General features: G+C 38.9%; 3 protein-coding genes across 4 annotated transcripts; 2 read left to right on the top strand and 1 right to left on the bottom strand.

Moving 5' to 3' along the window:
* Nucleotides 1–9,399: 9,399 nt before the first annotated feature.
* On the bottom strand, nucleotides 9,400–17,310 carry cyldl (cylindromatosis (turban tumor syndrome), like). Of its 2 annotated transcripts, XM_057337707.1 has the most exons (15): nucleotides 17,082–17,310; nucleotides 16,226–16,677; nucleotides 15,842–16,099; nucleotides 15,539–15,620; nucleotides 14,955–15,130; nucleotides 14,674–14,824; nucleotides 14,370–14,511; nucleotides 13,590–13,700; nucleotides 13,432–13,523; nucleotides 13,119–13,185; nucleotides 12,538–12,679; nucleotides 12,195–12,303; nucleotides 11,998–12,116; nucleotides 11,077–11,293; nucleotides 9,400–10,991 (listed from the first exon to the last, which is right to left on the bottom strand). In XM_057337707.1, the coding sequence occupies exons 2-15, from the start codon at nucleotides 16,652–16,654 to the stop codon at nucleotides 10,807–10,809; spliced, it is 2,280 nt and encodes a 759-aa protein (XP_057193690.1). In that variant the 5' UTR covers nucleotides 16,655–16,677; nucleotides 17,082–17,310; the 3' UTR covers nucleotides 9,400–10,806. The 2 variants fall into 2 exon arrangements, with proteins under 2 accessions (XP_057193690.1, XP_057193691.1); XM_057337708.1 differs by lacking the exons at nucleotides 9,400–10,991; nucleotides 11,998–12,116 and having other exon boundaries at nucleotides 11,108–11,293.
* A 27-nt stretch (nucleotides 17,311–17,337) lies between these two features.
* zc3h3 (zinc finger CCCH-type containing 3) lies at nucleotides 17,338–87,608 on the top strand. Its single transcript, XM_057337705.1, has 12 exons — nucleotides 17,338–17,437; nucleotides 18,161–19,622; nucleotides 19,800–19,993; nucleotides 50,237–50,375; nucleotides 62,658–62,803; nucleotides 63,961–64,033; nucleotides 64,156–64,314; nucleotides 70,604–70,673; nucleotides 73,729–73,860; nucleotides 82,789–82,952; nucleotides 83,045–83,214; nucleotides 87,048–87,608. The coding sequence occupies exons 1-12, from the start codon at nucleotides 17,392–17,394 to the stop codon at nucleotides 87,077–87,079; spliced, it is 2,787 nt and encodes a 928-aa protein (XP_057193688.1). The 5' UTR covers nucleotides 17,338–17,391; the 3' UTR covers nucleotides 87,080–87,608.
* A 5,514-nt stretch (nucleotides 87,609–93,122) lies between these two features.
* Nucleotides 93,123–97,051, top strand: mafaa (MAF bZIP transcription factor Aa). Its single transcript, XM_057338041.1, has one exon. It carries the CDS (start codon nucleotides 93,963–93,965, stop codon nucleotides 94,914–94,916), a length of 954 nt encoding a protein of 317 aa, XP_057194024.1. The 5' UTR covers nucleotides 93,123–93,962; the 3' UTR covers nucleotides 94,917–97,051.
* Nucleotides 97,052–120,322: the final 23,271 nt, after the last annotated feature.

The raw sequence follows: 120,322 nt of genomic DNA, 5'->3' as shown, positions 1-120,322 counted from the left end.
TTGTCAGTCGTTGTTCCATGTTGCATGTTGCCCCTTGTTCCTGGATTCATTTTTTGTTTTGTTTTAAATCCTTACTGCATGTGGAGCCACTGCCTTGCCTGCCTATTTGTTACAGAATGACTGACCACAAAATGGATCCAGCAGTTGGATGACACCCTGCAATGCGCCTTCTCATGCTCTGCCAGGGCTCCCTTGAGCATCACACCCAGGACTTTTAAGATCTTGTTCCAGATACCCACTACCCAGATAAATCTCTGATTGTGTTTTATCGCGCCAGTCTAAATGAACCACTCAGATCACAACTTTCTCAGTATGATCCTCAAGGGAGATTTATGGACTTTGTAGAGTTGGCCATGGCGTTGAGCAGGTCCCCTTTCACCGTGGGCGAGGTGGAGGACGATGCCTCCCTTAAATATTTTTTGGGGACCTCAGGCAGCCTGCAGTTCCCACGCTGATGGTGGCCAGCCCAATCATCAAGATGGCCGCCAGTCCAGAGCCTGCTCGCTAGCTGGCCGCCAGTCCAGAGCCTGCTCGCAAGATGGCCGTCAGTCCAGAGCCTGCTCGCAAGATGGTCGTCAGTCCAGAGTCTCCAGTCATCGTGGCTGCCACACCGGTGGTCCCAAGTCCAGTGGTCCTGGAGGCATCGATTCCCGAGGGTATGTCTGTCATGATCCCAGTCTGTGTTGCCCTGTTATTTTGGGCTTTTATGTTATTTCCTTTTGTGTGCCATGTTTGTAGTCCTTTGTAGTTTTTTGTGTTAATTATAGTCAGGTGTTCCTTGTTTGCCCGCTTGTTATCCCAGTGTATTTAAGCCCTTGTGTTTCAGCTGTTGGTTGTCAGTCGTTGTCAGTGTTGGGCAAGTTACTCTGGAAATGTAATTAAATGACTGATTACTCCTTTTAAAAGTAATCAAGTTACTGGTCTGATTACTTTATTTAAAAAGTAATTAGTTACATTACTACCCCCCACCCCTCAAAAACACAAAATAACCTCTTTAGCCTTCTCAAGACTAAACTTTATTGGGAAGAGCATATTCTACTCAATCTCGTCTTTCATTATTTTAATACATTCTTTCTGCGTATTCCATACTAAAGCCTGTCATAAATAATAATTAAACTGCCTAATTAAATAATTAAAACTTGCATTTTAACTTAAAACATTTTTTCATATGTTAACTAGTATTTCTAAACCTGCATACTCCATAATGTAAAAAGTCTCTCCTTAGTTTCTTATAACTTGTATATCTTAACTGGTGCTTCTGCATATTTCTATGATGATTTCTTCGTCATTTAACAAATAAAACAGCGTTAGAGCAGCAAAAACTAGTCTGACAAAACATAACATGTTGCTAATAGCAGCCTGGCACTCGACAGTAGAAGTTGATTCATTGCTCTCCGTGCCCGGTGACGTTACTTTCTCCAGAAGTTTAACCGTGCTGTACTTCCCTTTCAGGTTGTTTTTAGCGGGAGAAAGGGTTTTTCTTACCTCCACATGACCGACAACGCACAACAATGTTCTTGCCTTTGACAGAAATAAACTTAAAATAATGATTGTATTTCCAGCTACAGAATGCATACGTTCCTCTCTCCATGCTGAGTTTGTTTTTGCTGGTAGTACCAAAGATTGTCTTGTGATGGGGAGATGTATGCATCTGTAATACTTACAATTGGAGCAGAAAGGCTAACATAGATCATGAGAGGCACCTCAGCCAATCATATCCGGTGTCTAGTCTCCTTGCCTGCGTTCCGCGCGGTGATAGCATTGGCCGTTACAAGTTTTTAGCTTAAGGTGGCAGGCTTTCCATGGAGTGGCTTTGGTAGTACTTTCCACGCAGGCGCGTTTCAGTTTGATGACGTTGCGGGTGCGACAGGCAGGTATCCAGACTTTGAAAAAGCTATTTCGCTTTTTACAATTTAAATGATAAAACGATAAAACGGCAACGATGTAACAAAGCTGTAACGTATAGTTACCTGGGCTTGGAACTATAATCTAATTACTATTTTAGGAATTATAACGCGTTAAATTACTCCATTACAAAAAAAGTAATCAAACTACAGTAACGCGTTACTGCCCAACACTGGTCGTTGTTGCATGTTGCCCCTTGTTCCTGGATTACCGGGTTTTGTCTTAAATAAATCCTTACTGCATGTGGATCCACTGCCTTGCCTGCCTATTTGTTAGTTACTATTCTTTAAAATATTTTCTTTTGTGTTCTGCGGAAGAAAGAAAGCCATACAGGTCCAAAATGACAAGAGGGTGAGTAAACCATGACAGAATTTTCATTTTTGTGTGAACTATCTCTTTAAATTAACACAGCAAATGGTTTATATTTGATCCGACACAAATCACCCACGTTTTTTTAGAATGCACTTAGTACTGATAAAAGTACAGTATACCTTGAATGTAATATGGTTAAAAGTGTTTATCAAATGCATAAATGTAAACGAATCTCATTTCTGTATACTGTAATTTGTTTTAGTGACATTTGGGATCTTGTTGACTCTGAAAGATAGAAATGGTCATGTCAGAAAGAAAGTCTGACATGAAACACAAAACAACAAGAATATAGAAACGAGGCATCAGACATGAAAATCAAGTCAAGCTTTCCTGTAGCTCAGTGGTAAGAGCATGGCGCTAACAACACCAAGGTTGTGGGTTCAATCCCAGAGGATTGCACATACTACAGAGGACGGTTCGGACTGCTGAGAAGATCATTGGTGCTCCCCTGCCCCCCCTCCAAGAACTGTATACATCCAGAGTGAGGAAAAGGGCTCAGAAAATCACCCTGGACCTCTCACATCCAAGCCATCATCTCTTCACAATGCTGCCGTCTGGTCGGCGCTATTGAGCACCAAAACAACCAGACACAAAAACAGCTTCTTCCCTCAGGCCATCTACCTCTTGAACAGTTAAATGTTTTTACACACCGTGCAATTAATAACTCTGTGCAATAATAATTAAGTGCAATATTAATTATATCCTCCAGATAATACACTATCTATTTTTATACAACTTTTTCTGTAAATTATATTTCATTCATTCTGCTGTATTTCATTCACATACCTCCAGATAATACACTATCTATTGTTATACAACTTTTTCTGTAAATTATATTTCATTCATTCTGCTGTATATAGCACATACCTTGTACTACAATAGTCTATTCTTATTTTTTACTTGTACATATTTACATACATACATACATAGCTTTACACTCTCTATATCTTTATCTTATCTTTATTGTATTGTATTTCTTAATTTTTTTATACCCATAGGCCCTTATTTAAATCATTGTGTACTGTATTCTATTGTATTATGGTCTCTGTGTACTGTTGTTGCTGTTTCTGTGTTCTGGATGCTCCTGTCACCAAAACAAATTCCTTGTATGTGCAAACATACTTGGCAATAAAGCTCTTTCTGATTCTGATTTCTGATTCTGATACTCAGAAACAAAATGTATAGGATAATGCAATGCAAGTCGCTTTGGATAAAAGCGTCTGCCAAATGCGTAAATGTAAGTCAGTCACAATCGTATCATTTTCTGAAACAGTCAAGTATAATGGAATTGAAACAACAATACCCCACTTGTAACATCATCACTCTTCATCTATGGGACTAAATACGCAGAAGGATTGTTTGATTGTGTTGGATCATGCTTACCATCTGAGTTCCAGCAGATTGCACAAATGGTGGTAATCAATACTGATGTTGTCTTTGTATGCAGACTCATGACTGTACAGTGTGATGAGCACTTTTGAGCGCATAAGCTTCGCAACAAACAGATAATTCAGTGGCCAGTTATGTATCTGAATTGAATTTTCCTTTGCTGGTCTATAGGGTTGGAGGCAAACCTCTGGTTACATTATATAGTGTGCTGAGAAATATGTAATCTTTTTATGCCAATTAGTTTGCTTCTTTTGTTGCAGCAGAGCTTATCAATAAGGATAAAACACTGCTGAGTGGTAGTCAAGGACAAGGAATTTAATTTTGCATTGTTTAAACTTGATGTTGTGGATTACCTGGGTGACAAAGAAACGATGAAAATAATTAATCAGTCACTTTTAAATACAGTTGCCAATTGCCAATGATATTCGGAAATATTAATATTTCTTACCATCAAAGTTTCTGACAATTTAAAATCATATTTTTGTTAAAGCATTTAAGATATTCACAGTGGGCAAGACATTAATATTCACTTGTAATTTAGACGTAAAGTTGACAGTGAGTCTAGCACATTTATACAGAAAACAAATGTTGTAGGGAGAAATAAAAGGGCTGTGGCGTCCTCGGGGTGAGATGAGCGTCTGTGAATGTTGGGAGAGTTCTGAATGTTTGTCAGACACATGGTGACCGCATGTGCTCCCCTCCGGGCATGTGGGGTGTAAGGTATGGCAGATTCGTTTAGTGGTTGAGCATAACCTGAAGTGCAAGGACATCAGTGTGCATGCGCATGGATGAGTATAGAGCTGTGACTGAATTCGCCCCCTATCTCCTATATAGTGCACTATATCGGGTGTCCACCATTTTGTAGTGTTGTCCGAATTCTGAGCAAACAACTAATTCCCTACATTTGTTCACTCCTTTTTACCCAAAATGCATTCTGATTTTGAGTGTACATCATGCATTGTGGGTAAATGCTCACTCATATTTCCCATGATACAACACGAATCAACCGTGTGATTAGAATCAGCTGGAGGAGAGTGACCGTTAATGCCCTGTATGTACGTTTATACACTTGTGTTTGTTCTTGTTGTCAGTTATTTTCTACTTTTTGAGAATAAACAGATTAAATGAATGTTATATATAGCAGTGTTTTATTTGAAATATACAGTATTAAGTAATTTTATCAAACGTAATAAATGTAATGGTAAATAAACGTGACAGACATTTGTTTTGTTCTCTTTATTAAAAACTAATAGCCTACAATAAACATGACAAATAATGTAAAAATGAACTTTACTATTTTACAAAACAATCCATAAAGCCACACAGGTATAATATAAGCGTTATGACGAATGTCCGCGACAGTACTGTCAGACGCAGGATATTACGTCAGTGTCCGAAATTGTTCACTCATTTTCATTCACTTCTTCCCCATATAGTGGACTTTTTAGCATTCGCTATATAGGGAATAGTGAGTGAGTGAACAAGTGAGCGAATTCAGACGCAGCTCTAGTGATGCAAATAGTGAAACATGGGCAATTCAATGCACATTTTTACCAAACGTTTTCACCACCGATAGGTTAGATGTCAAAATTTGGTGGTTTTAAATACCCGTGTGAAGTCTCTTTTAAAGTTTGTACTTTTTTGTTTTTAAAGCATTGCTTTCCATAGTCCGGTAAGTGAAGTGTCACATCCATAACTGTCCATATTCCCCCAAAATGGGCACATGAATACTAAAATAAAATAATTATTTTGTGATTACTGTTTGAAGAGCCATCGCAACTGCATTTGTTGGCTATTATTTATTTTGGTTTGTACATTTTAATGCACAGAAATCCTACAAAGTTCGTTGTCTAAAAATGTCACATCCATTACGCTGGAAATACCCACATCCCAGTACTGTTAAACTAAATATCAGCACTCTTGGAATGCCAGTTGGCTAAGCAAACAAATGGACAATAACCTTGGTGCAATTTCCACCTCGTATTTCCAATTATTCAGATTTACCATTTTTTAAACATCTCTTTTTAGTTATTGTAGCGCTTGTGGTCTAACACACGAATGTTAGTGTTCTTTATGCTCTCCATCAGAAATGTGTGTGTGAATGTCAGGTGTGCGTGTTACAGGAATCAAATTAGTGAACAATAATAGGATGTACTGGCCCTTCTAATGTCACCATTGTGGGGATCATCTCATAAGAGAAAGGCCAGTAGCTCTATTATTCTCTCTTTTCTGATCAAACCTTCTCAAAGAACACACACTGCCCAGCCTCGTGAGAACAAGCTATAGAAACAAGTGATAGAATGACATTTGTAAACATATAGGATATTATTATCAAACTGACGCTGAACAATATGCAATTACAGCAGACGTGTAATTTTCACAGATGTTTATGACTTTATACAAATGACAGGCGACTAAATGGATAATGAGCTAGCATTCACCGTTTTTATTTGAATAGATAAATGAACAGCCAGACAGACTGACCGGTTGGTTGGTTCTTCTAGGCCTCTATTGTGTCATGACATATTTGATTTTCCACCGATGAAAGCCTGCATAATGTCCTGTACTGTACATCTCCCTTGAGCATCAAAGGTCACTAAATTCTGCTGATCATAAGCTAATAGACATGGAGATCAAACACATTTCCCATTGAAGTGCATTAAGAATAACTCTACAGATGAAGGAGGATGAAAGAAAAAGACTGATAAAAGAAGCATGTGTTCAGTTTGTTGCACACCCCTCAATAAATGCTGACACTTTCTTACGGAAAAGTGCTGATTTTATGGTAATGGCACTAGCGCATGTTTGAGCTGCTAACAAATTAAGAAATGTGAAGACGTCTCATTTTTCTGTAGCAAGGTCTTAGTTTTTGGTTTAAATGGACAAGGACGAGAACAAATCAAGGTCATCAATAAGGATGAATGCCTGTTTGGGCTAGCATTAGGGGTGGGAATCACAGGGTACCTCACGATACGTTTCAATAGGCGATACAGCTCACAATATCGATAATATCACAATGTAACGATTCTGTGATAATCGATATATTGCTTGACAATCCTATAAAGATACATCACAATATCTATGACTATGAAAACAAAATGCCCATGAAAAGGTCAAGTGCAACATTTGTCCGTTTATTTAAGTTCACAAAATGTTTTTCAGTCTGTAAATTAACAACATATTCCCAACATGTGTAACATTTATCTTTGTGAACTGACACATTTAACTCCTTAAAGAAATTGTATAAACCAGGTACAATTCAACACATAACAGCCTCTTATTTAAACCTGGGAACATCTCATTGTTAACCAGCTTAAATAAAATAAACTTGAAAACATCTCAGTATTAACCAGCTTAAATAAAATAAACCTGAAAACATCTCAGTGCAACAACTTTCATTAAACCTAAGCACATTAACATTCAGTCTGATCATTCTGCCTTCCTTAACTGTGAGGTCTCGGGTTTGAGCACTTGTTTGCTTTGTTTCTTGTCGAACACATGGTTCAGCTTGACAGCTTTCCATGTGCTCGGTGTCTACGTGACAGCCTCCCTTGTGTCGACATTAATTACCTCATCATTGTTTCACTCCTTTCACCTGGGTTGGCTCCGGTTTTTCTTTCTCCCCGCCTGGTTTCTCATTCTCTCCCTTGATTTCTTTTTCTTCTTAAACCCTCTTGTGCCTCTGTCCTGTGTCAGATCGTCAGTGTTATTTCCGGCTATTTGACGATCGTTGATCTTGCCTCGGGTATCGTGTAATCACCTCTTTTTCGTCCAGGCTCCAGAGCTAGTGGTGGGCGATACTGCAAAATTTGGTATCGATCCGATACCAAATAGGGTCAGTATTGCCGATACCAATACCAATACGATACTTTTTACTTAAAAAAAAAATACTTTTGTGTAGGGGAGAGCAGTATGTCATTGTTTCTCAGGTGAATGAATGATCAATTCTTTAGACAATATTTTTTATTAATGTATTGAAGTCACAACGCTTCTCTTCCTCTCGGCCATCCTGATCTCTCATTCAATGTGCTATCAGCTTCGCTCACTCAGTTCGCTGCTCCTCGGCGCGTTGTGTCAGTGAGTCACGTGACGACACAACAACGAATCGCAGCAGGAGGGGGAGGAGTAGCAAAGTGGGCCAGGATGTGAAAGCAGCGTTTGCTCAGGATTGTAGAGGTAGAAGACACGAGCAAAGTATAATGAACGTAGAGGTGAGATATTTAAATTAAAATATCGATTCAATTACAATTGTATCGATCTGATACCAATACCAGTGTTGTCATCGATACTATCGATATTTAGATCGATCCGCCCACCCCTATCCAGAGCTGTGTTTGCCACGTGGAACTGGAACTGAGCACACAGCAAAACCGAAAGAAAGCCAAAGCTCAGATTGAATTAAATTGAAAAGCTATTGTGTGACCTACAACTTCCAGTCTACACATTTCACATAAATCTCCCACATTTAACTAGTCCGAAGGACAGGAATTAGAAAATAAAGTGAATGTAAAGGGTGCTAAGAGTGTCTGAGCCATTTGTCTTAGTCAGTTCTTCTGAGAAGTTTCAAAGACAGACATTTGCTTTTCCTTTGATCATCTCAGCAGGGTCTTTCATGGCCCCATTATTTCGCTTTCTATTTTTTTGTAATAACATGTAAGGTCAAATAGGTTGGTGATGCATCTCCTAATGGCCTAGAATTACTTTGAGGTTTCCCTGGTAACAGCTTTACACTAAACCTTACACAATAACATATCATGACGTCAGTCAAGACCTTGCTCATTTCAAGTTCTGCTTTTAACCTCAATTTGTGTGTTTTTACGCTTCCAACTTAACGATTACGTCATCATGAAGTCATATTGTAAACACCTTGCTCATTTTAATTTTGCTTCCAACTTATATAGTATAGTTACAGTTTACTAAAATATTCTGTCATCATTTAATCATCCTCATGTCATTTAAAAACCTTACTCTTTGTTCTGTGGAACACAAAAAAAAGACATTTTGAGAATGTTCATACAATAGAAGTCTGTACTGTAGATGGGGCACCAACGTTCTTCAAAATATCTTCTTTTGGGTTCTGCATAAGAAAAAGGTCATACAGGTTTTGACAAAAGTGAGTAAATGATAAAAGACTTTAAATTTTTGGGTGAACTAAGAATTTCTGGTCCTGATATGTTTATTTTGTGAGACCTAATTATTTTTTAATTTACAACACATTTACCCATTCCTTCTCTGTACTGTTTATGTAGGGGTCACAAGCCTATTCCAGACTCAAATCAGAGAAATGCAAGGACATTTTGTGTAACCTCAGTGTGTAATTGCTGCACCAAACAGAATCACAAAATAATTGTTTTCAATCCAATCAGGTATTTAAAACACGTCCTTCATCTGCAATTGGTCAAACAATCACATAGTCCGCTCCCAAACTTATGTTGTGCAAACCCAACCTAGTCTGGCCCCTCACAGTTGGCCCCAGTTTGGCACAGATATTATTACACACCTAACTTTCAAAGCAGACAGACGATTGTTTAAGCAGTATAATAAAATTGACTGTAGTAAGTTATAAAACATTCTGAACTGACAAATTTTAAATAATATTAATACAGTAGTGTTCACCGCAGGTAATTCTATTAAAGCCTTTCAGTTGAATTTGTCAGGTGAAATCAGTTGAAATGGACTCCACCCACAGTGCTAAACATAATGAAGTTATCACACATTCAGCACCTTATTGATTTTAGAGTCAGGCGTTGTTTCCTCTGCCTGTAAAGCACGGCTGATTGATCCCTGGTCTGCTCTTCTTGCTGCCTTTGACAATGTTTTGGGGATGTAGCATGTGTATTCACGCAGTCTCTTTGTTCTGAAGCAACTCAAAGACAGTGTGGATATAAAAGAAAGGAAAAGAAAGTACACATTTCTTTCTACTGCAGAACACATAAGGAGATATTTAGAAGAACGTTGTTAACCAATCAACATTGGACCCCATTGACTTCCACTGAATGAACACACATTTCTCAAAATATATTATTTTATGCTGCACTCAGGAAAGGGTCATATACAGGTTTTGAACAACGTAAGGCTGAATACATATATTTTTAATTTAAGGCATACCTTGATTCAATTGTTTTAGCTTTATCACAGCATTATCCCCAACACTTTTACCTATTCTGTCTTAAAAAGTATTCACTGTTTTGTGCCTCTTGTCTACACCACAACCGCTCCTAAGGTTCACAGAGTAAATGAGGATGACACAAATAAATTTTGTTCCAGGATAGATAATTAATTAGGATGAGAATGTGACAGCAAATGACACAAACAAGCAAAGACTCATCCAGGTTTAAATTGGTGAGGGGACGAATGTAATAAACTTATATCTAAAAGATCTATGTGGCTCTGACACAAGCACGAACTGAGAGAGGAAGCAGAGGATGTAGTTCCTCAATGTTGCTGTCAAAACATATTTATTTATTGGTTGATCTTTTTCATTCAAATTAAATCAAATGCACTAGAACAACATCCGAACCCAATTTTCAAGGGACAACTTGTATAATGAATGGATGTCTAGTAAAATAAATCAAAACATTCTGACAGATCATTTATGAAACTGTCATTACATATGGTTCATAATGTTATTCACTTGTCAGAGAGCACAATAGAGAATTTAATAAATGGACCTCAAAACCAACAACAATTGGAAAGCTCCATAAGTGTCACAAACCTCAACGTTTTATAGAAACATATTTTACAGTATGATTTTTCACAACCATTCATCTTGTCAATAATACACGTAAACAAAAATATCTTTACCCCAAATTTACATACAAGAATTAGGCAGCAAGCTAAAGTTTGTCTTCTTATAGTGCAGTGGTAGGCATAAATAGAACATGAAATAGAAATATAGTCAAACTTCCAATCTGGTAGAAAAAGAAAGAATTCCACATTTTATCTTGCAATTCTTTATACATATAAGGCACATTGAAATTTTTATTCTAAATCACCTTATCAGTAAGATTTTCCTTATCCAGCATGTTTAATAATATTGTCCCGCCCACCTGAGCATTACAAAGCAGACCTAGTCATTGATAATTAGATTGCAAGTTCTCATTTACCGTTTGTGTGTGCGTGTGCTGAACATTAATTTAATTACCGATAAAGAGACATACTTCGGCTCTGGTAAAGGTACATGTAACCATCACAGAAGAGCCGTTTCGCTACTCCTTCCATATGTCGAGGTACCTGATTTGCCAGCTGAGCCAGAGGCATACGTAGATACTGGCTGACCTCAGGACACGGGGTCACTTTTGGGACATTGTAGCCATCTTCTTCACCTACAAACATATTGATGATGCATATTGAGTGCAACATGTTATTGGTGGCAAGTTTCCAAAATTCAGACCCAGCACATTCACTTACCAACCCGGTCAGCCATGCTATCAAAGAAGACCCAGTCAGTAGCTTGTGGTCCGTATTTGACGAATGAGACATAGTGGCTGGTCTCAATACACAGCACAGCGAACAGCTCCAGTTTCTCTCGTGGAGGAGTGCGTGGATCGGAGCCTGAACTATGAAAGCCCTGAGGAGGCTGTAATATGCTGGGTTTGTGACACTGACGATGTTGGTGAGAATGAACCTGCAATAGATGTGATATGTTAAAAAAAGAAATTCAATTTTCAGCTTGGTTTGTGTGTTCCTTTCAAATGCTCCGATGGGTTGAAAATAAAACACTATGAAATATCACTGATGTCTTCACTGTCTTTTGTAATTTATAACATAAATACATGAATACAAAATAATGTATAGTAGAGCATGGTGCTAGCAACACCAAGGTCATGGGTTTTGTACCCAGGAAATGCATGTGCTTATAACATTTACTGTATAGTCTGTAAATCATTTGTCAAACATTACAATTTTAATATATATAATATAATATGATGTTATGATATTATTAGGGCTGTCATATGATTAATCACATCTAGAATAAATGTTTGTGTTTACATCATATACAGTATGTATGTGTACTGTGCATATCAATTTTGTATTTATAAACACTAAAACATACACACATAGGTGTATATATTTAGGAACTATTTAGATGCATTTATTTATATTTACCATTAATTGAAATTATATATAAACGCTTATTAGTTTTTATCTTTTATATTTTTTTAAATACTGTGTATGTATGTGTTTATAAATACAAAATTATTATGCACAGGTCACAGATACTGTATATATTATGTAAACAAAAACTTGTATTCTGGATGGGATCAATCATTTGACAGCTGTAGATATAATATAATATAATAAAGTTTTAATAAAGTTTAATGACCCGACCTGAGCTGAACACATACAACAGAAGTATTTGAATCCTGTATGACTAAAAACTGTGTCTCTGAAGCATTCAGCACACTCTTCACTTGCTAGCTGACCACACAACACACATGGCTGAGGACCTAATGAACAAACAAACAAGACAAATATGTTCATAAGAACAGAAAACGGTGAGCGTCCTGATGTTTATGACAATTTACCATGAGAAAGAAGGCCAGTGATGTCCAGCTCTGTTGAAGGAATGATTTTTGGAAACATTTTGAAACTCTTTCCTGAGCGAGGCATAGTAAGAATCAGACAGGCTGGTACCTGGAGACATAAGAATACATACTGTACACATAATAACAGCTTGGTCATACGGTACACTAACCAATATAATCAGATTGACAGCGTTCCACAATTTACACCAAATATTTAGCTATAGACAAACAGCCCCATCTGCAGGTGAAACATGCACAGTAAAATAATAATACTACAGTAAAAACAGAACTGAAAATACTGTAAAATGACACACAATGACAGATCACAAACAAAGGGTGATACCTCTGCGAGTTTGAGACCGTTGCTGTAAAAGGAATGTTCCAGAAGCTGCTGAACTGTCGGCAGTACTAAATTATGGTTGTAATCCATAAAGATTTGGTAGTAGTAAGAGGTTTGCACTTTGCCTTTATTTCCTGACTGATTCCTAAATATGAATAACATGATATGAATGTATTAGCATCACATAATCACATTTTAAGCAGACGGGAAGTGTTTCTTAACCTAAGGGCCAAGACCCATTAGGGGACCTGTTCACAAAAAAAAAACAATTAAGAATATTTTTTAGTGTTTTCTATGAATTTTTGTTTTCATATAACACATATGCATAATTCTAGTTATGCCAAGCTCTAGAATATTAAAGAAAAAAGACATGGTGAAGAGCCCTTCATTTTTTTGCTATGCAATAAAAACAGTATAAAATTTCAAATAGAAAAAAATTCAAATAGTATAATGCTTTCTTTAAAACAGTAGCTGATAGAAGCAGAATGGTTTAGTTGTTTAGCAGGATTGTTTTGAGAAGATCTAAATTTGTATGCATAATAAAATGTACTTGAAAACAAATAAAAGATGAAATGGTGTGCTACCAAAGTTTGAGTGGAGGATCTAGAGAGAGAACCTCTTGCATGATGAGAGTAAGAAACTCTTCAGGATCTACACACACACACACACACACACACACACACACACACACACACACACACACACACACACACACACACACACACACACACACACACACACACAAAAAACTGAATAACATTCAACTGTTGTAAAGTAATTCTACAGACTTATACAACAACAAGGAGGTCTTTCACATATACTGAGATGTACATTTTGTTAAACCTGACAAACTTAAACAGTGCTGAATTCTGCTATGACATCATGAAGTCACCTTACCCTTTTCATCTGTGGTGTAAGTTGAGCAACGGCTACGCTTTTGTAATAGTTGTCGAAGCTTCATCACACTCTTCTCTCGTACAAAACCATGTCTGTTAAAAATGAGTTGTGTTAACTTAAAATTGTTATATCCCTATAAAGCAGAATTTACAACTCACTTGCGTAGAGGGTTGACAATTTCCTTCAGGAGTGTATTCTGAATGGGTTTGTCTTCCTTTTTTGTTGATTTAAAAAGCAGAGAATCCAGGACCGATGAACAGGAAAACAAACTGAATGAAAAACAGAAATCAGATTATGCCATGTTATTTACTGCGGAGGAATATTTAAATCATTTATTAAATTGGTTATTTACTAAATCTTATTCATAAAAGATTTACAACTGTATGCAGTACACAAAAAGATGAAAGTTAAGTACGCTCCTTATTTTGCTCTGTATTAAATCAGCTTTATTTATCAATTTAGGAGAGGATTTAATGTAATTCTTGTTAATTTCTGTAAGATCTGCATATTTATATTGTTTTCTCAAACTTTAAAAGCTTTCCAAAAAAGTTGCATGTAAATGACAAGGTTTAAAACTGTTCTAAGAGCAGTTAGACAGACAAACACTGTAGATGGGTAGTTGACAAATATTACGTACATGATGTGTCCTATGATTTGACATAGAAAAAATGTAGAAAACAAAATGTTAATAATATATTTTATTATTAATATACAATATTATTTTATATTATTGAAATGCACATTTAAAATGTCAAAAGAGAGATTTATCTTTATTGTAAATTTTTGCTTTAACACCGTTGGGACACTTTTTGTGAACTACCCAGATAGTGCTTCACAGTTGTCAGCATGGGATTTACACCTGTTCACACCTGTCCAGTATTAAGCACAATATGCAGATCTTAATGCATGTTTAAACAAGATTTGAGGTGAGTTCAAACCTAAACAAGGCAGAATCCATGTAACAAGAGTTGCAGTGACCCTGAACGCCCTTCATACGGCCCGTCAATCGCTTTAACACGTCTTCTGAACTGATTGGTGGCACATTCTCCTCTTCCACACATGGATTTGCCACATCATTATCTACCATTGGAAAAATGTGTGTAAGTAACATGTAAGTTCCACTAGATGGCGACTTTATAATATCATGACTACAAGTAACCACTTTCTCACTTTCTGCTGAAAAAATGACATGTCAATAAACTGGAAATTCTATGGACCATGACTTCCAAAACAGGTTCTTACCATAATTTCCATTAAACGTTGTTTCCTTTGACACAGAGAAACGGTCATCAGGTTTACAAGATGACAGTTTCACAAATAAGCCACATTTAGGAGGACACCTGAAGTAACGCTCTCCATTTAATGCTCCATCACTCACTCCACAGTCATTCTCCTAAAAAATTTGGGTTTTTTTTAGGGTTTATTCAAACAAATTATTTCATGGGTCAAGAGGCTTCTAGTTTCTTTTTAGAGCTTTGACAAATTGTTTATATTAACAACATATGTAAAAATAAAGAATATACCAGTTCCAGCCCAGCCCGCTTTTCAGGCAAATCTGGCAAATATCCAATCCATCGGATGATTCCATAAACAGGTCCGTTATATATCACCTTCACTAAAGACCCAACAGTCATTTCTGTGGAATCAACCACATCCCCTATTTCTGGGTTCTGAGAAATTTCCATTTTTTCAGTTTCATCTGTTTACAATAAATAAAAAAATAAAACATTTATGAAGTCAAAATGTGCAAAATAACAAAGGTAATCAGGTAACCAAAATCAGCTATTTTGACGGTATAGAAATGTGAATGTCGTCTTAGATTTACAAGGTTCTATCCGTATTCTGAGCAGTTTTGAGATAACAAGCTTCAAAGCTTTTGCATCCAAACCTTTTTGAGTCCCAAAATGTGCACAATTTAAAGAAAAACATCAAATAATCTAAATAAGTTGACACAGAACAAGAATATGTGAATAACTCAGTTTTTACAAAAATGTCAGACAGAACCTTATAATTCCAAGGTGACGATACATGGCCAAATTATTGTCTGCCTATGGCATAAAAATACTACACAAAAAACATGAAAAGATGCATGCATACTGTGTGTTACCTTTATTTAACAACTCCTCTTTAATGACATAATCCAGTGGGACCTGTTTCACTCCCCCAAGCTTCCCCTCCTCGTCCTTATCCTGAAAAAAAACATGCATGTAGTTTTAGAATTATACAGATGATTACTTTTTGGGCCAGTTTCTATACTGATTTACATCAACGCATTTGGCACTGGACTCAATTCATTTTTACAAATTAGCTAAAACATTATTGTGAGATCAAGACAATGTATGAAACCTTGTGAATGATATGTGGTGCACGCACTAGTCATGAGCCACTTCAATATAGATTCAGTACTCACTGTAGATATGAGAACCATTTTTATGCCCTTATCATCCACTATGTCCATAACCATGCCATGGTGAGCTTCTTCATCAAAAAATGCCACCCTGTCCCCACTCTTTAGAATCTCAGTAGATGTCTTAGGTGACATGGGGGTTTTAGAATCCATAGGTTTGACTCTTGTAAAAGGAGCAAAAATGGCAGAGTTTCTTGCGCAGCGGAAGTAGGTTTTGGAGAGAAACGTGCCATCATTCTTGCCTTTCCCTTTATCTTCTCCCTGACAACAGCAGGAAATATAAGACATAAGACAACGCTACATATTGAATGGACTGATCTTTTAAACAACATTCCATTTTCTACACAAATATAGACACATTCACACTCATGCATCTGGGCCACTCACCTGTAATTCCACCCCAAAGAAGACTCCTGCTATAGGATCACCGATACAAGATGCGATCCTTCCAATGTACCGAATCACACCTGTGAGCCATTCGTTATTGAATTCCACATAAACTTGACTGTCTTTTGAGAGAGCCAAAGAGGTCACTAAAGCTTCTTTATCAGCCAATGCCATTATGCGCTCTGAATTTTTTTCAAGTGCAAGCAGTAACTCTGCTTCTCCTCGTGACAGTGGTCGCAAAAGATCAGCTTCAAGTTCAATTTCATATGCTTTGCCAATTAAAGTTACGGGCAAAATGGTATCATTTCTCTTCTGTCTGCCTTCATATAGTGTCTTATGTATGTGGCATATTTGGCCGGGTATTAGAAATCCAAGGGAAGACGGTTGAGCAATTAAGATGAAGTATTTCTGGTCGTCAGCTGAAATCATCTTATCTTTTTAAAATATGTCACCTGGAAGATTGGAAGTATTTCAGTCACATTGTTTCCAGTGTGGGCATGGATGCATACATAAACTGCAGCATTGGAATCTCCCTTTCACAGTGACTTCCTCTGAACAATGCACATTAGATTACTCTCGCAAATGACTTACAATCTTCCAATAAAAACAAAACATTTGAGAACCATACTACTGTATCACATGGATATACTAAATAGATTTTTCATACAGTAATTTTGATACAGTGGCTCCCCACATGTATACCTGTCAAACGTCTTCATTACTATATACAATTAAAAGTATAAAAAGGTTTACACAAGGTTACGAGTTTGAAAAAACAACGTTAAGGAATTCGACATTGAAATTCGCAAACATTTGATCTAAAATAAGAACAACAAACAATCATTAAGTTACTTACCGACGTCACTCACTACTTTCGATTTCTGTTTCAGTCACTGTCAAGTCTTCCTCCAAATAAAGAATAAACTTATTTTACTATAACAGGTACTATAAAATGACGTTCATGATGCTGCCCTAAATCGTTGGAAAAAGTAAATAAATGTTTTGGTCTGTAAAGTTTCGTATAAGCAGGCGTTGTTCATTACTCATTTTAGATCTACACCAAACCACAGCATCGTCTGACGAGAGGTGCGTTTGATTGGCTACTGTTTGTGGACGTCTTCACATGCGTCGTCGCTGTCTGATGACATACATGTTTTGGTGTGAAAATGGCGGAACGCGAAGCGCTTAAAAGAGAAATTGAGGAGCTACAGAGTAAGTGCTTTTTCTATTTTTCAAGATGTTAACGGTTGTAAACAGTAGCACCAGCTGCTTTTAATGGGCTCATTTGTCGCTATTAATACAGTTTACTATATAAAAGGTCCAGCTAGAGTGTGGCAACACAAGGTAACGTTACGCTCGTGCTGAGCGGGTCTCTTCTGTATAAACAAATTTCATTCGACTCAGAATAGTCTTATTTGTCGTTTTATCTAATTGGTGGTAGTCCTGTTTATGAAGTAATGTGAAACTGTAATCGTTTCTTCCTGTGGGCTCGGTCAGTTTTTATTAGACATGTTCTCTACGCAGATGTGACATGTTCTTGTTGTCTGAAGTTTCAAATCATGTTTCGCATATCTACACGAATATTTTGTTAGTTCAGAACTTCAGTCGATTTATTATTACATTCTTATATATGGATCTATACACTGCCACACTTACATAAATTGGCCATTTTGAAATTGACAGACATAAGACAGGCTAACATTTTAAAGTCACTTGTATAACATTTAAACAATAGGCATTTTAAGGTAGAACTAAATTTGGTTATTTATGACTTTACATACTTTTAAATTCTGCTAGATTCTTTTTTTTCTTAAAAGAGTAGAATATTATCAAACAGCGTTTTAATGTAATATCTAATTTAGTTAAGTATCACTGTTTTTTCTCTCACCCTATTGAATGCCATCTGAGCTTACATCATACTTGTTGATATTGCAGATCTCATTAATGATTATAAAAATACTCATGGTGACGTTTCCTCAAGCTCTTCCCAGTGGGATCATTCACGGGGGGGTCGGGGTCACGGATCACACTTCACACAGTCATATTCAGCACTACCACAGCCTTATGTGCCTCATTCTGCTGGCAGCTGGAGGAAAACATACTCCCTTAACAACAAGACCACCAGAGCTACTGGGAGGCATGTGTCTCACCCTTACCATCATGTGTCTACGCTGAACCAGCCTTCCCATCCCATCAACAAGACATCTTCTACAGCTACTGCTACACAGAATAATACTGGACTTAACAGGAGCAATGAAAATGTTCCAGAAGAGAAAAACAAGAGTAAATATGCAGCAGGCTTACTCCAAAGTGAAACTTCACAGAAGAGGAGCACTGCCAGTGAGCAAAGGACTGTGATTATATGTTCAGGTCGACAGATTTTTCCCGGCCATTCATCTACCAGTAATCCAGTGGATTCTACTTTATCATCATTAGAAAAAAAGAGTCAACCTGAAAGGAAGATAAAACCCACTTTAAAACTGCCTTCATCTGTGACTAACCCCACTGTCCTTTCACCTATCAAACAAAAGCCTGAAACTCAACTACAAGTCAAACCAGACCCCCCCACGGATGCCTTATCCAGTAGGACTGTCCTAATGCCAGAAGCCCAGAATGATTCTTCTTTGGCTACTTTTGACTCTAGCTTTCAATCTCATGCTTCTTCAAGCCCGACAAAGCTCGTGCAAAAACCAGACTCAACACAAACACATGTCGCCTCATGCCATAAGAGATCCCAGTTTACCTGGGTTAAAAAACAAGAAGTTGTAAACATAAAAAATATACCCAAGACAGAAGCTCGCCCCTTAGAGACCTCTGTCTCCCCTGCCCCTGGATCCTCTCCTGGGACTGTCAATGTCAGACGACTCTCTGGCTCAAACAAAAGGATATCTCGCAAGCCCAATCTATCCCTTGGATCTACCAAGACCTCAAAGTACACCTGGGTCTCTTCATCTTGTTCCTCATCAACAGCTGGAAAAACAAACACAACCAAACAGCTACGCAAGCCACTTTCACCCAAATCTTATAAGGTGCCTGTAAAAATAGCTCAGTTTGGGTTTGAGGGAACCAAGAAACTAAGAAATGCCACAACATTATCGGTTGTATCAAAGAAATCAAGAACTGGGGGAGCCTCCACATCTCATGTCGGTCACTCCAGCCGCTATTCCTGGAAGGCAGCTGGACAAGGTGCTACATCAAATACAACCAGCTCAGTTCCAAGGTCTGCCCATAAAACCACAGTGTATCAGTGGGTTGCTAATAAGAATGGTCAAAAGGGGGAAAAGAGGCCTGCCTTGTCCTCAAGCCCAGCCCACTCAAATACTCCCACCACTCCCAAGTCATTGGGTGCATTCAAGCTTAGGAGCAGAACCAAAATCATCAGAAGGTTCACTAGCACGTAAGTGTGATTGTTTTTGACAAAAAGTATGAAATACTCTATCAAAGAATATTGTCTTATTATTAGATACAGCACAACCTTTCAGTTTTTGTAAATGATGTCATATTATGAGGAGGATGATAATAATGATAATACAAACAATTAAAAATTCTGTCATTCATGCTTCTCTGTCCTCAGTACCCCTTCCTTAGAGAGGAGATACAGCCCCAATGTGCTGACATCAAGGAGCCGATATTCACTGCGGAGGCGGTCACACAGTCAGGTGAAGAGTCCAACCAGTGCCAGGCGAGCTCAGTCGAAAGAGCTGGTTTCATTTGGCAGGCACAAGCTGCGCCGCCTCTCTCTAACAGCTTTGGGGACTTTGAGATCAGGTCAGTTACCAAGACTGCACATTCACAAAACGCCTTGCAAGTCTCAAACCAGCAGACCAAGAGATTGTTTTTACACCTACTGCGACTAATTGGCTTAATTAGTAATTAACACAAAACAGTCACTGGAAAGTTCATTATTTCTGCTTTGTTGTGTTCCTCAAAGAGGATTTAAATTGAGCTTTATGTTCTGAATCAAATGCAGAGCTTCAGTGTAGAGTAACATTACAGAACACTGCGTACTGTTGTCTTACTAAAGCCACAATGAGATGAGTTTAATATAGTCTTTGCCCTTTCTTCTCAGCTGGCAATACTGTCTCTAGATCAGTTGTTTTCAGACTTTGTAGACATTGTTTTAACCGGCGGTGGTTTGCAGAATAAAATATGCTCATTGATATTATTAATCTTTTTGTAATGAACACATGATGCTTAATGACAAAATGTAAATGATGCATACTGAAACGATTGACAATATGAGAAGTCCCACAGCATACACAATAACATCTTTGTTATCTACAATTCCACAGTTTTTTATCATAAGGTCATATGTCAAAATATACAAAACATGTTTATGCTATAATATAATCATTAGATATTTCATTTTTAAACAATTCTATAGACTGATTTCACGCCGCCGCCATGTTGAAATCGAAAGCGAGGCAGAGGTCAGAAGAAAACCGTGACAATATAATCATAGGATGCATGTCACATGTGCTGTTTTACTTGACCACCGTACCATCACATATTAGTGACTGTTTAAACTGCCATAAGTAGGTTTCATTCACGCACACACAGCCAATCTAACATTGTTTTTAAATGCATCATTTGTTTTTTTATGTCACAGACACCCGATGGTAGTCAACACCATTGCAGTCTATCTGTCCTTTCAGTTTTCTTCCCACCTCTGCCTCGTTTTCGCCTTCGACATGGCAGCGGAGTGAAATCAGTCTATCGATCTCTTGCAATTATGTAACAGACCACTAGGGGTCTGCGGATTCCTGGTTGACAAAAGCTGTTTTAGATTAACAGGCCTGATAGGGACCCCAGAATCGTGCACATTTCAAGGAAAATGCCTGCAGTAAGAGTGTAGTACAGTATACATTTTAAAGGGATATATCAGAGGCAAAAATAAATTGTGAACCTGAAGCTTGTTTTTCCGGCAAATGACGCAGGCAGTTCTTTGATCTATGGATGCACTTTTTGAAGCTTCAAAAAATCGACGCCCATTCACTCCCATTCTACCGCTTGGAAGTAAAATGATACGTGGTAATATAACTCCGACTGCATTATTCTTCAAGAAGAAAGTCATATTCAGTTAGGATGCCTTGAGGGTGAGAATAGGGAAATTTAGTTTGGCCTCTGAAATATCCCTTTAAGTCCTTGTGTCTTTTACTATATTTTACCTTTGTTTCACATAATCTGTAATCTATCATTAAATTGATATACTTCACCCAAAAAGAAAAATTCTGTCATCAATTACTCACCTTCGACTTGTTCCAAATCTGTAAACATTTCTTTGTTCTAATGAACACAGAGAAATATATTTAGAAGAATGCTTATAAACAAACAGTTCTTGGACCCAATTGACTAACATACTAGGAAAATGTACTTTATATATATATATTTTGTTCTGTTGAACACATGCTTCAACAGAAGGATGTAGGAAAGCAAACAGTTCTGGGGCACATTTGTCTACCATTGTAATTTTTCCAACTATGGTAGTTTGCAAAACCCTGGATCCAGGTTTATTCTGATGCTTCATGTGCTGATGACTTTATTTTAGCGGTACACCTGTTTTGGTTTCACTTGTGTGATGCTTAAATATACTGTGTTTTTTGTGGTTGTGTACGGTCTTCTGAATTTTGAGTGCTTTATGCTTGTGATTTTAGAGTTTAGCCAATCATAACAGTAGATTACACTTAGAGAGAACACTTAGATTGTTTACAAAGGAAAAGAACACATAAATTGTTTTATTTCCATTAACTTGAATGCATGTCTGCATTCTTTAACACTTCCGTTTGGGAAGTAAATATGAGAAACAATTAGCCTAACTGTAACTGTGATAACGCATGGTAAATAGTAAATAGTGAAAACTAACATCCCAAACTGTTTTTTCTCATGGTTTAAGAAAACCACATTGGTTGGCCACCATAAATAGGGCCTGTACGTTGTGACCATATACCTCCAATAGAGGGCAGCAGGCTCCCAGCAGCCTCATTGCTTTAGAGGGGAGCATGTTTGGGTGTGATGGCCCGTATCCGCTGGGGATAGGAGGAGTTAATTAATTGCCCAATCGGGCCGTGATGGTGTACATGTGCCGATAGTGGGTAATTTGCAGCTGTGGCATGCCGAATACGGCTACACTATCAAACCCTGCCAGCAGTCCCTCTCAGTAGATAAAAAGGAGCTAATGCGTAATTATCCCTTTGCAAATTGGATTGTTTTAACGAACTGGAGAATATAAGCCCAACCTGATGGAAAGCAATCACTGTTTTTACAGCCGGCTCCACCCCCTCCACTCCATCTCCGTGTAGGCGAGAAGGGCCATCTCAATGTAATTCACTAGTGGTCTGTTTCTGTGCATATTGCAGTATTATGATTGCAATGAAAATACCTTCTTTTCATACAATGGTCTTTTTGTTAGTGCATTGGTTGGCTGTAAATATACTCTCTCTCTGCGGATGGCGTCGTATAGTAGAAAGTTTTGTTGCTTTCCGAGCGATGCTACATCGGACATGAGGCAGAGTGCGAATGCTTTGAAAGAATAGAGAAGAGCAGGAATGACAATGGGGGTGATGGAGGGGTTAGCCAGAGGGACTCTGTGCCGGAGATAAGAGGAGCTAATAAAGAGCAAATTGAATTACTAATGAGGAAAAAGAGGGCAGGCGCGTTAAAAACCACCACTAACTGCCTCTCCTCACTGCCATGGCCACTGCCGCGTGACATCTCTTAATTCCTTCGCTGATGAGTGCCTCCCTCATGTCTCTCTCTCTCGTTCCCTCTCTCGCCACCCCTCCCTCTCTCTGTTTACTGAGGCTGGTTGGTTATCTGTTGGGGGATTTAAAGGGGCATAAACCTAAGTGAGCAGTTAGGAGCGTAATGAATTGCGGGCAGGGGAGAAGCGCCTCGATAATCCCATAAAATAGATAAATGACAGAACACAATAGTGAGGAGATGAGAGAGAGAGAAGGAAATGAAGCCGCCTGAAGCCTATCAACAGAATTTCGGCTCAGGACCTTTTAGAGTTACACAAATAAAGGCAGCTTGGTCTGCACTGGGTAGGCTTCACACCTCATAGAACAGATATCCTTGTTTGTCAGATACATTTGTTTCCTTCCAAGATCTTTCTGTGATTTGCTTTGGCTACCTAATATGCAGCTATTTAGCTTGTCCGGTTGTCTTGATTGTCTAAACAGCCATTTTTTAAATATTGTTGTTTTTTCAACACGGGACAGTGATGGTCATTTAAACAGTTTTCTTTTATCAGGGAAAGGTCATAAACAGCGTAAGCAAAATTCGATCAGCACAGGTAGATTTTTGCCTATTGTCCCGATTTCCCGTTGCATGTAAACGCCTTTACAGACCTTTGTCCATGACCGCATGTTCAGCTGTAATATTAAAAGTCGCAAACAGAAGGAAAAGGAAAATAGTACAAAAAAGTGCGGACTTGAGTGACGCAATTAATGTAGAAATGGCCAAAGTAAAAACTGGAGGAATTTTGAATTACAAGAGAAATCTCAAAATCCCATGTAATGCAATTTTCTGCTTTGCTGGTTTATTGATTTGGATGTAATTAAATTAAGAGGTTTGTTTTATATGTTTTGATATACTTTTGGTATATAAGCTTATTTCGTGCATGTAAACACACTCTTGTGATATTACAGAAAAATGCAAGGATAATGTATTACTGTAATCCGTAGTTAAGCAAAATTTTGAGTACCTCAGTGGTCTTAAATGTCCTTTAAATCACCCATTGGCTTGAGATCCATTGACAGTAAATAGCAAGCCATCTGTATTATGATTACGAGTTAACAACAGGTAGGGAACGTGGGATTCTTGACCTGTAGTTTTCTTTTCTTTATTGGTAGATAATTGATGTTGATTGACTACAATTTATTTAACTTTAAAATAACCAAACATGTTTTGAGACAAGAGTAGCCCCATCTACCGTGAAATACAATTGGTTTGTAACACTCCTCTACATAACTGTGTATAACACAGTATGTTCTGATTAGATGTTGTTGTCGGGTCATACAGCTGTTTCATATTTAGTCCGCAAAGACAAATTTCTTCATTACTTTTCACATTGAAGTTGTACTACTGTTTTTTACAGGGTCGTTGGTTGGATTTCTGTCAATAGTTTTCAAGGTTTTAGACCTTGACTGTTTTAGGTCAGCAAATTTAAATGCTAAATGTCAAAGTACACTTGTACGAAATATGTCAGGTTACAATACAGAGTAGGGATGTTAATGATTAATCGACGATCGATTAATTGCCAGTAACAGTTTACTCGAAATAACTTAATGATGATCGAGTTCAAAGTCATGCACGTGCGTGCGGCTTATGCGCATAACACATACAGCAGACTCATGCAAAATCGCAATGGCTATCCACTTATTACATTACTTGGCTACCGACACACCTTAGTTTTGCATTTTTCTTTTATAGAAATAAAAAGAAAGTTCATTTGAACAATGGATGCAAGAGTTTGCGAGGCGCACGTCTGTCAGCGGGAGCTGCAGTCGTGAGGAGCGATGATTGACAGGTCAAGGCGGAGGAGAGCTTTTTTTTAATAAAAGTTTTATTTCTTCATTTAATATAAGTAGCGTTGACCTTGTTTTATTGTTGCATTTTCATTTAAAATAGTAATAAACCACAAACTGTGTTGAAGTAAGGGGAAAATCCGAAGATCTTTGAACGTTACAAAACGGGTACATGAAGAAACATTTTAAGCATTTGTTTAAGAAATAAAGATCTAAAGCTGCAGATCAAAATAAGCGCTATAGATGCAAAATGCAAATATATTTTCTTTTATAATGTGTGGTATCGGTAACGTATGTTGTCACAAGTTTATTAAATCCTCACAGGCATTCATAAAGTGTACAGTATCATCAGGGTTTTTAGGTTTGCATTGATCGCATGTGGACAGCTTATCAGTTATTTTATTAGAAATGGTTTAGCACATCATTTTGTTTAGCACAAAACAATACTTTAATAACGAAAATATTTATATAATAACTAAATATAACTAAAATAATTAAAAATTACACTTCTTTATTGGTTTACACATTTTTTGTGCTTGGACAATGGATGCGCAAGCGGTGCGTTCACAGCGTGTTTGTTCCACAAGCTTAGTTTTATTCAAATAAGTGCTCGGGACACAATTGACTTGGCAAAAAGTGGTGGCGACATGTCCCACTCGTCCCACCTGCAAATTATGCCTCAGTGTGAGACACAAGTCTCAAATTCAGGACCGCTAAAGGTTGTAACACGTAATGGACATTTGTGAGTTAAAATGCCCTTTTTCGAATTCTACAGATTCTCTGTAATACTGTCGATAGTGTCCATGCGCTGTGTCCTCTGCACATTTAGAAAGAAAATAAGACGCTTATAATAACAAATCAACCTATTCTCTCACGCAGACACGTGCAATGATATGAGTCTGCTTATATGCAATTACCAGAGTGCACATCTGAGGCAGCGACACGTTGTATATTGGTCCATATGTTAATTATCAAATATATCATTTTATTATATTATCAATCACACGGATTCATTTTAACAATGCTACTAGGCATTATTTCAAACTTAGAAACCTTTTTATTCAGGTGAGGAAGATGGCGTTTTGCGTATATGCCACTGCAGAGGCATATTTCAGTATTAATGTAAACGAGTAATCGATTAATTGATCGTTAATGTACATGAAAATCGATTATGGGAATTTGTCTAAATTGACATCCCTAATACAGAGAATTACATTACATAAATGTCACATTTATTTCTTGGTCTAAAGAAAAAATCGTAATTGTTATGTGGAAAATCAGGTATACATATGTGGCTCTAGATCTCCCTCTCATGCGTGTTTGCATAGGCAACCTCTCTCCCTTGTGGCAAAGCAATTAACTGGGGGGAGAGTTGTCATGGCTTTATTTAGTATGATGTGTGTACACCAGCCCTCCAAACACACAAATACACATAGTTCAGGTCAAAGCATCATCTCCTTTGCTCGGCTGGTATCTCAGTGTGTAAATCACAGAGTAGCGTGTATCTTTTTCAGCTGGCAATCTCATGCAGGCACTGCAGCACATGCTCACCTGCTGGGCAGTTTACGACTCGTCACTCTTCCTCCGAACGCATACTTGCATAGTCATGTTACCGGGATTTCGAAAACACGCACATATACAGTACACACCAAAGCCCTGCCCAATTCCACATGGGTCCTATTACTGTGCAATTATGTACCTTTTTATTTACCAATAAATCTGCCTGTCACAGCCTTGACCTCAGTGTCATTTTCCACTCGTGACATCCTTCACCAGCACATGGAAGATCATTGATAGAAGTCATTGATAAAAGTTATTAACTGATCATGTTTACAGCTTAAAATGCAGAGGAATGCCGATCTGTCCGTAGTTCAGTTTTGTTTTAACAGATTCACACTCAGCAGGGAATATCAGTAAACTTTGGATCTCCGCAATTTCAAAAGCATGCAACACTTGAATCACTTAGCTTAATAGTTTCTAGTATGATGACAAGCTAATTGTAATTTGGTATTTGGCAGATGCGTATATCCGTTTTATTGAATGTGGGAATGGAACCCACCATGTTTATGCTGCTTGCTTAACATAATGCTCTACAAATTGAGCTACAGGAACATCCTGTGGTGGTAAATATAATAATAATGTACATAATGATACAACACGATATGAGAATAATAAGTCCTTTGAACTTTTATGTAACCCATAGAGAGAACTTGCCAGGTTTTTACCTCTTTTTTTAACCTTCCCAATTTTTGTCTTATTTAATCCTCGTAGCTTTTATGATGACACTTTATATAGGAGGGTGGTGTCATTACGGTAGATTAACATTATGCCTCACTCAGGATAGATGTAAACAAACAGGCACATATCCTGGCAACGAGGGGTTAAATAAAGAGTTCAAGGTAGGAGGAACCCTAAAAATCCGATGATTTTTAGGTTTCCTTATAGACAGGAAGGAAAGGTATGCCCCTAGACTCACATTTTAATCTTATAGCATGTGTGTAGTCTTATCTAACCCGTAAGCATTCATTCCATATGTGGTTTGTTTGTTTATTTTTGTGTGTATTTCACATCACTGACTAGTTCACACTTCCTTCAGTTTCTGCCACTTTTTTTTCACACCAGCTCTGCTCGCTCAACCCGTCCCCACCCTCTTCCTCCTCCCGTTCTTATATGTCACTGCCATATTGAGAAAGCATCCCCGCTTCAGTGCGGGTAATGTACACCCTGTTTATGACAAATGTGTGTCGGCAGGCCCTGGTTTACTTGATCCACTTGCCCTCGTGATCCCGGGGTAGCGCTACGGAGCAAGGCAATAACCCTCCCGTTTCTGAACATACTGAGGTGTGCACAGGCTGAGAATTGATAAAGACCGAAGGGCGCTGACATTTTGTATTAGTGCTATTAGTGATGGATATTGGGATTGAATTGCCTGTGCACTTTGACAGACAGACAGACAGACAGATAGATGGCACACTGTTCCCTTCAACTGTGTCAGTGACGTTCACAGCCTCAGTCCGTCGGCCCTAGTCTCTGGAAAGAACATTATATCATTCCACATCACTTTCTCAGGCCCCGCAGGTCAAGCATATGGGCCAACTCGCACTTTAATGGGGTGTAATATCTCCCCCCAACAGTGTCCACTGGACAAACATCCAGCTACTCAAATTCATGCTCTGTACGGGTCCTGGCACGCACACTGTCCCGCTCATGATGTGTCCAGCAGGCCTGTCTTCAGCACGACCACCCACCACCTGTTAACAGCTATTGTGTGTGTGTTTTTTGCAATATATCCAATGTCCCTAAATTTCAAATCGTCTGTCTTTCAGCTGTCCAATGTCAGTTTTAGTGCATTTTTACCCTGTAAGTTTACTCTGAAATCTGTAAGTTTTGGTGTGTTTTGTTAAGACATATAATAAATTCAAAGTTGGAGCACCCTTTAAAATTTTCAAACTCAATCTTCACTTCATTTTTCTAGACAGTTTTTCAGTTTTTTAAAATCTACTATTTATTAGGGTTGTGTATTGGCAAGTGCCTCCCGATACGATACATACAGTATCACGATAGATGGGTCACGATACAATATATTGCTATGTATTTCGTTACGATACACTTTTGCGATATATTGCAATACTTTAAATAGAAAATGTAAAAAAGTAGAGCTAGAAATACAACATGCTGTACACCACCGGGGGTTTTCTGTAAAGATAAGTGTAAAAACATCCAAGCGTTCTTATATTTTTCGCCATGCTCGCTTCCACTTACTTTAGGCCGTATGTATATGACATGATTTAAAAAAAATGATCGATAGTAGAGGTATCACTGTCGATACACTATCGAAAAAAAAACATTGCGATAGTTACATGTATCGATATTTTTCCACAGCCGTACTATTTATTGGTTTGTGTTTGGGTGAATTGATCATTTTTGTTTCATTCTGTGAACTACTAACAATATTTGTCCCATATTTTAAATAAAAATATTGTTTCTATTTGCATTTATTTGAAGAAAATAAAAACTGGAAAAACAGGCCAAAATAACCGAAAATATGCTGTGTTTTTCAGACCTCAAATACTGTAAAGAAAACAAGTTCATATTCACTTTTAAAGGGGGGTGCCACAGTGTTTCATTCATTCTGACTTCTTTACAATGTTGAACGTGCTGGCTTCTCATGCTTGACATGGTCAACTTGTCAAAAATATGACTGTGTTTTTTTAATGTGATTATCTCGATTTTATCAGTTTTCATGTGTCTTGTCATGCTGTCAGTCTTTCACATTGCTGTTAGATGACTTTCTCACTCCTGAGGTTTGATTTTGTCAAGATTAAACAGACGCTGGACTGAAATAGCCACAATACACGGGGCTCGACATTAACGCTTGTCCTGGTCAAGTGAATGTTTTGTATGGGCAAGTGAGAGAGAATTTTGCTTGTCCGACCGGACAAGTAACTTGAAAAAATAACAACAGTGCGACATATATGTAGAATAATAAGAATAGGTGCATAAGACAGAGCTGCTTGTTTGTGTGAAGTGCGTTTGTCGTGGTGGTGCTTGTTTGTGTGTGACAATAATCAATGGCGTAACTAGATGTGGACGCGGAATCCTGTTATTTGAAAGTCATCTGACTGTTCTGCATGTCTGAGTGAATTATGTGCACAGTTTAACATACAACACGAGTGATGGTCGAGTATTTGTCTGCGTCTGCACTGTATGAGGATATGAACACATGAACTTCATCTCCAGAGTTGCTCCGAGAGTTTATTTTACTAGCGTTTTACTGTTTGAGTGAAGCTATCGGCAAACGCACAAAAACTCAAGTGTCTTCCCGAAGACCCATTAAATTGAACACTCAGACAAAAAATATATAGTATATAGTATTTGCTTTTGAAAATTGTGGTGCCCTCGTAGTAAATTGATAAACACTGTATACTATAGTAAAGTTCAAAAACACTATAGTATCTAAGAATTTTACTGCAGTTTACTAGAGTAAATACTATAGTATACTACAGTAATTTATTTGGACAAATATACCACTATTGTACAGTAAAAAATGAAAAACATAGAACTTAAAAAAATTTAAACAAATTTAGGTAAACTAAAAATGATATGGCCCTAATTTATCCATCTGTATCAAACATTGATGTCATTTGTCAGTTACCTGCCGAATCATGATGAACTGCACTTGCAATTTTTTTTAATGATGACAACAGACGATGTATACTCGTGCTCCTACTGTTTGGCCTGTGCTACCAAACTTTAAACCTTTCTAGCACCAGTGCTATGTACAAAAAAAGTTAACCTACAGCCTTAACACTAATAATACTTACTGCTTGCCTAGTAAAGTAATATTTGTACTCGGACAAGTGAATGACAAATTTACTTGTCTGAAGGACAACCACATGACTTAATGTCAAGCCCTGATACATATAGAAATGCTGAATATTTGAAAATTTAGGATGATCTTTTAATTTTTTCCACGGCTGTGTTTTTGTAAACATTTTTGGCTTCATCAATCAGTAGTGTCTCATAAAACACATAGACATCCCTAGATAGTCTTAGATGTTGAAAAACACTGTCAGAATGTAGTAGCATATCACTGTAACACCAATATTACAACGTCAGACCAACCGACGAACCTAAACTCTTTAGCGAAAAGTCCCCTGTGTTCGACATGGATTCCTGGTGTGTAATTCGTGTACCATCACTGACAGACATAGAGAGACATCATCCACTGCACTGGTGCTTTGCTCTTCTCTCTGAGGGCAAGGAAACTGTTTCATGTCAAACTGTCAGCTGGCCATAATTAAAATTTCCTGCTCCTGAACCGTATGTGACACACCCAAGAAACAGCGCAACTGACAGACACCTGCCAGGAACACCCGTCCACCTGCAAATACAGATGAAGAAGAGGGAGGCTGCTAAGTTTGTACGATCTTTGAGATGTGCACCTGATATAGCTTGCGCTTAAGGAAATGTTCAAGTATGTGGACAGGCAGAAATAGAAAATGTGTTTATTGCCGAGCTATTGCACACATTGTCGCGTTAGAACCGGGATTGCGTCTGTGCGGTGAAGGGTTGGCGTGCGAGAGCGTTTGTGCCAGCAGTTGAAGGCTAAGTGATGAAAAGTGTAATCCAAACTCCAATGAAACGGGACACTGCACTTAGACTCTTTCCTTCCCTGTTTTGGGGATAAATGTTTTCACGGTATCCCAAGGGGTCTCCGGTAACCCAAGGGACAGAATAAGTCAGAAACCTTAAACAGGACGCACCTGCTAATTATTTAAAAACACACATGTTTGCTGCCTTCAACACATGCATTGTGTGGGTACATGTCCACTGTACACGAGACTTAAAGACATGCTTAATTTATGATTTATGGATGAAGTGTAAGTGAATATAGCTTTGCTCTAGGAGTTGAGGTTGACACATGAGATCGCCATCATCTGGTTTCTGTAGCGATGACTAATTGCCGTATGTCAATTGAGGCATCCATATTTAAAGGAAAGGTTCACGAAAAATTCTGTCATCGATACTCACAATGTTGTTCTAGTGCCAGTGCAATGTTCTCTCTGTTAAGTTTAATTTCACAACCGCATCAAAATAGTGATTTCCAATGATCAGCCCCTCCCACCTACCCTTTGTCTGCACACACCGTGACAGTGTTACCATAATAGCCACAGTAAATTGCCATTGCGTTGGAAGCGTGCTTTGCAGTCTCAGGCTTGCCAAACACAGCAATAATGAGGTTGGGTTGGGGCGAGTGGATCAGATTGGCGGGTGACAGACCTGTAGTGTCAAAGGTCTCCTCCTGGGAGGGGCAGAATGGGGCCTATGGGTTAAGCACAGTCCTTGGGTATCACTTTAAAGCAGTAAGTCCCACTACTTTCTAAAGCTGGTTAAGCCACAGAGTTCATGTTTATGGGGGGGTTGTGTATCCAGAAAAAGAGTCCATTTGACACGTCATTCATTCGCTGTAGCTCATCTCATATCTCATATCTCACACTTTCACTTTAGCTCATGATTTACTTGGAAGAGTGCTCAACCTGTTTGGGTACCTAACCCTGTTTAGCTCTCTCTAAATGCTCTCTCATGTACAGTTAACAAAATAAGGGTGACATTTTTTTTTTTTTTTTTGGTCAGGTTTGGCAATATGGCAGATTGGTCACATGGCACCTATTTTTGCATTTTATAGCATATTATTTTTTGGACCTTTTGGACCATTTCACTAAATTGTTTATGTAATTTTATTTTATTTGGATGAATATTCAACTAAAAACTGTTATGATTCTGTAGTGTTATGGTAACTGTATTATGTTAGTTATGTTATTATGCGTTGCTTTTTTGCTGGATATTTATCCAAAATGTTTTATATATGACATAGCTACGCAGTTTTTTAAATGATCTTGTGACTTACTGTAAAATTTTATCATTGTGTGTCAGATTTTTAAACGCACTATGAATGCCACACCGGCAACCACATACCGGCAACCGCATGTTTGTCTTGTATGTTGTATCATTTTTATAAATGTTTTTCACAACTTTACATTGTGATTACCTAATGTCATAATTTGCTGAAAATGCCTGCATTCCTGTTTATCTCAAATCCGCAATTCATTATAACATCACCAGTTCATTTATAATATATGACAGGACATGATGATGACTGTTGAAAGACAGGTGGGGGGGAAGTGTAAAAATTGGGTGGACTGATTAATATCCATTTATATTTTCGGCTGTGAGTATGTGAGCTCACACGTGTTCGTATCATTCTTAGTAACCATATCCGAGAACACTTTCAACACATTGCAGTCAATTACAGATCTTGAAGGCATAGTATTGCCATTTACACCACCTTCAGTGGTGCCGTCTCACTGACCGAGTTTTGGCCTTTGATGTGCCTTGTTCACTCTGTCTAAATTGCAGATTACCAGATTACCAAATCACTGCCCAAATTACAAACTACAATCTTAAAAACAGATGAAACTCTGATTGAAAGACTGATGTTTGTGCCCAAAATATGTTTTACGATCCTTTAAAGGAAAGTCCTAGATTGACTAATAGATGTACTTCGTAACCTATTTTATGTTGTGCTGGTCACTATGGCAGTTGTCCAGAGTTGATGCTGACACTGGGGAATCTCTTAGGGGGTCCCATAGACCCCCATTTTTAGCACATTACTGTGAAAACTGTTTTGAGGAATCAAAATGTGATTCATCCCAAAATTTCCCTTCATATAAATCAATGCCGCCTCTCAAACATGATGTAAGCATCAGGGTGTGTAAAGTACTGAATGATTGACTTGTTTATGATAAATAAACCTGACCCTGTGGCCCCTGGCATATTCTCCAATAACTTTATTCTTTTTTGTCCACTGCACGTATGAATTACATACTTGTTTGCAAAGAAAAAGAAAAAACATAAACAATCAATAGGAAGACGTCAATAAAACAGCTATTGAGCAGTTGCGTTGAACTGGAGCTTGTGTTACAATGAACGCCATCTATATGGGCTTCACTGAACATAGGTATATTTCTGTCCCGTCCTATCACTTTCTCTTTCCTGCTCTGTGACTGAGTGATGAAATTCTCCTAATTAACTGGCTGGCTATTGCAGTAGGCTGGCCAGAGAGGGGCTAAGGTACACACATACCTCCCAAATCCACTGTCCCGCTCCAGCTGGCTCACAGCCCATGATGGAGGGGCGAACTGGGAAACCCGACCCTAATCACTCTCAACTTTCCATTTCAGTCGAGGTGGCCCAGACATCGGAGCTCACGCTCTATTCTAGGCCTAAGAAGTAAGCCAGCAAACCTTGCAGGCATCCCTCCGTTCTCCTTCTTCATCCCCATTGGTTTAAGTGGCTGGTCTTTTCGTCCCCCCCAAAACTGCTGCTGCTTTTTTACGACAGGCCTTTTTCAAGCAGGCCAACGTTACGTTCCATCAGATCCCTACTTATGCTCTCTCTCTCGTTCTTTCTCTAATTTTGTCTGAATCTTTATTTTGCTCTCAGGGGAGCAGTTAAGTACCTTGGCCACGACTGGGATGCAAGTTCCCCAGCTCAACACCCACTATCCCAGTAAGCTCCATAAAGCCTGCATGAACACGCACACACCCGGGCTGCCCCAACCAGCTATCTCAGTCATCCTCACAGGTGGCCGTCCAAATTTAAAACCACAGGCAGGCCATGCGTGTGTTATCCTGGGAACTGTGTGGGAGATTGTTTAACACACAAAGCTCTCAGACTGATAGACTCATGAGATCCAGGAAGCCTGTGTGTTTTGCATGTGTGTTTTGTCAGTGGAAGGCCCCCAGATTTTTCGCTTTCTATTTCTTGCACTTATTTCCTTATCATCTTGTTTTTGGTAAGAGTGGCAGTCAATTAACATATACTTTTTTATCATTAAAGGGATAGTTCACCCAATAATAACCATTCTGTCATCATTTACTCACTCTCAAGTCAAATCTGCATACATTTCTTTGTTCTGATGAACACAGAGAAAGAGATTTGGAAGAATGCTTATAACACTTTCCTACATTCTTCAAAATATCTTCTTTTGTGTTCGATAGAACAAAGAAATTTATAAAGCAATTTTTCCTACTTTGGTAGTCAATGGTGGCCAAGAACTGTTACAAACATTCTTCCAAATATATTTCTCTGTGCTCATCAGAACAGAAATTTATACAGATTTGAACAACTTGAAGTTGAGTAAATAAAGGCAGAATTTTCATTTTTGAATGAACTGTCCCTTTAAAAATTGTAATTTTTTAAAGAAAAGAAACTAAATAAAATGTGTAAAATTGAATACAAATCTTAATAATTCATACTAATAGAAATGTGTATATCCTTTGTAATCTTTTTATGACGTGAAACACATCATATGTTGGTTTTCTAGACACATTACAGTGTGTGTGCGCCTTTGTACCTCTTCGTCTTTTAAATGTGTGTGTGCAAATGTCCGTTTAATTATAGATGATTGTTTGTATTGGTCTGTCAGCCGGCACTGTTGTTAAAGGACTTTAAGATAACTGCTAATTCCACTTCTACAGTATCGATTGGCTGGAATTGGTGAGTATAGTTTTATAGGCTCCCACTCAAGGTACATAATTAATGCTCGGCATATTTAATTAGTAAGATTTGCTTTGAACACAGAGGGTCATTTAGTCTTGTTGAGTGGGGGAGGCAATTCTGACAGCTTTGGTATTAAAGTATGCGTTTGTTTACATGTGTTGCCTTGTTTTGGAGCAGTGGCATTGTTGGAGTATTGTGCTTGTGTGCTGGACACCATCGCTGTGTCCGAAATCGTATGTACTGAATTTGAATAAGTACCCACCTATCGGCCGTTAAAACAGTACGTTCTATATAGTATACATTTCGGACATACTGTGTCCGCCATGTTTTATGGTCATGTGATCCGTATGCTCTTTGACCTATGACGTATTAACAACAATCATACGTGAGCGTTGATAAAAACATAATTTATTCACGAGAAATAGGGCTGTCACGATTATGAAATTTGGCTGACGATTAATTGTCTACTAAATCATTGCGATTATGACGATTAATTGTTAATTGATAAATTGGGTCATATATTTAAGGTTTAGGCTTTTACCTGTCAATAATACAAACACCAAATACTTGTAAATTAAGTAAATTGATCAGGGGTGAATTGAAGCCACCATTAAAATACTATCAGTCATAGAAATGCTTCTAGTCTGTTTTTTCTCACTTGCAAGACTACAATAAAAGTTTACTTCTGTGTTAATGAGATTTTGGTAGACTGGTTTTCACAGTTTTCTGCAGGTTATTTTTATGGTATATGCTTTAGTTTTTTTTTTTAAGTGATTGTGTTTTGGTGGTAAATTTTACAAGTATTACCATGCTTTAGTTACAATATATACACTAAAATATGCAATATGCAGATGCACAACAGCTCCCCCTAGTGTCTTCTATAGAGATGTGCAATAATTGCGATGATCTGAAACCATCGCGATGAGGTCAAACAATCGCGATGAGATGATTATTCAATAATCGTGACAGCCCTAACGAGAAATTCATTTATTGGCACTTACATTGACGTTTTCCGCTATATTTATTTGATTTACTTTTGAAATGTTTGCCATTGCTCAGCTCCCGTGGCATCATGGGATAGAGAAGTGTCCATCCGATCCACACTCACGAATCTCAGCGGAAGTAGTAGAGCATCCGGGTATTTCTCGCCTACTGTTTTTTGCATACTGAGGTCTCGGACATACTATTCATGACTCATACTCATTTTTGCCTACTATATAGTATGGAAGTAGGCGATTCCGGACGCAGCGCATGTCTCGATCATATTACCACCACCACATATACGACTGCTATCTGGTAAACTTAAAGGCAAAAGGCCAATATTACAAGAAGGGATGTCTGCACTGCTGAAACCGCATGCATTGGCTGGATTCCCATTGGCCAAATCACTGTCTGTCTCGGCTCAACAGATCCACACGGTGAGCACAGTGTTAGGCATGGCTCCCACTTCTATTTCTGCACCTATATCAGTTGTACAAATCACTGTGTAGACATCGGCACGGAGTCGGTCAGGGAAATCTGCCAAAATAATAACAGATTCTTACATTTTTTTTAGCTTGCTGTCTCCATGCTTCACGTTTAACTTTTTTGAAAAGCATAACTGGCAATATGCTTTAAGCATTGTATAAATTTCTAATGGTTCATATTCAAATATTAAGTAAATTTGTGTGTTGTTAGATTAGGGTACATGTTTGATTGATGGTTTTAATGTTCAATACATCTCATAACCTGCAGAGGGAACCCTTTTACAAGGGCCCATTGATCATTCAAACCACCAATGACTTGTTCAGTACATATTCTAAGCCTGTACCCTTTAAATCATGTTCTCCTGGGCTTAATTCTATTTAAAAATGTTATTTTATTTATTTTGTGCTTTATATTTTGTGCTTTATATGTTATGGTTTATATTTAACTTTTGGATTAGATCAAATAAAAGTCACTTAAAGGCGGGGTGTCCGATTTCTCTTAGCCGTTGTTGATGTTCAAATCACCAAAACAAACACACCCCTATCCCCATCTTTCTCTTTCGTCAGCGCTCGGCTAATGTCCGTCCTGTGCACTGTGCACCTTACTGCTTATTGGCTACAAGGTTGTTTTGGTACTCGGCCCGACTTGCTTGTCTAAAGCGTAATTCGGAAATCGGTTACCCCGCCTTTAAGGTAGTGTAAGGTAAGTGTTCTTAGATTAGCTACCTATTAGGACAAAGAAATAGACCCACGATCGCTTCCGCATTTTATCCATAGGGAACAATGGCGTTTCACTCAAGATGCACCTAGGATTACGGTCAACGTCAAATTATCCAAACTCTACATCACACATCGACAACCAAAAAGGGGAAAGTCTTTTGGCTATCCGTTTCAAGCTACATCCACAAGTACGGATAAAAAAAGTAAACTTTTGCACTTACTTTAGGCTTGATCACAGAGGCACTCAACAATGCTGAGCTGTAGTGCTTTCGGTTCGCTGAAATTTGAATGTTTTTTTAGTAAACATATCCTTATCGTTTAGTGACAATTTACCTCAGCCCTATTGGAGTGGAAGTGGCTTAGCCAACTTAGATTTTCGTACGTCTTCGCCCTGCATGTATATAGTCTATTTACAGCTTTGTGCTAACAGATGCTTAACCACGTAAACTATGCATTGTGCTATACAATCCAATAATAATATTTCACGAAAACATTTTACAGTGGAATGACCCTTATAAAGAGTAAAATAAGAGTTACACTAATTTACTAGCAAATAAACAGACTCTAAGAGTGTGTTATTGTGTGTGTGAGTGTGAATAGCAGCAGTGTGTTGTACACCCACCTGTCTCCGGCTGAGAATTGTGTTGAGGGTCTTTCCTGCACCTGTGGACTCATAACAACGTTCCTCTCAATTGACAGCACTCACAAATCCTACACACTTACACACCAGCCAAAAAAGGAATCTCTGTCATTAGAGTACAGTATTTCGGAAGCACACATACACGCACAGTCATTCAAAGATTGTGGTCTAATAATATTGTTTGTCACCAGGATCTTTCACAAGTTCTCATCCTGTAGGCACTCATTCATTTCACTGTGATCGAAACAGGGTGGTATTCATATATTTAATACGGTATAGTTTTAAATGTGTTGATTTTTTTCTCATAGGCCTTAGAAATTTTAGCATCCTTTTAAAAAGAACAAATGCAGAAATACGAACATTAATGTAGAAAACCAATAAGATCCTTTTGCAGATTTGAATTGAGAGGAATAATTCTACAACTTTTGTAGATTGAAAAAAGCTCAACTTGTTTTAATTATGTAACCCAGCGTTACTTAATTATGCGTGTCTTTCCACACATTGCTGTGTGTTATTCGTGTATTTGTTTTTCACTCTCTTTGTGAGTAGCACAGAAGTAAGCAATGAATACTAGAAAGCAAGGGAGAGAGGTTAAGGATCTGGATAGTATTGATCAGGGCCAGTTCATTTTCTGTTGTCCCCCGTGAGTTGTTCTGTGGGAAATAGCTAGTTTGTCTCCTGTCAGGGTGGCTGTAGAGCAACCTGGGCTCCATCCCGGTTAGTTGTAGTCACATCCGGTCAGGCATTGCAAATATTCCTTATTGTCTGGTCTAGGTTATAATGTCTGGCCATCGTTGCTTATAAGGACTTAGTCTAGATTATAATGAAATGTTGTACGGACACAAAACCAATGATACATTTCTCAAAATATCTTCTTTTGTGTTCCACAGAAGAAAGTCATATTGTCGCAGTCATTGCGAAACCTTGTATGTCCAAATTCGTTGTTTTTTAGGAAATGGAAAAAAACACTGTACTGTACTGTGTAAACGATTATAGGCTATACTGTGTTTTATTCATTATGTTTTGAGGGTGAACAAAAAAATAAAAATCACAAAATACGTACAGTAGATACGAGGTTTTGGAGGGACAGTGGGGTGAATAATTGATGATTGAATTGATTTTTTGGGAAACTATCCCTTTACGGTAATAGTAAAGATGAGAGAGCTCTTTTATGCAGAGTAATATTCTGTGTTGTGTAGACCGACTATCAAGCTAGCACATTTTCTGAGAGGAATAGCAATGGCCGGTACTGTGTGGTGTATGTTTGCCTGACACTGACTGATTATCAGGCTGCCAAAAGCATTCATTTACCATTTTGGGCCAGTTCCCATCTGTATATTTAAAAAGTGACAGCACATTAGCACCAGCTCCCATGTGTAAAGGACTGGGGCGGAAGAGTCTGTCTTTTAGGGACAGTGGACTCTGTTGTATTGATTGTGTGGTGTGGCTTCAGTGGTTAAATGTTGTGTTTTGTACCTCACTCTCGATCTTTTCATGAAAACCACACATGTGCTATTGTACATTTTGATGCATCATTTTCTAGATGCTATTTTTAAGGCTTGCACAATGACTTATCCACTTTACTAGTCGACTAGTTGTCTAGAGAAGTATTTGATTAGACTGCAGGTCAATGTTTGCTTAATGTAAATGACTTACGGCGTGCAGCATCAGCGGTCTGTTGCATTTCTGGCAAGTCCAAAGCTGCATTGACTGAGAGTAGGTAAATGGAGGGGGTGTTTGTGCAGAGATGATGTTGCAGAGAAAAAAAAACTTACATCTCCTTTGGCTTTGTCCTATTCACCTATAGCAGGGCCATCCTGTTCCACTTTTAAAGAGCCAAAAGTGTCCAAACCCTGCGCTAAAACACCTTCAGGTGTCTTTGGTGAGTCTAGGAGTTACACTAAAATTTTGGTTTTAAAATGGTTTGCAATAGGAATGCTCAGCTCGAATGGCCGCAGATCAGTATCAGCCAATAATTTTTGTCACTCGAAGGGTACTCACTAAAATCTCATGAAACGGATCACGTTGAAATGTTTCTGTATGTCCTCACATATTGGACGATGTTTAATTGCACTTTATGGGTTGCACTTTGCAGTTTGTTTTAAATTGCTCATTGTAGAATAAATATTTGTTGTGTTTATTGATTTGTTTCACTATTAAAACAGTACTCCAAATAAACACAAACCATCTCAGATGTCCATAGCAGTGCTGTGGTTCACGAACATGCAATTGAACTACGCAGCACATTTCAGACTTTGGTGTTATTTCAAATATGTTACAGTTCTACAACAGAAGTAATGTCAAAGTTATAGACCGTTTCAGCGCGCGTCCTGGCCCCAGTTAACGTCCGGTTTGTGTTTGGTTAGTGTCTAATAATTTAACTATTTAGATTTTATTTAATTTGTTCATATTCATTTGTATTATTATTTAACTGTATAATAATTGTATTAAATAAACGGAATTGTTAAATTTTGTTGTATGTTCATTTTATTGATTAAACAATTTGTTGAATGGGTCCTATAGTTTGATCGCATTTAAACAAACCGTATGGTACATTGACATAATGCGGTTGAGCTTGGTATCGCATTCTAAATTAAAAATATTGGTGAGACAAGTTTAGCCAAGTAATGGATCTTCTCGGTCTCTTTTGCTTCTTATCAGAAATAATCTACAGGCAATCTATTGTTTGTCAATGTGTACCGGAAGTTAAGTTGGGGCAAAGTCTGTTTACTGAAGTCGTGCCCCTGTCCACAGTCCTATCTACTTGAATTGGTTAGGCAGATATTTCTAAAATCGCTTGGCAAAAATCACAATTAAACAGAATATTTCCGATCAATAATTAAGCGTGACATGCCCTGAATCATAACTTTGGTTTGCTAAGCTTAAATTGCGCAAAAAATCACCTTTTTCGAGGTCGCCTCATATACTGCTCCTGCACATAGGCTGGCAAGCGCCTCACGAGAGCCCCGCCCCAGAGAATCGTCAGTCTTTACTGATTGATGATTGGCTTGTTTTATTGGAAGGCGGGACTTCCTTCACTAGAGCGGCCCAGAGTGGCCACATTGAGCATTGCATTCCCTGCCATTCATTGTAGCGGCAGTGGCGCATCTTTTGTAATATTAAAGTGCGCATGCGCAGTAACGGTTTTTAATGATGTTAAGATGAAACTAGGGATGCACCGATATGTAAATTTTGGCCGATAACGATAACCGATCATTATTGAACATTGGAAGTCGATAACCGATATATTGGCCGATATACAGTACCTAAATATTAATTTAGGTTAATTAATTTAGACTGAGACTGAAATTTTTTTGTCTCCTGAAAATCATGTACCAAGCCTACTTTACACTGGTTAAAGATTCTTTAACTTTTAAACTTTTCTAGTATAATGTTTATTTAATAAACAAATGTTCTTCCAGAGCAACCCAGAAAGGTGTTTTCAATAGCCACAAGTCTAACAGGTCTCAAGACAGAAAGCATTCAGACAGCAGACTTTTGTTCCTATAATATACACGTTCATAAATATTTACATACTACAGTACATCAACAATGTTTTGCTAATAACAGTGAGTGAATGATCATGACAGAAAGACAGTACTGTACTGGATTTTAACTGTGAGCAGCTGAAGTGGTTCAACTTGAGGAAATGACTCATAATTTATCGGCTGTAATATATCGTATAATATAAGTTTTATTATAGGCCGATACCGATAACATAAAAAATGACCATGTATTGGCCGATACCTATATGACCGATAATTTCCATGCATCCCTAGATGAAACCGTCTATATCTGAATGGATTTATTACAGTAAATATAGTCAAGGAGTTGTACCATAAGCATTGTGGCATGCAGCGGTTACCCAACCTAATGTTACATAAGTTATGACCTTTTCCTAAGAAGCACTGCCCCTACATTCGGAAAACCACAGAGACAGCGGTGCAGGTGTGTAAACAGCTTTGTTTATGTAGAATTGTTGGACGTTTCAAATTGAAATATTTATTTTGTTCCATGCTGCATATTAAGTGAATATAAGACATTTGCAGCCAATTAAGCTGTATGTAACAAGATCTTTTTGTGGTCAGTGTTTGGCTCCTTAATGCAGCTCTGTGGTTAGAGTTAGTGAATACGGCCTGATCTATTTTAAGTGCCACTGATTTGTCCCGCTCCCAAGTGCCGGAGCACTTGTCATGTCCCAGATCCCCTTTCATGGCATTCTCCACTTAACGAGTTTGTGGATATTAATGACCAACTTGAGGTGAAGACTCTTAGCTTACAACAGTGATGGGACAGTGTCACTCTTGATCTCTCTCTGTGCCCTCCCTATCATGAAAAGGTTGATAGATTTGGTTTGAGCACTTATCCAACATCCAGTACTTGGGTGAGAGATCTCTTAGTAACTCCTCCCAAATGACACATCTGAGGTTGGGCGTGCAGATCCACTGAAGGTGAGGGGCTTAGCCTTTCTCAATGCCCTTGCAGTTACCCTTGTGACATTGAGGGCAGCTGCTCCAGTGGTTATGTGCCCTCCTCTTTGCCCTCCCGGAACAGATGCCCTTAGTCCTCAGTGCCAGTCTTACCCAGAGGGACCAATTAGAGCTTACAGCAGCTGCTGGCATTAGTGCCAGTCAAAACGGAAGAAGTGTAGAGTGCAGAGTGATGAAGAGATGCAAAGGGATATTAAAGCCAGTGGGACAGTAAAGCATCATGTACTTTGTGTTTTGAGCACCTGCTTGACACCCAAAAGTCCAGGTGTAAAGATCTTTGCACTCGCTGCAGGCAACCCCCAACTTGTATGATTTTCTTTCATTCAAGAAGAAATAAAATAAAGTTGGTAACTAAACAGCATTGCCCCATTGACTTCCATTGTATGGACACAAAACCACAGAGACATTTCCCAAAATATCTTCTTTTGTGTTCTACAGAAGATCAGAGAAAGAGTTTCGGGAGAATTATAATTTAACCCAAATCAAGGTCATACTTTATTACATGTCTTTAAGGGTCTCATGGTCATAATTTATTGTCCCGTTTACTGGAATTGCAGTCCTCAACAAGACCATTTCAAGCTTGTGCCCCTCAAACTAGGTTAGTGTTTACCACTGTGACACTTTCACGACCGCCATAAGTCACTCAGTAAGCCATCGACACGGTGACCGGCCACTCGCGCTCAATCTCTCACTCAGTGAGTAGAACTCAAGTTTTTTAGTCACTTGAATGCTTCGACCTGATCGAGCATGAACAGCCAAACACCAACTCCTTTTATCAACACATATTCGCACCCCGTGATTAATGATCTCTCCTTGCAAGGAGTACACCTCCTTGGATTTTGTCTGACCTGCTATAGACTCTTAGGTGCCCTTGATAGCAGACAGGTGGCTAACAGGTGAAGTGAGCATGTGAGAGCATCTTTAGCTCTCGGTGGACATAAACGCTCAACCCAGATCGCATCAGTCATGTTTATTTGGTCTGTCACCACCACACAATGAAGCGGCTGTGCGCACACCATTGGGACATGCATGCATACATGTACATTAGCCGCTACAAGTTATACTGTGAATGTATGCAGCGCTGTTGTCAGCACGTGCCGGAATCACTCAGTTGGATACATGCCGCAATCTCCTGCTAAATTTGTAATTCCTATTTTTGAGACACTTATGCTCGCATGTTTTTATAAACATGCCTCCATCTCTCAAAAGATATTCAGCTGTCAGCTGTGAAGGGCAGTGTTTCAGACTCTAGGTTTTTATTGTGTGTTGAGGCAGGGCACTTAACCATGAAGTTCCCCTACTGTGTGCCATAGATGCATATCATAAAAGCATATCAAAAAATCTTTGGTTCAACAGATAAATTGTCGCTTTGGAATAATAAGGTTCTATCTGACAAATTGAGTTGGTCAAATATTCTTATTCTGTGACAACTTATTTACATTATGTGATGTTGTTGTGTACAATGCGGGAATTTTTTTATTAGAGCACAAAAAGGTTTTATCTACAAAGTCAAATGGAATGCAAAAACATTATCTCAAAACTGCTCAGAATGCAGATAGAACCTTGTAATTTCAAGGCGACAAAATACTAGGGGTGTCACAATAAAAACCATAATGATTACCATTGTGTTAATTCACTCAAAAATGATAATAATTTATTCATCTTCATTTCATTCCAAACCTGTACGACTGTGCAGAACACAAAAGAAGATATTTAGAAGAATTTTGGTAAACAGACAACATTGATCCCCATTGACTTCCATTGTATGAACTCAAAACCACTGAGCCATTTCTCAGAATATCTTCTTTTGTGTTCCACAGAAAAAAAGAGTCATATACATGTTTTATATGACATGTAAGGGATAATGTACGTGTTTTATGAATTTTGAGAGGTTGTTATCTGGGAATAACGAACCTGCAAATGTCGTGCCTGGCCAATCAGAATCTAGCATTCCAATGAGCCGTGTAATAAGAGGGTGAATAAATAATGACAGAACGTTCATTTTTGAGTGATCTATCCCTTTAAGAGCCACAAGGGTTACAAACTTTGTCTCTGCCTTCCTACACTCGTTGTGTGATTCATTGACCAAAAAAACACAAAACAATCAAAAGTAAAGATTACGCTGACTTAACAATCTTTTCAGAGATTTTGTGATGAAAAAGTGTCATGAATTCTTTTGGCCATGATTATCGTGCCATGAAAAATTTGATATTGTGACAGCACGAATCGAAATGTGATTCTCATGATACAGGACACAGTGTGAATTTCAGTAACATGAATGTCCCTGACCCCCAAATCCTGCGAAACATTATGCACACAGTACATCCCAATGCACTTTCTCCATTTCTCCTTATATTAATATTGTATCCCGTCCAATGTATTGCTCATTGCAGAGTTCTTGTTTTGATAGGAGTGCAGTCCTCTCAGGCTAAGGGCAAGGTCAGAATACTTGCCTCTCATCTCTTATTCATGTCTTTATTGCCATAACCGGATGTAAACAGCAGTATCTAAGGAAGCCATTGCCATTACTCATTTGAGTTTTCCCTGCTCCGCTTCTAACCAGCAGTGACACTCAACTGCATGCTTGCAGACGTTAAGCAAATGCAGAAACCCCAAAGGAGTAAACATTAGCAGTATGGAAACATTTCCATGATGTGGGTTCTGAAGTATTCATGTCCACTTAGAGGCTACTAGCGCAAATAAAAAAAAGTAGCTTTAATGTTAACACGCAGTACAAGCAGTCAGGGATGCTCAGTACGGGTCGTGTTGCTCTCATTATTTCCAGCCATCTTCGGTCCAGTCATCAGCTGATGCAAAAGCAGGCCCCAGAATTTATGTGCGTTAATGTGGTGTTGGTTTCTGTGACGATAGCGCCATTCCGATGACTGATGATTCCTGGCCTCGTGGGCGACACTTGAGCCTCTCCCAGTTTTGACTGGTATGGAGTCTAGTGGAGTCGTCCAGTGGTCCAGCAGTGGCCATGGTTCACGGTGAGGCGGTTCTTCTTGTTCCTCATCTCTCATCGGATCTGTCCAGAGTACCATCTTGATGACCATCTTGTTATGCGTCTGTCTTCATTACCAGCTCTTCTGAGCCTCTGAGGGCACTTCTTGTATTTCTGCTCTTTAGAACTTCTCAAGGTCACATCTCTTTCTATTACACATGCACAAACACTTGGCACACCTTTCAGCCACGGGTATGTACATTCAGAGGTTGTTTGTGCCAGAATGGAGAAGAGGCATGTTGGTATTTGGGGTCAAGAGTTTAATGGACTCCCTGCAGTCTGACATTGAATGTTCCTCTGGTTCCTCATGATCGTCATAGGGGAGCAAATGTCACCAAATGATAGAAAGTTGTTTGTTGCTTACCAAATGTTGGGCTATGGGATATAAAGGGAACTTGCCCTACAGTTACCTTTACTTGTGTCATTTTGAGTGTGGTGACTTTCGTTACCCGTTTTGGCAAGTATACCACACCAACTAGTTACAAAAAATAACGTGTAAACAGCAAATGGTAGCTTTCTTTTCACACCATTTGTTCAGTTTTTTTAGGTTTGTACTGTAATTTCATTATTAACAGTAACTCGCAGGACTTGAGGAGCTCAGTCGCAGCCCCTCCTCTACATTTGGCATCACATTTTTATGATTGCTCTGCCCTTGCTTGAGTTTTAGGAATGCTGGTTAAACAGCTGGTCTGTAACACATGTGCCACTGAGACTCATTGACTGAATTGCTTGGAGACAGACAGACATGCAGACTAGAATCAAACAATAGTCAACAAACCACAATTCAAATCTCAAGTCTCTGCCAGTCCCTGCCAAGATAGTGCACTGGCACACTCTTTCTGCCGCGCTTATTTTGTCCCATGGGATTCCGCTCTGCCCTAACTCTAGTTTGATAGCAGCGTTAAGTGTTCCTGGTTTACCGGCGAAGCATTTAATGGCAGCGATGCCGTCCCACTGGGAATCAGAGGATGAGCCCATGGGGAATTGCTGCAGAAGCGGCCTCTCACTGTCAATAATGAGATTAATGATGTGACAGAGATGGAACGGTAAAGAATCGGACCGCTGTTAAACGGAATTAGTTGTCAAATTTGGAGACGGGATCAGAGAACACGAGATGACGTGGCTTGATAATCCCTAAGAGGATGCAGGGTGTCACTACTGCTCTGTCACAACACGGATGAGGAGCTCAGAGAACATTCAAGAAAGTGTGAAATAAATGCTATACCAGTATTTGTGCTATCCGTATCTCCGTATCGCTTCCAGAGAACATGGGTACTACAAGTAGTGCAGCTTAAATGTCTGGATTTCACCTCCTATCTTAAAAAGACATCAGGGAAGTGTTGACTTGACTCGTTGGCCACCTTAAAATGTCAAAAGGTGATAGTTATTATTATTACAGAGGTTGGCCATTTAATTAAGTATGATTAAAAGATCATGTGTGATGTGCTGATTGAGTTGTTTGTAAAGTACATTGCTGTGGACAGGGTAATATATGATAGTTCAATGACTTTATAGATCGTTTCATCGGACACATGCGCCTGTGTCTGTGTGTATTTAGCAGTCTGGCTGCTAGTAACATCATTTATATTATATTTAATTTATATTCATATTAATCATATTAATTAATATATTCGTATTAATATTTTATTGTATATGAATTGTATTAAATTAAATTAAAACTACTCAACAGTTATTGATTCTTTGCAGAGGTCTACCGGAAGTTAAGTTTGGGCCACATAACGTTTGTTTATGTTGTTGCTGCTGCAACCGTCTATATGAAAATAAATTAACCAATATATTGACCTAATGTACATTAAAAGTGATGTCCAGAAGGCATATTAGTACAACTTCTGATTTTAAGGCATTATTTAGGCCTCATTAATTATTTCCAATTTCCAATATGCATACAATATTTTATTACATTAAAAAATTAAGAGACCATTTAAAAATCAGTTTTTCTGAAATGTATAGATTTGTGTTAGGGTAAACTACTAACAGTATTTCTAACAAATTTAAAATAAAAAGTTTGTTTCTGTTTGCATTTATTTAGCAGAAAATAAAAACTGGAGAAACAGGTCAAAATGACAGAAAAATGCTCTGTATTTTTCAGATCTCAAACAAGTTTCTATTAATTTTTAAGCAATACTACAGGATATTTGTACGTGTATTTAGAAAAAGTTGTATTTTGTAAAATGTATTTTTTATGGTAACCCTGATTTTTACCACAGTTTTCATGTCTTGTCATGCTGTCAGTCTTTCACATTGCTGTTGGATGACTTTGTTACTCCTGAGGTTTGATTTTGTTGAAATTCAACAGACACTTGACTGGAATGGCTACAATACATCTAGAAAGCTGAAAAAATGTTGAATGGTGTCTTAATTTTTTCCACGGTTGCATTTGATTAAAAGGCATCAATTTCTCAAAGTTTGACATCACTTTTGGCCACTTGTATGTAATTAAATAGTGTTCATTCAATTAAATCTGTATTAAATCTAATTTCTTCAATGAATCGATTAATGTTAACATCACTACTCTGTTATCCCAAGCAGCCCAACATAAAGTCCACAAAGAACAGACGGATAATAACACGGGAACCTGTCAGAAAAATGAGTCCGCACAAGTGACAGAGATAAAGGTGTGAGCTCGCAGCTCCAAAGCTGAAGTGAGTTGAGTAAATAATCGGCGGTCTGAGGCGGTGCGGGTGCGGGGCCGGCGTGTCAGCGGGCGATGGATGAGTCCCCGGGCCTGATTGTAAAGCCCAGCAGGTTGTGTTGGTTGAGTGAGTCTGTGCCGAGTAGAGTCTCAATCTTCCCTCTAATGGGCCACTGACAGGACTTTACCACACACATATACACACACTTGCGAGCACACGCATCAATAAAAAGTGTCCTGACAGGGACCACAGCCTGTGCTTTGGCACCTAACGTTCAGCGCTGCACTAAACCAGCCGCACACAAAGACGCTGGCGGCATCAATTCTGCCGCGCTATCATTAGACAATAGGTAAGGTGGAACAATACGGCGAAGTGCCCAGCGTACGGCTGGCTGTGTAAGACACAAGTTCCCTGACAAGGTGTATTTGTCATCTGCAGGGCTGCCGTCTGCGGTACAGATGAGCGGTGTGTGAAAAAGTGACTTTGAGCCAGACAACTAATTTCACAGACTGGCATACACAACCTTTCGACGTAGGCCCACACACAAGAGTTTGCTCCCTCGTTTACATAGTCCGCTCGTATACTCAGAGGTACACACACTTCATCACTAGTGTAAAACACATATAAATGCTCATAAGGGGTCCTCCGTATCACATACACGTACACTTGGATCCAACCCTCCGCTTTGTGCTCTGTCGCTGTGCCGTGCTGTGCCGAGATTTCATCATCGGTAAATGTTTGTCGAAGATGAATTCCCTGGCTGATGCTGAAGTGTGTGTCTGGTGATAAATGGAGAGGGGCGGCCTGGCGTGGAAGATGGGGAAAATAGGAGGAGGAAGGGCTTATATTGTGACAGGAAATGCGAGATTTTATTGTAACATTCAGAAATGGCGATTAAACACAGGAGGAGTAGATATTTAAATAACAAAGGCTGTTATTAAAAACTATTTCTTTCTTTCTTTCCTTCCTTAATTCCTTCCTTCCTTCCTCCCGTCCTCCCAGCTGTCTTTCTTTCTTTTCCTTCTTTCAGTTCATTCTTTCTTCTTGTACGTTGGTTCTTCCTTGTTTCCTCACTTCCTGCTTTCCTTCCTCCTTTATTTTTTCCATCCTTCCTTTGAATTGCTGTACATTCTTCTAGAATTTGTTTTCAGGCTCATGTTGTTTTTATCCTCCTTTCTCTCACATTACTCATTACGAAGACAAAGTGTTCCCAGTCATAGTGAAAAATGTAGTGTCTCCCTGACATTTTCATGTATGTTCAAGCCAAAAAGGAATTTAGAATACTGTACTGACTGATCTTTTTTATTAAATGGATTATTCCGATCCATGTAATACATTTTTTTATGTGTCATAGTGTTTCTTTTGACATATATCTAGGTTTTTTGGAGCATTGGAGGAATGCTGTTAAAAATGTTGGTTTATTTACTCGCGTACTAAATCAGTCACCTCTATATTTACAGTTTTAATGTAATTTATCTAATTGCATATACTTTTACTTTATTATATGTACTTTATTATATAAAGTTTCAGCCAAAGCCTCTCTGTCTCTCGTCTTTACTAACCCTCTCTGATTCGTTTAAGTTCTTTAAGTAATTCCATTCCCCCGCTGGCTTGTCTAACATGCTAAATTGTAGGCGCTGGGAATAAATCTTCAGGGTTTTTAGCTCTGGTGTAAAGCGGAGACGAGCGAAAGCCGCCATGCCGAGTCCATCTTTTACTCAACCCGCATGCATGCATGTCACTTCAGCCCAGCCACTCATAAAGCAACATGATGGATAAATGAATACAGAAAGAAATAAATAAAAGCCACACTTATTCTCTCCTGCACATCCTTCCCTCCGCCTCTCTGATGGATCTATGAAATGATATAAGGAATAAGACTTAGAGATAGAGAAAGGAAGGGTTGGGGTGGAGAGACGGATATGATTTATTAGGCTGATAAAAATTCAGCCTTTGTTATTCAGTCATTTTTCCATGTGCGGCTTATTAAGGAGCGCACCTGCCAGAGGAAGACACTGTGTGTGCCAGTGTGTGTGTGTTTAAGTTGTGTGTCCTGTAGAGCAGAACTCAGAACTCACAAAACCAGTCTGAGACCACATCAAAATATGAGATTAAAATCTTCTTCATTAATCTTATTAAAAATACATATATTACAGTGGGATCGAAACCGAGTGTACACAGTAGCTCCATTAATCTTTTATAGATGAATCTTTATAAATAACCTGAACAAGTTGTGAGAATTATATTGGCAGCTCAATTGAAATGGGATTTTGTTTTTAGTTTAAATCCTACATGTAACTTAAGTTTCTGCAAACCACAGGCTGACTAACTAATGATTTGGTTATAGCCCACGCGGGCATCATTAGGTGATTAAGCATTATTGATCGGTGAAGTGACACGTCAACCATTAATTTCCTTCCGTGATTTGTATTTTTACTCCGCAGGCCCTCCCTTTCCATCAGTGCGAAGCCCGCCATCACATAGGGTCATCAAAACACGCTACAAGATTGACACGCGCAGGGCACACGCTGTCCACCACAGCCCCGCTCTTTCCTACAGGGTCAAGAGAGTCCAGTCGGCCAGGTAAGTCACTGTCATGAATGCGGGCCACTTCAGGACTGCCCCCCTGTTTCTGCTTTTCATCAGGGCTCATTTTAATGGTTTTGTGCTATCATAATCTCCATGTTTGCACGCGTGCCTGCACCCCACCCGCAATCACAGTCCGGCACAACCAATTACCAGGCTGATTAAAACCTCTCTGTTGACATTCACTGTCTCTCAGCGCCTAATAAAACCTTAAATAACCGCCTTGCCCTTAGTAACGCCACACAGAACCATAACTAACCGTCTCATCAGCGCTGATAATATGACGGAGAGAAGGTGCCGCTCATCATGGTAATCTATTATGGAAAATGTAACATAAACCATAAACATGTTCTGCGGGATGGCCCACATGCTTTGAGAACATGTGGGCGGTGACCGAGATGCCTAAATCAGACCATGGCTCCTTGAAATTGGTTTCATAACATTAAATGCAAAGGGAAAAAACAAAAAGGGAGAACAACCATAGCCAAAGGGTTATGTTATGTAAGGGTATAGTCGCTCGCATCAAATTCAAAGCTCTGCTCTTGGCCTACAAGACCACCACTGGTTCGGCACCCCCGTGTCTTCACTCGCTAATACAGACCTATGTACCGGCCAGATCCCTATGCTCTGCAAATGAACGATGTCTTGTAGTGCCATCGCCAGTAAGGGAAAAAATCCCTCTCACGTACCTTCTCTGGATCTGTTCCACATCTGTGGAATGATCTACCCGCTCCTACAAGATCAGCAGATTCTGTAGCCATTTTTAAGAATCGTCTTAATTTCTTTTATACTCTTTCTATCCTTAAAAAAAATCCTTTGGTTTGTATACTGTGGTAGGCTATACGAGACCAGTTTTTACTGCACTTATGCTTTTTGTTGTCCTTATGTTGTTCCAAATGCTTCTATTGTTTACCTAATTTGTAAGTCGCTTAGCATAAAAGCGTCTGCTAAGTGACTAAATGTAAATGTTTACATGTTAGCATGTTATTGTGCTCATATAAGAGCTGCAGGTCTGGTCTGCTTCATGTCTTAATCTTGTCTCTCTCGCTCTCTTATTTTTTGTAATTTACTTTATCCTTTCTACTGTCTTTGTTGTTATTAGTATTAATAATTAATAACAATGAATAATATTAATAATTATATATGATAACAATTATTATTATTATATAAATTATTTTAATTTATCAGGTTACTTCCTCAAAAGTACTAAGAATTATCTAACAGATAAAACAAGACTAAGACTCTGAATCCCAGCCTGACAACAGCAAAAGTAGGAAAGCTAGAAAGCTTCTAGATTGTGAATGCTTAATATAAAGACAGGGAGAAGAACGAGGGGTCACGGCTGTGTCTGTATGGCATTAGCTTTAGTCTGATAGGAGACCACTGAGAAATCCCATTCACTTAAGGGTGTAAATGAAGCACTCATGCGTGTGGGTGTAATTTTTTATTCCCACTCTTATCTACAGAGTTAAAATGATCTTCATAAATCCCCCTGCCGCGCGGCCCTGGCTTAGCCATGTAGAAAAAAGAGGCTGTGGCTTGCCACATTCAACAAAATAACTTTCTCTTTTATCTCCCTCTCTCTCTCTCTCTCTCTCTCTCTTTCCCATTCCCATTCTCTCTTTCTGGACCTTTCTGCCTTATTGAGAATTGTTTTACAGAGCCTTGAGTGGATAGCACTAAAAACTGGCCATTTAAAGCAGGACCAGAGCCTGGAATCATTTAAATATCTGATAGGCTGCTTAAGGAGCTGTACATTTGTGTTAATGGAGAATGGGGGATTTATAGAACAGATCTGTTTACAGTAAAGGTTTTTAAATCTAGTTCTATATGTTGCTTATATCAGTGCTCATTTTATGACGAATTGATCATAGGTTCTGAAGATAAGTAGCTTATGTGTTTATCGCTGTATGTGTTTGCGACTTGTTGCTCTAAGTTTGGTAAACTTCACTTTAAAGGCCTAGTGTGTAGTTTGAAAGGGAGGGGGAGTGCGCCGTTGGTTGCAGTTCGCAACCTCACCACTAGAGGCCACTAAAATCTCCACATTGCTCCTTTAAGAGATCTTGCTAAAGAAACATACTACTATTCCTGATTTAGTATGGCTCCTGATATATGCAGTCATCACATGTCAGTTAAGAACATTTTGGGCAACAGACGTGTAACAGCTGCTCTTGAAATAGATGATTAATAGATCTACAGGTCAGACTCTCATTTGAGCTCATTATTGAAGAGATGCTGACATTTTGACCTCAGCGGCCCTGTCTCAAGTATTCAGCACATGCATGCGTGTCTGTTACTGCAACATTTTCATTTAGAATGATACAGGGCAATGTTTTTGTCCATTCTGTTCAAATTCTCTTTTTCTTGTGGAATTATTTTGTAAGTGATTTGGCTACAGTATATTTTACTTAGCAATGTAACAGTGTACTTAATAGTGGTACAACTTGTAAATACACTTTGTTAAAATTATTTTTATGAGTGCTATTGTAATTTGTCATGTTTATATATGTGGCCCTGCCTGTGAAAACCCAGCTAAAGTCATTTTTTGTGGTTTACTGTTGTCTACATAAAATAATCCTACTGTACATAACGTACATAAAGATTCTGTAAAAATATAACATCTTTAAAATTGACTGAGGAAGTAGGGCTGGGCGATATTGACCAAAATTCATATCTCTGTATTTTTTTGATGAAAGGCGATATCCGATATGTATATCGATATTTTCTACAAAGTGGAATAAATGTTTACTAGCAAGTCAAAGCCTCATGTGAGATGTCACAATCACCTTTATTAAAATGGCTTGTGAAAATAAATTCAATGACAGGGTTTTTTTCCCTATTTGAAAACATAGACAGGGTTTTTCCTGGCTCAAAATGAGGCGGAGGTGGTGCCATCCTGATCTTGTACACACACACACACGCACAAACACACACACGCGCGCACACACACACGTAGGCCTACCGTACCTTTAAGTGGCTTAACCAAAGTGACTTTGAGTTTGACATATTAAAAGTTCTAACAAAATTAGATAAAAATGACAATTATTAAGTTATATAAAACATTACTTTTATTCAACCTAACAGAAATGTTTTTTTTATCAAATAAAGCATTTTTATCATTTTCAACTAACTTTTCAGCCCACAATAGCCAACTGAATTAACCAGTCTTTCAAAATGAGCAAAGCTCAGTCACATCTTTCATTCTCTGTGGTTCACTTTAAATGATTCAATGATCTCTTATATTCGCTAGTGACTGAAACGTACAATAGTTTAAATGAATCGGTTCAAATGAGTCATTCGTGTGCGAGTCGTTCTAAACGCAATGTGCGTTCATACTGGCGAACTCGCTGTGTACAGTATACGCTGATTCAACGATCCAACTGCACAGCTAAAGACATTACAATGATTTGCGTCATGTTAATTTAATAAATTTTAAGAAATTAAACATACTTGCATGCAAAACAAACAGCCGTGAAACACAGGCTGGCTCTTGTTCTGCAACTCTTTTTAGCGCCTCAGTGTGCTAATAACGAAACAGCGCCTCCACTGTGGCGTAATGTCGCCACTGCAGTTACAAATGACAGTCTGTTAAATGCACGCAGCATTTCTTGTTGCGAGGTCCATCCAGTTCGCGCGCAGAGCGAGAGTGTTCTGCTCACTCTGCATATGGGTACTGCGCATGTCAGACACCACAGAGCCGCTTCAAGTTCAATATACCCCATATCGGTATTAACGATATTGTCTAATCGCGTTGAAAAAATATATCGATATATCTTAAAAATGGTTGGATTTGTTAAAAATGACAGAAGACATATTCATTGTTTCCGAACTACTCCTATTAAGTTGTTGGATTTTGCAACAACTTGCATGCAGTTGTTATATCAGCCTTTTTTATGCTATAGCTGATATGCCAATGTTTTTACATTGATCAAAAAATGATAAATATTGCCGAATCTATGTGTATACTTAAAGGGATAGTTCACCCAAAAATGAATATTCTGTCATGAATCTAGTTGTTCCAAACCTGTTTAAATGTCTTTGTTCTGATGAAAACAGAGAAAGATATTTGGACAAATGCTTGTAACCGAACAGTTCTTGGACCCCATTGACCATAGTAGGAAAAATTACAATGGTAGTCAAAAGTTAGCCAAAACTGTATGCTTTCCTACATTCTTCAAAATATCATCTTTTGTGTTCATCACAACAAAAATATATATCACGTAATTTTTCATATTATGGTAGTCAATGGGGTCCAAGAACTGTTATAAGCATTCTTCCAAATATCTTTCTCTGTGTTCATCAGAACAAAGAAATGTATACAGATTTGGAACAACTCGAAGGTGAGTAAATGATGACGACATTTTTATTTTGTCTGTCCCTTTAATTATATAACAGCAATGTATTCTAAAGCGCTACCAATGTTTGCAATTTGTGTGCAATTGAATGATAATTTAGATTTGGGTATAATGGGTAAGTGAGTGTGTTTGTGGGGCTTCATTTGTGTAATGCAGATTTTGTGAGATGGCGTGCTTGGTTTCAGACTGCCTTTGAGCTGTGATGACTTACCGCCATTCATTTAGCTGCCTGCAATAAATATTGATTCATCAAGGGATTTTCAATTTGAACCTCTGTGACGCATTGTGAAATATTACAAGAGAGAGGGAAATGAGTAGGAGAGATAGTGTGGGGGAGAAGATAAGGGAAGATTTTTAACGATCCATCCAGCTTTTATTCATTCATTTGTTGGTGATGCTTATTTTTTAGAGTATTTTAGATTGTGGCGCTCTGCCACATACTGTACTCATTACATTTACACATTTGGCAGACGTTACATTTACGCTTTTATCCGAAGCTACTTACAGTGCATTTAAGTTACACATTTTACTTATCAGTGCTTACTGAGAATCAAACATGAGACCCGCTTTACCAGTTGAGCTACTGGAACACGTGGTTCCATCTGACGTACAGCATACTTTAATAAAAGCCGTGACACCAAGAGTGTCTCTGTGTTTGTTGGTTAACAAACAAGCACACAGATGGCTGTTCACCACCCAAGAACTCAAGCAGGCAAGGGACTGAAGCAGACAGGCGGAGTGCTCTTTAGCCCCTCACCCTTCCGTACAGTGACCCGGCATCCAGCGTGCCGGAGAGCGGTGGGAGTGTGTAGTCAGCAGTACGGCTATGTCAGGTGATTGAGTGTTTGAGGGGACCGGGTGGGGGAGGAAACGCCCTCGTAAATCCCCGGCAGCCACCAGAAAATAGATATAATCTCAACATTAACTACATTAATAGTAGCAGGAGTTGAATTAAGAAAGCCGTAAAGCATGGACGCCTGGGAATAAATTACACAAGCCCATGCACACACACACATGCAAGCATACAAACTGCCCTCCTCTCGTATGCAAGCATACAAACTGCCCGCCTCCCGTTACATGCTTGCTGTTTTGCTCTTTGTTTTCTGCATCTTCAATTTGTTAATTTTACTGTCATTTTACTGTTACACTACATTTTCCTTGAGGCAGATTTTTTGTTTATTTATTGTGGAACAGTGCATTGTATTTAAGCAGATTTAGCAAGTGTGATTTCTTTTCTGCAGTTCCCTAAGCTCTGTATATAAACATATATAAATATAAAAATGTACCAATGTTGTTATTTAAGGAGTTAAAAAACGTAACAAGATGTCCAACAGGATGGATGTCAAAGAATTAAAGTTAATTAAATGTAATTGAGTAAAGCCATTAAATGTCCAGTGGATGAAATTTAGCGACGTCTAGTGGTGAGGTTGCGAATTGCAACCAATGGCTCTCTCCACCCCTCCCTTTCGAAGCATTACGGTGGCTAACACAACACTAAGACGTTACGTTTTCCCTTCTTTGCCGTGGGAGATAACGTGTTTACGAAAAGCGCTCTGTAGAGCAGTTTGTCCGTTTAGGGCTACTGTAGAAACAACATGGCAAATTCCACGCAAGGGGACCCGCGGTGTATGTAGATAGAATTAGGTCATTCTAAGGTAATAAAAACATAATGCTTCATTGTGCAAGATCTTTATACACATGTGAAGATGTTGTTTTATATTATATTGCATTTCTGTCAATAAATCCTCCAAAAAATTACACATTTATTTTATTTCTGTCTTTGAAAATTGTAGGTGTAATATTTTATCCAGCATATTAAGATTCTATTCATGTCTGAGAATCACAAACGAGACACAATCATATACCGTTCACCTATTCTTTTTCTCCAGTCGACACGTGCGGTCACGCGTGCTCTCTCGGTATGGGTGGAGTGGCAAGCGTGGCCCTCATCAGGTTTAGTGCTCTGGTATTGATCAGCACAGGATGTGCTGCAGCATTGCTCTCCTCTCCTTTACCACCTCTCCATTCATCTCATCATGAGAGGTAAAGCGACCGAGAGCAGGATAAAGAGAAAAGAACTGGCGAAACAAATGTAGAGCGTAGGGCACAATTGTCCAAGTATAAACAGAAATGTTTGACTGTTAATACAGAGATTGCATCACAAAGTTGTTCTGTTTATTGCTGGTAACTAACTACATTATGTACTATAGGGATGTCCAGAGAAATCCACTGAAAGTCTTATGCTTTCTCTTGTTGGGTTTTTTTGTCAAACAATTGTTCAGTGACTTACAAGGCATTTAAAGGGATAGTTCGCCCAAAAATGAAAATGTTGTCATCATTTGCTCAAACCACTACAGACGATATTTTAAAGAATGGTGGTAAACAAAAAATGTTCACTTCACTTCTATTGTATGGACACAAAACCAATGAAAGTCAATGGAGACCATTGGTTTTCTGGTACCAGCATTTTTCAAAATATCTTCTTTTGTGTTTTGCAAAAGGAAGAAAGCCATACAGGTTTGAAATTACACGAGGGTGAGTAAATGATGACAGAATTTTCATTTTGGGGTGAACTATCCCTTTAATGAAACCCAGAAAACTGAAATAGTCAACCCACTAGTTCTTCCAGAAACGTACGGAATAAACCGTAGCGTGAACTTTGAAGGAAATAAAGTCAACAGAACTGAAATGATGATGACAACTGTTCAGTTTACCTCCTGTCATCTCGCCCCCAGCGGTACCATTTTCTCACTCCTGCCATTATTTCATCTTTTTGCCCACCTTTCTGCCCTTAGGGTGTCGCTTTCCAGTTTAGACGTTTTCCAGCTCTAATAGTCTTTAGTACGGTTATCACTTAGTTCCCTCATTATCTACTTTGCTTAAAGCAAAAACTCATTCACACGACGAAAATTGGTTAAGTGAAACCAGCCAGCTCATTTGAAGGGTAACTCTTTTTGTCTATTCTTCAGGACGAGCTCACTAATGCTTTCTCTGCAGCCAAATAGACAAGACAAGCATTATTGCGAATGCCCGTGCGGCCTGTGAATTCCTCCCCGTCACCAAAACAAAAGTCACATCGTTAATCACCACGCCGGAGTGCTGATTCGCTCTCTCCGCGGTCGAAACACAACAGGACACACATACGTGCATGTACACGTAAAGCCCAGACAGTTGAGTGAACGTATGCAGTCGTGAGCTGAATTATTGAAGTAGGCCTAACTTTTCTTAATTAAGAGTTTTTTTAACTTAATTAACATCGAGCTGAAGTTTACATACATCTCAGTTGGTCCTCGAACCGTCAGGCACTCCAACCCAGATGCGCTTTTGTGTTGACACAGGTGTGCAGTAGGCGCGGTAGCTCTTCCTTGCTGATGGTTGCTTACCGCGCCCCCTAAATATGCCACATACCAGCAAAAAAGAGATTTGTGTCTAGTGGGAGTGATAAAAATCATGATTCATTAGAGATGTTTGCTGTAAAAGCGTTTATTTTGACAGAATGAATTAAAGGGACAAAAACTGCGATTCGCCTGCGAGCCCCTTGAGGTGTAGGTCATCGTTAGCAAATCTGGTATGCCTACATAATGTCATGTTTACATTGCGTTATTCTTAATGTGAGCACCTGTCTTCAAAGTTTTGGTGTGCGAGTGAAATCAGTAAAGCTCTCTTTTTCTGCTCTCTTGTATCGCCCAGTAGAACTGAGGATTTTTTTAGATCATAGCTTCAGGGTCAGAGCCCCCTAACGCTAAATCACATCCAACTCCAACAGTGCAATTACAACCCATCGTGTGTCCCATAAAAATAATTCCCCACTGCCATTCAAGTGATACATGGGACGGCATGATGTGTCCCTCCAGACCATGAGTATAAGTGTGGTCGGTTCTCTCTGCTTCTGACAGAAGAGCTCTTGTGCCTTTGGTTCTGAGTTAATTTAAATCTAACTGATACCCGAACAAAAACAAAAGGAGTTTTGTGCCTACACTGTGGGATATGCAGTTTAGAGATTGCCGGTTAGCTGAAGATATCACAGTTGGAAAGGGTTTGAAGTGATACTTCACCCAAAAATGATAATTCTGTCATCATTTACTCACCCTCTTATCGTTTCAAACCTGTTTAACTGTCTTTCTTCCGCAGGACACAAAAGTAGATATTTTGAAGAATGTTTCCATCACCCATTTGCTTGCATTGGTTTTGTGTCCATACAGTAGAAGTGAATGGGTGCCGGGGCTGTTCAGTTACCAACTTTCTTTAAAATATCCTTTTTTTGGCGTTCTGCAAAAGAAAGAAATCCATACAGGTTTGAAATGACATAAAAGTGAGTAAATAATGACAGAATTTGTATTTTTGGGTGAACTATCACTTTAAGGGCAACTGGCTAAATTCTCCAAGCATGATGGAGCTCCTCCATATCAGACACAAGAGTTGACTAAGCAGTTTTTAACCGAAAAATGATGTCCTTACAACCCTGTATGATTTTCTTCTGCTGATCACAAAAGAAGATATTTTGAAGAATGTTGGTCACTAAATAACATTGGCCCCCATTGACTTCCATTGTATGGACACAAAACCACTGAGACATTTCTAAAACTATCTTATTTTGTGTTGCACAGAGGAGAGAATCATTTACAGGTTTTGAACGACATAACGGTAAATGTGCAATCCCTGGGATCGAACCCATGACATTGGTGTTGCTAGTGCCATGCTCTAACACTGAGCTACAGGAAAGTAGGAAAAATAAAACCAGACACTTTAATCTTAAACCCTGCTAAATGGAAATTTGCGTTTTTCCATATTTTTAATTTGTCACTGTGACTGAGGTTAACTGCTGTGCATGTTCCCTGTTCGTGTTGTGGCTCCATTAGGCTCCGTTATGGTTCATGGGTGCTCTGCCTGAGACCCAGTTAGGGCAGCTACTGTTCCCCCATTACGTTCATTATGGCTCCCATGGCTGCAGTCAGTGAGCCGGAATGGACCTGCGTGAGTTATGATATATGTGTGACATATGCTCTCACGGCTAAAAGGAAATTGATGCACAAGTTGTTCGGATCTTTTATCAGCGCACGTGTTTAAGGTGAACATTCTGCCATCATTTACTCACCCTCTTGACATTTCAAACCTGTATGAGTTTCTTTCTTCTGCTAAACACAAAAGAAGAATGTTGGTAACCAAACAACGGCGGTACCCATTGACCCATTGGTTTCATCTATACAATACAAGTGAATGGGAACCGCCATTGTTTGATTACCAACATTGTTCAAAATATATATTTTTGTGTTATGCAGATGAAAGAAAGTCATACGTTGAGGGTGAGTAAATAATGACAGAATTTTACAGATTTTTGGAAGAACTATTTCCTTAAGAGCATATTTTAGGGGGGCCTGATGTAGTGTCTTTAATATTTGATGCTGCTTGCTAAGGGAAGTAATACTGTTATTACTGCTTATACTAAGGATCGCCAACCTTAAATACACCATGCAATGTAGTCTATTTGTGTGAGCTTTGATTTTAGGATTTTCACCTAGTGGATATAACAAAATGAGCAAAAAATTACTCTTATAGACTTCTGTTGGTGCAGCAGACTCAAGTCTCTTTTTGTTTTAAATGTTTTAAAGCGAGTTTGCAAAATATAATTATATATTATATTGTATATATTATAAAACATTTAGTGGGGTCTTTTGTCTTTGAATTTAAGCCAGTGATGCCTTGTGTGCGTGTGTGTAGGAGTGTTCGGCCTCAGCGTTGATGCTGTGCTGTATGTGTGGGCTGGGGTTGGACGTAATGGCCAAGGCAATAGATTGTGTAGTTGAAGCTTTTGTATTGGGTGTAGATTGATGTTGAAGGTGATTTGCTGTAGGGCTTTAGATAGGCTCTCGAAAGCTCATGTCTTTTAATACAGAGCAGCTGCCCTCTCGCTCATACACTTCATCAGACACTTCTCCCACAATCACTCTCAAATACATAACTTTAAAGGTGAACTTGACTGTATACTATTGTGTGTAAAATACTGAGGATGATGAGCGTATATTGTAGTATTGACTTAGATTATCGCACGCACAGAGGTGAAGATGGGTTATCGGCTGATATTGAAATTAAAACGCCTGCTTGACAGACACTTTTCATCCTTTAATGACCTAAAAATGAAATTCTGTCATCATTTACTCACCCTCGTGTCCTTAAAAACCTGAATGACTCTATAACGTTTTCCATTGAGGTTGAGTAAATAATGACAAAATGGGAATTTTGGGGTAAACTTAAGATAAGAAACACACTAATCTTAAAAAGTGACTAGCAAGTTAGCCAATTTTCTATTTATTGTTATTTTTTTCACACCTAAATTTCTTAATACGGGGAATGTGTGTGTGTGTGTGTGTGCGTTCATGTTTGTATATCCCAGTGGGGACCTAAACCTGAATACACACCAACACATGGGGACTCGTGTCACCGTGGGGACCAAAATTGAGGTCCCCAGGGGCAAAAAAGCTAATAAATTGTACAGAACAATATTTTTTACAAATCTAAAAATGCAAAAAGTGTTCTATGATCTTTAGGTTTAGGGATAGGGTTAGGGATAGGGGATAGAATATACAGTTTGTACAGTATAAAAACATTACGCCTATGGACTGTCCCCACGGTGATAGTCAACCAAAGTGTGTGCGTGTGCGTGTGCGTGTGTGTGTGTGTGTGTGTGTGTGTGTATTTGAGAGAGGGGAAGCATCGCAGAGTATGTTTGGGGGCAGTCTCTCTGCTCTGGCCTCATGCCCTGGCAATTATCTCAATGATTTCCTCCTCTTTTCAATTCTCTCCATTTCCACACGGCCGTCCCCTCCATTAAAGGAGCAATTTACCAGAGTGCTGTGACACAGGAGCCAGGAGTAAGAGTAGAGAGATAGAGGGAGAGAGAGCATGTTAGTGTTGGTGTGTTTGGAAAGGTGAGGATGAGATTAGAAAAGAGTGTTGAAGGTGGGACGGTAAAACACAGGATGCTGAAGGAGAGAGAAAGAATAGCTGCGCTGCTGCCCTCATTCAGAAATGTGTGACGGGAAGTGATGCGCGCAGAATAAAGTCTCTTACAGGGGTCATATGAGACAAAACAGAGTTTATTGAAAACTCAGTGTACTGTAACTGAATTGATTACTTCCTCTTCGGTCTAAAAGAGACTATTGATTAAACATATGCTGCACAAACAGCTCATTCACAATCATTGAATGTCTAATGTTAGAAACCAAAACTGTTTACATATGACAACATGTACACATCAGCAATGTTTGGTTGGTGCTAGCTTAGTCCTAAGAGTTCAATTTAGAGATCTACAACAGTGATGATTGGAGTAATATTTTGGGTAGATCTAGATCACCACAACTTGTACTGTTCCTGGCTTTGTGTTGCAAAGAGACCGATAGATGGGACAGCACAAACAGTAATATGCCCGACAACAAACCATGAAAAGACAGTTTTTAAACCGATGTCTTAGTGATAGTTCACCCAAAAATGAATATTCTGTCATCATTTACTCACCCTCTTGTCATTTCAAACCTTTCTTTGAAGAAAGTTGGTAACTGAACAGCACGGGCCCCCATTCACTTCTATTGTATGGACACAGAAACAATGCAAGTGAATGGGGGCCAGTTAGCGACATTCTTCAAAATATCTTCTTTTGTGTTCTGCGGAAGAAAGAACCAGTTTGAAATGACAAGAGAGTGAGTAAATTATGACAAATAAAAAATAAGCAATCCTATGAGGTAACCGAAAGTAAATTGTGACTGTATTATTTTGTGCATAACACATTGACTTATGTCAATGGATCAAAGTGATGAAAATAATAGGATTTAAAAAATATAAAATATTTGTAACAAAATTTAATTGATCTGCTGTTATGCTATGTTATCTCTTATCATTTGTTTTTGTCTTTTTGCATTTTTTTATTCAGAATCCACCTGCAGAATCGCTTGAGGATGCCATCAGATAGGCATTGGAGGGGGCGGAGCATGAGGTGGATAGGCGGAGAACTATACAGAGTCTCAGCCAATAAGCTCTCTCGCACCCATGCCATCTGCTCACCTAACACTAGACCGGGTAACTAATGGACAGAAATCATTGCTTGTTTAAACATGCGTTACTTTTGAAAGATTATTGAGATTTGTAATTGTTTCTAATGTGCATGTGTTGGATTCAAATGCTCTATTTGTATGCAAACATTTTTATTTTATACAGTACATAAATATATGCCTCTTTGGTATTGCAGATGCATTTTTGTGAGGGTCAGTATACTGTATATCGGTTGTCTGTGAGTTCACAGACCAGACTTCCAACCCATCCAGTCAGAGTCATGGGTCGCCTTCTGAAATAATAAAGCTGTCATCTGTCACTGGTCACAGGATGAGAGAGAGAGACACAGAGAGACTGTAAATGGCCTAGATTAAACCGAGTCAGAAGTGGAATTTAAGATCAGCTACAGACTTCCACACAAACACACACATACACCTGTCTACTTATCATCTCCAGAACTTTATCTGTAGTCTTACCGCACACCGGTCTGGTATGGCTACACACAGACTTCATTTCTCACTCATTAACATAGACTTCACTATTGCACCTCACATAACCAGCCGTTTCTCATATGAACCCCCAGACCTTAATCCCCCCCCCCATGCCCTTAATGTACTGTAACTCAGCACTACATAGAGTACAAATTTCAAAACCTGTTTCTCTCTCATGTTTCCATTTGGCCATGGTTGATGGACTCTGCTTTATAAATAGACAGCTTGATATCTTGTCACAGTTTTACTGATTGGCCTCCATCACTACTGTTGAATGTGATGACCTGTGTTTACATGCTATTAGTCTTCCTTGTATAAATAAATAAGCATGTGTGCGAGGCTGGACGAGTCAAGAGGTAAGTAAAGCATCAGCCTATAGCTATCACAAAAAAACAATGCGTTTTGTACCCTTTATACTTTATGTGACTTTAAATGAACAGTGCTAAGGAATTTTGTTATTTTTTCATATTCATATTCTAATAAGCTTCTATTAGCTTATTATGAGATATTCAGTTTAATAGAAAGATTGGATCAGAATAATATCGATACTAAACAGTAAAAAGTCCAAGGGCTGTTATACTACAAAATATCAGCCCTCTTAGGATACTGTATAACTACTGCATAAAGATTTATAAACATTGATCTTTTTGTTTTCTAATATTGCCCCCATTTTTTTCCTTCTTCCTACAACAGGAGAGTGGTACAATCCAGATGTTTACTCGACTAACAACGATGCAAAATCATCCGCCACACGTTACATAGCCAGGTTGGTATTGTTAGAGATTGTTCATGCCACATGGTAATGCTACATAACAATTAACAGTATGAAAGCTTAATCGTATAATTTGTTTCGTTTCTTTTGTTGTTGTTTTTTTGGGTGGGTATCAGTCGTGCTGTGCAGAGGAGTTTAGCTATAATCCGACAGGCCTGTCAGAAAAAACAGAAGGCCAAGCAGTACTGCATGTACTATAACAGGTTCGGCAAATGTAACCATGGGGACGCCTGCCCATACATCCACGACGCCGACAAGGTGGCGGTCTGCACCAGGTACTACATATCTGCACACTCTCAGACTCACAATCTTTTGAAAAAAGTACTGCATTTCAAGCAGTACTTTTTACACATTAATGAGTTGAGAAATACTGTAAGTGAAGAGAAAATTTTATATTATATGGGCTGATAGCGCCAGTAAAACACAAACAGTGAGCAACTGAAATATGACACCATAGTAGCGCAGGTGTGGTAACCATGGCAATGGACAGAACCGCTCAGCCTGCTGCGTCCATAAGCACGCACTCACAGAACAGTTAAACGTCATGATCGTGATCAGATATAACAATAAAACTAAAATGGCACATTCATATTGTCGTCTGCACCGACTAAGAATGATGAAATGTAAATTACTAGGCAGATACACGTAAAAAGCTTACTCACTTTCATATGCGTATATGTGTAAGTATATACAGTACATTGAATATACATATAAACATTAACAACAGGAATGATGACTGGTCAAACAGGAATGATGACAAGGCATAAACGTTATGAAGCACGCTGGAAATCTGACTTACTTTAAAGGCACTCACACAACTTTAAACAGTTAAACGGTGCAATAGTTTAAACTTGTCCATCCGCATTCCAATCCGCTTGACTCCGCTCAGAGGGTAGGAGCACTCGCTTGTGCATGACTTGCGGGATGCTGATTGGTTGTCACCATGGATTCTGTGTGCCGATCAGCCTGGTCAACAAACGAAAAAAACTGATGACAGCATATTTGAATGCTGAATAATGGCCTTTTTTACAGCGGTAAAAAAAAATTAAAGTTACTTTAGTCGGGTATGGCTGGTAATTGTATGAGGCGTGCAACTGGGCGTGTGTACTGCTTATCTCCCACCTTAATCCGGGCTGTCCTCACTCTACCATCGGCTCCAGGAAATACCTCAGTAACCTCGCCCACAAGCCAGAGTGCTCTGGGTAGTTGAGGGTCGGCAATTAGGACCTTCGTACTAATCTCAATCTCTAATTTCTCATCTTGCCACTTCTGCCGAGTCTGGAGACTGGGGAGGTAGAACTTGAGCTAATGCTTCCAGAAGTGGTCAGCCAAAATTTGACTATGACGCCATCTGCGCCTGCTGATGAGTTCTGACTCTGGGTATACCACAGGAAGGAGTGATGAATCTGGCCGCCCCATGAGAAGACAGTTTGGTGTGATGGGTTCTAGATCAGACACATCAGATGAAGTGTAGCCCAGAGGCTTGGAATTCAGGATCCCTTCGATTTCCACCAGGACAGTTTGTAGAACTTCAAAGGTGACGGACTGCGCACCGAGGGTGGTTGTCAAGGCCTGTTTCAATGAACGAATCTCACGTTCCCAGCAACCACAAAAGTGCGGAGCGTTTGGGGGGTTAAAGCGAAAATGGATTTGCTGGCTGGCCAGTTGTCTTTGCAGTTCAGGGCCAAGAGCTGCATATGCCTCTTTCAGCTCTCTCTCACCTCCTTTGAAGTTTGTGCCTTGATCAGATAATAACTCAAAAGACTTGCCTCGCTATAATGCGTCTGAGAGCCATGAGGAATGAATCTGCATCAAGGCTATTTATCAGATCAATATAAACTTTTTCTCATTTCTCCGTCCTACCTTAACCATATATGGGCCAAAGCAGTCCACCCTTGTGGAGTAGAAGGCAGGCTTGAATAAACGTAATCGGGCTGGAGGAAGATCTGCCATTTTGGGTACTTCAGGCCTCTTCCTCAGCTTCTGACACTCCACACAAATGTGTTGACACCGCTTAATGGCCTCTCTGCCACGCAGAATCCAGTATTTGCGCCGAAGTTCAGCGAAAACTCTTTTGGGGCCTGGGTGATGCAGTGTAGAGTCATAACTGTGTGAGGAGTTTAGAGATCGGTGTTTTGGGTCTACGACAATAGGGTGCATTGCCTCAAGGTCTAAGTAGGGACTATAGCGCAGTCGACCTCCAACTCTAATCAGCTGAGTCTCTTGGTTGAGTTCTGGGGATAGAGTCTTTAACTGGCTGCTTCTGTGAAGAGGCTTACCTGCCTTCAACTGTTCCAGTTCAGAGGGGAAGCACTCCTTTTGAGCCTGCTGTAAAACTCTGATTTCAGCAGTTTTGTAGTCATCGGCTGTCAGACTACTGCCCACCGCCCCGTGCCGAGCTCTGGATTCCAGCAGTTCTCTGAAAGTTCTAAATCGGCTGATATCAGGGAATGCTACACTTGTTGTGAAGCATACAAGGAAGCAGGGGGCAGTTTTACGGAGCTCCTCATTGTTCTCAACAACCGGATGTGGGATTTCTGGCCACAGGTTTGGAGGATCCCTCAGAAAGGCTGGCCCCTGGTACAAATGGCTCTCTGGTCTCAGCTCACTTAGGCATTTCCCACATGTTATATCATCTGCAGGGTTATGAGCAGAAGGTACATAGCGCCAAGTGTGCTGTTCAGTGATGTCTTGGATCTCGGCTACACGAGTGCCAACAAATACCTTAAATCGGCAAGAGTCTGAATGCAGCCAGGCAAGGACTGTGGTGGAATCAGTCCACAAAATGATTTGATGGATTGGAAGATTTAGTTCTGTTTTGACCACTTTGGCGATTTGTGCACCAGTCAGTGCAGCACAGAGTTCCAGGCGGGGGATTTATTGTTGCTTTTTTGGGGCCACTCGTGATCTGGCCGTTACAAAGGCCAACTCCACGTCTCCATGTTGATACTCTGTGCGGAGGTAAGCGACTGATCCATAGGCCAGTTCAGATGTATCACAGAAGATGTGTATCTCCTGTTGGTTCACATCTGTGTCTCTGGCTGAGCTAGTATAACATCTCAGCAAGACAATGTGCTGTAAGGCGGGCAGTCTGTGGGCAAGTGTGGATCATCCCAATCTCTTTTTTTATCCCACAGGTGTTGCACTATGAGCTTAGCTTGCGTTGTGTAGGGAACAAGATAGCCCAGTGGGTCATACTGACTTGCCAAACTTTTGTAGATGTTACGCATGGTGTTCTCAGTCGTTTGAATGGACTGGTATTTGTAGGAGATGGTGTCTATTTGGTGATTCTAGAGAAGCCCCAGTGTAGATTCTTGGGTATCAGTTTGGCCCTGAGATATCCAACGTTCAGCGCCATCTGATCTGGCCTCTGGAGGTAAATGGCTTATTGTAGAAAGCTGATTACTGGACCACTGCCTCAACTCGAAACCCCCTTCTGCCAATAAGTGCCGAAGTTTGTTGACAAAACCTTTTGCTTCCTTCACTGATGTGAAGCTCTGCAGACAGTTGTCGACATAGAAGGACTTAAGAACCGAATGGCGAACATCTTCCCCAGGCTGGCTGCAGTGCAAAGACTGCACAACAGGGGTAGCATGTTGTGCCAAAGTGAAGGACCTGCCATTCATAAACCCTGGGTTGTTCCTCTACCTTCAGGTCTCTCTAGAGGAAACGGTGGTCTGTCTTCTGGGAGCAGTCTGATCTGGTGGAACATCCCCCGAATATCACTGCTAATGCCAACGGAGTGCTCTCTGAATCTGAGCAGCACTGCGAGGAGAGATGGTCCTAATACTGGCTCAGGCAGTAAGAGCTCATTCAGGTTTTGACCCTGATATTGGAACGAGCAGTTGAATACCACTCTGTTCTTCCCGTTGTGTTGGACCAGGTGATGGGGAATGTACCAGGCACTGGCATAGTTTGTTTCCGAATTGGGCTCCAACTTAATTGCATATCCTGCTTGTTCCAGCTTTCTTATCTCCCCAGCATAGGCAGCTGCTTTCTCTGAGTCCTTGGCCAGCCTTCTCTCAATGGCCTGCAGCTGTGGGAGAACTGCCTCCTTGGGGGCATGGAGATGTGGCATGTTCTTAACACGCAAAAGAGGTGTTGCATAACACTTAACACACATGCGTGTGTTCACTACTCTCTGGATGGGTTAAATGCAGAGGTCACATTTCGGGTATGCGTCACCATATCTGACTAATAGGTCACTTTCACTTTTTCACTTTCACTTTATTTTAACGCCATCCACTTCTACTCTGACTGATTTGCTCTCCAGGAGCTCAATGGCTTCGTGATCCTGTCTGTATCTGGTGCTCATCCTTTCACTTTGCCAGGGCAACACATCCATTTGCCAAAGTCTTTACACTTGTTTGAAAATGTCTATTTCTGGGGGGAAGACTGAGGAGAAAAGGCATTACTGGCCTGTGCCCTCATGCTGCAGGTGTTGCACTGGGCAAGTGTAAAGTCCATCCAAGGCGGGTCTTGATGGCTGCTGGACCCCCTGGAGGGCCTAGGCGGATTGGCTCTACTGCAGTAATCCGTGATCAAGACAGATCAAGACAAGGGTGAATTGCCACAGTGCCACATTGAAACAGTCGTTGGAGTGTTTGCTCTTCTGACGTGAATGTAGAGACAGCAGGGGGCGGCCATTACATTGCTTGCAACGCATTTTTAAATTACATTCTGCAACTTGATGACTCCTCCCACAACGCCAGCATCTATTGCAGTCTTTGATCCAGGTTCGCTTCTGGTCAACAGTGAGCTGCTTAAAGTTATTGCAGTTGTTAAGGGAGTGTTTACTGTTGTCACAGTAGGGGCAGTAATGTGTTAGGGCAGGTTTGGCAGAGGTAGTTGGTATCTTTGGCCAAGCAGGATGGTAGAACTTATAGCTGGTCGCTTAGAGTCCCTGACTACCTCACGTGCTGGATGTTTTTTGCAACTGGTGCCTGCAAACCTTGAGGTGTCCTCCTGCACTTGAATTTTGTACTCCAGCCATTCTGAGAGATCATGCAGAGTAGTAGTGGGAACTCTGTGGGGATGTGCAAAACGGCGAAAGCTGGACCTGAGGTCATGTGGCAGCTTCCCCAACAGCCTGGAGACATGAGAGCCATACAGCAACTCAAAGCTGCCCTTTCTTCCTAGTTGCTCCAGCATGCCTACGAGGGAACGAACCTTAAGGGCAAACAGTGGCAAACAACCTTTATGTCTCCACTGAGAATATTGGCCCCATCCATAAACTCCACAATACACTGCAGAGCAAGCTGATGAGGCTGGCCATATTGCTGATCCAGAGCTGACATTGTCTTTGTGAATGGCTGTTGTGAATGACTGTATGAATCTGCAATCAGCAAAGCTTCTTCTAGTTTAAGATGGTCAGTGAGTATTTGGAATTTGAATCTCTCAGTGGCATTTAACGGGGAGGATGTTCTCCAGGGTTATCTTCAGCCGTGAAAATTCCCTGGGATTCGGGTGTACAAAGTCTGGAATTGTAGGGGCTGGACCTCTGTACATCTGCTCTATCTCAGGACGAGGTATTGGGTTTTGCGCCCTATGTAAAGGTTGAGGAAGTGTGGCTTGAGGTTCGTGCCAGGCATACTGGCTAGGTCTGTGAGGTATATCCGATTTGGCGTAATCCTCCTTAGCCCACCTTGGTTCATGATGTGGAGAAAAATAAAAGTGCTGCTCAGCTCGTGGGGCCGCTACTGGAGTCTGTGAAACCTCAATACTGGGTTCAGACAGGTTTGTCTCATCACATCTGAGGTGCCGCCACTGGCTTAAAGCTCTTATCCATCGGCCTTGTTTTGAGCAAACGGCGTGGAGAAGGTGTAGGACATGAGGAGGGGACTGTACTGCAGGCTGTCGCTGCTCAACCTGGATCTGTAGCTGCTGCATTTGTCGTTTGAGTTTAGAGAGCTCCTGGACATACTGATCCTTAGTGGTCTAAAATTAGTCCTTTTCTCTCTGCATTGTTTGCAATGTACCCATCAGGTTGTCCTGGGCATGGCGGAGATCCCTATTCTCACGTTTGAGGATATCGGTCTCAGATTCCAAGGATTCAGTATCAGACCACTGCAAGTAGCTACCAGGTCCTGTGGGTTGCAGCGAGGGTTCTAGCATCCGGCTCGAAGGACCATGAAAAAAATTGTTTGGCTGAGTTAGCACTATTCCATATTATGTTGCCAGTTGGTAATAGACCCACTACCGATTAGAGACTAACACCAGATGGTAGGGTGTACGGGAGTAACCCATTTATTTTCACCACAACTCAGTACAACTCTTTGCATCCGTAGGTGTGTGGTTTTCTGTAATATAAAATATAATAAAGGCATATAAGTATATACACAATAACAACAAATAACCACGATAAATATAAACCAGTAAACATTTCAAGCAGTACTTTTTACACAATAATGAGTAGAGAAATAAGTGAAGAGAAAATGTGCTACAGTATATATGGGCTGATAGCGAATGCAGGTTGTGTTCAACTTGTTGGGTTAACATCATTCAGTATTTGAAATTGAAATGTGATTGGTTGTGTTCAACATTAAACTCTTGACTGATCGGCAGGTTTCTCCGTGGCACTTGTAAGCAGACGGATGGAACATGTCCTTTCTCTCATAAAGTGGCCAAAGAGAAGGTAGGTCCTAATCTTCATCAAAGCAACTTTCATCAAACGTTTGAAATCTATTTGATCTAAGCCTTATTTTTCTCATATGATATTAGTAATTGAACGTGATTAACTAATGCTGCTTGAGAGGATGTCAAAACTCAGTAAAGTCTAAACAGAAGTCATGATTGACTGGATGGGGTGGAATCAGGTTACTTTCAGTTCTTGATGGCCTGCGGGGTGATAATTAAAGATGGTATGGCAGGTTCTAAGCTTCCTCTCAGGTCATGATATGGTGTGTTACAGTGTCAGTATCTGTGAGGCAATCCGTGTAGATTCCACAGTTGCATACTTTGAAGTTTTTGCTTAGCCATGAGAAGCCATTGCCATCATGGAAACAGTTGGAGCAGGATCAGTATTGAGGCCACATGTGAGCCATCATATACTAGTCTAGATTCTCCAGGAGTGAACATTACGATCTTGTAACTTACCTTCTCCTCTCAGGCAGACACACCACATTTGAATGGTCAGAGCTTTCACGGACATGATTCTTTGCTTCAGAGTCTGTAATGCGTTCTGCCTACTCGCCTTGTCCACTCAAGACTTATCAACATTACCAACATATGTGTAGGTTGTTTATTACTTCCATCAAATACGACCCATAGGAGCAATCCCTAAATTACCGTCATCAGAGAATGCTGCAAAAACGTTTTCCTTAATGCATTGTGGGCTTTTATCTGCTTGATAATTGGGCATTCCTGTAGAGCACGGAGTTATTGTAGCAGCACAGAGATCATTGGTTTGATTCCAGGAAACACATATACCGTACAGCAGTGTACAGTAAGTCACGTTGAATAAAACCATCTGCCAATTGCAAAAATGTTAATGTAAATTTAGCTAATTTGATATTGAAAAAATGGTGGGTGAGGGACCATCTAAAAATTCCACATATTGTGTTTAAACGAAGCCACATTTTGAATAGTAATGAGTCAAATGTCATTTCATGATGACACGGAACACATGCTGTTGTTGTTTTTTGGCCACTAGAGAGGAAGCAGGACTTAAAACCTCTTAACTTTAAAATGTAATATGTTTTGATAATGATGGGAAAACTCCATTTTAAGATAACAAATGCAGCAGGACACAGTCATTTTTATGACCACTAGAGGCCGCTTAAAGGGATAGTTCACCCAAAAATGAAAATTCTGTCATCATTTATTCACCCTCAAGTTGTTTCAAACCTGTATAAATGTCTTTGCTCTGATGAACACAAAGAAATATATTTGGAAAAATGTTAGCAACTGACATTTCATTGACTACTAGGGGTGTAACGGTACGCGTATTCGTACCGAGCCGTCACGGGGAAAATTCCAAATGAAGTCATCATTCCTACACCCTACTCCCTTCGAAGTGTTAGCAACTGACATTTCATTGACTACTAGGGGTGTAACGGTACGCGTATTCATACCGAACCGTCACGGGGAAAATTCCAAATGAAGTCATCATTCCTATGCCCTACTCCCTTTGAAGGGCAGAGCCCTTGGAGTTTAGACTTTGGAGTGAACAGGGCATTTACGTGCCATTATGTAGATATTTGGTATGCACTTGGCAAAGGAAGTGACGTCATTTCCTCATTATCTTCAGCTGGCATGTTCACGTGAGAACGAAGCATTGTGTCCGTCAGCAGATGTCGCTGTTTTAATGGCATAATTTAAGAATAAGTAAGTACAGGATGATCAGGTCTTTATTTTGCGATAATGTCGGTCTGATATCCTGCTTATTTTAAGGCTAAATATTGTAAATAAATAAGGTAAATTAATTAATTAAGCAAAGAGCAAATTGCTACAAGAAATTTGCAGATAGTCCCTTATAGGAATTTGGTTCTCGGGACAGTGGTTGCATATAAAGTTTAATGGTCATAATAATAATCAAAGTAGGGTTGGCAAATAAAGGTAGCAGTTTCAGTCTAAAACTTTCCTCACACGCCTTCTTTCTCACACTAATGTATGGACACCTGTTTGTCTTGTATGTTTGGCCCAGTAAGAGCTCTCCCCTCTGACAGCGTTCACTTTCTGTAAAACACACTTTCCCCGCCTGCCTCACTTCACATTCTAACACTTGTTTAAACTTTTGCTTGTGTTCTGTCCAAGCCCTCCGCATCCCCACCAGCCCACATACAAACACACGGAATCACTGCACCTGTGACAGTCGTCACCCTCTACCCTTCCAATGCACTGAGAGACCAGCTGTTCGTTTTTCTTAAAGGAGCAACCTCGCTGCTGCACAGGCCCACTTGCTAGACCCAACCCCCAAACCCTCTTCTCATTTTATCCCACAGCCTTGGGGTTCGATTTAACCCCACACCCTGTATATGTCAAACATGTATATGTCACAAAGCATGGCTTGAGTTCACGCCTGCAATTGAAAACGATCCAGTTCCCCCGAACATCATTCCTCCAAGAAACAAGACCCCCTCTGCTCCAAACCAACCCCCCACACCCCTTCGATCCCAGTCATGGCTAGCATCCATTCCCCTGCCCATAAACACATCATGCGGATGGTACAATGTCCGCTTGGGTCAATATTTCTGTTGCAGTTAATTAAGCAGAGATGATATGACCCTCATGGAAATGAGATTCCCATTAAGAGGGCCGTGGTGCCCCCTCCCTCTCACCCGTTCACTCAAAACGCCACGTGCTATTTTAAGAAAAGTGAGCGCTCACTCACGTTCAGATTATTCATACATGCAGATTACATTCACAAGCAGTCAGTGCAAATCTGTGTCATTGACACGTGCACATAATTACTGATTAGAGAATGTGTGATAAATGCATGTTTTCACAGGAACTTCATAGAAACACAACATAAAACTGCTGCCATATGTGCACAAATCACCAATTTTTGCAATCAGATTATATGATATGTACAACACACATCTGTTAGAAAGTCAAATTAAAGGCCAAAAAATGTATTCCTGTCTTTTTATTAGGTTTTAGGTTTGGTGGTATTTGCGGTTAAGTTTTGATTGTTTTAAATGATTTTCATAGATTTCTGAAGTCATATTTAAGCTCTTTTTTATTTGTAGATGCCTGTGTGCTCATACTTCCTGAAGGGGATCTGTAATAACAGTAGCTGTCCCTACAGCCACGTCTACGTGTCTCGCAAAGCCGACGTGTGCAAAGACTTCGTTCGAGGTTACTGCCCCCAGGGAGACAAGGTAAGACAGTTGAACAGTTATATTGTGTATATATATATATATATACATCAAATAATTGTTTATGTGGGGGCTTTTTTGAAGAAAAGTCTACATAAGTCTTAAATTTGCTAACCTAATAATGTTGCCACAACTTGTCTTAAAAACAACTTAAAGTCATTGTTTCTAAATTAAAATGGTCATATACGGATTAATTTGGTTGTGAAACTTTTAAACCTACTCTCAAATATTATATTTTCATTACTAATCTCTGATAATCTCATTTACCATTCACATTATAACCTTATATTAACTTTTGATGAAAAAACAAACAAATAATCTGAAATGTTCTGCATGGTAATAATGACATTACTTATGTTAGAAATTGTGCACACACTGTAAATGTTATTTCATGATGAATGAGCAAATGAGTTGAAAAACGTGGTTGTGTAGCTGTTACACTTTATACACTTTATTGCATGGCTCGTTGTAATGCTTCATTCATTCTGATTGGCCAGTCATGACGTTTGCAGGTTCGTTATTCCCAGATAACAACCTCTCAAAAATCATTTTGACTGTTTTTTTTGACAAATTAAATATATATTATATCTTTTAATAACATATATGGCATTATATTTACAAATAATTAAACCAAATTGCCTGTTTGTGACATTTGAACATCGTTTCTAAAACCGAAAGTAAACGGCTTTTCCTTATGAAAGGTCTGCATTCGGTAAAAATGAGCTAAAAAGTATTTCAAATTCACATTTCATGTCCAGTGTTTTTCTCATGTGGCAAGTAGTCGTTTGATATCACACTGTCAGGGCTTATTTCTACAATAACAACCGGCTGCCTTTACATTATCCCTTACTTAAAGGGATAGTTCACCCAAAAATGACAATTCTATCATTATTTACTTATTCTCAGGTTGTTCCAAACATGTATAAATGTCTTTGTTCTGCTTAACACAAAGGAAGATATTTGGAAGAATGTGAGTAACCAAACAAATCTCGTCCCCCATTTACTGCCATTCTTCCAAATATCTTCCTTCGTGTTCAGAACAAAGCTTAAAAGAACAAAGAATTATACAGTTTTGGAACAACTTGAGGGTGAGTGAATGATGACAGATTTATTTTATTTTTTGGTGAACTATCCCTTTAAGTCATTTTTGATAAAACTGTCTGACATAATGTGAAAATAGTTTATAGTAAGGTTCTTAAAACTGCAAAGTAGAATCTTCAATCATCTTTTTTTATATTGTAAACACTTTAACTACACTTTATTATACTCAAAAGAGGTACAATAGTAAATGTTGCTGAGTAAGAACAACCGCAACCAGTCTAGCACAAAAAAAAGACACAAGGTCCAACACATACTGTAAGGTCATGAGTGTCAGCAAAATGTATCTTCTACTGATAAAATCCACATTATTCCGGCGAACATGTAGTTTGATGTCCATTTTTATACTACAGCATTTTGGCAGTTGATGACAGTATGAAATGTATTAAAAATGATATGAGAAATTTTATTTATTGGTTACTTTTTTTTGCAAGATTTATAAAGCTGTTTAAACTTTCCACCGTGTTCCTGTTGATCTGAAACTTTATCAGGGTGCTTATGACATATGCATTTGGTTTCCTCCATGTTTGTGAGTGACACATTGAGGGCGGTAACATGAGAGGACCGCATGACCCACATTCACTACTGTCCTCATATGCACTTAATCCAGCATGTTCTAACCCATTCGTGACCTCTATCTTCACCCAGGCTCTCCCACACATGTTCCTGTTTTTACCCATCACACCTGTCCAACACTCACATAGAGCCAAGTGTACAAACCTGTGCATACTTTTGACAGGTGTTGCCACTGTCAGGTTTTATTACAATCTTGTTCTCATCCTATTAGAATACATTGTTCTGCCTTGTTGTCAACAGTTGGCACCGACCATCGTCTACAATATAGCTATATAGATACTGACCACCCAACCTATTGCTTTCAAAAATGTTAAGCATTGGCGGTAATTACCGGTTCCAAGCTGAATGGCTGGCTTTACACAACTTTTTTTGTACTTGTTCCCCATTTAATAAAACATACAGACATGCTCTAATTTGTTGGTACCCTTACAGCTCATTGAAATAATGCTTCATTCCTCCTGAAGAGTGATGAAATTAAAAGCTATTGTATCATGTATACTTGCATGCCGTTGGTATGTCATAGAATAAAGCAAAGAAGCTGTGGAAAGAGATGAATTATTGCTTATTCTACAAAGATATTCTAAAATGGCCTGGACACATTTGTCGGTACCCCTTAGAAAAGATAATACATAATTAGATTATAGTGATATTTCAAACTAATTAGTTTCTTTAATTAGTATCACACATGTATCCAATCTTGTAATCAGTCATTCAGCCTATTTAAACGGAGAAAAGTAGTCTCTGTGCTGTTTGGTATCATTGTGTGCACCACACTGAACATGGACCAGGAGGAGCTTAGAAAGAAAATAATAGACAGGCATGGTAAAGGCTACAAGACCATCTCCAAGCAGCTCGATGTTCCTGTGACAACAGTTGCAAATATTATTAAGAAGTTGAAGGTCCATGGATTTGTAGCCAACCTCCCTGGGCGCGGCCGCAAGAGGAAAATCGAACCCAGATTGAACAGAACGATAGTGCGAATGGTAGAAAAAGAACCAAGTATAACTGAGGTAAAAGAGATACAAGCTGAACTCCAAGGTGAAGGTACGTCAGTTTCTGATCGCACCATCCGTCACTTTTTGAGCATGGAAGAAGACCCAGGTGGACTCCACTTTTGAAAGAAAATCATAAAAAAGCTGGACTGGAGTTTGCTAAAATTCATATTGACAAGCCACAATCCTTCTGGGAGAATGTCCTTTGGACAGATGAGTCAAAACTGGAGCTTTTTGGCAAGTCACATCAGCTCTATGTTCACGGACGAACAAATCAAGCGTGAACACCATACCTACAGTGAAACATGGAGGAGGCTCGGTTATGTCTTGGGGCTGCTTTGCTGCATCTGGCACAGGGTGCCTTGAATCTGTGCAGGGCACAGTGAAATCTCAAGATTATCAAGGCATTCTGGAGCGAAACGTACTGCTCAGTGTGAGAAAGCTCTGTCTCAGTCGCAGGTCATGGGTCCTCCAACGGGATAATGACTCAAAACACACAGCTAAAATCACCCAAGAATGGATAAGAACAAAACATTGGACTATTCTGAAGTGGCCTTTATGAGTCCTGATCTGAATCCTATCGAACATCTATGGAAAGAGCTGAAACTTGCAGTCTGGAGAAGGCACCCATCAAACCTGAGACAGCTGGAGCAGTTTGCTCAGGAAGAGTGGGCCAAACTACCTGTTAACAGGTGCAGAAGTGTCATTGAGAGCTACAGAAAACCTTTGCTTGCTGTGATTGCCTCTAAAGGTTGTGCAACAAAATATTAGGTTAGGGGTCCCATCATTTTTGTCCATGAAATTTTCATTTGTTTTATTATTTACAATATTACGTTGAATAAAAAATCAAAAGCAAAGTCTGATTTCTATTAAATATGGAATAAACAATGGTGGATGCCAATTACTTTTGTCCGTTTTAAGTTATTTCAGAGAAAATTGTGCATTCTTCATTTTTTGTGGAGGGGTACCAACAAATTTGAGCACGTCTGTATGTTTCTCATATGGGCTGCTGTGTCACTGAGGTGCTGCATTTGTAAGTCCACTATGATAAAGCGTCTGCTGCATTAGGCTAATAAATATATTGACATTGTTCTAGTCATAGGTTGTCACAAACAAACTCTACACATTTTTCTGTTGTTTCGTCTATTAGTGCACATGACCCTTTCAGTTGACTTGTTGTTAATGCAAGGAAAGTTTGGTCTGTTGTACACACGCTTCAGATCTGAAGTAACGTTAGGCTGCTGTAGAGATCCACCTGCTGCTCTTTTACTGCATAGCCCCGCTACCACCGACCTCGCGCTTAAAAATAGTTTTATTTTAGTTTAGTTGTTGTTGCTCTTGTGCAATAGATAAACAACAGTTTATTTGTATTTAGATACTGTATATTTAGAGGCTATTTTGCGGGAGTTCCGCCATTCTCCCACAGCCTGCACACACGAGTGTCCCACACCCATCAAATCTTTTTGCAAAACATTCCCTAGCTCTTATTTTATTTATTAATGATGTCATCGACTAGTCAACGTCAAAAAATATAAGGTCGTTCAACTCCCCTTACCCATTGATTCTTCAAAATATCTTCTTACGTGTTTTGCAAAAGAAAGAAAGTCATACAGGTTTGAAATGACAAGAGGGTGAGGAAATGATGACAGAATTTTCATTCCCTTTAGGGCAGGATTGTTCTAGAATGTATTTTAGCAGTGTTCTTCTAAAAACTAAATCATTTTCGGTCATAATTCATATATTTGAGGACCAAAATATTATAAAAATTCATTAAAAAATATATTTATGATATAAATGCCCCACTTTGTTGTATTGCAGAAACTTTAATTGCCAATCCCTTGGTTCTTTTCCTTTTTTCATTCATTTTCTGCCAACATATTGTTTCGAGTGTTGTTTCTCGCATACTCTCCTTTTGTCTCTCTCTCTCTCTCTCTCTCTCTCTCTCTCTCTCTCAGTTTCTCCCTCCATTTGTTCTCCTTTGCTTTCCCTTTCGTAGTAACAAATGCATTCTCTCGCTGTCAGGGCTCATTTAAATATTTGGGGTGAGAATGAGAATATATAAGGAGAGAGATATTAATATTTATTCTATTAGCCGAAGTGCTTAGGTCGGTAATTTTGCACCGTCCCAAAAGCACTGTCTTAGATATGATGGATAGCACACCATAATTATGGACGTGAAAAAATGCTGATGACAGCAGAACAGGCGAGAGGCCAGCGAGAGAGACGCCAGCAGAGCAAGGGTTAAAACACACTCTCATCCTCCGATCTCTCTCGCTCTCGGTCTGCCATTCTCCTTGTTTTTCTCTCCTCCCTCCTCCTTTGTTTGGTGGTCATCTCCGTTCGCACTACGTTTTGATTCTTCCTTTGGTTCCTCTTTCTTTTCTTATGCCTTTATCACTACGTCACTCCCTTCACAAGCTTTTATCATAGCTCGCACGACCATACATTCTGTCTGTCTCTCTCTCACACACACTTTCTTGCTCTCTGTCTCAGTAATGTAAAATGTGCTGACTCTTTCTGCTTGTGGCCAGTAGAAAGCTCTTCTAATAGGCCCCAGAGACTTCCCAGCCTTTCTTAAATCAAGTGGAAAATTGTTAACTTGCGCTGATATAAAGATGTTCCATCTACTTCCCTTTTTTTCCTCGCACACTTCTCTTTTCCCTATTTTGCTGCTTTTATGTAAATTAAAATGTATGAGAGAGCATGGATGGGGAGGACGTAGGCTTTTGTGTTTTTTGCCCAGACCACAGCCGCGAACATCAAAGTTAATGAGGCTTCTCAGTACTGCAGCTTCCTCCCATCAGTGGTATTTTCTACTTACAGTATTAGCTATGATTCTAAATTGCCAATCAGCTTATAAGTTAGGTAAGATTTATATCAACCATTCCTGTGGTATTGTAGCTATCATTCTCGGCAGACATATGTAATGATTAAATAGAATGTCATTAGGATAATACATTTCCCAGCTTGTCATACGCGTTACGTGTTGAACCTCCTTTCCTGCCAACAGGACTGAAACTGTTGAATTCCACCAGCTCTTGCCATCTTAGCTCAATATACATCAAACAGTCTGTTGGCGGCAGAGACTAGACTTCAGTCAATGTTGTTGAATTATAAATGTCCAGGAGATGCCAGCATGATGTTAAGTACAGTTCAATGCTAAACAGATCCGACCCGTCTTATAGGCCATAGAGGCGATCGCTTAGGGACCCAGCTTGGTCGAAGGGCCACTCCTGTGTTGAGCTGGATTTTTGTATGATAGATAAAAGTGTTAGCTCTCACATAACAGTCTAGAGATTGCACAGTGGACTGAATGTTAAAATGATAAATGTTTACATTTGCAACACCGTAGTATGTTTTGTGCTAGTTTTTATAGATTTATTTTTGGGCAAATCTTTAAATTAGAATTGACAAATGTATTTGAAAGGTTTTGTAAGAGTCCTTTATTATATGATTTCAAATACGACAGTTTCTAGGAAAGTTCTGTGTCATGTGCAGGACTTCCTGATGCAATGCAAAAAGGGAACAAAACTAATATTGAAACTAAATCAAAACTAAGCTAAAAATAGTGGTGGGATATAAAAGCAATTATTTATATAGTTTATAAATATTTATGTAGTTATCTATTATTTTTACGAAAACGTGCTTATAACAACTGTTCTTAATAGAATTGTTGCTGATTATTTATTTCATTTCATTGATTTTATGATGATTGTGTACGTGCATTGTAGTGAAGATTTCTTAGAATGATTTCCTAACGTTAGAGAGATTTCTCAACGATGCGTGTACATTACCAGGAAGAAAACACAGAACGCAGTGCCTTTTAAAACCAATCATTAGTTCCCATTTAAATAAGTAAAACAAATTTACAGCAATTACATGTGTAATTTATTATTAATGCAGGGTCCACTTAAGCTGTCGAATGTTGACTCAAGTATAACACGGTAAAAATAAACTTTCTGCATTCCATTAAAAACAATAAAAAATGTTTTTGTTTTGTTTAAATGTCTTTAAAGAATTCATGCAGCTGCACATCTTGACTCAAACACTGTGCTCTCTTTGCATAAAGTATCACACATTGAACTACAGAGCACCCTTTTTATGACTGAAAGTAGTAATCCTTCCTTCAATGATGAACCTCAAGGACGTTGGATGCTATATTAGAAGCGAGACTAGTAGAGTTGTATAGACTACAGTTTTGTTTTGATGTTTGTATACACTTAATATACTCATAATAAACTGCATACTAAATAGATATGCTCAACTACAGTGTATGCTTGGCAAAGACTTCTAAGAATTATTCGCTAAATGTTGTTTAGACTTGTTGTGTAGACCATATGAATCCATAGCCTCTTTCTGAAATTGATACATTTAAAAGATAAAAATATAACTGATAATTAACTAGGAACTAGTCGATTTCTTCTTGCTTAACTAGTCTATTACTGAAAATTCTTCATGTAATATGTAACATGACATTTTCCTTATAAACTTACCACCAAGGTTAGGCCCATAATTCATTATTTTGACCGATTCAATTATATTTGGTTGTAATATGAGATCAGTTTGAGCTGCTGTACTTTTCTAATCCAATTTTGTAGCTTATCCCACTTTGCCATATTTGTAATTTTTCACAATTTACACGTTTGTCCCGTCTGTCTTCGCCGGAGCTCTGGGTGATTAAAGCTCGACGTGGATGTTATCAGTCAAACGACAAATAAATGGGTGTTTAAAAAAAGAAAGGCCCCAAATGCTCTTCTGAAATGGGGTGAAATTGGAATCGACTGAATTCAAGTGGCGAGGGATTTAGCAAATTGGACCAATTAGCCATGAGTGTGGTGAGTGATGATGTTGTCTATAGGATGATTTAGGGGGCATTAGAGACCCAGATTCATTGGCTACGATAATCCAGTTACACCACATTGTGTGTATAAAATATATACTTTTGTATAACAGACAATTTAGTGCAAGCTGTCCACTTGGATATGAACATCTTATGTGATAAAGTGAAGTATTTAAAATAACCGGGTCTGCATTTCTTATAGACGGTTTTAGCCGCAACAACATAAACGTTTTGTGGCCCAATCTTAATTTCCAATAGACTTCCGCAAAGAATCAATAACTGTAGTAGTTTTAATGTAATTTAATACAATGAATGTACAAAAAAATGAATATAAAATAAATTATTATTATATTATATATATTATATTATTATAAAATATTTTGTATAGTCTGGGCTTAATGCGGCAATTGTAGACTTTTGGTTTTATTTATTTGTTAAGCCATTGACACAAGATGCCATTTTTCACAAGATGCCAAAACAGCTCAAATAAAACTGCATGGTTCTTAAGACACAGTTTTTGACATGTCAGCTGGAAAACCAGGCACAACACAATGGCCCTAGTCGACCGTCTGATGTGCTTGTAAATAGACACTTATAAAAACGGCACAGATGGAACTGTTGAACATTCTGTGTGGACGGGCCTCTAAGGGCTTCATCTAACTATTACAATAAAGTGAATTAAAGACATCTGAATCTGATTTGTAATGATTTCCGCGGGCATCCCGCTAAAGCACCACAAAATGAGAACTTCTGGTGATTGACTGTAAAAAGTGTAGATCGTGGACATCCGTGTGAAGGGTGTAATGGAGCTCTGCTGGGCCAGAAGTTTGAAATTCTTCATGTAGGTCTGAGATGAGCTCTGTTGGGAAGAGTGTCTCTGGGCGGTCTTTCCCAAGAGTTGACAGGGAGTCCACACTGTTCCCGGACACACGATCCCTTAGCCACACACACACAGACAGACGCACAAACTCTCGCTATCTCTCTATTTCTGGAGCAACGTGCACCGCACTCGCCCAGTCTCCCTCTCTCACTTATGCGCAAGTCTCGCGCTCCTCACCCCATAGTGGGGTATAATTAGCTCCTCTGACAGGTGGGAGGGATCGGGTCTCCCAAAGAATGAAGCCACCAATTTACGCCCAAATTACATGGGCACACAGACACTCTCACCTACTCTCGCTCACACGCACGAGTACCCGCTCGCCTCCTCTCACTTGTCAGACACACGCACCTACCGATGTGTGATCGCACACAAACACTTTCTTTTGCTAACTTCGGTGCACTCCCGCAGAGTGTGGCACACGTGAAACCTGTACATGCTTTTCACCCCCCAGCGTCCCACATTTGTATTACTAACCCACAAACACATTCACAGTGCATCTGCATATAAAGAACAAAAGTTTTCTGAACATTCTGCTCTCTCCACAGTGCAAGAAGAAGCACACTCTGGTGTGTCCAGACTTTTCAAGTAAGGGTGCATGTCCTCGTGGATCCAAATGTAAGCTTCACCATAGAGAAAGAGTGAAACGTACCAGCTGCAACGCGAACCCCGGACCAGCCAAAAGAGCCCGCAACAGAGACGTTGTAAAGAGGTCAGGAAGAATAAAGCTGATCGCTAAATATGCTGTGCAATTTTTAACTGTCTTCTGTATACTTATTTTGTATTCTTAATTTGTCTTCTCAGATCAGAGGAAGGGAATCGCCCATCTGCAGAGTCCACAGAGGCAGATGAGGGCTCATCCAGCTCGGATCCTAAGAAGCTTCCCTCCTTCATCTCTTTGTCCAGCTCTCCAGACCCGCCGGAGAACACTGATGCCCCAGAGTTCCCTCCTGCGGCAGGCCCACAGGCCAAAGGTGTGTATGTCAAAGAGAAATGACATTCAACAGATTCTGTGTGCAATAATACAAATAACATTAAAAAAAGAGTGTAGATGATATATACAGGGAGTCCAAAAATAACTTTGGACAGCTTTTAAAAATGTCATTGTATTATAGCCTTTTAAATGAAGTGAGATTTAGAAATCACAAAAATACACAAGCAGGTTTTGACCTAGGGCTGTCAAACGATTAATCGCATCCAGAATAAAAGTTTGTATTTACATAATGTATGTCCGTGTACTGTGCATATTTAGTTATAAACACACACAGACATGCAGATATTTAAAGGGGTCATTTGACACGGCTAAAACGAATATTATTGTTTGTTTTAGATGTAATGCAATGTGTATGCCCGATTTAAAGGGGTGCTGCAACGATGTGTCATGCATTCTGACTTCTTTACAATGTTAAACGTGCTGTCTTCTCATGCTTAACATGGTCGACTTGAGTTGGGCGTATTACGTAGTATTTCTGTGCTCGATACACTCCCCCAGCGATCGTACAGGTTTCGGAAAGTTTTTTTCGAACATATAAAACTGTTTCGTAACAATTTTTCTTAATCCCTTATTGGACAATTCTCCCGGAAAAGCACGCGGCAGCAAGGAGAGCAGGAGAAGGAGCATGCGCAGACGTCACTTTCACTTGTGTGCAGGAGAGAGAGAGAGAGCATACGTTCGTGAGGTTCAGGTGTTTGTATGTTCACATGAATCGCATGCGGTGAGTGAAACTGATGTCTGTGTGCTTTAGTTCAGCCTACCCCTCCGCCACGCACGCGCCGTATGATTTCGGAAATACTCGTACAGCTGAATCTATCTTTTATAAATGTGATCATACTAAATACTCTTCGAAGATACGAAGTATGCAATACTACTCTATAGGTACTCAAGATTAATATGAGATTGGCAGAAACCGCGTGTGTTAGGGCCGCTTTAAGGTTCAAAAACGCTGTATTTTCCACATACCGTGTATGTTTGTATCTCCTCTTTGTCCCGCCTCTCTGAAACGCGCTGATTTTTTACTAAGCTCTGAAAAGCGAGGTGTGCTATGATTGACCAGTCAACCAGTGCGTAGTGATTGGTTGAATACGGCAAGCGTGTGATGGAAATGTAACGCCTCTTACCATATTTGGAGCATCTGGTGCCAAAGCAATTGTACTGACAGGTACGCCCACCTTACTTGCATATACATTTGGGCAACTCATACCACGAACTGACGTAGATTTGTGGGGGTGTGGTTACACGAGGCGTTTCAGGCAGATCTGGGTGAGCATTCACTTTTAGATAGAATGCATCTTTTGTTCCGACACTTTAATTTTTGCAATTTTAGGTGTCTAATACATACATGTGCAACTTATAACACACCAAAGACACAGAAAAACACGTATTTGCGCCATATGACCCCTTAAAGAAAAATATTAAAATGAATAAACGTTTATATATAATTTCAATTATTGGTAAATGTAAATAAATACATTTAAATATTTCCTAAATATATGTACATATGTATGTTTTTGTGTTCATAAATACAAAATTAATATGCACTGTACACAGACATATTATGTAAACACAATCTTTTATTCTGGATGCTATTAATCATTTGAAAGCGCTAGTTTTATATCATCTTTGCTGCCCTTCAGAAAATGGAAAAACACTGTACTTAAATTATTCAGTACTGTGTCAACATTGACAAGCACATTTTAATACTTTTCATTAGTTAGATATTCGCAAAACCCAGTGACAAACATAAAGGGTGGCTAATTTGGTAGTATTTTGGATGGTATTTTAAATAGGACCTTAAGATTATGAAATTTTATGTGTCGTTGTAATGAGTATTGTTTGTGTGTCTGAGCCTTTTGTCTAAAGACAATTTTCTACCCCGTTGCGGATAGACAATAAAGCTTTTTGAATTGAATTGAATTATAATAATAATGAATTATGGCAAAAACTAAAAAAATCACGAAATCTGGAGATACAAGGTTTCAGAAGGACAGCAGCGTTATACTTCAGTTAATGTCCTAGATCGTCCAGCTTTATAGATAATGTGATAACATGCATTTGTGATATGTCTTCAAGGCCACTTTTGTGAACTTGAGAACTGGCTTCTTTGTAAAAATGAGTATTGACGTTTGTTGAGAAAATGTTAGCGTAATTTATTTGCACACATGTGGCTTAAAAATCCATTTATTTTTGGCGGTTACTATATGCGCACATAGCAGATGTTAAATATTTATAGACCGTAAATAGGTTATTTAATATGCAGTGAGGGTGTTAATAATATAGAGAGAGCTGGTATTATTTAAGTGCGGGCTACATGAGGTATATACTTCTTAGTTAGGGGTACTAATATTTAGGTTTGTTGTTAAGGACAGGCACAGCTGAAGTCATTATGTCAGTCTGACTGATAGAGGATTAGAGCAGTGGGGCCCCTACATCCTCCCCCCCCCTCTCTCTCTCTCTCTCTCTCTCTCTCTCTCTCTCACTCTCTCTCTCTCTCTCTCTCTCTCTCTCTCTCTCTCTCTCTCTCTCTCTCTCTCTCTCTCTCTCTCACTCTCACTCTCACTCTCACTCTCTCTCTCTCTCTCTCTCTCTCTCTCTCACTCTCACTCTCACTCTCACTCTCACTCTCACTCTCACTCTCACTCTCACTCTCTCTCTCTCTCTCTCTCTCTCTCTCTCACACTCACACTCATGGAACAGTGTCTCTTTCTCTCCACACTCAATAAGTCCAACCTGGTTCACGCTCATTCTTACAGTAAATAATAATCAACTTCTCTAACATTTCTGAGAAGCCGCTCAAAAAGTTTTTCTGAACTTCTGTCAGTTTGCCTTCTCCTTTCTTAAATGACTTGCAGTACAGAAACTGCTGTGATTAACCTTTGACCTCACATCCTAACAGCTTCTCTTTCACCGTCACATGGACAGACTAGAGCACGCCGCTCGCGCAGTATTCTCTTCTCTGTAACCATTTAAGAATACTGTACATATGTCTAATTCGTTCATCTCTTGCTTTCCGTTTTATTCAACATTTATGGTCATAGCTATTTCCAAAGAGTTTATTTAAATCATGTCTGCGTGCTTATACGAAGTTGTGCTTGTTATACATACACACATCCTGCCAACTTCCTATTTCCCCGCCTTGCCAAGTTCCAAACTGCTCTCCCGTTGGGATCATTGATGGCAGATCTCTCTTTTAGAATAGCACAGGTGCCCACCAGACCGCTGTGGCCTTTCACATGTCACTTTTACCATCCTGCTGTTGACTGAAATCATCTGCTGGACGCAGACTGAACGAGTCAAAGCTGACCAACCATAGCGTGTGGTTGCTCTGTTATCTCCTAGTACAACCACACACACAAAGAAAGAGCAGTTAATTGATACTAATGGGAGTCTAAACCACTCTCGCTCTAAAGATCGGACAAACTTCTCTCCGCTTTGCATAAATTAGCACGCGCTCTATGCATCACTGCCTGTATCTTTTCTTCCTTCCTCCGTGCTATCACTCACACTTTAACAATCACATACTCCTGTGTCACTCCTCTATCAAGAACAACAGAGCGATAGCTGCTTCTGTCATTATGTTGTCAGGGCTATTTATTTCTTGCTTTTCCGTCTCGTTTTTTCAAATCAAAATGTCCTCTGTATTGCATTTAGTAGGGACGTAGCTTGAAATTTGGGGCCTGTATGGGTTAATTTACTTTCTTGAGAACATAAAAAGGCTTTTATTCGGAACTTAAAACTTTGTTTTGCTTTATGTGCTGTACAGTGTTTCTTTGTGGAATTTCCCCCTCTCCTTTCTTTTCTCTGTTACAGGTAAAACACTACATATCAAGCCGCGCTTCTAAACACATGTTTGCGATGCGGACAGAACCCTTGCTGAAGGTGGGCAGTGGTTCTATGGTGGGTTATTTTTATCTTGGAAAAACTGTGAAAGATGAGCTTTTGTTTTAGAGATTTCCCCCTTTTAAACCTTTATAGAATTTTCAGTTTATGAATTTTCATTAGATTTCAAAACACTAGATTTACAAGTTGGTTAAAAGTCACCATGTTAGCTTACTAGAATTCAGAGGTGCAAATTCCAGAAATTTAGTGTATAGATATTCCGCAGAATATTTCTAAATTGTTTAAAATTGCAGAACCGTGAATCTCAGTTTAAATATTCGCACCGTAATGAAATGCTCATTCATCAAATATAATCAGAAGTTTACATGTGGAGTTCATAGAATTATTATGGAAGCGTAAAGTAATTCTCAGGGGGGGGTTAAATGGCATTTTCCTAAGAATGCAAGATTCTAAGTTTATGCAAAAAATGGATTAAAGTGTCATCTTGAGTAATTGTATTTTGAATCGAATGAAAGCTTGAAATAAAATTGCTTTGAGATTTTACGATTGTCGTCTCCTTTTTTCCCTCTGATCACATACTTGCGATTACTTCTGGGTGTAAACGTGTATGGGGTTTTGTGTGTACTCACTAAACAAAAAAAACAGTTACTGTAACAGCTGAAAAATATGATTTGACCTTTTGTGAAATATAGAAGACAGGTATTAAAATAAACATTAAAGTCACAAGCCATACTGCCATGTTGTTTTATGAGTAACGTTATTGCTGAAGTGGAAAGTATCTGCATTCCAACAACACGAAACATCCGTGTCCGAAACATCGCTCATGGGTGTGGTGCCTGTCAATGTAATTGAGTCTTAAGGAATCTATAGGAAAAGACAAATGCAACACCTCTCTTGACACTCTTCAAAACCCATTTTTCTTCTCCGCTCACTTTTTCTTTCTGTAACTGCTGTCTGAACAAATCCATCACAACTAATTTTTGACAATGTCATTTTCGTTTTTCCTCTCCCTGTCTTTTCCTAAAATGCGTACTTGATTGAAGATCTGTTCGTGGATGAGCCAGCCTCTCGCCGCCCTCCTCCTTTCCCACCTCTCGGTGGGGGTAATATAATTAGTATGTTGAGTGTTAAACAGTGGTACAGTACAAGGGGATGATGGGAGCCGTAATCCTCTGAACGCCCCTCGCTGTGCGGAGACTGCTGATATTCTGGCTATTAATGCTCCGTTGAACCAAGGCCTCATGCTCTGTGACAAACGACCGCTGGTCGCTACGGGAAACCTGGTTAACCATCAGCGCAGACAACGACAGGGGGCATTAATACACCGTGGCGAGGGTCTCGCTGCGGAACACGACACACTCGCTGGCACTGACAAGCCTGTTCGCCTGTTAACGAGATAAAGGCCGTCCCCATGATGCGAGCCACATTTGTGTTCGATGGCGAGATGACACAGAGGAATGGAAGGAAGGCAAACAGTCTCTCATCTAGCCTCTCTGTGTCTGTCTTCCTCCTGTTTCATCGATCATGCAGGAAGGAATGCTTTTTGAGATTTATATGAGTGTTGTACAATCAAAAACAAAAGTTGTCGTATATTGCCGAAGCCCTTTTAGACTATTTATCTTTTCTGTACTGCAGCTATTGTGGTGGTCTCAGGTTTTATACAGGCCTATACATGTTTTGAATGTTGACAATGTTTTGGAGGGGAAAAATCTTTAATCTAATCTTTAAAAATCTTTAATAGAATACATTTATATTTTTACTGAAATAATGTCAATATGTTGTTAAAGGGATAGTTTACCCAAAAATGTAAATTCTGTCATCATTTAGTCACCCTCTTGTCATTTTAAACCTATATGACTAGATTTCTTCTGCAGAACACAAAAGATTAACAGAATTTTGTAACAATTTTCATTTTCGGGTAAACTATCCCTTTAAGGACTGAAAACTTTCAATACACTGACACAAAATTTTACCAACATTGTTGCCACCAAAATAATTTACACTGTAAAAAAATCCTGTAAAAAAACGACGGACCTTTTCTGGCAGCTGGGGTGCCAGAAATAAACAGTAAAATAACCGTTTTTTTCTGTAAAATAATTTTTTTTCCCGTCTTTCCACATCTTTTTCTGTAGTTTTACATTTTTTTGTCTGTATTTTCTAAAATACACTGTAACAAAATCAGTCTTTTGCTGTAATTTTAAAGGGTTTTTTATTATACGTAGAAAAACTATAAACTTACGTTTTTTTACAGTGTAGGTACTATAGTTACCTTTACTATTGTATAGTAATTGTTTGCATTTTTATATTTCTTTGATAAAAAGTTCAAACTGTAAGTCACTACAGCTTTTTTCTACTTTGGCAGAAAGATTTTGTCACCTTGGAATTATAAGATTCTGTCTGACATTTTTGTCTTAATTTAGTTATTCCAATATTCTTATTCTGTGACAACTTACTTACATTGTGTAAGGTTTTATCTTTTTTTATCACATTTTGGCACTTTTTTGGAAAACAAAAAGATTCTATCAAGATAAATGGAATGCAAAAACTTTGAAGCTCAATAGCTCAAAACTGCTCAGAATCCAGATAGAACTTTATAATTCCAAGGTGCCGATATATGGATAGAAAGAAACTTTGTGAACTGTCAATACACATTATTACAGAACTCATGAACTTTGGAGTTGTTTAAACATTATCACCCCTCAAATAGCCTCAGAGCTGTCAGATTTTTGTTTTAAAGGCAAAAGAAAGCACTTAGGAGAGGCTTACTTGTATTCCTATTCATAATCCTCTTTAACTACGGTCACTTACCGTTTTCTGTTATCTGCATGAGAAAGAGAAATTCATGGAGCAATCACTCTTTCTTTTCTCGCCCTCCCTTTCCCTCTCGTTCCCTCGCTGTGACGGCAGGGATGTAAGTGCCTTAGACAGATGTCTGCTGCCGCTTGTCTCAAAGCTCAACGCGAGCTGCTGAGCTCGGCAAACTCTAATTAAGATCAATATTTCAATTTTTAGTAAAAGCGCATGCGAAAGAGAACGAAGGAGGGAGAGCGGGAGAGAACGGAGAAAAACACATTCACATTTTTTCCAGGACAATTTCACTCCAATGAGAAAAAAAAGGAAGAATGAAAGGTCAAGTGTAATTTTTCTCTACCTCGATAGATCGCCTAGGCATAAAAAAGACAAACTTGTTACAACTCAGCAAAGAGTCCACCCCATCAATAAAGATCATACTTTCACTGCAAGTAGTTAGTCATTAGTAGAACTCCTCCATCTCTTTTGCTCTAGCGCTCGTCTCGCCCCATCTTTCTTCTGTTTAGTGCTCCCATCTTTCTCCTATTGTTCTGTTTTTGTTGTTTATCTTTTTTTGTCATTTTTTATTCTTTCTGCCATTGTGGTATCTCCAAGTTTGAATTTTTTTAAAATCTCTTCCTCTGGCCATTTCTGCTCTTTTTGGTTCTAAGTATCAGTTTTTTTTCTGTCACCGTGCTGTTTCCATCCTCACTTTTTTTATGAGATCTTCAAAGAAGTTTGTTTGTTAGTTTGAATGTAGTCAAATGATTACTGCTGAATCTTTGAATGCGCATTTCAGACTTTCCAAGCTTTTCAAACCTCCTGATAACCCCCAACTCCACCTAACACCTCTCAACCGGTTTGGCTAAAGAGGGGTTAACTGGACAAATCCGTCTCAGTCGTTTTCACAGTGCGTCCGCTTCACCCCCACCCTTCTCTCTTTCACTTCTACTTCTTTTCTCCTTGGACGTGCTGATGTCCATTTTGCTTAAATCGGTAGAACTGCACCAGCAGCTAACTCCCAATATGCAAAGGCACAATGAAAGCCCTGACTTCAAAATTTATGTCTCAAGCCCTCGGCCACATCCATACCCACCCACCTCCGCTCAGTGAATGGACGATGGCAGATATTCTTAAATGTGGCATTTTCAAAGCGGACTGCTTAGCTTGGACTTTATAGCGTCCACTCATGCTTATTTGATAAAAACCCCTCATAATAATTTTCAACTTCAAATACCTTGATATGATTTGTCCCATCTTCTTTTTTCCTTTTCCGTTGGCAGATTTAAGTCTTGAGAAGGTCTATATTTCTTTCAAGAAACTCTTTGCATGTTACATAAAGTTATGAATGTCTTACTGAGATTTTGTAGGAAAAAGACAGTTGCAGATTGTAATAATGATATTAGTATTGAAGCATACAGAATGTCCACTGTTCAGATTCACTATTAAGCATCAAATGCTTATATATAGAGTGAGATATTTCTGAACACTAGGGGCGGTTTCCCGGACAGGGCTTAGTCAGTCCCAGACTAATTTAAATGTTAGAGGTGTCTTAATCGAAAAACAACTTGTCTTTAAATATATCAGTGTGATTGTTTTGTCTCAAGAGGCCCACAAGTAATGTTTTTCTGTAAAATATGTTTTCAAAAACGACTTAAATATGCTAATTTAACCAAGGCCTAGACCTGTTTTAAACTAATCCCTGTCCGGGAAACCGCCCCTATATGTAAACCATCTCATAGGGTTAGTGTGAAAGAAAATGAACTTTTTACTGTGGATCTCAGACCTCTTAAAGACAAATATTTACAAAATACCCTGGCTATTAATATAGGGCCTACTGTAATAAGAATTTGCATTACACTGACCCTGATCTTTGGTTATTTCCTTCTATGGTGGGCTCGACTGGCTCTTTGATTAAGACATATGCTGCGGTGATGAAGGCGCGCGCTGCGTGCGGCTTAATTATTTGTCGATCCGCGCAGATGAGTCGAGATGCAATTAGAGGTTAATTGCAAAAGAAATCCGGAGCACTGGCGAGGCCGATCATTATTAACTCACCCGCACAAATTGCGCATTTTCCCCTATCCGGCGGAAATGTGGATTGATTTTATTGCTGATCACGCGTTATTGAGTTCATCACTGCCTATAGGTCATACGCAAGAAAAGTTGCGTTTGTTATCCTATTTCAGATCAATGCGCTGAATGATTGTTCATGAGGTTACAGGAAATGTGCCATTTAATGCATAACTGTATAAGCAATTGAAAATGTTTAAACAGTCTGTCTAAACACATTAACGAGGGCGCTGTGTGCTCTGCATACAGGTTACGTTCTTTTGAAAATGAAAAATTATACATTTTTGGATGGCGCTGTGAACTTTTTCTTTTTCAGATTAACACCATTGGGTAACATAACATAACACTGTGCGTTTTTAAACGAGAGAGATACTTTAGTGTACTTCAAACACTAGTATTGCTTAATTTAGCCTCTATCTGAGAAGTGATGTCAGTGTTATTGCAATTGCTCATAAAGACCTTGCATTAGTTTAAAGCGAAATTATTGGCTGTTACAATGTAATCTCCAAACATAGGCCTATTGAATAAAAAATGCTATTTGCTATACATGCACATAATCACATAGATAGCTAAATTATTGACCTTTTTGTCTTATATTCATTAGCCTATATAGATACGAGACGTCTTCGTTATAAAGCATGTCTGATTTAAATACCATCACACAATATGGATTAAATGTAGCCATATATCCTAATCGTAATATATTTCCTCCTCAGTTTATATGGTTAATATATTGTGTACTGTATATTATATATACGTGTAGAGTTTGCGCAGTAATATAAAATATAATTCAAATGTGGTCACAGGTGTCAACGTGTCTCATCCTTTCAGATTTTATTTCGTATTGTATATGTTTTATAATTATCCAATAGCACCTGCTTTACTTATAACTTTTAAGAACCGTTTGTTCTTTTTTAAGTAAACATTTTCTAAGATAAGATGGGCAATTTCCTTTCCTCGCGCTTACCTTCCACGTGCGATTGCAGGGCAGCCGTCACTAGGGGGCGGGAGTAACACCTGTTTAAGCGTCCCGTCAGCTGCTACATGGAGCCCTTGCTATAGGAATACATGCCACCTGCTACCATTGGTCAGCTGTGCACTGTGGGCGGGACTAAAAGAGGACCCATCTGTATAAAGTGGTACATTGCCCCTTCCAGTGCTTCAGTGATACTGCGTGTCAGCGTCGGACCAGAGTGCAAATATAAGCTCGAGGCATTAATGCAACGGTGACAGCAGTCTTTCTAATTTAATAATCGACAAGTTTTAAAGCAACGCAAGGCGGTGAAAACACGAGGTATTTTAGCCCGAATACAGTCTCCTTCTTCGGGCTGCGGTGGGGCGTCCCACCAGAGGAACTTAACGTTACTGTGATTTGTCGCACACATTCTTGCCGTCCGTGTTTGCTGGTGCCTCTGTAAACAACATCATTCCACTGGACCCTCGAGAGGTAAAGTCTGACATTTTCTGAACTTGTCGCGCGTGCGTGGGGTGGACTGCTTAAGGCTTTTCTCGGCATATGAGGAAAGTTCTCGCTTTCTTCCCATGAAAGCATAGCCTCCGTATTTTGTTGCCTCCGTCCAGGAGAAAGACGTGGAAAGCGCGGAGGTGAAGATGGATATTTGAAACATAAAATACGAGACACTTGTATTCAACGGACGATTTCTCTGAAACCACATGTCTGCTTTAATGCGGTGCAGCGAGGACAAGTCAGGTTGGTGATTTTGAAGTCTCAAGTTTCTGCCGCCTTGGCCCGTGATATTTAAGCGTGAATTTGACCTGGGATAAGTTGTCAACAAGAGGAGTTGCAGAGTCAAACTGGCAGGTGTACAAGTTAAATTACATGCATGGGCATACGTATATCTCTGCACTATAAATAGAATTCGTCTTAAGGACTAGACACCCACTGCGCTCTTGCATATGTTTTAAACCACTCGTCTTCATCGGCCAGCTTCATCATAATCCCAGTAAAACCCACGAGTTTTCACTTTGGCTGTTAGGGCAGGTGTCGTCGCATGGACTGACATGGCCACCGATCTCGCCATGAGCGCAGATTTGCCCAACAGCCCCTTGGCTATTGAATATGTCAACGACTTCGACCTCATGAAGTTTGAGGTGAAGAAAGAGCCCCCGGAGGCCGACCGCTATTGTCACCGCCTCCCACCAGGCTCGCTGTCATCTACCCCTATCAGTACACCCTGCTCCTCCGTGCCTTCCTCGCCCAGTTTTTGTGCCCCCAGTCCCGGGTCACAACCTGGCCAAAACTTAGGAAATGGCATGAATAACAACAACGGTGTCAGCAACAACAACAATACCCAAAGTTCATCGGGCAAACCGCAGCTGGAAGACCTCTACTGGCTTCCCAACTACCAGCATCACATCAGTCCAGAGGCCTTGAACTTGACCCCCGAAGATGCCGTGGAAGCGCTTATTGGTAACGCGCACCACCACCATCACCACCACCAGCCCTTTGAGGGATTCCGCGGTCAGCAATATGTTGGAGAAGACCTCTCGGCGCCCACAAACGGTCATCACCATCCGGTGCACCATCACCACCATCATCACCACGGGCACCACGGGCACGCGCGCATCGAGGACCGCTTCTCAGACGAGCAGCTGGTGAGCATGACAGTGCGCGAGCTCAACCGGCAACTCAGAGGCTTTAGCAAAGAAGAGGTCATCCGTCTCAAGCAAAAACGGCGAACCCTGAAGAACCGGGGCTACGCGCAGTCGTGCCGCTACAAACGCGTGCAGCAGCGGCACATGCTCGAGAGCGAAAAGTGCACGCTCCAGAGCCAGGTGGAGCAACTTAAGCAAGACGTGACGCGACTCATCAAAGAGCGGGACCTGTACAAGGAGAAGTACGAGAAGCTGGCAAGCCGAACCTTTAACGGCGGGGGCAACGGCGGCGGTGGCAACACTCGGGACCCGTCCAACGGCTCTCATGGCAAAACGACTTCCACGGAATTCTTCATGTGAGAGCTATTCTTCTTAAAGACTTGTTTAAAGACAGACGTATTCGTTTTTAAGCCTTAAGTTAAAAGTTAAGTTTTAATATTTTCAGTGTGAGTTTATTTACAGTTCTATACTATTAAAGACTCAGTGTACACCTTAGAGCATAAAACCTACCATTGCATACTGCGGCATATTTAAAGTCAACATTTCATTGTTTGTGTACTTATATTAATGCAACCTAAAAGTCTTAAGGATAGTGTATGTTAGGATTACCTTTGACAGATACTGCACGGACTGTTCTACTTCATTTGACCTCCATTCTAAATATGGGATCACACGTAACCTCCAAAGGCCCATCATTTTTGCATTATGTAGTTTTGTGTGTTGTTTCTTTTTTCTATAGTAATAGTCAAACTGCAGATATGTGTTTAGAGACATACAGCCGTGTCGCACACAGACTTAAAACTGCTTCCATCATTATTTGTCCTTGTCTTAACGGATTGAAGTCTCGGGGGCGTGAAGAAAATATTGGAAATGACATTTTTTCAAGAAACAATAATATAAAGCGAGAGGGATAGCAATGCATCATTGACTTTCTTTTGAGGGGACTAGTGAACCTTGAGGGCCCTCAAGCATTGCTCAAGTCTGCATTACCCACCAATCCTGCATGCGGGACATGTATGGTACTCCAAACGCGCCAAGTCCTCTCTGTCTTCCCCATACAGCACTTGGATGAAAAGCATGGCCCTTAATCACTCTTCTTTCTCCTTTGTTTCTTCTGCTCGACACAAACAGTGTAGTTACACGAAGGGACTCACGCATACCTGCGGAATCACATGAAACCCTTACATTTTTTCTATTGTTTAAAAGTACTAAATAAGAGCAAACAAAACAAGAGAAAACGAACTGAGCCAGAGTTATTTATTTCCACTTGTACATATGTAGAGATCAATTGGTGTGTTCATTTACCTTTCTTTATAAAGTCTTTTTTGCTTGATTATTTAAAACGTCTTAATACAATGTTTGTATGTAGTAGCATGCAAATGACGAAGATATTCTCATTTTATTGAATATGTACAATTTTAAAAGAAGCCTACTGCACTATGAATTGGGATTTATATCAAATTTATTTTCCTGTGAATTGATGTTATATGGTGGACATACATACTCGATCTAAAGTCGATCATAAACACAGACTTAAATTGCTGCTAATACTCTATGCACCATAATTCGAAAGCAATTAACATATGAACTCTGATTATTTTAATTTGATACTAAATCCAAGTATGTAGAACACTGTAGTGGATGTCAACAATAAGATCCACCTTCTCTGAGAATTTTTTGTCTTAATGGGCAAGACAATTAATCTTCTTTCTTTAAATATGTGACAACCAACGAGGATGTGGTTTACTTTTTATGACATGAAAACTGTAGCCTATGCTGTATACTGTATTCAGCTTTAAGCAGTTGCCTGTTGTTTTGCAGTGCAGCATTATGATGATGATAGGCTTCTAACAATGCACAGTTGATCTACAGGTGTCACGGATTAAATGCAAACATAATTCTAAAATAATAAAGGGACTTGTGCTCAAATCTGCCTAAGCAATGATGCGCATTCTGTTGTGATGATTTGAGTCTATCAGGCGCAAACAACTAACTTACATTGAACTTGCCAAAGTGGACTCCAGGATTATCTAATGCACGAAAAATGACTTAAATCATTTTATTTTTTTCTTCCACCACGTGTATGCTTAGTTCCTAACAAATATAAAATATATCGCCCAGACTTCTAAATTAAGATCACCGTGTATGCTCCCTCACCTGGATTAGTATCTGCTCGATATTCTCACCTGAAAACCACTGTTAATGTTTATTTTTTATTTTTTTAATTATGATGCAGTTCGTAACGAAACAATCTTTCTGTCTAATGGTCTAATTTGAGGCACCGCGGCTCGAGGTTAACCACGTGTGCTGTCCTGTGTGCTGTCTTATGTAGCATAAAAACAAATAAAATGACAAAAAATGTACATAGCCTATAATTTCTATATATTTATCGAAAAATATAAATGTCCTTACGTGTCAGTAAGTCTAAATCAAAATGTTTCAAAATGGAATGTTGTTCAGAATCTTGTTTTCATAATGTTTAATAAAAAGTTCTGTCAAACGCTTCGTCTGTTTCCCCATCAATCAACAAGTGTTTTTGTATAAGTGATGCGTATAGATGTATGTTAAACCCTGTGTTCCGTTTGCCGAATGACAATTTTTAGGCTTAATGTTACATGTAAAACAACAAACAATTTACAATAAAATATGCCACGTTTTAGTTTATATAAAACATATTTCTCCACAACAAAGAATGCACAGAATGTTGAATAAAACGCATTCGATTTTGTTATATTTTCTTTTCACGTTTTCAGGTAATGCTGAATGTAAATCAACAATTCATGAATTGTTATGAAATGTAAATGCCTTATTACCGATGTGGCTTACACCAAAATTGTTAAAGCTTAAATGTTTATATGTTGTCACACAAACGAATTGTGTGATAAAAACATGAGAAATGTATTTCAAATATTCAGGTTTAGTTTAAGTGTTAAATTTAAAATGTATTTATTCGTTGGAAGGAGAACGGTGGATAACTAATTGTGTCAATTAGATTTATAAATGCTTAACAGAAATGAAGGAATAAATCAACCGGTATAACAACACATGCCAGTCTCTGTTAATTGTATTTTTGGTATCTACTTTCTCTCTTTGGTTGCTCACACTTACTTTTTAATTCATGTAATTAAAATAGTTGATAATCTAAATTTCAAATGCAAATAGACTTAAATTATTAGTGCATTTACACAATGGCAAACAGTAGCTTCCTTCTTTTGCCTCTAATTATTTTACCTAAATGTTCCCAAGGTATCCTGACCTCGCCACACCGTTTATTAAATAATCTTTCTTACTGCAAATAATCTCTAACCAAGTGGTTCTTTATTTGCTTTCTAATCTTAAATGCTTGAAAATAGATTCCAAATTAACCCGATAAGATTAATTTGTGAAACTGTATGGGAGTTTTATTATGTTTTATATTGTCCATCGGTTACTTGAGGGTTGAGCGTAAAGCGGACTGTGAAAACACTTGTTGTTGTATTAGGAAGACATAACTTCTAGCCACTGAGTCTTCTATTTAATTTCTCGCGTTCTTTTTAATCACTGAACTGGAAGTATTTATTTTCTGTGAAATATTTATGCACACGTAATTGTTTTTTTATACATTACGCACATAATATTCTACAAAACACATGTGTGAACATCCCACATTTTTATTGTCTGTCCGCCCCGCTACAGCCTTTAATTCACATAGGTGAAATACGCAAATTAATTATTTAAAAACAGCTTTTTTGCCTATACATTTTAGAGCTTCTTGTTTTAGCAAAGCTTCTTCGAAGAGTTTATTGGTTAAATGGCACATTCTGGCATTGCCTGCTTTCCATACCTGCTACATATATAACCTAATCTACCTTGTCTAGTTTAAAGACTAATGAAAATCTCAAATGTCAAACTCTCTACAGATTGTTTAATTCAGCGATGCTTTTTTTCTGTCTCTCTTTCTGACTACAGTATATTAGCTGTCTCAATTATTTCTTATAGTCCAGTCCACTATAGGTCAGTGTTGGAAATGAGCTGTATTCCTTAAATATTTTTGTACCTGTGTGGCTTGGCTTGTGTGTTTTATGCAACTTTAAATTTAAAGGATGGGGAACTGGTGTCCTTATACAGCATATCCAGTTAGTTCAGTTTCAAGATGGATTCTTTAAAAAACATTTAATGTATATTTGTATTATTTTGTATAAAACGTTTGCATACAAATACAAATGACAAATAAAAAAACATGAAAAAACATGTTTTCCTACATCATCCAGTGCTAAGGTCATAATTAGTCACCCCATGAGAAGTCACATGAGCAAGTACTACACTTGTCTATGATACTACAAAATTATTGAGGAAGATTTTTGTTTACCATTCTCCAACTGAGAAGGCATTGATAAGTTATAACTGACATATTTTTTTATTATGTAGTTTTTCTCTGAAGAAGACAGGAGAATCCATGAGGGCCCGTCTTTCTCAAACGGAAATGTAGCCTGGTTGACACACACTGAGTTAATAAACATGACATTTGTCATGTTTCTGTGTTATGTGCACAACAGGCCATGTTTGGTTAGAGCAAGAGGTGGCCACTGAGATGCTGTCTGTCCTTGTTCAGCTATAAGGCATTGTCCCAGACTGACGCTCGAACCCCATCCCCCACTCCTCTTTCTAACTTCCTCTCATTCTGCTGTGTCAGAGGAGACGATCTGTGTGACAGCCATCACTTCATCCCGACAGAGCACCTGACTACAGCACACGCACTGTTTTTGTGGTAATCGTACATGCATTTTTTTAATTTATTCATTTATTTAATTTTGTTACAACTCTGCCTTGCCAGAGCGCACATCCTTCAACCTCTGAATGATCCGAGTAGGGACCGTGCCTCTTGCTTTGTTGTTCTATTGCGCTTCTATATTTTTGTGACAGTGCTTTCGACACGGATGTATTGTACCAACAGGCACGTGTTTTGATCTTGCTTCTAAGCCCTAGGCCAAGGTGCGTTTAATGAGAGATGGGAGAAGAGGCAGAGGAATATACAGAGAGAGAGGGAGGGAGAGAGAGAGGAAGACATAGTGTGTTCTTTGGCGTCTAGGCTGCATTGCCGATGAGATTCCCCTGTAGTCAGCGTCTCTATGGCTCAGCTTACAAGAGAGCAGACACACGCTCATATACAATACACTTAACGCGCACACTAGGACAGGCTCATTGTGTACAATTTGTACACTTGCATAAGTGTTTATATATGATATATAGAAGGATGTTTTGGCATTTTCTAGCTTGGGTTTGTCTAAAGCAACCCATCATTTGTTTAGAGTGTATTGGCCTGCTAAGATTGTCTGGAAGAATAAAAGAACATCCAAAAGATCAAACAAACAAATATAATCGAATATTATATATCGTCAAATATTGCTTGCTTAAGAAAAAACATATACACTGTAGATCTGAATTATCAAGGGATTTCATAATGGTCATTTTATCAGGGTTTACTCTGCGGGCCCACTCACATTTCTAAGCTACTGCCCACAATTATTAGACGCGTTTGAAATCACACAAACAAAATGTCGCAACCTGTAAAATAAATCGACAGCTTGATGAATCGCCATGAAGCTCTATTAACGCTTAGCAGGTATTAATAATTATTTAGAACGCTTTCGGGATTGAATTAGTGACCCGGGGCGCGCACCGTGCGCGATCCCTAAACGCCGACAAACTCATTACTGCGGAACGGCTCCCTGCGCACAGCGAGCGCAGGCACTGCACAGCAGCGACCCGCCGTAGAAAAGCAATTTACAGATGGTGAGTGAGCGACCCCTCGCCGCCGCGCAACCGGCTGTCACACACACTCGCGCGCACACTCGCGCTGACACGCCGTGTGCTGAATAGACAAAGCGAAAAACATGCTATCACAGGGAGAAATTCTGCAACGCAAGCGATTTTTGTTTGCACGCTTTTTCGCGCACCCGAAAATAAACAAATAAACAGACAAACAAATGCGTCCTAATGTTGAACCATACCTAGGTTTGAAAACGAAATTGAATGAAATGCCTGAAGTTTGAGAATTTTCAGACTTTTTTACTTTGCCAATTAGTGTGTGGAAAGGGCTTCTGTCAGTCACGCCTCACCTTGACAGGTCTATAGCTCAATAGTGTACAGGTGGAACTCCCTGTGGCTTTATATGGGGTGAGCGGGTGCTGAATATTGGTCCCGGGGCCCTGCAGAAAAACATGTTTTTTAAAGGCAGTTTGATTATTTTTCCGCTTTTGTGGTAGGCTGGAAATACTGTAAAATAGCTCAAAAGGTCTCATTACAAGTAAAGTTTTGCTTAGGGTGGAAGCAAATTTTGTTCACTTTTGTGTACCTGCACTCAAGAAAAGGTTCAAAAATGAACCTTTTGAAGTTCCTGGAGATTGCAACTGTGGGGGAACCTTAAAAGTTCATTTCTGAACCTTTTTAAAAAGGTTCCAATTGGAACCCTCTCTTATACCCCCTTTCCACCTAAATGAACCGGGTGCTGGTTCGGAGCTAGTGCTATTGCTGGTTCAGAGCTGGTTCCACTGGTGAACCTGCTAAGAACCGGTTTGCTTTTCCACGGGTTAGAGAGCCACAAGGGAGCGAGGTCATACATCACTGACTACGTCTCATCTTTCCCAGCAACGTTAGCGCCAAACTTAAAACACCATCAACAATGGCAATGGTTGCTTGTGATGTTCATGGCTTTGCGAGCGTACATCTGCAGAGGACCAGAGTGCAAGAAAACAGTTAGTTTCTTCCTCAAACCAGTGTTGCTTTTGTTTCGCGTCCATCGTGAATTGAATTGAATTTCAAAAATGGCGGTCAGTGTTCGTCAGTCACGGTAACCCCGACCCAGCAACTGACGCAAGCAGTTCTTACTTCTATCCCAGCAATGTTTCGGTGCTAGATAAGAACCACATTTTCTGGATCGGAGCTGGTGCTGACATGTGGAAAGACAAAGAACCGATTTGGAACTATGCTCTGGCTCCGAACCAGCACCAAAACTGCCCGGTGCTGCACTGAAAGGGCTATTAAAGGTGCATTAAAGAACCAGCAGAGTTCCTTTTGAAACCCCTTTGTAGTCACCATTTCAGTAGTATTATTATTGCTACTGTTGTTGTTGTTGTTATTATTATTATATTACACATTATACTATAACAACATTTCATAACACATGACACAACACCATGATTCTCCATTAAATATTTATTGCGTACATGCACAAATTTAAGACAAACACAAAATGACAATACGTTTTATTTAACATCTGATTGTGATATGTATAACATTAACAAAGTAAAATAATTATGAAATAAAGCAAGCCCACCTCACTGCATACATTTATTTAAACAAACAAAAATGCCCATTTTAATCTGTAATATGTGATCATATTTGATCATGATTACTCACCATCATATTCCAAACCCTCCTGACTGTCTTTCCTTAGCAGAGCACAAGAGAAAAAATGTTGCTTTTTGACTAGTGTTTTTGTATGTAAGTGAACGGTGAATTTGTCAGTCAATAACATTCTTCCTAACATCAGCCATAAACAGAGAGAAAGTCCATTAACTGATGTATGCAGTGCAGAGCTGTGTAAATCCCAGTCGTATGGTCCTTCAGTACTGCAGGGTGACAGTTTCAAGACCACAGTCTGTTTTTTGAAAAAGTGCAATAATAAGTATACAAATACAACACTAAGAAATTACCTTTTGCCCATCAGCTGCCACATTGCACTGATGTAGGCTTCACTGACACCTGAGAGAAAGAAAAACAGACAAATTAATAAACTAACAATTAACTTTAACATCTTCAACTCTGTAATTTTAGATGTAGATATTAATGATATCTCACACAGTAGATCACAGTAGAGGGATATGTATCATCAGTAAACATCAAGATGCCACTGCCTGAGGTAATGATAAGGATCATTCATTAATGTCATATTGCTGTTATTGTGTATTAATAAGAAAGTATAATAAATACACCCCCTTAAAACTGACCAAAAATACTGAATAGAGAGAGAGGTAGAAACCAGAATATACAGTGTATCCGGAAAGTATTCACAGCGCTTCACTTCTTCCACATTTTGTTATTTTACAGCCTTATTCCAAAATTGATTAAATTCATTATTTTCCTCAATTCTACAAAATATACTCCATAATGACAACGTGAAAGAAGTTTGTTTGAAATCTTTGCAAATTTATTACAAATAAAAAATGAAAAAAGCACATGTACATAAGTAGTCACAGCCTATGCTCAATACTTTGTTGAAGCACCTTTGGCACCAAATACAGCCTCAAGTCTTTTTGAGTATGATGCTACAAGCTTATCACATCTATTTTTTGGGCAGTTTCTCCCATTCTTCTTTGCAGGACCTCTCAAGCTCCATCAGGTTGGATGGGGAGCGTCGGTGCACAGCCATTTTCAGATCTCTCCAGAGATGTTCAATTGGGTTCAAGTCTGGGCTCTGGCTGGGCCACTCAAGGACATTCACAGAGTTGTCCTGTAGCCACTCCTTTGTTATCTTGGCTGTGTGCTTAGGGTCATTGTCCTGTTGGAAGATGAACCGTCGCCCCAGTCTGAGGTCCAGAGCGCTCTCTAGCAGGTTTTCATCAAGGATATCTCTGTACATTGCTGTGTTCATCTTTCCCTCGATCCTGACTAGTCTCCCAGTTCCTGCCGCTGAAAAACATCTCCACAGCATGATGCTGCTACCACCATGCTTCACTGTAGGGATGGTATTGGCCAGGTGATGAGCGGTGCCTGGTTTCCTCCAGACATGAGTTCAATCTTGGTTTCATCAGACCAGAGAATCTTGTTTCTCATGGTCTGAGAGTCCTTCAGGTGCCTTTTGGCAAACTACAGGTGGGCTGTCATGTGCCTTTTACTGAGGAGTGGCTTCCGTCTGGCCACTCTGCCATACAGGCCTGATTGGTGGAGTGCTGCAGAGATGGTTGTTTTTCTGGAAGGTTCTCCTCTCTTTACAGAGACATACTGGAGCTCTTTCAGAGTGACCACCGGGTTCTTGGTCACCTCCCTGACTAAGGCCCTTCTCCCCCGTTCGCTCAGTTTGGCCGGGCGGCCAGCTCTAAGAAGAGTCCTGGTGGTTCCAAACTTCTTCCATTTATGGATGATGGAGGCCACTGTGCTCATTGGGACCTTCAATGCTGCAGAAATGTTTCTGTAACCTTCCCCAGATCTGTGCCTCGATACAATCCTGTCTCGGAGGTCTACAGACAATTCCTTGAACATCATGGCTTGGTTTGTGCTCTGACATGCACTGTTAACTGTGGGACAGGTTATACAGACAGGTGTGTGCCTTTCCAAATCATGTCCAATCAACTGAATTTACCACAGGTGGACTCCAATCAAGTTGTAGAAACATCTCAAGGAAGATCAGTGGAAACAGGATGCACCTGAGCTCAATTTTGAGTGTCATGGCAAAGGCTGTGACTACTTATCGTCGCTGTCGGGTGGAATCCTCGCATCTCCAAAATCATTATTTTTCAGGAAGTAAAAAACGGCATATTTTTTGAGTTATTAAACATTGTATCGTTAAAGTTGGTATTATACCTTATATTGCTATCATATACTGTTGTGTACCAACATTAACACAACATTTCCCCAAACCATGTTTAATCGGAGATACAAGGTTTATGATTTGGGAGCAGGGAGATACGAGATTACGCTGTCATTGATAAGAATGGTACGGACACAGACGTCGCTGCTGCCAGCAGTGTTCATCAAAGTCTGCGGTCACGTTGAGCCTTTTGACAAGAGACGAGGCTTTAAGAGCTAATGAAAGCTAATGATTGTGGTTACATACATCTTCCTAAACTCTATTTTAAACGTTAGAGCTATGAGTGATGCAATACCAAAATAAAACGTTAAACAGGCTGTCTAATATAGGCGGAAATTAATCTGCACGCAAATAAAGTCGGCAGTCGCGTTGAGCCTCTTGACAAGAGAAAAGGCTTCAATTGTTAACCAAAGCTAACGACTGTGGTTACATACATCTTCCTAAACGCTATTTTAAAGGTTTAAGAACTATAAGTGATGTAAAACAAAAAACGATGCGCTGACTAGGCTGTCTAATAGGCGGAAATTAGCCGAATCTGCTCGCAAATTTACCTTCGTGGCTCACGGGCTTCCTTCTGCACCGAAGCATTACAGCTATCGATTTTTAACAAAACAGGCCTACTCAAATGTATCTAACCTAACTATTTTCACTCGTTATTGTCTAAAAAACTTTCAATCAGGAGACATAATGCCGAGAGGCTCCAGTCCCGCGGAGTGAAGAAGAGGTGGAGTTACGAGACTTCACAGACAGTTGAAGTGTCCAATGGAGTTAAGAGATTTGCTCTCAAGCTATTTTCAACACTTTAGATTGGTTAATAATTTGTAAAAATAACAGACCCACATGGGGACTGACCAATAGCATCGATTTGTGAAAAAATATGAAATTGACCAAATTTGGACATAGGAGGTTTCCGCCCGACAGCGACCTTATGTACATGTGCTTTTTTCGTTTTTTTTTTTTTTTAATAAATTTGCAAAGATTTCAAACAAACTTATTTCACGTTGTCATTATGGGGTATTGTTTTTAGAATTTTGAAGAAAATAATGAATTTAATCCATTTTGGAATAAGGCTGTAACATAACAAAATGTGGAAAAAGTGAAGCGCTGTGAATACTTTCCGGATGCACTGTATATTCCGGTTTCTACCTCTCTCTCTATTCAGTATTTTTGGTCAGTTTTAAGGGGGTGTACACATAAACACACAAACACATACATTTTAATTTACATTCAGTACTTACGCTCTGGTTGTTGTCCATATTTGGTTGCTAGAAATGCGGTTCATCCATTTTGCAGGTGCGTTGTCAATTGCGTCTTAGCATCTTTCCCCCTTTCAGTGATGCATGTTTATCTTTTTCTCTACTTAAAAGAAAGTGAAGGGGTTAAATAATTAACACAAATGTTGCCTTTGTAGCACTATACATCTCTCTTTATAACTTTTTCACTGTCCTAAATAGAAAAAAGGTCACTTTGAAATTAACTAACAGAGCTTCAGTCTGTATTTTAATGTACAGTAACCACGTCTTAACTTTAGTGTTACATTTGATTTGTTTTATTTTCATGTTTTCATAAAGGTCATACATAGTAATTTTGTTAAGTCTTACCTCAGATATTCGTGCATTTCATCTCAGTTCCTGCGCTCGCGCAGCAGAGTTTGTAACGGTTTTGAGCTGCACGACGGGCGCGAGAGACATTTGAACTCAAGACTTCGTTCGAGGCGAAGTGAAATATCCCACTTCCGACCTCGCAGCGTTCCAGTCAAATACTTTACAGTTTCTTAACGTTTCGCATAAGTTAGCTCCGCGCTAATGTCACAGCAAGCATTTTGGATCCTGTAACGCGTCTCCCTGCGCTCGTGCTTGATTGATCTGCCCTGAGTTCATAGGTCGTATGTCCGACTATGAGCGCAGTTTCTGATGTTATTTCCAAGTAGTATATGGGAAGAAGCATTCCGAGTTTGCTTGAACGTAGCACTGGCTCTTGAACTCATAAGTCTATGTCATTTTTGATGTTTGAAATAAATTAAAACGATTGGATGTTTTTCAATGTGTTTTTTCATGGGGAAATGACGTGTTTATTGTTTGAGATGGTTGTGTCCTACTCTCAAATTGTTTGTGTATTTATTTTTTTAATATATTAATCTTTAAATATGACTAATGTAAATGTAAACTAAATAAATTAATAAGAATAATAATAACATCAACAACTAAACAGCAGAAAATCTAGTCCATCTCAGAAAAGGGTCAAAAAAGAACCTTGTTTACAGGCCAGGTTCTAATTTGAACCCCTTTGCCACAATAGAGGTTCTAAAAAGAACTTACCAAATAACAAAGGGTTACTTATAGAACTTATAAGTTCAACTTTGAACCTTTTTGATTATTAGAAGTTCATATTTGAACTTTAAAGTTCTTTTTGTAACTCTAAAGGTTCAATCTCTTCTAAGAGTGTGGAAAAGTGCTCGATGATGATAAAGTGAACTTTGAAGCTTGAACCATGTCTTGATATGAGTACATTTAAGGACTTATCAGAGACTTCTCCATGGGAGCATTGAGCTATGGTGCTCATGTGGAAAAAACTGGTTCGATTCTTGTTCATGTTTCCCCCCTCTCTGCAGTTGTGCGTGCTTTATCAGTTCTTGCTGCTAATGGCACATCTTTTTTGAAATATATACGCCCGCTTCTATTATTTTCCACAAAGCACATACAGAAAGTGCATTAAATCATCCCCTAATAGAATCACGAAATGACAGAAATGAGTCTTCTCTGTCAGCTTCTTCTTCACTCCTTACACCTTTTTGCTCGTTGACCTGCAGTGACCTTCAGAGAGAGATTGTTTTTGCTGATTCACTTTGATCCATGCGTTCTCCACACAACTTTGCTGTGTGTGCACCCTTCATAACATGTGCTTCCTCATTCGCTAACATTGGCAGTATTCTGTTCAGAGCAGATCCAGTCTTTGCTCTTTTGGTATCAATTCTCATACGGGATAGTTCACACTAAAATTCTGTCATAATTTCCTCACCCTCTTGTCATTTCAAACATGTATGACTTTCTTTCTTCTGCAGAACACAAAAGATATTTTAAACAATGTTGGTGACTGAACAACGGCGGTACCCATTCACTTCTATTGTATGGACACAAAACCAATGCAAGTCAATGGGTACCGCCATTGTTCAGAAACCAACATTCTTCTTCTTAAATATAAAAAATCACTTTTGTGTGAACTATCCCTTTAATGTGATCAAATGTGTATTGATTCTGTTTACGTTATCTCAAGTATACAAGTTTTGAGCAACATGAGAGAAAATGGTTGGTGACAGTTTTTTTTCTTTGCAGCTAATGAAGGTGCAACTTGATTGAACTGGTCAGTTTTTCAGACAAACACTTTCTACGATACTTAATTATTAAAGATTATAGATTGTTGTGTATGTTTTTATAACTGTGTATATGCACTTTCAGTCTCTTTGGTTCCATTACTCTTTAGTCTTTCATTTGAGCTTCTTATACAGTATATGGTGTATGTGCTGGATGCAGGTTTTGGCTTGTGTCGCCGTAATGAAAATAAAAGTAATGCAGTGGTTGAATAGAAAGAAGTGTCCTTAGTGACTCTGGGGTCAATCAGCAATCAATTACTCCATTACTCTACTGAACCTGGCCAACAGCCACCACACATGTACCCACACTTCATCCACAAAATGTCCCTCTCTTTTCATTCTCAAACCTTTTATACAACCACTCTCACTTCTTCACATTCATGCAATGCTTGGCTTGGAGCCATGCATAAACCTCACGTTAAGGAAAAATGAGCGCTTTATAGACTCTTATTCCCATATTAGTCAACCTGGTTTGTTGATAAATAAAGTGTACTGGTAAGATTTACCAGAATGTGTCAAAAATTCTAATTGGAAATGTTTTTTATAATGTAAAAGCATGAGGAACAAAAAAGAGGAGCTAGAAACCGTGCAAGGGAGAGTTGCGGATAGGAAGCCAGCGACCAATAGTCGAGTCCACTGACACTATCATTACTCGTAGATGTCAGTAAGTGGACCAAAAGCGCTTTCCCTGAATGAACACACACAGAGTCAAGGACCAGGATCACCGCTCATCTGCTGTTAGAGTCTCCCTCTCTCGATGCTTTTAAGCCATGGATGCACAGGACAATCATACGCTCCATCTGCACTCTACTGACCTGCCTCTCCATCGGGTGGTGCACTTCAGCAAAGAGAAGAGCTTCAGCTCTCCACAATTGCACATGTGGTTAAATTTGTTTAATTATTTGATGTAGTAACCTACACTCAAAAAATTGATTTGTTGAATTTACTTAAAAAAGATGCGTCAAGTGGTTCCACGCAACAATATTAACTAACTTGAACAAACAACACTAGATTTAAGTAATCTTGACAAAACGTTTTTGAGTAAATCCAAACCATTCCGATTGTACCAGTGATTTTAAGTTAATTAAACTCAATATTTATCCTTCTCAATGGTACTTTTTGTTGTCATAAATTATATACAGACTGCATGTAAGTCAAAACACAATGAGCAAATCAGATGAGAGGCATCTCAGTACTGACATTAGTAAAGTTAAAGCTCATTGAATGATGCAATGGACATCATGGGCACGCATAAACCTCTCACAGCCTAAGCATATGTACCACTCTTCAAAACAATGGCAACCCTAAAACTAAAAAATACAACAAACTCTTTTAAACCTCAAAGATAAATGAACAATAAGCACAAACAAGTCTTTTTTCTTCACTGAAAAACACTTAAAATAACACAAAAGTTCTAAATTACTGCCTAAATGCAGTCTTACTGCATGCTGGGAACTGAAAATCCCCCTCAACCAGTCATGTTAAATTAACTTGTTTATATTAAGTAAACTGAACAATAGGTCCAATATTAAAGGGTTTTGCGTTCTACTCAACAATGTTAAGTTGACCAGTCAAACACTTGTTAAGTAAAGCCGACAGATCTAAATTTTGAGTATAAATAACATAGTTAATTTATGTTAATTCAGTTATTTGCATTCTTTATGTACTGTGAACAAGGATGGGTTAAGTAAAACTAACAGCAGCGACAGTTCATTTTTTATTGTCTCACTTTTTAATGGGCCTGGTTTATGTAACTGGTGTTTATGAAAGTATACTTATATATATAGAAATTCAGTATGCCAGGACTGCAAGTGACTGATAGACAGTTTTTATTTTTCACTTAACAGTGTTTTATCTTTCACAACAGTGTTGTTCTTATTTTGGAATATGGGACCCGGACAGATTATGTGTATATCGGAATGCATTCTTTTTTATATCTTGGGAACACGTTTGCCCCAGGAAAGTATGCTATATGCAACAAAACCTTCATTTGGTGACATTTTGGGACCTCCTTATTTGGAACATCAACTATTTTTATATAGCAGATTTAATCCTAAAAATGCAAAAAAAACGTGATTGGGTTTAGGTTGTAGTATTTAAAATAAGTTTTATATAGATTTTTATGGTGGGCTCCGATTGCTAAGTAAACGTGTGTGTTTCTGTGTGCATCAAATCAATGGATACCTCATAAGTGCCTCCTCTTAATTTGGTAATCTTAGATTTAGTGCACTTGATATCTGCTGACAGACAATGCTCCGATATCCAGGCTCTTGGCTTGATACCCTGTCTTAATGTTGGCAGTCTCTGTTGTATACTGCAGCCTTGAGGGTTCTCTCTATCACACCCTGACAAACTGCCACACATTATGCACTACATTATTTGTCTATGCCTATATCTCCATAATGCCCTCAATTGTTTTAGTTTTTCCAATTATGTCAGTGAACTGAGGGAAGTTGTTGGCATTCTTTTACATTGATCTATTTGATTTACTTTAACCTATTTAATAACACACAATAATAAACACAAATGAAGATATTTGCAAGAATGTTAGTAACCAAGCAGATCTCATCCCCCATTGACTTCCACAGTATTTATTTTCCCTACTATGACAGTAAATAGGGGATGCAATCTGTTTGGTTACTGACATTCTTCCAAATATCTTCCTTTGTGTTCAGCAGAAAAAAGAAATGTGTACAGATTTTGAACAACCTGAGGGTGAGCAAATCATGACAGAATTATTTCATTTTTAAGTGAACTATCCCTTTAATATATTTAAAACAAGCATCGAAATGTTTGCTTTTTTAAACAAATTTAAAGGTAGTTAGACATTTTTAAAGTGAATTTCTTAGGTAATTTCTAAATTATTTTTAATGGAAATTAGACTTAATAGAACTATAGAATTTTGGATGTGCATGTGCAATCTTATACACAGCTAAATATTGGCCAAACCTTTCCTAATAAAGCAAAACACCACAGAAAATATTTCAAAAATTCTAAAAAAAGCAGAAAAGTACACAACTTCAAATGAATTACAGTGTTCAGTACTAGAAATGTACACTTTGGGATGGAAACTTTTCCTCTCGTTGTAGTTTACGCAAGTCCTAATAATACAAAAGAGAGCAAAAACACAATGCAACGTGAAATAAAAGTTTTCCACTTAATGGAGTGCACACTCAGCTTGCCTCTCATAGTACTTTTCGAGACATCAAGAAAAGAAAATAGTAATTGTGGTAAGAATCATCCCCTGTAAATGACAAGAAACTGGCACATGGTGACAGAAAGAGGTATATTAGCACCAGCTGCTGGTTAGTGTGTGGGCGCGTGCGAGCGAAAGACTGACAAATCATTTCTCTGGTCTAAATGGCGGAGAGGTATGTCTTGTGGTGAGACGCATTGGCAGTATGAGGTCATGCGCGTTGAAGCTGGTGGAAGAAAGGCTGAGTTTCCTGCATATCCTATTCCTACACTGCATTACTGAGCATCGCTGTGATGAATTATGACATCCCAACCGTCTGCGATTTCCTGTTGTGGTGACCCTAATTTAAGCCATTAACATTTGGGTCTCCCACCCAAAAACTTGCTCATGCCCCCATCCTCTATTTTCTGTCATAAGGCCGAGCATACAGATTTTTGTACTCTCCTCCAACCTACAGTATCTGAAAGTCAAGCATTTCAAATGCTCACATGCACTGACAGGGGAAGTTGCCTTTTCCTTGTCTTTTTACAATTGATTTCTTATCCGTTGGGGCAGTCAGACAATTTACCTGTCTGAAGCCATTTTGGTGACTTTATTCATAGCAACATGACTGAGCATGTAAAACATGCAAACCATTATTACACAGTTCCCATGTGTATGATACTGGAAAGCACGCTGCTCCTGTGGGAACGCTTTCAAAGAAGGTCTTTTGTTGTCCTTTCTCTTGAGCAGAAATCAGAAGACGAAACATGAAAAAATACTTATTTTGTTATCAAATGTTGTGTTCCCAGAGGTGTTACTCACACACACACATACCCGCTCAGTTGTGTAGCTGTTTATGTAGCGTGATTGCGATTGAGTAAACTGTGGGGCTCTCTTAGCGTGCCTCGGGGAGTCGACTGAACTCATACATAAACTCCACGCAGACACTTGTACCCAAGCTGACATAAACACACATACATATACAAACAGAGTATTCCCTGTAAGCCCCACCTTTATGAGATAGGCCCTTATAAATAATTCACTCTACAACCCAGCATCACCTGCTGCTGTTTACATCACTGAAATATGCATGGCACCTTTATTAACGTTTAAGGCAGGATGCCGAGCAATTGCATGTGCTCCAACACATCATAAAATCAGTCATGGTGCATACTAGCTATCCGCTGTAATTTGTATAATCAAATTCTAGATGTTATGTTATCCATAAAGATTTTATTACCTGTTATGCTTAATATTAATGAGTCAACTTTATGACACTGGGCACAAGTGTTTTGCATATATGCTGGAGAATGTGACTATTCATGTCCCTCAGATATATTACACATAAATCGGAATACATATTGGGTGTTTATTATCCTTTCGAATGGTGGCTCTCCAAAACATTCTACTGTAGGTTTAGTTATGAAAATAATATCACATAAAGGGCACTCAATGTCCCGTTGTTTGGACTGTTTGGACATTTCAAGTGAGAGATAGGGCTTCATTTTATATCACTTAGGAAATATATTTGTCATTGACATTTGGTCTACAGAAGAAGCATGTGAAAGTATGTAAAAAGGTCTTACCAAACCAAATAAGAGGGGCAAACAAAGTCAAAGACACACACAGTGTTCCTCTGTTCACCTCTTCTATTTCTGCCGCTTTGAGAACACTTGCACTCCACATTTTGAGGAGGAATACAGATATTCATCAAACCTGTCCGGGGCAATTCCCTTGGACCCGATGTATCCAGGCCTGAAGATGGGGAACCGAGTGGGCCTGATGAGTCAGATAAATCTTCTGTGTCCCTGTGGTACACCGGGACTTTGGCATGTCAGAACAATGTTAGTTCCCATAAAAAAGTTGCCTTGAATAACACATGACAGATTTTATTCTGGAAAAGTTAGACATGGATTTGGCGGAAATGCTTTAATTTCTCTTCTCTTTGACTACAAATCAATGATTGCATGAATTAAGTTTAATATATCTTTAAAATAGCAAGATTAATCAAATCAAAAGGCAGATTAATAGCAGAAAGGGGAGAAATAATCTTTAGAAGAATGCAGAACAGATTAGACAAGATCAATATTCTCACAATATTACACTGAAATCTATATGCTAGAAAACCGAATTTTGATTGTGCGGCAATACAGATTTCAATCACACTTTTAGGCCATAGGGTAAATCACAACCTCAACACGGTGAGATTTCTGGAAAGCGTCCAATTGTTTTAATTCATTAACTGCATTATAAAGTACAATTTGGAATTATATGTCTGCATTTATAACTGGATTCTTGTGCACATACTGGCATTAAGATGTACAGTTGAAGTAGCAGCAAGTAAAACCTGTTGTGTTTCAGTCAGATGTGCATGCCAATAGTCACCAGAGAGACAGTTGTCACTGTGAGTAAATGAGAGAAGTAGAAGACCAGCTGTGCCACTGGAGACAGAACAGATGGAAACACTCCAACACACATACCCAGCAACCACAAAAATCAACAACAACTTTTATAGTTATACGATTTTTGTTTAATTAAAATGGAGTAATTTGCATTTACTGTATGATACATTGATGCTTAATGGCAGACACTTTTATCGAATTTTATGTATGTCTACTGTTAAAGGAATAATTTCCTTTTTGTTTCATTTTCCCAAAAAATTAAATTGGTTTTACAAATAATTTCAAATTACGATTTTACATTTTGGCCAGTGGTGAGTTGCTCTAAATAATAAAAATAAGTTGAAATTTCTTAACTTTTCTGATGAGTTGACTGAACCAAAAAATCTAAGGTAGCAAATAATTTTTTACAGTGTACTTTTTAATACAATTTTCCAATTCATAAAAAGTTCTTATCAGAGGGTTCATTTGTTCAAAGCTGCAGTGTAAAAATGGGAACTCTAAAACCTCCTGCATCCCTATGCAGGCATTTCAGTGTCCATCTTTATGTTTAAGTGTATGTGAGTGTGGGCAGGACTAGTCCACCACAGACTTTTAAATATTTAATCAATGTCCACAAACTCAATAGTCTAACTGGGGCAAGTAGACATAAAAAAGGAAAAGTCAAATAGGTTTGGCTTGAGAGGTACAGATTTGTACATAGAACAGTCTTTTAAGGGATTAGAAAACATGTTTGGGAATCACAAGAAGTGCACTCTAAAAAAAAGCCGTAAAAATAGGGCACAATATACTGTATTAATATGAAGGAATTTTCCGTGTTCATTTTTACAGTTGTTTTACCTGTATTTTACATTTTGCACTGCACTCATTTGCATTGCAGCATTAATGGAAATGTCCGTAAAATAAAGGAAAATGTACTGGTAATTTTCTGCCAGTACTTTATCTGTTTTTTCACGGGATTTTTTTTACAGTGTGGTTTACAACAAGTAGTATGAAACTGATTTGCTCTCTGCGCCAGTTCTCCTAAAGGATTAGGTTCATTAAAAATTGATGATCACGTTTGAGCTGCAGAAGAAGACAGCTGGACTATACTTACATTTAAAGGCACGAGAGTGAAAAATGATGGAGAGAACGACACCCTTGTAGGAAATGTATAGGATAATAATTATAGTTGTATCAACAGTTTTGTTGAAGTTTAGTCCCTTTGTTGAGGTTTAGTCTTTATTTATTTAAATAATCAGAGTTATATTTTAAAGGGATAGTTTACCCAAACCAAATTTTTGTTGCATCATTTACTGCGCTCATGTCATTTCAAACCTATATGATTTTCATTCTTCTGCAGAACACAAAAGATTACATTTTAAAGAATTAACCAAACAACACTGGTCCTCATTGACTTTGATTGTACGGACACAAAACCACTGAGACATTTCTCAAAATATCTTATTTTGTCTTCCACAAAAGTAAGAAAGTCATATACAGATTTTAATGACACGAGGGTGAATAAATGATGACCACATTTTTATTTTTTGTGCAAACTATATTGTCATTCATTTAAGCTTAGACCAAACATACTTATCTTGTTTGTGTATTTGTGATATTGCTCCACCAGATGAGCTAGGGAAAGAATTTTCCTCGATTAAATGGTATAAACGGTTAAGTGCGTTTTTAAAATAACATGGTGCTTATTTTATAGTTAAAACCAAAGTTGACAAAAACAGCCTTCTGCAGTCATTGGGCAGGTCACACAACTAAACAGCATGAAATATTCATCGAGTATGCTTAAGAATCTATTAGCTACTGCATGTGTCTGCTCAAGTGTGACGGCAGGTGTAACCTTGTTGTGGTACTCTGTTAGAACACCCAGTCAGGGGTAGAGAGATTCAGGTATGGTGTGCGATTACCGTGGCAATGTTTCACACCCCTCTGGATTTGAATGTAACCCCTGTGGCATGGACACACATACTCTCATTCACATTTAGGACACTTGCAAAAGGTGTGAATGTGGATGTGAGAGATGAGGGAATATTGTGAATGCTATATAAGCTTGAGTATGGAAAATATTTTAATTACAGCATTATTTCATAATCGGAAATCTGACTGCGATGAAAAACGGATCCTCATAATAAATATTTGTACTTTAAAGTGTTTAAATTAAAAATGTGTGCTTGACCGAGTCTAATTTAAGGAAAAGATGTAAGTGAAATTATGTACATTTTAACATTTAAGAGGACTTAAGCATTTAAAAAGAGAAATGAAATAAAGATATTTTTTGTATGACAAATCAGATCATGCACAGTGCACTGTTTATTTTCAATTATCAGACACTGGAGTATTAACTCACCAAAAGCCACTGAACAATTAACTTCCTCCCTCCAATAATGAGCACAACAACATGTCCCTAGTGAACTTCGGAGTACAATTCATTAACAACTCTCCTTTGCGCTCTCCCTCTCTTTCTGTCTTTCTCCATCTCTTGCTCTCTCTGTGCCAGAAGAAAGAAATGGAACGTGACTGAATCACAGTGGTCGTTTAGTGAATTATTTACTCATTCCTTTTCTCTTCCTGTCCTTCATTTCTACCTTTTTTCTACCTGGTTCTTGTTATAATAAACTTGAATTGACATGTGTAAAGTGGGTTTTGTTCGTGTTGAAATCTTGGCCGTGTTCTCTGCCGCTGTGACATACAATAACTGTCAAGCGTTCAGTGTATCGTCTGTTCACTGAGGTGAATGGAAGGTCAGAGAAAAGGGTCATGAGGTCAAAAGGTTGAGCAAGTGACAGGTGATGTAGCCTTTACAAGAGTTGAAGTGCTTTTAGACGCTCCTGGAATATTTCGCTACAATTCATAATAATTTATCAACGTGATAAGAAATGTTATTATTTAGTGTGTTTTCAGAATGTGTATTTAAAGATCTGGTTGTTAACGTGCATTATTATTACATTATTACTACATTGTAATAGACATGCATTAATTGACAAGATTTAACTAGAAAGTATTTTCATAATAATTAATTAATGTGATGAAATGTTATTATTTTACATGTTTTAAGAATGTATATTCAAAGATGTTTGTTAATATGTATTATTACTACATTGTTACTACATTGTAATAGACATGTATTAATTGATTTAAAAGCAAATCCTGATATATATGCATGTCAAATGAAAAAATAATTAACTTGGAAAATCATAAAATCATACAATTTGTTTCATCCCACACACGCCGCCAGGGATATGCTGACACAGCACTTCAACCTTTGTCCTTAAAAATCCATTTGCTCAGTCAAATAACGTCCCTGAGGCGAGCATATGTAAACATATTTAACTCATAAACCGTTTTATAGAAAAGTGCCTATCAGCAAGAATGGCCATCCATTAATATTAATAGCAACACTTCATAGGCATTCATTAGTGCTTATAAGCTCTAATTAGCCCTGACAGGAAGGTCACAATCCCTGTATCTCTGGTTGACTGGAAAAATAATCACTATCAACTAATAATAATTGTTTTTGTGATCCATAATTCAATTAATCTGAACATGGTGTTTGAATAAATCACTTTGTGAAACTGGGTGTGGTTTCAAAGATGTCAGCTATGCATCTTATGCAGATGCCGTTTACTTCTTAAATTCTTTATTTAATAGACGTTAGCCCAAATATATTTGATAGTCATGTTGAAGCTTCTGCCAAATATATCTTTAAAGCTTTTGTACTGTTATGAAAACTGAAAGATTGACTGTCTGTCCATATTTAGTGCCCCAATATTAGTATATTTACAGTATATGTATAATATAAATCATGCAGCAATATGACCCAGAACATGATATCAAATATATTAATTAACAATTTACAATCATTTGAAAGTACTTGATGTGACAAAAGGGATTATAGTACGTCTATTTGCAAACCACTGCATTACATTTCAGAATGGTTCACACATTAAAAGCATTACAATGATAGTATCACAGAGCCACCAGCCATAGCAGTCATAAGATGATAAAGATCCTTCAATAAATCAGTGCTGATAGTGGTTAAAACATAAATCATGTCAATACAGAAATTAATCTATAAGCCACTTTATGATTCTCAAGCCGAATATTTCTTTAAGTACTGAAAAGGACTGAGATTATAGTATTTATTTTCCCTAATATGGCAGTAAATGGGGGATGAGATCTGTTTGGTTACTGACATTCTTCCAAATATCTTCCTTTGTGTTCAGCATAACAAAGAAATGTATAGAGGTTTGGAACAACCTGGGTGAGTAAATGATGACAGGATTTTCATTTTTTAATCAACCTGATTATATTAGGCAATAGCAACCACAGTCATTTTGGTCAAGGTAAGGTCAGAAGAAATTAAAGCAAGTATTATAAAAGCGACATATATATGACTTGAGTCTAATGGAAAAGAATAGAGTGACCAGAAGAGTATACACAATTTCTCATTTGGTCACCCCCAGAAGAAAGTCAAAGGGGTTTGGGATGATATGAAAGTAAAATGATGTGAAATGATTTATAAAAAAATACTTAAATAGGTGTAACCTAATGAATTTGGCTGATATAGTCATATTTAACAAATTGACAACACATTTTTATTGTGCAGCACCTTAAGCTATTACTAGAATCACATAAAATACACTGTTAAAACAACAGTGTAGATTCAACTGCCCTTTTCTATAGCTGGCCTTTCGGTCCCTTTTTCCACCTCTTTCTATTTTTCACGTTGTTTCTGTTCCTTGTCATCCTTGTGTAAACAACCAGAGGACATGAAGCCCTGGAGCATCTTGAAGATTCACTGAAATTAACTCTATGCGTCTGTGTCAGAGCACCATGAAGGATTAGTGTTATGAGGAGCTGTGAGATGTGTCATAGGCCTACTGTAGTAATTATTAATAGAGTGGTCTTATATTCTCACATGGTTCTGTTTGGCGAGGAATGTGCGAAAAGATGGATAGATTATGTTAGATAAAGAGTTATGGTTTAAAAAGTGGTTAGGTGTTCGGTCAATGTTTGGTAATATATTAAACTCACCTGTCTCATTAACTGTGGTCTGTGTTAGCCTTTAGCACCCTCTGCTCTTCTGAGCTGCTCATTCTCATTGGACAAACGTTGCGTCTGCAAGGTGATTTAGCTGAACACATCTACTCATCACACTTTAGGAGGCAAGCAAACAACTTCAAACACAATGCAGCTCATGTAATCAAAACTGTAAAATGCTGAAGTCCATCAATTCTTTGATAGCTCTTGATAAAAGTGATTTCTTTGACTTTCTAAAGAGATGACAATAAAGGAATAAGGGGGTGAGTCAAAGCCTAAAAAGAAGGCCTGAGGCTGTATATACGGCAGCAGTTTGTTTGAAATATGTTGATGGTCTTTCTTCCTTTCATCGTACAGGCATCAAACCCCCCAGCGGTGAGAGGAACAGCTTACTGCTTCAGAGGAGAAACACCACTGCAGAGTGACTGATGGACAGGGCAGTGATTCCAGACAGATGCAGAGCAGGTTATGAATTTTAGCAGAAGTTACACATGCAGTGGGCCGTATATGGATGCTGTCCATGGTGCTAGTGCAGTTCAAAATGTTTGACTGCAGAGATCACTCTTAAATTGTATGAACTTTGACTATGCATTTGCCAGATACTTTTATCTAAACTTAAATTGTTTTAGTGTGTGTGTTTCCTGGAAATCAAACCTCTAACCAGAAAAGCATTACCAATAGAACTACTGAAACACTTCGACTACAATAGAGCTACTGAAACACTCGACCTGCGTCTGACTTTGGACCTGAGCTTGACTCCATATTAGAGGCTCCCGACCAAGTTTTAAGGCAATGAGAAATATTTTAGTTCACAGTCATTTGTTTTACGCAGATCTGCATTTTTAAATAAACAACTAATTTGTTTATTAAGGTATAAATTAATTAAAATATTTCAATAGGATTTAAAAAATAATAAAATTACTAAAATGTTTTTTTGTATATATTTATTTGTTTATACATTTTAAACAATAATTTGCAACTTATAATTTTCTAAATATAGAAAACCAAACAAAGAGTTGGTTTATGGAAATGTTGATTAATAAAATATTTAAAGAATATTTCACAAAATAAGACAATTAATAAAATGTTTTTTATGTTATTATTTATTTTTTATAAATGCATTTTAAACAATAATTTGCACCCTGTAATTGTCAACATATAGAAAACCAAACAAAGTTGAATAAATAAATTAATTAACCAAACATTAATTAATAAAATATTTAATAAATACTTCACAAAATAATAAAATCTAAAATAATACCATGTATAAACAATTTTTTATTTAACATGTTATTATTTATTTTATATGCATTTAAAAAAAAAAATTTGCAACCTGTAATTTTCACCACGATAACCAAACAAAGTGTTTGTTTACGTAAATATTAATTCAGTAATACTTCACAAAATAATAAAATAAAAATAATATAATTATTTTATTTTAAATGTTATTAATTTTTAAACTACATTTTAATACAATAATTTGCAGCCTGTAATCTTTAACATATAGAAAATCAAACAAAGTTACTCGAGATAGAGATTCATGGGCTAAGACTTGAGACTTGACTTGGACTTGGATATGAGTTGGACTTTTTCATAAGACTTGTCTGCCAGCTTATGCTTTGTGGTTATTGGGCAGTCTTTGTGTTGCTTTGTCATGCTCTGGTCGACCATACCAGGCTGGTACGGGGCTCTGGAAAGGTCCACAATCCTGAACAGATTTGTGGGTCTGGAGCTGCAGGGAAAGCTGCTGATGGAGAATGCTTTTGTGCTGAAACATGGGCTCGAAAGAGCTGCGTTGAGTCTTTGCCCACAGCCCACCGAGACATACCATCCGATCACCTGAACCACAAGCTGCCTCCCTCAGCGATTCACACTCTCAAATACACGCACACACCCTTTGACCGCACCCCAACCCCCTGCACACATACACTCTCACCCGCTGAGGCGGTCATCAGCACGGTCATTAATTGTAAAATTCCCCTGAGGCTGATAGAGAGTGTTGGTTTGTGGGGTGGGGGGGGGGGGGTGAAATGAAAGGAGAACTCCTGCTTGATGTTAGTTGAGGGTGTGTTTGCCAGACCCTCGGTTGGGTTCTGCTCCGTAAGCACTCTTCTGTGTTTTAACGCATTTGTGCACCTCTATTCAGAAACTTTGTGTTATTCCGCTGCTTTATTATGAAATATTTTGGAATGTGCATTTTTTTAATCTATATGG

The sequence above is a fragment of the Triplophysa rosa genome, linkage group LG7 (genome assembly GCF_024868665.1).
Source record: "Triplophysa rosa linkage group LG7, Trosa_1v2, whole genome shotgun sequence".
Classification (NCBI taxonomy): Eukaryota; Metazoa; Chordata; class Actinopteri; order Cypriniformes; family Nemacheilidae; genus Triplophysa; species Triplophysa rosa.
Note: the sequence above shows the minus strand (reverse complement) of the source record. Positions and strands in the feature narration are given on the sequence as shown.

What these genes read in the sequence shown, in the direction of transcription:
- cyldl (XM_057337707.1), bottom strand. Translation starts at nt 16,654, where the DNA reads ATGATTTCAGCTGACGACCAGAAATACTTCATCTTAATTGCTCAACCG. An exon ending in ATGGATTCTGCCTTGTTTAG is followed by an intron (nt 13,701 to 14,369) that starts GTTTGAACTCAC and finishes TTTTTCATTCAG; the next exon opens with TTTGTTTTCCTGTTCATCGG. An exon ending in GATCCTCCACTCAAACTTTG is followed by an intron (nt 12,680 to 13,118) that starts GTAGCACACCAT and finishes ATTCATATTTAG; the next exon opens with GAATCAGTCAGGAAATAAAG.
- zc3h3 (XM_057337705.1), top strand. Translation starts at nt 17,392, where the DNA reads ATGGCGGAACGCGAAGCGCTTAAAAGAGAAATTGAGGAGCTACAGA. An exon ending in AGAAATTGAGGAGCTACAGA is followed by an intron (nt 17,438 to 18,160) that starts GTAAGTGCTTTT and finishes TTGATATTGCAG; the next exon opens with ATCTCATTAATGATTATAAA. An exon ending in ACTGCCCCCAGGGAGACAAG is followed by an intron (nt 73,861 to 82,788) that starts GTAAGACAGTTG and finishes CTCTCTCCACAG; the next exon opens with TGCAAGAAGAAGCACACTCT.
- mafaa (XM_057338041.1), top strand. Translation starts at nt 93,963, where the DNA reads ATGGCCACCGATCTCGCCATGAGCGCAGATTTGCCCAACAGCCCCTTG.